The sequence below is a fragment of the Heptranchias perlo genome, chromosome 3 (genome assembly GCF_035084215.1).
Source record: "Heptranchias perlo isolate sHepPer1 chromosome 3, sHepPer1.hap1, whole genome shotgun sequence".
Lineage (NCBI taxonomy): Eukaryota > Metazoa > Chordata > Chondrichthyes > Hexanchiformes > Hexanchidae > Heptranchias > Heptranchias perlo.
In genome coordinates this window covers 36,106,563-36,250,741 of record NC_090327.1, presented here as the reverse complement: position 1 = coordinate 36,250,741, position 144,179 = coordinate 36,106,563, and the positions used below count along the sequence as shown (strand labels likewise).

General features: G+C 45.4%; 1 protein-coding gene across 1 annotated transcript; it reads left to right on the top strand.

Moving 5' to 3' along the window:
• Positions 1-40,589: 40,589 nt before the first annotated feature.
• On the top strand, positions 40,590-105,501 carry wnt9a (wingless-type MMTV integration site family, member 9A). The gene is made up of 4 exons (XM_067978812.1): positions 40,590-40,700; positions 70,551-70,810; positions 78,447-78,712; positions 104,588-105,501. The coding sequence occupies exons 1-4, from the start codon at positions 40,615-40,617 to the stop codon at positions 105,068-105,070; spliced, it is 1,095 nt and encodes a 364-aa protein (XP_067834913.1). The 5' UTR covers positions 40,590-40,614; the 3' UTR covers positions 105,071-105,501.
• Positions 105,502-144,179: the final 38,678 nt, after the last annotated feature.

Sequence of the window (144,179 nt, the reverse complement as noted above, 5' to 3'; positions counted from 1 at the left end):
TGGGGAAGGGCTGAGCCATGGTGTTGGGGTGGAGAATGTTATAGAAATGGGAGTGTGATCTGATTTATAGAGCTGGAGTTGGCTATGAGATAGGGAGGAAGAAATATTAAACTTGTATTAATTTTCTAATGAAAAATGGTGACTGGAAATGTTATCCCTACCTTTGATTGGTTTCCAATGGGTTTCGTAACTTCCTGAAGAATTTTAAGTCTGAATTTACAGTCAGTGATGTTGGCACAGAGACACTTAATGGAGTCGTATCAAGTTTGAAATTTGAATTTGAAATAAATTGGTTCATTTCTCCGTCAAAATAACAGTGTGGGAAGCCCGACACAGGCATGTTAGACGATCATTTACTTACACCATTATTTACAGCCTCACATCTAATTGTGAGGTGGAGTTGTAACATTTGAATTCTTTACTCTATCAACGTCACATTCAAAACATAAAAAGCAACTCTTTATTTAAATGGAAACGTCTCCTCTCCCTCCTCTCCGAATAAGCTTGGAATGAACTCTCCCTCCATCTTCTCTCTTCCTTCCCATCTGAACGTTCTCAGCCTCTCCTGAGCAGTCTGCACTGGGCTGAACTGATTCAGTGGAACTGCAGCACCCCCTCATGGATAAGGTGAGTAACTCTTGCAGAGGGCCCTTAAGTTTGTTTTCTTTTGGCCTTTTGTTTTGCTCTTTATGATTGTTAAAGGTTTCACAAGATCATAAGACAGTTACGGACGAGGAAAGCAATTTGACCCACCTTAATTCATCCATCTAGAGCGATTCCCTCATTTTAGCATCCAATTGTTTCTTAAATAATTCCAGGGTTTTTGTCTCCACTGCTCTATTTGGAATTTTATTCCATTCATTGATCATTCTGTGTATGAAGAAGAATTTCCTGACATTTGTGCTAAAATTTCATTTTACTAGTTTGAACCTGTGTCCCCTTGTTCTAGTCCCGCAGTTTAATTTAAAGTAATTTGGCGGGTTAACTTCTTCTATACACTTAACAATCTCATAAACCTCAAAGATCACCTCTCAGATTCCCATTTTCCAGGTTGAAAAGCCCAAGTCTCTCCAGTCTTTCCTCATAACTCAGACCCCTGACACTGGGGATCAGCCTCAGGCTCCTCCTCTGCACTCCCTCTGGTGCTCGAATGTCTCCCTTATTTCTTCGTGACCAGAATTGGACACAGCATTCAAGGTTCAGTCTGACCAGAGCACTGTACAGTTTGATCATTACCTCTTCTGACTTGCGCTCTACTATTGCACTATATAATTCAACATCCTGTTGGCGTTGTTGATTGCTGCTCTGCATTGGTTGGACCTGTTTAGGGTTGAGTTTACTAAGATTCCTAGGTCTCTTTCAACTTCACACTTAGATATTTCAACACCGTTCATGAGGAATGGGAAAAAAATCAGGTAGGATGCAAAACGGGCTGCTGATTCGCTATCGCCTATTTTGCGCTGCTGTCAAAGTTGAATTTCACCCCCATGTAACATGTGTGTTGTCTCTTTTTCCTTCCTTTACACCTGTCTGCTTTGAATTTCATCTCCCACTTTTGTGTTCATTTACCTATCTTGTCCAATCCATTCTGTAATTTCTGAGCTGTCTCTTCCAAATCCACTTCCCCTCCTCGTTTGGTGTCATCTGCAAATTTGACCACTTAGCAATGAGATTCATAATCCAGGAACGAAGATATCATCTGTTCTACACACCCGTCAACATCAATAGGACACAGGCTGAAGTGATTTCTGGCAGCCTCTTTGCGCCACTTATTGTTCCCTTGTGCAGAGTGTCACGGAGTAACAAGAAGCAGAAAGCACCTGTTAATTCCCAAAAAATGACGAGTTCACAATCTCGGCCTTGCTGCCAGTCGGAGAGACCTTCAGTTCTTCAATACAATATTAAAAAACCTGAGAATTATGCTGTATGCTATGTAATACTGTACGCTCGTATAGTACACAATGTGATATACTGAACCTCATGTACAGCAACAGCAACTTGCACTTATATAACGTCTTTAATGTAGAAAAACATCCACAATTGCACTTTTTAACATACTTTGCTTAATGTGCATAAATGATGGTTTGATGCCATCAAACTTTAATTTTCAAAATATTATTAAGATAAAGAGGGACTTAAAGCAGGAAGATGGTGTATGTTAAAGAAAGAAAGATTGTATTTATATAGCACCTTTCACAATCTCAGGACGTCCCAAAGCGCTTTATAGCCAATAGAGTACTTATGAAGGCTGTTGTAATGTAGAAAACATGGCAGCCAATTTGCGCACAGCAAGCTCCCATAACCAGCACTGTGATAATGACCAGATAATCTGTTTGTTGAGGGATAAATATTAGCCAGGAAGAACACTGCTGCTCTTCTTTAAATAGAGTCAGGGGATCTTTTATATCCACCTAAGACAGTAGACAGGGCCTCAGATTAACAACTCAACTGAATAACAGCACTTATGACACTACAGTATTCCCTCAGTACTGTACTGAAGCATCAGCCTAGATCATTTGCTTAAGCCTCTATAACAGGCCGTGAACCCCACAACTTTCCAACTCAGAGACAAGAGTACTACCAACTGAGCCACAGCTTTCCTTGTGCCCTGATTATTTACACTGATTTCCACTTGATCTATGACAGTTTTTACACTCCACTGACGCGATTCTCAGAAACTTTGAGTATAGGTTCCTGTCGGCAAGATCAGTGAAGAAACCGATGTAGGTTTTGGCATCATTTGAGTCAGATCCAGGAATTTATCTTCTGGGGGAGGGGGGTGGTGAGTGTAGAAAATTTGAAATTAAAACAACAATGGAGTGTAAAACTTAAAACCTCAGTGAATGCATGAAACACTGAAGATAAATGACCAACCATTGGTGCGATTTAACATCAATCTTGGAGTTCATGTGTCCCCTACTGGTGACCCTTAAATTGTAAATAGAAAGACGTTGTATTTAGTACCTTAGGAACATCTCAAAGTGCTTCACATATAATGAATTACTTTGAAGTTGTTATGATCTGGAATGCTCTGCCTGAAAGGGTGGTGGAAGCAGATTCAATAGTAACTGTCAAAAGGGAATTGGATATATACTGTGGGGAAAGAATGGGGGAGTGGGATTAATTGGATAGCTCTTTCAAAGAGCCAGCACAGGCATGATGGGAAGAATGGGCTCCTTCTGTGCTGTAAGATTCTATGATTCTAAGTGCAGAGATTGTTGGTACGTAGGCACCCATTTCAGACAGAACACGATCCCTTGGAATGTCCAGTTAACCTGATTTTTTTTGTGATGTTAATTGAGGAAAAAAAAATCACTGAGAGAACACCCTGCTCTTCTTTGAATTGTAACATCCAGCTGAGCATCAGATGAGGCCTCAGTTTAACATCTCACTATAAGCAGGAGGGGGACTTGAACCCACCACCTTCTGACTCAGAGGTGAAAGTACCATCAATTCAGGCACGCCAATGCTAAATTGCAGTTGGTTTAACAATTCTCTCAATCTCCAACTGTTTGCGGTCACCCAAATCTACACCGTTACTCCGGCATTTCCCCCAAATTTACAGTGGGAGATCGGCAAACTCCACGGAAATTCTACCCCATGCTCTGGTGGGGGAAATCCAGAACAAGGGGTCATAATCTTAAAATTAGAGCTCGGCCACTCCATTCAGGAGTGAAATCATGAAGCACTTTTTCACAAAAAGGCTGTGGATGCTGGGTCAATTTAGATTTTCAAGTCTGAGATTGATAGAATTTAATTAGGCAAGGGTACCAAGGGGTGATAAATGGAATTTAGGTACAGATCAGCCATGATCTGATTGAATGGTGTATCAGACTCGAAGGGCTGAATGGCCTACTCCTGTTCCTATCCTCCTATGCTATCAGGTGAAGTGTCAACTTGACTCAATATAGCACTCCGGCTTCCGAGTCAGAAAGTTATGTGTTCTTGCCCCACTCCAGGATCACCGTATCATATTTAGGTCTGACGCTCTAGTGCCAGCACCCAGGGGATGCTGCCTTTTGGATGACATTAAACCACCTGACCTCATGGTACGAGTGGAAGAAGAGCAAGGGAGTTCGTCGATGCCCTCAACCAACCCCACCCAAAACTGAATAACTGGCCATTTATTCCATTTGATGTTTGTGGGACCTCTATGTGAGAAAATTGGCTGCTGTGTTTGACGATATAATAACAGCACCTAGTCCAAGAAAAGTAACATTCTTTATGAAGTGTTTCGGGACGACCTGAGGATGTGAAAGCTGCTATATAAATGCTAATTCTTTCTTTCTTTATATCAATGATGGTTTTGCAACAACAGTAAAGTGACAATTGTTTTCATAGTACATTAAAAATCAACATTGTAAATTGTAGCGGAAATCACTTTGGAAGTGACAGGAAGTGAAAGAAAGAAATAACTTGCATTTATATAGTGCCTTTCACATGCTCAGGACATCCCAAAGTAAGGTCCCACAAACAGCAATGAGATAATGACCAGATAATCTGTTTGAGACATGTTGCTGGAGGGATAAATATTGGTCAGGGCATTGGAGAAAACTCCCCTGCTCTTCTTCGAATAGAGCCATTGGATCTTTTACATCCACCTGAGAGTGCAGACAGGGCCTTAGATTAACGTCTCATCCGAAAGACAGCTCCTCTGACAGCGCATCACTCCCTCAGTACTGCATTGAAGTGTTAGCCTAGATTATGTGCTCAAGTCTTTGGAGACTCTCGGTGTGATATAACTGTAAATAACTCGCTGTCTCTCAGTGTGGGGTATAACTGTAAATAACTCCGTGTCTCTCAGACTCTCAGTGTGGTATAATTGTAAATGACTCTCAGATTCTCAGTGTGGTATAACTGTAAATAACTCCCTGACTCTCAGACTCTCAGCATGATATAACTGTAAATAACTCGCTGTCTCTCAGTGTGGTATAACTGTAAATAACCCCCTGACTCTCAGACTCTCAGTGTGGTATAACTGTAAATAACCCCCTGACTCTCAGACTCTCAGTGTGGTATAACTGTAAATAACTCCCTGTCTCTCAGACTCTCAGTGTGGTATAACTGTAAATAACTCCCTGACTCTCAGACTCTCAGTGTGGTATAACTGTAAATAACCCCCTGACTCTCAGACTCTCAGTGTGGTATAACTGTAAATAACCCCCTGACTCTCAGACTCTCAGTGTGGTATAACTGTAAATAACTCCCTGACTCTCAGACTCTCAGTGTGATATAACTGTAAATAACCCCCTGACTCTCAGACTCTCAGTGTGGTATAACTGTAAATAACCCCCTGTCTCTCAGACTCTCAGTGTGGTATAATTGTAAATAACTCCCTGTCTCTCAGACTCTCAGTGTGGTATAACTGTAAATAACTCCCTGACTCTCAGACTCTCAGTGTGGTATAATTGTAAATAACTCCCTGTCTCTCAGACTCTCAGTGTGGTATAACTGTAAATAACCCCCTGACTCTCAGACTCTCAGTGTGGTATAATTGTAAATAACTCCCTGTCTCTCAGACTCTCAGTGTGGTATAACTGTAAATAACCCCCTGACTCTCAGACTCTCAGTGTGGTATAACTGTAAATAACTCCCTGACTCTCAGACTCTCAGTGTGATATTACTCAAAATAACTCGCTGTCTCTCAGTGTGGTATAACTGTAAATAACCCCCTGACTCTCAGACTCTCAGTGTGGTATAACTGTAAATAACCTCCTGACTCTCAGACTCTCAGTGTGGTATAACTGTAAATAACCCCCTGACTCTCAGACTCTCAGTGTGATATAACTGTAAATAACCCCCTGACTCTCAGACTCTCAGTGTGATATAACTGTAAATAACCCCCTGACTCTCAGACTCTCAGTGTGATATAACTGTAAATAACCCCCTGTCTCTCAGACACTCCTTTTACCTCCTTTTTAACTTCTGACATTTGGTGGGAGATCGATACCTGCTGGTAAATAGGCAGGCTTCTGTCAGGAAAGATGCCCGCCAGGCTTTCTGCTCCAGCTCATCTCGGTTACATCTGTAAATCCGGCTTAACTTCAGAGGAAAATCCTTCCTTTTTGAAGCTGAACCTAAACAGAAAAAATAACTTAGGTAGATTTCTGTTAGGTAAGGGTGTCAAGGGATATGGAGTAAAAGGAGTTGAGATGCAGATCAGCCTTGGTCTAATTGAATGGCGGAACAGGCCCGAGAGGCTGAATGGCCTACTCCTGTTCCTAATGTTCCTAACATCTGGAATCTTTGCATGAGCGAGAGAGGGCAGCAACAAGAAACAACTGGAGCAAAGGCACACTGTAAAATGGAAAAAACAATCTGGGAGGAAGGAGTCCAGCCACCTGCACTGTGACTGCACCGACCCATCCCCCATCCTCTGCTCCTCGGGTTTCCACAGTGTGCTCGTGACAATGTGACCTGCTGACGTGAAGCAACTCAAATGAGGTCAGCACAAAAATCCTCCACGCACCGCCAGAAGGCCGGCTATTGTTCCTCGCAGTGCACGCAGTCCTTCCAAGAACCAGCCCCCATCACCATGGCCCCGAGGAAGGGCGACCAAACTCCCAGGGGTGGCTCGAGTGTTATGTGGAAGCACCACGTGTAGCTGGGGCTTTGGCAGAACTTCTTACCATTGGGTTGTAGGTTGGCCTCCGGTGAGATCTGAACAAAGGAAGTGCATTTTTTGAGACTTCAAAAGTGCACTGTCAAACAGAACGAGTGGTCTGATACACTTCATCCTATTGCTTTTGGCTAGGAGTCGGGGGGAACTTGGCACTGAAGGCACAAAACCAAGCTTCAGACAATGACTCTTCTTACCTGGTAAAAAACTTTGTAAAAGAAAAATCTTAAACAACTTGATTCAAAACACTTGTAAACCAGCCAAATTATTGGATAAAACTAGGGGAGGGAAGGGCTCAGAAAGAAGGTGGCTGCATAGAGCAAGGCCTTTAACACTGAATGAGAAAACAAAGTTTTTGCGTTTACGTGTTGCTTAATCCCATCTCTCAAAAACATCTCCAAGTGGGTCACATACAATGTTACTGTCACTGGACTAACAATCCAGAGAACATGGGGGTAATGTTAACTCCCAAGACAGGACGGGAAGTAAAAATAATACCTTTTCCCAGCGCGACCACAACCCGCCTCCAACACGCCCACTTCCGGGTTTAACACGGGTGTGTTTGGATGTGTGCGTGAAGCCGAAACCCGGAAGTCCGTTCCCAATTAATGCCGGCGGAAGTATTGTTAACGGGGCAATTTACCTACTTGAAAAAGTTGATGTCCGATCTCCCGCCCCCAATGTCCAACCCCTTTGATGGGAGACCCCCCCCCCCGATGTCCGACCCCCCCCAATGTCTGACCCCCCCACCCCACCCCCAATGGGAGATGCCTCACTATCTCCGAGTCTTCTCCTGATGTCTGAACTCCGACTGCCACCTGATCACCTTCCGGATTGCGATCTTCTCCACCCCCCAGCCACGGATCTCCACCTCCGGCATCAGACCCCTCTCCCCCTGGTTGTCCTGCATAGCCCATGATCTCTCCTTCCCTCCCTCCTCTCCGAATCCCGGCTGCTTTCCCTCCCGAAAGGCAGCCAGTCTGTCAATCTGGCTCTCGCACGGGTAACCCAGAGGCAAAAATAATTATATAGTCGCAGATTTTGACGCACTCAACTCACTTCCGGGTTTCCCACGCAACTATCTACCCACCTGCTCTCTTCCCAGCTCCAGGTCAAAATCATGCCCCTGGTATCAGTAAAAGTGACCATGAAGTTATTGGATTGTCATAAAAACCCAAATGGTTCACTAATGTCCTTTAGGGAAGGAAACCTACTGTCCTTACCCAGTCTGGCTTATATGTGACTCCAGTCCCACACCAATGTTGTTGACTCTTAAGTGCCCTCTGAAGTGGCCAGTCAGTTGTACCAAAAACCACTACCCACAGTTCAAGAAGTCCCACTGCCACCTTCTCATGGCAACTAGGAATTGCCAATAAATTAATATAAATAGAAGTTACTGTGTGCTGTGCACCATCCTAAATCTACAAGGCAGGCAGCAAGGCTTTTGTGGAGGTGCACAGTAGCAGCATTAGGGTGACGGCCTAACTTTTCTCCTTCACTAAGATCCATCTCAGCACTCCGTAGGAACCGTATTTGATTTTGTTTGAGGCTTTCCAGGACACAGAGAGGTCCAATGCTTCCCGTTCTTGCTTCTCTCCAGAGCCCATCAAATATTCAGTAGTGCGTAGAGGGAGGAGTAATCGAATCATGCCATGAGAAGGGATTTCAATACAACCGTGGAGTAGTTGAGGCGAATAGCATAGATGCATTTAAGGGAAGCTAGATAAGTACATGACGGAGAAAGGAGTAGAAGTATATGCTGATAGGGTTCGATGAAGTAGGATGGGAGGAGGCTCGTGTGGAGCATAAACAGCGACACAGACCTGTTGGACCGAATGGCCTGCTTCTGTACTTTAAATTCTATGTAATCTATGTAACATGACAGCATTTTCCGAATGAGCTGCTGCTTTAGTTCCATCTCCATCAAAACACACAGCAGACTGACAGCTAACTTTTGGGATAAGTTTTAACCTCTCATTTAAGAGTCAATGGGATGACAAAGATGTGTTACTCGTTAACTGGAGGGTTATCCAGTAGAAACAACACTGTTCCTCCTCCATAATTATTTCAAGGATGGAGATTTCCTCTGGTTGCTCTGGGATGGTGGCATCGTAAACAAGACGGGAAATTTTCCTTTGGGAGTGCCTCTAGTAAAACCTTCCAGAGCACTGTTACCGTTTCACTACAAATAGCAAACATGGCGGAATCTTCCCGTTTTGTTCCTGATTTAACAGGATGGAAACCCCCTTTTACATCTGCCCCTGGGGTGTTTCGCCGATCTTCCGCCAAAGCTACGGTGGCCAATCAGGAGAACCCCACGAAGGAAATTCTTCACCATAGTGTTACATATTGTTTAGGGCTTTGTGTGAAGCTGCCCCTTTAACATTAATTGGAACTGCATTGCGGATTCACACGCACAAACTCCTCGATAAATACAGAATCCCTGGACTTTCAAGCAGTGAAGCGCCTCACCTTCCTCAGTCTGCAGACATATTATAGATTGATGCCTTTTAACCATCATCTCTTCCTTCCACATCTATTCCAGCTTTGTCGCTCTTGACTCTTCACCTAGGTTTGTCACTGAAGTATGTACACACACAGACACAGACACACACACAAACGCACATGCATACACTCATATGCCCCCACACACACACACGCACATACACACACACACTTACACGCACGCATATGCATGCTCACACGCGTGCACTCACACGCAAATGCACACACACACACATGCATACAAACACACACTCACACTCGCACACAAACGCACTCACACACATATGCATACAGCTGTTATTTATAAGCCCCTAATGTTGCCCTGCTTCGAATTATATCACGTCCCCTGGCTACATCTGAGGAAATGACATCATTCCTCTGAATTGCCCACAAGGTGCGGCTGCTAATTTTTCCCTGCTTTTAAATAAAATGCGAGACAGGTGGCAGCTTCCAAACCATGCCTCGGACCTGATATGATGCAAGGTCATTGCGGGCAACTCCCAGCCGGGACTCAGAGATAGGCAAGACGGTAGTATTACATAGAATTACATACTATTAAAATATATTACCCAGATTCTGCAGTCAACTCTCCACACCCACCCATAGCACATATTTTTATAAAGTACCAAAAGCAAGGCCTAGGATGGAATTAAACACAAGAATTTTAAATTTGAAGCTTTAGAGGACTCGGAGCTAATGTAAAAATAAAGACATTTATAGTACCTTTCATTGTCTCAGGACATCCCAAAGTGCATTGCAGCCAAATAAGTACTTTTGAAGTGCAGTCACTGTTGTAATGTAGGAAACGTAGCAGCCAATTTGCGCACAGCAAGATCCCACAATCAGTAATGAGATAAATGACCAAATAATCCATTTTTTAGTGATGTTGGTTGAGGGATAAATATTGGCCAGGTCACCGGAGACAACTCCCCTGCTCTTATTCGAATAGTACCATGGGATCTTCTATGTCCATCTGAGAGGGCAGACGGGACTTCAGTTTAATATCTCATCCAAAAGATGGCACCTTCGACAGTGCAGTACTTCCTCAATACTGCAATGAAGTATTGGCCTAGGTTATGTACTCAAGTCTCTGGAGTGGGGCTTAAACCCGTGACCTTCAGACTCAGAGGTGAAAGGACGACCACTGAGCCAAAGCTGGCAAAGCAAGGACAGGAGTGATGGGTGAGCAGGACATGGTGTAGGATAGGATAAGGGCAGCCGAGTTTTGGATGAGCTAAAGTTTAAGGAGGCTGGAGAATGGGAGGCCAGCCAGGAGAGTGTTTTTTTATTATTCGTTCATGGGATGTGGGCATCGCTGGCGAGGCCGGCATTTATTGCCCATCCCTAATTGCCCTTGAGAAGTGTTGGAGTAATGGAGTGAGGAGATAACAAAGGCATGTTTGAAGGTTTCAGCAGCAAATGGGCTGAGGAGTTGCGGAGGCGAGTGATGTTACAAAGGTGGAAGTAGGTGGTCTTTGTGATGGAGAGTATATGGGGTCAGAAGATCAGCTGGGGTTCAAACAGAGCGCTGAGTTCAGTCTGGTTCTGTCTGGGGAATGGAATGGAATCAGTGGCAAGAGTACGAAGTTGGTGGCAGGAGCCAAAGGTGATGTCTTCAGTCTTCCCAATGTTTAGCTGGAGGAATTTGCAGCTCAGCCAAGATTGGATGTGGGATAAGCATTCTGACAACATAGAGGCAGTGGAGGGGTCGAGCGAGGTAGAGCTGGGTGTCGTCCAGCATATATTTGGAAGCTAACCCCATGTTTGTGGATGTTGTTTGCCTAGGCATATTGCAGAGTGAAATTTTACCTTGTAGCCAACTCTGGATGCAGTTGAAGCCACAAAGGGTTGCTGGTGAGTAGGTTGCTGGGTGGGTGGTCTCAGGAGGGGGAGGTTGTCAACTGGTGCAGGCAAACTACAAATGTAATGAAATGATCCCTTGTTGTGTCTCAAGACTTGCGCTGGCAATTTCCTCGGGGGAGGGGTTCACACAATCAGCAACCGTAACTTCAGCGGCAACACCGTATCCAGGGTTTCCACCAAAGTTACGATGGCCGATCGGGGAATCTCCAGCAGCAAAGGTTAGTTGGCAAAGGTGAAATGCCGCAGGTCAGGCAGCATTTAGGCCTCAGAGCAGTCCTATGGGGTGCTATGAGTCTGAAGATTCGGCTCCGGGAGTTTGCGGGCCTGGTGACGGCAGAGCTGGGAACGGGACAGCGGTCTCGTGGTGCAGCCACTGCGGTGAAGAATAGGCAGGAGGTGTTGGGTCAAGTCTGGCTCACATCAGGAAGGAAGCAGGAGGAAATGCGAGGAGTGGCCAGGGCCCAAAAGGATGGCGGGAGAGAGCGGGACAATGAATACTGCAGGTCATCATGACCGACAAATAATAACAGGACTTACACTCGTTCAAGGCAGTTGTCTGGTGAGGCCTGACCTGGCAGAAGGGGGGAGGTTTCATAACTGTTTCCAAATGTACAAGGATACAAACGTTAAAATATAGTGAGGTGCTCAGGAGGAAAAACTTTGGCAGGAAATTTGGAACGGATGGGAAGTTGGTCAGTGGGATTTAAATGAGGCCTGGGAGTTAAAATGGCCCGGTCCTCATTTCTCGAGCAATGGGTGAGTTTGAAACTGGCCTGTAGTTAAAATCGAGGCCTATCTGTTTGACTGCGCCTCAATGAAATTTCCCACCTCCCTTTCTGTAAAATGTTCTTAAACACGGGACGGTGTATTGAAGTCAAAGAGAAAGGTTTCCAGAAGGCTTCGGAAAGCCAGAAAGAGGGTTACAAAACTGGGATCTAGGGATGAGGTTCCACAGGGCAGGGGTGTCAGTCGTAATATGTCAAGTGCAAGTCAAAGTCCAATACTCTTGGGTTCTTGATTCCACCTCGGCCTGGTCAGACGAGAGGAGAATATCAGCTTTTGGAAGATTAGCCTTTTGCTTTCCACCGTACAGTGCCCAGCAGTGAAGATGTTCTTGTTGATGTAACAGGTCTTTTGAAATGTCAACCTCTGTCACTAGGTGGCAGCAGCATCACATAGAAAAGCAGCTATTTGCTGCTTGGAGAGAACAGGTGCAGTGAACCGGGCATTCAGGCAGAATGGGCCCATTCCATTGCTGCTCACTCGCTTGGGGCAAAACTGTTAACAGAACCCATTAGTGAGCATCCCAGGTGGTTTGTGAGCCATAAAGCATGTGATTGTAATCGTCACTCTACCCTGGGCCGCCTGAAAGGGTCAAAGTTGGATTCCCAGAATTCACTGAGACAATCGGAACATTTACTGTATCCAGGCAGAGAGAAAGAAATTTGACAATAGAGCAATACATCTGAGCTTGTTGGCATTTGGGCAATGCAGTGAAGCTGGAAAACTCAGAAAAGCCTACTGTTACTATCCCACCTCCCACTCCCTCTAATTCTCTCCCCCTATCCTGAACACATTGCCTCATGTTGTTATGGAGTTCCATGATGAAGGGGCCCCTCATCTGAGTTGCCATCTTTCATTCGTGAGTTAAGGCAGTGAGTGTTAGCAGACAAGATTACGAGGGTCATTGAAGCAATCACCAGTCCTGTTCTCACCCAACATCATGGGCTTCCCATTTGGGGGTCGTTGGATAGTGACCATGAGTAGAAACACAGGTTTCCCAATTTCCAATTTGATTTCCCAATCCCTAAGCCACTGAGGCTAATTGTTGCATCTCTATCAGTGCCCTAGCTGAGGTGAGATAACTCAGCACAGACCAGGAGTCAAACCCAGGGCTTTCTTTGTCTGTTTTGCTCAGTTCTGCATCAGGATCTGTGGAAGAGAGGTCCTGATTTCTCTTTAGAAGGAATTGTGATGCTAAGACTATCTCAACAGATAAAGCCCCAATGGTGACAATGCTCTTTTTAAAAAGGAGTCTTGATGAGACCATCTTGATCAAAGAGACCTTCCTTATAATGGTGTCCTAAGTTGAGACTTATTCTTTTAATAGTGGTCTTCAAATAGACTCTCTTATTAACAGGGCATCTTGATTTAGTCTCTCTCCTGACAGGAACTCCAATGGGGAGACCTCCATTCTAGAGGATCCTGGGAACGAGGGCTCTTTCTTTAAATGGATGAAAGAAGAACTTGCATTTATATAGTGCCTTTTACGACCTCAGGATGTCCCAAAGCGCTTTACAACCAATGAAGCACTTTAGAAGTGTAGTCACTGTTGTAATGTAGGAAACGCAACAGACAATTTGCGCACAGCAAGCTCCCACAACCAGCAATGTGATAATGATCAGATAATCTGTTTTAGTGATGTTGGTTGTGGGATAAATATTGGCCAGGACACTGGGGAGAACTCCCCTGCTCTTCTTCGAAATAGTACCGTGAGAGGGCAGATGCAGCCTCAGTTTAACATCTCATCCGAAAGATAGCACCTCCGACAGTGCAGTGCTCCCTCAGTACTGCACTGAAGTGTCAGCCTAAATTTTGTGCTCAAGTGGGAATTGAACCCACAACATTCTAACTCAGAGGCAAGAGTGCTATCGACTGAGCCATGGGTGACGAAGGACAGGTTGGATGGAAGCAAGAGAGCTCGCTGCTTGACCCGTGACGTTAAACGGTTGAGAGGCAGGACACCTGCAAAGTGCTCAGAGAATGACTTCAAGTGTCCGTTTAACCCCACGTACAACCTGACCTCACCATAACATTCCCATCAAGCACATCACTTCCCATTCACACTCAATATGTCAACTGCAGCGTCCAGGAAAAACATCCCTGGATGTATAATCCTGCTCCAAGGATAACATTCTCCCCAATTAGTCCTGTTCTATGGTCCCGGCACATTCAACAGAGTCAGCCCGTGGCCTGATGTCAGTTAAAGTCAGCAGCAGCTGTGAGCTGACAAGCTTTTCAGCGCATTAACACCTTCCAGATAAGTGTCAGCTTGGCTCACTCGGAGCACTTTCACCCCTGAGTCAGAAGGTCTTATGTTAGATACAGGGAAGCCATTTCCTCTGGTGGGGGAAATCCAGAACAAGGGAGAATAATCTTAAAATTAGAGTCAGGTCATTCAGGAGGGAAATTGGGAAGCACTTTTTCACACAAACAACAGTAGAAGTCTGGAACTCTCCCTCAAAAGGCTGTGGTTGCTGGGTCAATTGGAGCTTTCAAGCCTGAGGTTGGTAGATTTTTGTTATGTAAGGGTATCAAGGGATATGAAACAAAGGCGGGTAACTGGAGTTGAGGTGAAGATCAGCCGTGATCTAATTGAATGGCAGGGCAGACCTGAGGGGCTGAATGGCCTATTCTGTACCTGTGTTCCAGTCACTGGCTGCTTTCATTCCAAGGATTAAACATTTCACTTGCACCTTTTGTGGCAATAACGTCACAGATGTCGTATACTATAGAGAATAGCAGACCCTGTATGTATTATTGGGAATAGCAGACCATGTGTGTATTATGGAGAATAGCAGACCCTGTATGTATTATTGGGAATAGCAGACCATGTGTGCATTATGGAGAATAGAAGACCCTGTATATATAATAGAGAATAGCAGACCCTGTATGTATTATTGGGAATAGCAGACCCTTTATATATTACAGAGAATGGCAGACCCTGTATATGTTATAGAGATTAGCAGATCCTGTATATATAATAGAGAATAGCTGACCCTGTATGTATTATAGAGATTAGCAGACCCTGTATATATAATAGAGAATAGCTGACCCTGTATGTATTATAGAGAATAGCAGATCCTGTATGTTACAGAGATTAGCAGAACCTGTATATGTTATTGAGAATTGCAAATCCTGTATATGTTATAGAGAATAGCAGAACTTATATATAGGGAATATTATAGGGAATAGCAGACCCTGTGTATATTATTGAGACTAAGCGACCCTGAATATATTATGGAGAATAAGAAACCCTGTATATATTATACAGAATAGCAGACTCCGTATATATTATAGACAATAGCAGACCCTGTGTATATTATAGAAAATATCAGACCCTGTATGTGTTATAGGGAATGGCAGACACTGTATATATTAATGAGAATAGCAGATGCTGTATTCGTTATAGGGACTAGCAAATCCTTTATATATTATGGAAAATAGCAGACCCTGTGTATGTTATAGAGAATAGCAGACTGTGTATATATTACAGGGAATAGCAGACCCTATGTATACTATACAGAATTGCAGACCCTATGTATAGTATAGAAAATAGCAGACCCTGTATATATGATAGAGAATAGCAGACCTTGGAAATCTCATGGCATCAGGTCAAACATGGGCAAGGAAACCTCCTGCTGATTACCACCTACCGTCCTCCCTCAGCTGATGAATCAGTCCTCCTCCATGTTGAATACCACGTGGAGGAAGCACTGAGGGTAGCAAGGGCACAGAATTTACTCTGGGTGGGGGACTTCAATGTCCATCACCAAGGGTGGCTCGGTAGCATCCCTACTGAACGAGCTGGCCGAGTCCTGAAGGACATAGCTGCCAGACTGGGCCTGCAGCAGGTGGTGAGCGAACCAACACGAGGGAAAAACTTACTTGACCTCGTCCTCACCAATCTACCTGTCGCAAATGCATCTGTCCATGTCAGTACCGGTAGGAGTGGCCACCGCATAGTCCTTATGGAGACGAAGTCCCGTCTTCGCACTGAGGGCACCACCCAACGTGTTGTGTGGCACTACCACCATGCTAAATGGGATAGATTCAGAACAAATCTAGCAGCTCAAAACTGGGCATCCATTAGGCGCTGCGGGCCATCAGCAGCAGCAGAATTGTATTCCAGCACAATCTGTAATCTCATGGCCTGGCATATTCCTCACTCTAACATTACCAACAAGCCAGGGGATCAACCCTGGTTCAATGAGGAGTGTAGAAGAGCATGCCAGGAGCAGCAGCAGGCGTACCTAAAAATGAGGTGCCAACCTGGTGAAGCTACAACTCAGGACTACATGCATGCTAAACAGCAGAAGCAACATGCTATAGACAGAGCTAAGCGATTCCACAACCAACGGATCAGATCAAAGCTCTGCAGTCCTGCCACATCCAGTCGTGAATGGTGGTGGACAATTAAACAACTAATGGGAAGGGGAGGCTCTGTAAACATCCCCATCCTCAATGATGGCGGAGTCCAGCACGTGAGTGCAAAAGACAAGGCTGAAGCGTTTGCAACCATCTTCAGCCAGAAGTGCCGAGTGGATGATCCATCTCGGCCTCCTCCCAATATCCCCACCATCACAGAAGCCAGTCTTCAGCCAATTCGATTCACTCCACGTGATATCAAGAAATGGCAGGGTGCACTGGATACAGCAAAGGCTATGGGCCCTGACAACATCCCGGCTGTAGTGCTGCAGACTTGTGCTCCAGAAATAGCTGCGCCTCTAGCCAAGCTGTTCCAGTACAGCTACAACACTGGCATCTACCCGACAATGTGGAAAATTGCCCAGGTATGTCCTGTCCACAAAAAGCAGGACAAATCCAATCTGGCCAATTACCGCCCCATCAGTCTACTCTCAATCATCAGCAAAGTGATGGAAGGTGTCGTTGACAGTGCTATCAAACAGCACTCACCAATAACCTGCTCACCGATGCTCAGTTTGGGTTCTGCCAGGACCACTCGGCTCCAGACCACATTACAGCCTTGGTCAAAACATGGACAAAAGAGCTGAATTCCAGAGGTGAGGTGAGAGTGACTGCTCTTGATATCAAGGCAGCATTTGACTGAGTGTGGCACCAAGGAGCCCTAGTAAAATTGAAGTCAATGGGAATCAGGGGGAAACTCTCCAGTGGCTGGAGTCATACCTAGCACAAAGGAAGATGGTAGTGGTTGTTGGTGGCCAATCATCTCAGCCCCAGGACATTGCAGCAGGAGTTCCTCAGGGCAGTGTTCTCGGCCCAACCATCTTCAGCTGCTTCATCAATGACCTTCCCTCCATCATAAGGTCAGAAACGGGGATATTCGCTGATGATTGCACAGTGTTCAGTTCCATTTGCAACCCCTCAAATAATGAAGCAGTCCGAGCCCGCATGCAGCAAGACCTGGACTACATCCTGGTTTGGGCTCATAAGTGGCAAGTAACATTCGTGCCAGACAAGTGCCAGGCAATGACCATCTCCAACAAGAGAGAATCTAACCACCCCCCCTTGACATTCAATGGCATTACCATCGTCGAATCCCCCACCATCAACATCCTGGGGGTCACCATTGACCAGAAACTTAACTGGACCAGCCATATAAATACTGTGGCTACAAGAGCAGGTCAGAGGCTGGGGATTCTGCAGCGAGTGACTCACCTCCTGACTCCCCAAAGCCTTTCCACCATCTACAAGGCACAAGTCAGGAGTGTGATGGAATACTCTCCACTTGCCTGGATGAGTGCAGCTCCAACAATACTCAAGAAGCTCTACACCATCCAGGACAAAGCAGCCCGCTTGATTGGCACCCCATCCACCACCCTAAACATTCACTCCCTTCACCACCGGAGCACAGTGGCTGCAGTGTGTACCATCCACAGGATGCACTGCAGCAACTCGCCAAGGCTTCTTCGACAGGACCTCCAAAACCCATGACCTTTACCACCTAGAAGGACAAGAGTAGCAGGCACATGTGATCAACACCACCTGCACGTTCCCCTCCAAGTCACACACCATCCTGACTTGGTAATATATCGCCATTCCTTCATCGTTGCTGGGTCAAAATCCTGGAACTCCCTACCTAACAGCACGGTGGGTGAACCTTCACCACACGGACTGCAACGGTTCACGAAGGCGGCTCACCACCACCTTCTCAAGGGCAATTAGGGATGGGCAATAAATGCTGGCCTTGCCAGCAATGCCCACATTCCATGAACGAATAAAAAAAAATATTACAGGGGATAGCAGACCCTGAGTACATTATAGAGAATCGCAGACCCTACGTATCTTATAGGGAATAACAGACTCTGTGCATATTACAGGGTGTATCTGATCCATAACTTCGATCATATCGTCAGTCACTTCTGCGAACACTCATTCTCCAATGGGTGTCACTGTTTACAAATTTGAAGTGGGAGTGCTCTGTGGATGTTTCCACTCGCTGGCTCAGGAAGGCTGAATCCGATTTTAGAACTCCTATTGCATCCGTGGTTCTGATCATCTAACTCAGCACAGAGCAATTATTGGTATTCAAATGTTTAACACATTCAGGGGCAATTGTCTGTTATTTTAATGGAAGATTTATAATAATGAGTTAATTAAAATAAACGTGGAATACATCTGCGCAACACGATGTCAATGCTAGCTGAAATATGGTAATTCAATCAGGGCTTTGAGTAGCTTGACTCAGATGGTACCACTCTCATCTCTAAATCAGGAGGTATCATGGTATCATAGTATGGTACAGCACAGGAGGAGGCCATTGTGTGGAGTCACTGTGAGGAGGACACAAAGATCTGCAAAGGGAAATAGACAGATTAAGTGAGTGGGCAAGAAGGTGGCAGATGGAGTATAATGTGGGGAAATGTGAGGTTATTCACTTTGGTAGGAAGAATAGTAAAACAGAATATTGTTTAAATGGTGAGAAACTATTAAATGTTGGTGTTCAGAGAGACTTAGGTGTCCTCGTACAAGAAACACAAAAAGTTAGCATACAGGTACAGCAGGCAATTAGGAAAGCAAATGGCATATTGGCCTTTATTGCAAGAGGGTTGGAGAACAAGAGTAAGGAAGTCTTACTACAGTTGTACAGGGCTTTAGTGAGACCTCACCTGGAGTACTGTGTACAGTTTTGGTCCCCTTATCTAAGGAAGGATAAACTTGCCTTAGAGGCAACGAAGGTTCACTAGATTAATTCCTGGGATGAGAGGGTTGTCATATGAAAAAAGGTTGAGTAGAATGGGCCTATACTCTCTGGAGTTTAGAAGAATGAGAGGTGATCTCATTGAAATATATAAGATTATGAGGGGGCTTGACAGGGTAGATGCTGAGAGATTGTTTCCCCTGGCAGGAGAGTCTAGAACTAGGGGGCATAGTCGCAGGATAAGGGGTCGGCCATTCAAGACTGAGATGAGGAGGAATTTCTTCATGCAGAGGGTTGTGAATCTTTGGAATTCTCTTCCCCAGAGGGCTGTGGATGCTGAGTCGTTGAGTATATTCAAGGCTGAGATGGATAAATTTTTGGACTCTAGGTGAATCAAAGGATATGGGGATCGTGTGGAAAAGTAGAGTTGAGGTCGAAGATCAGCCATGAGCTGATTGAATGGCGGAGCAGGCTCCAGGGGCCATATGGCCACTCCTATTTCTTATGTTCTTATGTTCTTATTTGTCCCAGCATGCCTGTGATGGGTCTTTGAAAGAGCTATCCCTTGCTCTTTCCCCATAGCCCTGTAAATGTTTTCCCTTCAAGTATTTATCCTATTCCCTTTTGAAAGTTACCATTGTATCTGCTTCCACAACCTTTTCAGACAGTGCATTCCAGATTATTACAACTCACTATGTAAAAAAATGTTTCCTCATGTAACCTCTGATTCCTTTGCCGATCATCTTAAATCTGTGTCCTCTGTTTACCAACCCTTCTACCACTGGAAACAGTTTCTCCTTATTTACTCTATCAAAACTGTGCATGATTTTGGACACTCCTATCAAATCTCCCCTTAACCTTCTCTGTTCTCAGGGGAACAATCCCAGCTTCTCCAGTCTCTCCACATAACTGAAGTCCCTCATCCCTGGGATCATTCTTGTAAATCTCTTCTGCACCCTCTCTAAGGCCTTGACATCCTTCCTAAACAGTGGTGCCCAGACTTGAAAACAATACTCTAGCTGCGGCCCAACCAGTATTTTATAAAGGTTTAGCATAACTTCCTTGATTTTGTACTCTATGCCTCTATTAATAAAGCCCAGGATCCCATGTGCTTTATAAACGGCCTTCTCAACTTGTCTTGCCACCTTCAAAGATTTGTTTACAAACACCCCCAGGTCTCCCGTTTCCTGCACTCCCTTTAAAATTGTACCATTTAGTTTATGTTGCCTCTCCTCATTCTTCCTACCAAAATGTATCACTTCGCATTTTTCTGCGTTAAATTTCATCTGCCATGTGTCTGCCCATTTCACCAGTCTGTCTATGTCGTCCTGAAGTCTGTTATTATCCTCCATATTGTTTACTACATTTCCGAGTTTCATGTCATCTGCAGACTTTGAAATTCTAACCTGTATACCCAAATCCAGGTTATTAACACATATCAAAAAGAACAGTGGTCCTAATACTGACCCCTGGGGAACACCACTGTATATTTCCCTCCAGTCTGAAAAACTGGGTTAAAGCCCCACTCCAAGGACTGAGCACCTGATCTCAGTCAACACCTCAGGGTAGTACTGAGGGAGTACTGCATTGCCAGATAGGCTCTTCTTCATTTAAATGTATTTATCGTCCATCTGTTCCACCGGTTCAGGTAGACGTTGAAAGTCATGGGATAGAACTACCGCGAAGGCTCCCCAATCTCCCATCATGACTTCGGTGGAACCCCCCACACACACACCACTACCACCCCCCCCCCCCCACCCCAGGGAAATAGCAAAAATCACCACTTCCAACACATTTTTCCAAGGTTTCCATCCCATCTACCGCTGGAGGTCCAGCGGGAGATCTGAAGAAACCTTGCATTAGTTTCAGGCGCACTTCCCTTATTTGAGGAGGAGCAGGGAGTTCTCCCGGTGTCCTGGCCAACATTCCTCCCTCAAGCGGCATCACCAAATTAAAACAGATGAATTGGTCATTCATCTCATGGCTGTTTCTACCTCTCTAACATCCTCTAGCCCTACAATTCTCCAACAACTCTGCCTTACGAGAACTTTGCATTCCACCATCTCTGGCCTCTTGTGCATCCCCTACTGCCTTCACCCCACCATTGGCGGCCATGCCATTATCCGTCTAGTCCCTAAGCTCTGGAATTCCCTCCCTAAACATCTCTGCCTCTCTCTCCTCCTTTGAGACACTCCTTAAAACCAAGTTTTTGGTCACCAGCCTTAATGTCTCCTTCTTTGACTTGTTGTCAATTTTTTGGAAGCGTTTTGGGACTTTTACTACATTAAAGGTGTTATGCAAATGCAAGTTGTTGTAATTGTTTGTGGGATCTTGCTGTGTGCAAAATGGTTGCTGCACTTGCCTATGTAACAATACTGATTTTAAGTTATTTGCATGTGAAGTGCTTGGGGATGTAATGAGACATTATATAAGTGCAAGTTTTTCTCCGACAAATCAGCTGAGCTTGTGGGTGAATTATAATATGGACTCCGGCTAACACATTGAAAACTGGTCTATTTTGTTTAATGTGTGGTTTGCAGGCCTGCAGAGTATAAATTAAAAAAAAAACTGGCAACCAACTTCTATGTTTATTATTGTTGTTCTTTTAAATTCACTCTCAGGATGGAGGCGTCGCTGGCAAGGCTGGCATTTATTGTCCACCCCTAGTTGCCGTTCAGAAGGTGGTGGTGGATCTTCTTCTTGAACTACTGGTCTGAAGTACATAAGCACTGGAAGTATTGAAAGTGCTGGGAACTGAATGATGAGGGAACTATGAACTTACTGACACTCCCACTGGTTAAAAGTATTCGGTGATGGTGTGATGATGTGCCATATAGGAAAAGAAGATCCCAGGTTCTGTCCCCAGTCTTATGCTGTTAGTCGTGGTTCAGTAGTAGCACTCTGACCTCTGAATCAGAAGGTTGTGGGTTCAAGTCCCAGTCCAGAGACTTGAGCACAAAATCTAGGCTGACACTCCATTACAGTGCTGTGGGAGTGCTGCACTGTTGGAGGTACTATCTTTCAGATAAGACTTCAAACTGAGGCCCGGTCTACCATCTCAGGTGCATGTAAAAGATCCCACGACACTATTCGAAGAAGAGCAGGAGCGATCTGCTGATGTCCTGGCCAATATTTATCCCTCAACCAACACCTAAAGCAGATTATTTGGTCATTTATCTCATTGCTGTATGTAGAACCTTGCTACACACAAATTAGCTGCTGCATTTCCTACATTACAACAGTGGCTACACTCCAAAAGTACTTCATTGGCTGTAAAGCACTTTGGGTCGTCCTGAGGTTGTGAAAGGCGCTATAGAAATGCAAGTCTTTCTTGTTTTCTGAGTTAGCTGCTCTCAGCCTTGGCAGTGGGAGGGATGCTGCAATTGGTTTCAGTGCCCAGGGCTAAGGAGGGGAACAAAATTAGCTAGAGTTTACACTCCTGATCATTATCCAGCGACTCCTGCTGGAAAGTCTGTTTGTACAGATGTCAGATCAGGGATAGGATCAGGGGTGACTGTCACGGCCTTCCCCGATGTATAAGAACTACTCCAAAACATAAACCAGTGTAAATTTCTGAATAGTCTATTTAAAAAAAAAAGCCAACAAGGTTTTCAGAAAGGTCCTGCTGTTCCACTGCAGCTTATGTGATTAAATGAGCTCATGAAGATGGAATGCTCCAGAGCTCTGATACTCTCATTTAATTAAACCAACTTGCCCAGCCTCTGCTGAGTTAGCTGTTCTCAGCTGGGAAAGCAAGTGGGATACTGCAATTGGCCTCTTCCCCCCGGGGGAGGGGAGAAAGAAACCAGCCAGGGTCCCCGCTCTTTATTGCCACCTGGTGACTCCGTCTGGAAACCCTGCATGTGTGTTTGTGTGTGTGTGTGTGCGTGCGCGTGCGCGTGCGCGGATGGGATTGGACATGACTGTTATGCCTCCTCAGTCAAATAGCCTGAGAGTCCCCATCGAGGCTCACCTGTGTACCTGACTGGTTTGTTAATGTCCTTCGAGGAAGGGAACTTGCCACTCCTACCTGGTCTGACCTACACGTGGCTCCAGTCCTATATCACGTGGTTGACTCTTAATGCATCCAGGGCATCTAGGGATGGGCATCAAATAGGGCCTTGCCAGTGTCGCCCACATCAAAAGAGCAAATGAAAAAACTGATCAGTTGGGTGAGATCCCTGAAGGCCTCTGATGTTTGTCGAGCTGTACACCAGATTAGATCAATGCCTTCAGAAGAGGAGGGGAGAAAGTTGAGGTAAGGTGAGAGGGATAAGGAAACTGCTATGCTGTTTATGTTTGAGTTTTTGCTTCCCGCCATTTTTAAAAAATTCATTCTCGGGATGCGAGCGTGGCATTTATTGCCCATCCATAGTTTGTCCTGAGAAGGTGGTGGTGGGCCTGAAGTTCTTGAATCACTTCAGTCCTTGTGGTGAAGATGGTCCTTGTTAGGCAAGGAGTTCCAGGATTTTAACCCGAAGACAATGAAGAAATGGTGATATATTTCCAAGTCAGGATGGTGTGTGAGTAGGGGGGAGCATGAAGGTGGTGGTGTTCTCATGAACCTGATACCCTTATCCATCTAGGTGGTGGAGGTCACAGGTTTGGAAGATGCTGCTGAAGAAGCCTTGGTGACTTGCTACGGTGCATCTCATACACCATGGCTCTCAAGAAAAATGCTGCCTTGAATTTTTATGCTACCGGATCCTTCCAAGCAACAGCAGGTGATACCCGCTAAACCTCTCAACATGGATGCATTGTTTGTCCACACCACTCAATTTCCCCATGGAACGCAACCAGCAACATGAGAGCTCCCCGCACTTTTACTGTCTGACTGTATTTCCTGATATGCATTTACTTTACACCAATCCATAGTTGCATTATTATTTGAAATGCCAGGAAGACCAGATAGACGGCTGCTTACCCCATTGAGAAACCTAAAGCCAAGATCAGAAGAATGAAATAACATGGAGCATTCAGTCACTAGAGTCTTGGTAGAGCTGACCATTGGCAACCTTAATCAAAGGTTCAAACACTGGACTGATTGGAGAATGTTACAGTAAAGCCCAGTTAAGATGCCCAAGATTATTGTTCATAGGCTTGCCCTGGCCGCCAGCACTGGGAATTTCCTCGGGGGTTCTCCTGATCGGCTATCGTAGTTTTGGCAGAAGATCAGCGCAACACCCCAAATAAAGATGTAGAATTACAGAATCTTATAGCACAGAAAGAGGCCATTCGGCCCATGGTGCCTGTGCCAGCTCTTTGAAAGAGTTATCCAATTCAGGTGGTGCATTCCAGATCATAACAAAAAATTACTCCTCATGTCCCCCCCTGGCTCTTTTGCCAATTATCATAAATTCATGACCTCTTCCAGTGGAAACAGTTTCTCCCTATCTACTCTATCAAAACCTCTTATCACTTTGAACACCTCTATTAAATCTCCCCTTTGACTTCTCTACTCTAAGGAGAAGAATCACAGCTTCTCCAGTCTTTCCATGTAATTGAAGTCCTTCATCCCTGATATAATTCTGGTAAATCTCCTCTGCACCCTCGCAAAAGCTTTGACCTCCTTCCTGAAGTGTGTTGCCTGCACTTTACACATGGGCATTTCATGCTATAAAGGACTCTGTCCATTTAATCTCCTGAGGAAATGTTTCAACAGTTTTTCCCTGCTCGTCTCCCCATAGGTAAATCAAACAAGGCATCAGATAGCCCATCCAACCCCACATCCCACTTTATATATATAACTTATTTTGACAAGGACACTGCTGTAATCCCCAGTAGCTCGAGACCACCAAGTTTCACACGGGATTTGATCACTGCCATCTTAACCTTCTTTCTATGTCCATCAAACCCACCTGTGTAATGTCTTCATTCTTCTTTGATGCCATCCTCCAACCTGGAGAATGAATTAAAAAGTGAACGGGTTGAAATTAAACTGCACAATTTTAGCAATGAACACATTAACGCATTAGTGTAAAATTCCCCTCTGCTGCCATTTCATAGAATCATAGAATCATAGAAGTTTACAACATGGAAACAGGCCCTTCGGCCCAACATGTCCATGTCGCCCAGTTTATACCACTAAGCTAGTCCCAATTTCAACTAGTTTATTTTAAATCCCTTGTTAAACTGGTGAAGGGAAGAGAATGTGATAACCACACTTTAACGCTCTCATTACTAATATTGCAACCCCATTTCAGCCCCAAGGTCACGAGAAGTGTATTGAGTAAATAAATCCCGCAATGGCGTGGAAGCTCAGGAAATATATTTGCTGTTTATTTCATAAGTGAAATTCAGCAAATGGGGAGCTAAATGAGTCACTCACACAGCAAATGAATTAATGAGCTTCTTTCTTTCGTTTAGCTCAAAACATTCATCAGATGACCTAATCATCATAGAAACCGTTCTGCAGGGGGTATAGTACATTATGTTTGTGTTTTGAGTAGTTGTTTCCAACACTTGCCCAGATACGATTCCACTTCTTTTCCTGAATATTTTGCTTCTAGATGTTTTAGGTTTTGCTTCAGTTTGAAGTTATTCTCCCTATGCAGTCATCCCCACACAATTCCATGGCATGTACTACTCCATGGAATTGAAAGCAGCATTGCTCCTCGGCCTTTTTCAATAGTATGCTGTACCTGGCTGTCAAGAAACCAGGTAAAGAAAGAAAGCAAGAAGAAAGAAGGAAAAAATAAAGAAAGAAAGACTTGCATTTCCATAGCACCTTTCACAGCCTCAGGATGTCCCAAAGTGCTTCACAGAGAAAGAGAGAGAGAGCAAGGCACGGTTTGGTCTATTAACAGACTGTCTTTTATTCCTTGGAAAAGCATGAGGTTGCTGCAGAGAGCTCACCCTCTCTGTGTAACTCACTGTATGGCTGTGAATTGTGATGGTTCCTAGGATATTTCGTCCGTAGAAGTGCCATGACAAGGAAGTCAACTGGTCAACATGTAGTATAGACTGTGGGACTGGATGGGTGTTCCAGAGTTTTCCTTGATATACGTTTGAAAGAAAGACTTGAATTAATAAAATATCTTTATTATATCTCTCAGAAATGGCTCAGTGCTTCATATACAAAGATAAATTGCTTTCCTAGTGAAATGATATGCTCAAAGTGAGTGTGGGTCATACATAGGCCTACAACACTGCAGCAGTGATTCATACTTCCTGAGAGTATAGCATTAGTGAATTTACCCAACAAAGTGTTGTTATATAGGCAAACATTTATGTAGATAGATAAAGAGATCGATAGAGAGAGGTAAGATGTGAGCCTTGGCTCAGTGGTAGCATCTCTGAATCAGAAGGTTGTGAGTTCAATTCCCATTCTGTAAACTTCAGCACATAATCTAGGCTGATACTCCAGTGTGGTACTGAGGGAGTGTCAGAGGTGCTGTCTTTTGGATGAGATGTTAAACCGAGTTCCCGTTTGCCCTCTCAGGTGGATGTAAAAGATGCCACGGCACTATTTGAAGAAGAGCAGGGAAGTTCTCCCCAGTGTCCTAGCCAATATTTATCCCTCAACCAACATCACTAAAAAACAGATTATCTGTTTTTGGAACCTTGCTGTGCACAAATTGGCTGCTGCATTCCCTACATTTCAAAAGTACTTCATTGATAGTAAAGCGCTTTGAGATGTCTTGAGGTTGTGAAAGGTGCTATATAAATGTAAGACTTTCTTTCATTAGACTTATCTTAGCTCACCCTTCTACCCAGAAGTCCCATCCATGTGTTGATCTCTCTTTATATGAAGACCCTCCTAATATCAGTCCTAAATTTATTAAGTTTAGTTTGTAATAGTGTTCCAGATTTATCTTTTCTATATATCAATTATGATCTTATATACCTCCTTTCAAGGCTAAAAAGCCCAAGCTCCTCCAGTCTTTCCTCAGGTCAGTGCTCTAACCTAGGGATCAGCCATGTGGCTATTCTTTGAACTGCCTCCAGAACTTGAAAGTCTCCCTTGTAACTCAATAACCCAAACTGAACACATTACTCAAGATGCGGTTTGACCATGACTTCCTCTGACCTGTACTCTACTGTTTTTCTTGTATAGTTCAACATTTGATTTGCCTTGTTGATTGCTCCTCTACAATGAGTGTCGAATCTACTAATACCCCTAGATCTCTTTCAACTTCAACCTTAGTTACTGTGTCACCATTTTTTTCTTGCCATGTGCAGTACTTTACACCTGTCCATGCTAATAGCATGCCACGGGATCTTTAAACGCACAGATGGGGCCTCAATTTAACACCGCATCTGCAGTGGAAACTTTAAGAACCTTTCCTCATGAGATTAAATGGCTAGGGTACAGTTCAAAACAGAAGGGATCATACATGGGCTGTGGAAGGGATGGTCTTGATAACCTTTAAGGCTCTTTAAATAAGCACATGCCCTACCACTCCAAGATGTAGTGTGTTAAGTTGGCAACTATGTCCTGGAGCTGTGGTCATGTGGAGAACTCAGGCCACCACTGGGGCACTGACAGCATTATAAGATATTAAGGGGAACGGATAGGGTGGATAGAGAGAAACTATTTCCGCTGGTTGGGGATTCTAGGAGTAGGGGGCACAGTCTAAAAATTAGAGCCAGACCTTTCAGGAGCAAGATTAGAAAACATTTCCACACACAAAGGGTGGTAGAAGTTTGGAACTCTCTTTCGCAAACGGCAATTGATACTAGCTCAATTGCTAAATTTAAATCTGAGATAGATAGCTTTTTGGCAATCAAAGGTATTAAGGGATATGGGCCAAAGGCGGGTATATGGAGTTAGATCACAGATCAGCCATGATCTTATCAAATGGCAGAGCAGGCACGAGAGGCTGAATGGCCTACTCCTGTTCCTATGTTCCTATCTACCAGCCATCACATCTTTGAACTTCAAGAGGCTGCACCACAAATGGACAGGGTTTTTCATGTCTTCTGGAACTATCTTTGAAGAAGCACTTTGGAGAACCAATCCATAGTATTAATAAAAAAAGAACAAGACAGGATGAGCATTGGGTTCGCTGGGGAATAAAAGTATAAATGAATCCTTATGTGAAGTGACCTTGAGGTTACTCACTACTTTATTTTTCATAATTTGATGATCTTCACTGTGAACCCTATAATATTCTTTTTGATCTTCCCAACATTTTTTAAAATTCATTAAGAGTCAACCATGTTGGTGTGGGATCAGAATTACATATAGGCCAGACCGGGAAAGGTTTTCTTCTGTAAAGGACATTAGTGAACCAGTTGTGCTTTTACGACAATCCGACAGCTTCATGGTCACTTTTATTGATACCAGCTTTTTATTTCCAGATTTTTCAAAACTGAATTCAAATTCTCAAACTGCCATGGTTCTCTGGATTATCAGTCCAGGCCCTTTGGGTTACCAGTTCAGTAACATAACAATACACTATTGTACTCTTAATAATTGCTGGTGTATATATTTGTACTCATCAAAGTGAGAGATGGTAAACTGAGGCCTGGAGCATTTCCTACTTTTGCCATCCAATATCAGTATTCCAGTACTTCCAGGTCATGTAGCGTTGGTTAGAGAAAGAATGAAAGAACTTGTATTTATATAGGGCCATTCTCGATCCCAGAACATCCCAAAGCACTTTAAAGCCAATGGAGTAATTTTTGAAGTGTAGTCACTGTTGTAATGTAGGAAATGCAGTAGCCAATTTGCACATAGCATGTTGACTGAGATACCTCCCCTGCTCTTCTTTGAAATAGTGCCGTGGGATCTTTTATGTCCACCTGAGAGGGCAGACAGGGCCTCAGTTTAACATCTTACTCAAAAGACGGCACAGTTGCTGCACTGAAGTGTCAGCCTGAATTTCATGCTCAAGTCTCTGCAGTGGGACTTGAACCCACAAGCTTATGTTTCAGAGGCTACCACTAAACCACAGGTGCCATCTGGGTAATGTAAATCTCCTCCTACTCTTTACAGGTCCAATATGACATTTCAGGTGCCCAGACCAGCCAACCTTATGAACTGGCAGCAATGAAATGGGAAGAATTTTGTGATTTAGACTCCAACCCATAAGAAATTGGGTTGAAGCATGGCAAAACTCATTCCACATTTTACAGCTGTTAAAGAGAGAGAAAGTGGGACTTTTATTCCATCCCACCCCAGCAGTGAACGAACAATGTTCTGTCTCATGACATCACCCAGGCCTGCTGCATGTTTTCCATTTTACGCTCAAGTTTGGTTGAGAATACCACAGGGTTCTTTTTTTAGATGAATGTTGTATTATTATATAAACTTATGAATAATGTTATATGTTGACAGGTGCACTCACCATCGAGCTAGGGGCTGGCACACAGTGCTGTGTACACAAAGCATGTTGTTCAGGGCATTTGTTGCATGGCAACCCCTCAAAACTATGGATGTGTAAAATGGATATATATATAAAAAAGAAAGACTTGCATTTATCATTGCCTCAAAACATCCCAAAGTGCTTTATAGCCAATTAATTACTTCTGAAGTATAGTCACTGTTGTAATGTAGGAAACAAGGCAGTCAATTTGCACACAGTGAGGTCCCACAAACAGCAGTGAGATAAATGACCACATAATCTGTTTTAGATGTTGGTTGAGGGATAAATGTTGGCCAGGACACCGAGAGAATTCCCCTGTTCTTCTTCAAATAGTGCCATGGGATCTTTTGCATCCACCTGAGGGGCCTTGTTTTAACATCTCATCCAAAAGAATGCACCTCCAACAGTGCAGCTGTTAATCCCCCTTAGTACTACACTGAAGTGTCAGCCTAGATTATGTACTTATGGGGCTATGAACCCACAACCTTCTAACTCAGAGGCAAGAGTGCTACCACTAAGCCACAGCCGACACATGCAAAGGTTAATTCACTGATCCCACACCCCTACCTGTGCTCAAAGGGGAGTGTAGGTTGAAAATAGGGCTGCAGCATTGTGGCACCGATCGTCTGACCCACTCAACTTTTGAGCGCAGCTTCCTGCTGGGAGCATAGAATTGGTGAATTTACCCTATTATGTAAATGTATAGGTATGCCTCTCTTTTGCATTTCAGCTTGGCTCAGTTGACAACTTTGGTGGCTCTGAGTCAGAACATTGTAAGTTCAAGCCCCAGTCTGGGACTTCAGAACACAGAAAGAAAATAAAGAACAGCCATTTTCTCACAGGATGTGGGCATCATTGGAAAGGCCAGCATTCGTTGCTCTTGAGACAGTGTGGTGGGCCTTCTTCTTGCAATTCTGCAGATACAACTGAATGGCTTGCTAGGCCACTTCAGAGGGCAGTTAAGAATCAACTATATTGGTGTGGGACTGGAGTCACATATAGGCCAGAGCAAGTAAGGATGGCAGATTTTCTTACCTTACAATTGGGTTTTTACAATCCAACAGTCATGGTCACTTTTACTGATACCAGCTTTTTATTTTTAGATATTTTAAACTGAATTCAAATTCTCAAACTACCATGGTGGGATTTGAACTGATGTTCATCTGGATTAGTCCAGGCCTCTGGAATACTCATCCAGTAACACAACCACTATACTATTGTACCCCATATAGTGTTGTTCACGTCCTCAGGATGTCTCAAAGCGCTTCATAGCCAATGGATTAACTTTTGAAGTGTAGTCACTGTCATTTTGTAGGTAAATGCAGCAGCCGGTTTGTGCACAGCAAGATCCTGAAAACAACAATTAAATAATTGACCAGTTAATACTGGTCAGGACACTGGTAGAACTCCCTGATCCTCTTCAAATACTGCCATGGGATCTTTTTACTAGGCTAAAATGACAGCATTTCTAAATCAGCACTAGGGTTGCCAATCCTCCCAAATTGTCCTGGAGTCTCCCGGAATTAAAGATAAATCTCCTGGACAGTGCCGCAAGCAACCTGGGAGAAAAATTATAGGGGCATAAAAAAGACTGACAGGAATCATCCAATTGAGTAACAAAGAGTCTGTTTGTATTTCAATTGATGTGGGAAGGCAGTGCACCACAAGGATAGACAAGTTGGGCGACCAATGGCAGGAACATGGAATCAGGAGGTCATGTGATGAAACCTCCCAGAATACATCCAATCAGAGTTGGCAACCCTACTCAGCACTGAAGTGTCAGCCTAAATTATATCTTCAAGTCTCTGGAGTGGGGTTTGAACCACTAACCTTCAGAACCAGAGACAATAGCATTACTACTGAGCAAAGCTGATACATAAAGGGGAGATTTTCTGCTCTGGGCATCCTGGTAGAGCGTAGCAAGGCTTGGAGAGAACAATTTCCTGCCATGTGCCAGGAGTTCTGAAGCAGATCTCCCCTACAATCTAGGCTGACATGCCAGTGCAGCATTGTTATGGGTACTTTCATCTGCATAGAGTGATGAATATCCAGAAAAATGTGTCGGACCGGGCAAAAACATTAGGAATGTTCAAGGTATATATCATAATAGGAGAGTTAGATTGACTTTTGGTAGGGCCCAACTGCTCCTCCTTTCTTATCTGCTTATATTCCCAATGCAGTTCTGTCCTTTTGAAGATAAGCTGTATGTAATATTCACCAAGGAAAGAGGAACTGATAAGACAACTGGAGAATAGAACATATGAGAATAGACTCACAGAAGTGGGACTGTTCGTTTTGAATTGGAGAAGACTCAGGGGGTACATGATGGAGGCAATCAGCTTGATAAAGCTTGGAGGTAAAAGATTAGCTGGGGTATCTGTTTTGGTATGGGGTTATGAGTACAAGCTGGTGGAGCATAAGAAAACATTACTTCTAGCTAGCTCCTTTTATCTCTCTCTTTTCGCTCAGCTTTCCTTGTAGATGCCTCTATTTTCAGTTTTTGCAATTTCTCATTTCCTTTCCAAGCTGTATTTCCCCCGGGATTTTGGTTCTGCAGTTCCTCTTTTAAGATTTCCTTCCTCTCACTGCAATCCCCTTCAGCCCTCGGATCATACCTTCCTTCTGGTTGGGTTTTTTGTTTGTTCTTCATCACTCATGACCTGCTAGCAAAACCATGGTTTTGAAACGTGTGATCCCGGAGAATTCAGCAGCCAATCGTAATTGTGACCAACATCTTGTCTCTCTTTTCGTTCATGTCAAGGAGACCGCAGGCTGGGATCCGAGTGAAAAAAAAGTGAACAAAAGGAGCAGACTTACGTTTATCAAACTATGCAAAGATGTCAAAATGTTAATGAATCCAGAAGTAAAGAAAACGATTCAACGAACTTCGAGGAGAACCTGTTTCACCATCTGGACATACTAACAAAGCTCCGTTATGTTGAGAGGGGCAGATTTTTGATCGTGAAGGTCAACTCCCAAGTATTAAGCAGGGATAGCGATCATGGCAGTATGTCACGGAAGGAATGTCAACGACACCGAAGACTTGAGAGGAGAAGACAACGAAGGCAAATGAACCATGAGTATTATTCTGCAGTCGCAGCATTGGACATGTCTAAACGAGGGAAAGTGTAATTGTGCCTGTAATGACAACAGTTCCCATAAGGATAAGTGTGCTTGTTTACTCGTAACGTGTCATCTGCTCTCTTTACAGAGCAAGAAAAACCCAGCAGTACTGTACCTGAATCTGAAGATCAGCACTCATCCAGAGCCCTAACCGTCACTGCCCTCACTTGATTCCTCACCTGTGATATTTGCCATCTCGGACACCCCAGCCCTTTAAGTCTGCCTTCTATCTTCACTCTTTTTTGAGTGCTACAAGTGCTGCCCAGATGCCAGCCTGCAAAGCAATCCTACAGTAAGCAAGGAAGTTATGCCAAACCTTTATAAATCATTAGCTAAGCCTCAGCTCAAATTTTGGGCACCACATTTTAGGAAGGATGTCAAGGCCTTGGAGAGGGTGTAGAAGATATTTACTGGAAAGATACCAGGGACAAGGGACTTCAGTTATGTGGAGAGACTGGAGAAGCTGTGATCTCCTTAGAGCAGAGAAGGTTAAAAGGAAATTTAATAGAGTGCTTCAAACTTATGAAGGGATTTGATGAAGTAAATAAAGGGGCAGATCAGGAGAAATTATTTTACGCAGCGAGTTGTTATGATCTGGAATACACTGCGTGAAAGGGTGGTGGAAGCAGATTCAATAGTGACTTTCAAAAGGGAAGAGGATATACACTTGAAAAGGAAAAATTTGCAGGTTTATAGGGAAAGACCGGCGCAGGCACGATGGGCCGAATGGCCTCCTCTGTGCTGTAAGATTCTATCATTCGAGTTGGTTAGTGCCTTCCTCCCCAGGCTGGGAATCGAGTCATTTGATGAGTCTCCCTTACATACAAACAGAGAAGGAGAGACTGTACATGCACAAATAGACACACAAGGGCCCAGTCTACAAACATCGAGGCACAATGGGACCCACACACTTGCTGTTTGGGGAGGTTTTTGCTCTATGGAACGTACTACTCTTCTGCACCTCATTGCAGGGGCCAACAAAGTCTCCAATTCCTCTACCCCTGTTTCAGCCGGGCAAGGACGAATGGTGGGAGAGGAACACCAAGATACGAGAACATCTGGAGAGAAGGGAACCAGAACAAATTTTTAAAAATTGAGAAGAACTCTCATTACGGTTGAGTTTGATGCAATACTGAGGCACAGACCAGACCAATCCCAGGTTTGATTCCCAAACTGCGTTGACCACAGGCAGGATGTTGCTGGGGCACTACAATTGACTAAAGGCTTTTGGGCAAGAGAGGGGGGATAAATCAGCCATATTCGATGCTCCTAACTGCCATCTAGTGAGCCATGCAGGAAAGTGCATGTGTATGGGTATCCAGTGATACAAACATGAAAATGTCGGACAGGAAGAGATCAGCTGGTCGATCAAGCCTGGCCCACACTCATGATGCCTGGAGCACCTTGGCTAAACACTTCTCCCTTTCCTCCCTCCCTCCTGTCCCACATGTCCCCATGGCCTCCCCAATCCATCAAACTGAAATAACAATGAAATAGTGATGACAGGATCAGACTTGGTTACGATAACCACCTCCTTGTGGCTAAGTATTCTGCCATCACTTAAGGGTACATTATTTATCCTGCACACCCAAGGGTGAAGTCATACTCGAAGGGCAGATGGATCAGGGATGGGGCTACAGTACCTCTGACCAAACAGTGAGGTTACCCCATACTGACTGGGCTCACACACATAACCACTTGAACGAGATACCAAAGTGTGGACGTTCACCCAAACATGAATCAACACCTTCAACAGAGGTCGAGGAAGAATTAGAAAACAAATGGGGTGGGGGGAAGTAACAATTAATGAGATGAAGTCCAATTGGAAGGGGTCGCTGTGAAAGGTTTGAGAGTAAATCAGTTCATGCTTTTACTCAGGAAATTTCCCTTCCCCACACGCCCCCCGCCCTCCAGCAATTTCATTTTCATTCCAAACACAAACTTCAAACGACCTGGCAAAAGTAAAAGCAGGTGTCGATCCGAGTAGAATCCCATGGCAATTCAGCTCATTACATATAAAATCAAACATATTCCTCACACTTGGAATTTTACTACTCTGACTTTAACCACATTGGGCTGAATTTTCAGGCCTACCGTCTGGCAGACACAGGGCGGTAGAGCCTCGAAACTGGTGGGCAATGACTTACTGCCCCGTTCCCACTGCCACTGTGGCCACGGCAATGTTCCAAACCGGGCCTACCGCTGGGCGGCCAGAGCATCACCCTGCTCTCTTGAGTCAGGCACTAGAGGGCTGAATGGCCTACTCGGTGTTCCTATGCTAGGCGGGAATTGCAGTCCGGTGATGTACATAGATCCCTGATTGCCATTTTTTGGACTGAACTAGGCGGAGCATGCACCATGCCCAATCCGACCAGTATCAGCCCATTTCCACAGAACCAGCCTGGGCCGCCATCGCACTGGATCACCCCTCCCACTTCCCTCTTCACATGTGGGGGACCACTCCCCCACAGATCTACTGTCTCGGAGGCCGACTGGGCAGCTCCAGGGCACTCGATCTCTGGCCGCAGTCCGCCATCCCAACACTAACAAGGCCCGGCCCTCAAAATGGACTGGGCCTCCCGCTGAGATAATCAGGTGGCCAAGCAGCGTGTTCCTCCGGCCAGCCAACTCAAACTGCACTCGGGGAAAACCCACCCCAGTGGATCCTAGAGGAGGCCTCTCAAGTATGAGAAACCTTAGCGACACACCAGCTGACCTCCCATCGAGCACAGTGGTGACGATTAGCTGCTAAGTTGGAGCAGTGTTGAACTCAGTCGTTCTCATTAAGGCTGCTGATCGGCTACTCCCTGTGGGGAAACGGTCTAAATAGACACCTCCCCAGATCAATTAGCAGTTAACTGTTGAGGGTTTCTGTGGATTGGCAGCTGCTTGTAAATCCCTGGCTCCTGCACCTGGGGAGAGGCCGGGTTCAGAAGATCAGAAAACCAGCAGGAAATGATTGGCCCTCTGTCTCTATTTTCTGTTTTGACTTCTGGCGTCTGCCTGACGTGTGACGTCTGAAACGTAAAGGATACAAACTAAATGCAAGTAATAAATATATACTGGCTGATATCCAGAGGCATTGCCCATGGTGAGTCAATGGGAAGTCTGCAGTCATTTGGCAGAGGAAGCTCACAGGCATAGCAGCAGGGCAGAGTAATTAGCCTGGGGGAATGGGGCTCACATTTTAAATGGAGGGGTCTAGAGCAAAGCCTGGATCCGTGGGGAGCAGTAATGCAGGCATTGGGCCAACATGACTTTGAAGTAGGGCCAGGGGATCAAAGCTGGGAGCCTGGGAGAACGGGATCAGCATTTTAAATAGAGCCAGCAGGGCACCAAGCAGGTGAGAATTGTTGTTGAATACCAGTGATACCATGCTGGGTCCATGGCTGACTGAGCCACATGGCAGCAGTTCCTGGCCGAGGGCAGCTTCACTGTGGGCTGGAATTGGGTGCAGCCAACAGAATGGGGCATAGAGGTCTGAGGCCAGGGCCAGCGGAGGCAGCGAGGTGCTAATTTTTATTCAAAAACATTTTTAAAAATTACATTAAAGTTTTAAAAAATTTATATCACAATAATACTCACAACTGAAGTATGTGGTGGTCTTACAGAGATAAGTAAATCAGAAGATAGATAGATAGATAGAAAGAAAGAAATGATGTAAAAGATCCCACGGCACTATTTGAAGAGAAGGGGAGTTCTCCACGATTTGTCCCTCAACCAACATCACTAAAAAGCAGATTATCTGGTCATTTATTTCTCTGCTTTTTGAGGGACCTGTGCACAAATCGGCTGCCATGTTTCCTACATTAGAACAGTGACTACACTCTAAAAGTACTTAATTGGCTGTAAAATGCTTTGGGACATTCTGAGGTCATGAAAGGGGTTATATAAAATGCAAGTCCTTTCTTTCTATTATGCACTCTAACAATAGCTTTCCCTTTCATTCTGTCCAGCGCCCTTTTATTCATTCTATCTTAGTCACTCTATTCCATGCTTTCTCGTTCACTTTTTCACATGGCCTCGCATTCACTCTACCCTGTGCTCTCACTCACTCCCATTCACTCTGCTCTATGCTCTCTTATTCACTCCATGTACTCAATCCCATGTTCTTTTGTCCACAATATATTCTGTTTGCTCTCATTCACTCTATCTTCATGTTCTCTCAATTATTCTTTCTCCTGTTCTCGTTCACCCTATCCCATACTCTTGTTCATGTTATCCCTTTCTCTCTATTGTTGAATGAATCTCCTGCTCTCTCATTCACTATTCCATCCTCTCTCTCACTCTACGACACACTGTCATTCACTCTATCCCTTTCTCATTCACTCGATTTACTCTATCCTAAACTGTCATTCATTCTATCCTATGCTTTGATTTGTCGACAATATTCTCTCATTCGCTCTATTCTTTGCTCTATCATTCATTCTATCCCATGTTCTTTCATTCACTCTACCCTATGCTGTCATTCATTATATCCAATAATCTCTCATTCACTCTATTCCATTCTTTTATTCACAGTATTCCATACTCCCTCATTCACTGTCCATGAGATTGTGTGAATGAGATATACTGTTCATTCAGCATATCTCATTCACACAATCCCATGATCTTTCATCACTCTATCCCACGTTTATTCATTCATTCTATTCCATGTTCTCTCGTTCACCCTATCCCATGCTTCTCATTCACTTTATCTTACATTGCCTTGTTCTTTCTATCCCTTGTTGTTTTGTTCACTGTATCCCATGCATGGTGTGAGCATGGTTCAATTGACAACACCCTGAGTCAGAAGGCTTGAGTTGGAGCTGCACACCAGGATGTGAGCTCATGTTACTGACTGATAATCTAGTGCAGTACTCAGAGGATGCAGAGTTGTTGGATATGCTGGGTTGTTGGATGTGTTGTTCTTTGGATGAGATATTAAAATCCCATGGTACTATTCAAAGACAAGCAGGGAGTTCACCTGGTGCCCAGTCTAACATTCTTCCCTCAACCAACACGACCTGGTCATTTGTTTCATTCATGTCTGTGGGGTCTTGATTATTCAGAATTGTCTCTCTCATCCATATTTGTCTGTATAATGGTAACTGTTTTCTCTCTCTTCCTCTTTCTTTAAATTTCAGTCATTACTCTACCCCTACTTCCTTACTGGCTCCATGTCTGTCTGATTCTGGCTCTCTCCCTCAGTCTGATTCTGTCTCTCTCCCTCAGTCTGATTCTGTCTCTCTCCCTCAGTCTGATTCTAGCTCTCTCCCTCAGTCTGATTCTGGCTCTCTCTCTCAGTCTGATTCTGTCTCTCTCCCTCAGTCTGATTCTGGCTCTCTCCCTCAGTCTGATTCTATCTCTCTCCCTCTCTCTGATTCTAGCTCTCCCTCAGTCTGATTCTATCTCTCTCCCTCAGTCTGATTCTGGCTCTCTCCCTCAGTCTGATTCTGGCTCCATGTCTGTCTGATTCTATCTCTCTCCCTCTCTCTGATTCTAGCTCTCCCTCAGTCTGATTCTATCTCTCTCCCTCAGTCTGATTCTGGCTTTCTCCCTCAGTCTGATTCTGGCTCTCTCCCTCAGTCTGATTCTAGCTCTCTCCCTCAGTCTGATTCTGGCTCTCTCCCTCTCTCTGATTCTGGCTCTCTCCCTCTCTCTGATTCAAGCTCTCTCCCTCAGTCTGATTCTGGCTCTCTCCCTCTCTCTGATTCTGGCTCTCTCCCTCTCTGATTCTGGCTCTCTCCCTCAGTCTGATTCAGGCTCTCTCCCTCTCTCTGATTCTAGCTCTCCCTCAGTCTGATTCTGTCTCTCTCCCTCAGTCTGATTCTGTCTCTCTCCCTCAGTCTGATTCTGACTCTCTCCCTCAGTCTGATTCTGACTCTCTCCCTCAGTCTGATTCTGTCTCTCTCCCTCAGTCTGATTCTGGCTCTCTCCCTCAGTCTGATTCTGTCTCTCTCCCTCAGTCTGATTCTAGCTCTGTCCCTCAGTCTGATTCTGGCTCTTTCCCTCAGTCTGATTCTAGCTCTCTCCCTCAGTCTGATTCTGGCTCTCTCCCTCAGTCTGATTCTATCTCTCTCCCTCAGTCTGATTCTAGCTCTCCCTCAGTCTGATTCTAGCTCTCTCCCTCAGTCTGATTCTGTCTCTCTCCCTCAGTCTGATTCTGACTCTCTCCCTCAGTCTGATTCTGTCTCTCTCCCTCAGTCTGATTCTAGCTCTCTCCCTCAGTCTGATTCTGACTCTCTCCCTCAGTCTGATTCTGTCTCTCTCCCTCAGTCTGATTCTGTCTCTCTCCCTCAGTCTGATTCTGACTCTCTCCCTCAGTCTGATTCTGACTCTCTCCCTCAGTCTGATTCTGTCTCTCTCCCTCAGTCTGATTCTAGCTCTCTCCCTCAGTCTGATTCTAGCTCTCTCCCTCAGTCTGATTCTGGCTCTCTCCCTCAGTCTGATTCTGTCTCTCTCCCTCAGTCAGATTCTGGCTCTTTCCCTCAGTCTGATTCTGTCTCTCTCCCTCAGTCTGATTCTGTCTCTCTCCCTCAGTCTGATTCTAGCTCTCTCCCTCAGTCTGATTCTGGCTCTCTCCCTCAGTCTGATTCTAGCTCTCTCCCTCAGTCTGATTCTGGCTCTCTCCCTCAGTCTGATTCTATCTCTCTCCCTCAGTCTGATTCTAGCTCTCCCTCAGTCTGATTCTAGCTCTCTCCCTCAGTCTGATTCTGTCTCTCTCCCTCAGTCTGATTCTGGCTCTCTCCCTCTCTCTGATTCTGTCTCTCTCCCTCAGTCTGATTCTGGCTCTCTCCCTCAGTCTGATTCTAGCTCTCTCCCTCTGTTTGTTTCTGACTCTCTCCCTCAGTCTGATTCTGGCTCTCTCCCTCAGTCTGATTCTAGCTCTCCCTCAGTCTGATTCTGTCTCTCTCCCTCAGTCTGATTCTGTCTCTCTCCCTCAGTCTGATTCTAGCTCTCTCCCTCAGTCTGATTCTGGCTCTCTCCCTCAGTCTGATTCTAGCTCTCTCCCTCAGTCTGATTCTAGCTCTCTCCCTCAGTCTGATTCTAGCTCTCTCCCTCAGTCTGATTCTAGCTCTCCCTCAGTCTGATTCTAGCTCTCTCCCTCAGTCTGATTCTGACTCTCTCCCTCAGTCTGATTCTGGCTCTCTCCCTCAGTCTGATTCTGTCTCTCTCCCTCAGTCTGATTCTGACTCTCTCCCTCAGTCTGATTCTGTCTCTCTCCCTCAGTCTGATTCTGACTCTCTCCCTCAGTCTGATTCTGTCTCTCTCCCTCAGTCTGATTCTAGCTCTCCCTGAGTTTGATTCTGTCTCTCCCTCAGTCTGATTCTAGCTCTCCTTCAGTCTGATTCTGGCTCTCTCCCTCTCTCTGATTGTGTCTCTCTCCCTCAGTCTGATTTAGGCTCTCTCCCTCTCTCTGATTCTGGCTCTCTCCCTCTCTCTGATTCTGTCTCTCTCCCTCTCTCTGATTCTGGCTCTCTCCCTCAGTCTGATTCTGGCTCTCTCCCTCTCTCTGATTCTGTCTCTCTCCCTCTCTCTGATTCTGTCTCTCTCCCTCAGTCTGATTCTGTCTCTCTCCCTCAGTCTGATTCTGGCTCTCTCCCTCAGTCTGATTCTGGCTCTCTCCCTCTCTGATTCTGGCTCTCTCCCTCTCTCTGATTCTGTCTCTCTCCCTCAGTCTGATTCTGGCTCTCTCCTTCAGTCTGATTCTGGCTCTCTCCCTCTCTGATTCTGGCTCTCTCCCTCAGTCTGATTCAGGCTCTCTCCCTCTCTCTGATTCTGGCTCTCTCCCTCAGTCTGATTCTGGCTCTCTCCCTCTCTCTGATTCTGTCTCTCTCCCTCAGTCTGATTTCAGCTCTCTCCCTTCTAATTCCAGCTCTCCCTCTCCCTAATTCCAGCTCTCCCTCTCTATGTCCAATTTCAGTTCTCTCTCGCACTGTCTGACCCCAGCCTCCTCTCTCTGTCCCAATCTGATTCTAGCTCATCTCCCTCTTTCTGTCCAATTTCATTTATCTCTGTCAGGTCCCAGCCTGATTGCAGCTCTCTCTCTCTCTCTCTCGCTGTCAGACGCTAGACCACCACCCCCGCCCCCCCCCCCTCCTCCCTCTGATTCCAGCAACTCCACCCTGCCCCTCTCCCTTGTTGTGGTGCTTGCTCGCTAAGCGGGGAGGCGGACCGGCTAGCGCGCCTGCGCCTGGCTCTGGGGCTCAATTCGGCTGCTCTATAAGAAGACGCTGCGATCGCGAAACTCACCAGAAACTAACCTCAATACGAAACGAGATGGTCAGCTTTCGAGCCGGTACAGCAAAATGCTGGATGGACACTGCTCTCTGGGATGGCAACTCTTCGCTGTTATAGTCCTTCTGACCATCGGCAACACCACTGCCTATTTCGGGTACGTCCTGAAAGCTTTCAAAACCTTTTTTCAAACTTTCAAAACTTTTTTCAAAACCTTTTTTCAAACTTTCAAAACTTTTTTCAAAACTTTTTTTCAAACTTTCAAAACTTTTTTTTTCAAACTTTCCCAGAGTATTTAAAAAAACTTTCTCAAAAAAAGTTTTTTTTCAAACTTTCGCAGAATTTTTAATTTCAATTTTTCGGGTGTGTTTTTTTTGTAACACAAAAGAAAATGTATATAGCGAGTTTTTAAATTAGCTGGGTGCGCCTCTCTGTTCTCAGTCTCTGGGAAGGTTGGAGGATTCAGAAGCTGTACGGAGCTCCTAGCTGCAGGTTGTTGTGTGTAATTCAGATTTTAATATTTCTTTTATCCCGAGTGCGGTCTGATCTCTCTTGGACGGATCACGTTTTGACTTGAAGTGTTTTTTTAAAAAAAGATTGTCTCATGATCCTATCTGAACGTGTCTCCCTTTTTAAAGCTGTTTGTCTCTCCCAGGATTTACTGTGTTATGTCGCGTGTCATCGCTTAATGCAATGATCTATATTCTATCCGATTGTAAAGTGCATTGCTGTACTAGAAATGCAATATGTAGGGGGAGGAGAGGAGTTGCACTTTCCTTTGAATTATTCCCCCTACCTCTTATATATGCGTGTGTGTGTGTATGTGTATAATATATGGAGTGAGCTACTACTTAACACTTGTTGACTTTTATATATATTTTTTAAATCCCCCCCACCTCCCACACCAAGATTGAAACGCCTGCTAAACATGAGAATAGTAAACCAACAGGGGGGGCTCAGATTTGTATGTGTGCAATTGAAATACTAGATCGCGGTTTCTATCAAATTTTGGATTACACTATGAGTCTGGAACTCATCTTTTTGCAGTTTCAAGTTATGCAGACAGTCTTTTTTTCTGAGACCTTTCTCCCCTTTTAGTGGGACCAGCAGATCCATTTGTATTTTGGAAGCAGCTTTACAGTTACCAGCTATAATAACACAAGCCAGCACATGCTGTTTTACAAAAAAAAACTGTGGAATCATATTTTTCAAAAAAGAAAAGATCGGGGATTTAATCCCAGGGAATCCTCCAACCTCCAAATTCCACTGGCCTCATGTTTATCAGGGTGTGAAGTGAGACTGGGATCAGTTTATAGGATGAGGGGAAAACTTTTTAAAAAATGAAATGTAAAACGTGCAGTCCATACTATTCCCAATATTTGAGACAGATGAGAAATAATTAACATAATCAAATTCAAATAATTAGCGATTTTTAAAAATAACTTTCCACTTAAAAAAACTTTTTTTTTTAAAAAAAGGGAGAAATGGGAATGGGTGAATTCAGTTCGTTTAAATTAGAAACTGACCTTGTTATGACCCAAAGAGTCCTGTCATGTTTTTATTCAGGTTTTTATTTGTTTAGGTAAAATTATTTATGCAGTAAATAAAATTGGACAGATCTGATTGTTTTTTTCCCCAGACTCCTCATCCCTTAATCCAGGCGCTCTGCCTGTCTGAATTGAGTGCAAAATGAAATGATTTTATAATTAGGAAACGTCTCCAAACTACCGTGAAATATAAGCCCCCTCTCCCCTCCCCAGTCTCATGTTGAACAATTTAAAAAGATATATCAACGGTGCTTACTTATAAAATTGTGTTTCGGAAATAGTTCACTCAGATATTTACTTAAGGTGCACCTGTCTTAAAGGGGCACTGTCTTGCTGATCTTACTTTCTCACTGCGATTTTAAAAAAGGAGCGGCTCCTTTGCAGAAAGGTCATTGTATCGCCTGCCTTGTGATTTTGAGATCAACTTTGCCCGCGAGAGGAGATTTTCTCTATGGGCCGGAATTTACTGTTGGTGAAATTAGCGGACGGACGCTTATTTTTTTAATGTTAGTTTAGGGACATTCCCTAATTGTAATGTCTTTTGATTTTCGCACCCAGTTCAGACATACATAGATTCCCCCAGTCCCTCCCTGACTAAAGGGTCTGGGCCTCAAAGGAAGTTTGTGTTGACATTCTGCTCTCTGCTATTTTAGCGCAGGTGGGAATCTTATTTGCTAAAATAGAGAATATCCTGGGATCATCAACCTTTGTCCACTAATATTATCAACTAAATTAAATTGGAGACGAAATATAGGCTGTCATCAAATCTTCATCAATCTTCATTTTTATCAATATCACCAAATGTCAGTTCTAGGTATGTGTTGGTGACATTGTAAACCTAGTGGAAGATTCTCACTGACTATTACTCTTAGCAAAACCACAAAGGCTTTTACATAAGAACATAAGAAATAGGAGCGGGAGTAGGTCATACGGCCTCTCGAGCCTGCTCCAATAAGGCCATGGCTGATCTACTACTTCAACTCCACTTTCTTACAATTTCTCTAGAAATAGGAAACTCAGATCTTTCTGCTGTGGCTACAAACCGACCAGACCAAATCTTCATTCCGTTGTTCTTCACTGATACTTCTGTTCAATTAAAAAAGGATGGTTTCCCATTAAATCTCCCTTAATTATTAATCAAAGGAATCGGCAGTGTTGCGAATCCTCACCACAGACCAGGGGTGACTGTTCCCCCTTCCTCTCAGGATGGCTCATGCTACATGGGTCTTCATTTTGATGTGGGATGAATCCTTCACTCCATCCGTAGCTGTGTATTTGTTTGGCGCACTAACAAGCCAAGTCCTGAAGCTCAGTTCTAAGGATTGAAGTCTTTGCCATGTTCTGCAGACTCCACCCCTGAGCCTGCCTCCCCCCTCCCTTCAGCAGGACCCCTGAGATCTAATGCCATGCTCTGCCAGGAGCTCTCTGTGAATCTGCTCTACACGTGGCAAAATATGTCCCTTCTCTCCCTCTTCTGTGGTTTCTGCAGAATCCTCTTTCTCTCTTTCTCTCTCTCTCTCGCTGCAGGTTACAGATCTGTTCAGTTCCTAAGGAAGTCGTTGGGCTTTCTCCCCATCCCATAATCCACGTTATCACTCTTTCCCCCTCTGGTTTCCATAGTGCCTGTTACCAATATGTTGGTCACCCAAGCCCTCAATTCTCAGGGTGTAGAGGCCACTGCTTCTCAGCCTCTGCTGGCTAATCTAGGTTCCGTAGAATTAAATGAATATTAGTTTTTGTAGAATGCGAGTCCCAAGCCTGAGAACTGAATGCAGTCTTACTCAGTGTTGGAGATGAATGCCTCATGTAAAAGAAAGACTTGCATTTATATAGAGTCTTTCATGATCTTTACAGCCAGTCAAGTACTTTTGAAGTCACTGTTGAAATGTAAGAAACACAGCAGCCAATTTGTGCACAGCAAAGTCCCACAAATAGCAATGAGATAAATGACTAGCTAATTTTTTTTTAGTGATGTTAGTTGAGGGACAAATATTGGCCAGAACACCAGGGAGAACTTCCCTGCTCTTCTTCAAAATAGTGCCATGGGATCTTTTAAGTCCACCTGAAAAGGCAGGCGGGGCCTTGATTTATCATCTCAGCTGAAAGGCGGCGCCTCCAACAGTGCAGCACTCCCTCAGTACTGCATTGGAGTGTCAGCCTAGATTATATGCTCAAGTCTCCAGAACAGGACTTGAACCCACAGCCATCTGACTCAGAGCGAGAGTGCTACCACTGAGACACAGCTGACATATAAGTTGATAAGTCTGTATTTTTGTTTTTCTTTCCCTTCCAATTTTCTCGCTGCTCTCCTAAAGGTGCCAACTCGTGCCACGGTCCCAGTCCCCAGTCCATGATTTCCAGTTGCCCTCTTGTAACTATCGCCAGACCTCAGGTGTGAGCCTGATGGATGTTGAGAAGTCATTAAAACAAGTTTAGAGGGCTTTTACCATAGTCGATTCTGTCCTAACCTCACCCCATGTCCAATACACATGACACTGCGTGTTCAAGCAAGACCGAATTAAGTTTCCTCTCCCCGGCCCAACAACATTGTATATTTAGGCTGACACTTCAGTGCAATACTGAGAGATTGCTGCACTGTCGGAGTTGCTGTCCTTCAGATGAGACTTTAAACAAAAGCCTCCTCTGCCCTCTCAGGTGGATGTAAAAGATCCCACGACACTATTTCGAAGAAGAGCAGGGGCATTCTTCCCGGTGTCCAGGCCAATATTCGTCCCTCAATCAACATCTAAAACAGACTAGCTGGTCAATATCTCATTGCTTGTGGAACCTTGCTGTGCGCAAATTGGCAGCCGTGTTTCCTACATTACCACAATGACTACGCTTTAAAAGTACTTCATTTGCTATGAAGCGCTTTGGGACATCCTGAAGTCGTGAAAGGGGCTATATAAATGCAAGTTCTTTCTTTTCTTTCACTGAGGCCAATTGCACCTCCACCCCAGGTAAGTTCAGCTAACTCTGCGCAGACCAGGGGAGCTTTCTTGTCTGTACGCTCATTGCCGCACCAGACAGTGGGCTTACTAGCTGCATGGCTGAGCTCATTTCTTCCTCTCGTAGTCGGGTCTCAGTAAACTCAGTGTGTAACGATATTTAGCCCGACTCCGGTGAGTGCCACGCTGCCGATTTCTTGCTGTTCATTTGCTTTTCATGTTTTTCTTTCCATCTGTGAGATTGCAACTTGGGCTGGGGCATCACTCCAAAAACATTTTATCTAACTGGCTATTCTTCACATGGGACTCTTGACAATGGGTCTATTCAACCATGGGGATCATCACATTGCGTGCTGCTCCTGTCCTCACCCTACGTCTCAATACACTCACATTCCAGCAGGTCTCACTGGATGGTAGTCAGGAGCGGCTGATTTTTTTTTGACTCTGAGCGCGTTCCCTTAGGGTCTCAGACTCAAGTTCGAATCTCCCACTATCTTCATGTTAACAAAAAAAAAAAAATTATTGTTCGAAGGATTGGGCCGTTGTTTTCGTCGCGCTAATGCGTTTATTCGCCAACATGAGTCCCGGGCCATTTTAACTCCCGGGCCTCTATTTTTAAATAAGCCGGGCATGACTGCTGCCCAAATCTGGTGTCAGGAGTCGGGCGAGGGCAGTAGGAGGCCGCAGCTGGGGATCCATGGTAGGTGATGTTGGGGAGAGGGTGTGTGGGGAATGCCAGGCGATCATGGGCAGTCCGGAGCAGGGGAGGCCCAAGGTTTCCACGTGGGGCCTGGAGGAGCACTCCTGCTCCCTCCCCAAGGAAACCTTTTTCAACAAAAATAAATAAATAATTTGAACTATTCGGCCTCTTCTGGGCCTGTCGAACCTCATAGCCGGGTTTCCATGGCGACGCTGGCAGTAGGTGCTGACCTCGTTGCTGCCGGCTAAAATGATGTCATTCGACCCCGACCTTTGAATCCCTCGCCTACCTGTGGATGCCCGTAATGTGCCTGTTAAAATGGCTGTGTTTGCAGCCCGACTCCGGTGAGCGCCGATATTTTAACCCACCGCCCTGCTCTGCACGCCCCATTCTCGTCAGGGGGGAGAGGGTTAAAATCAGGGCTCTTGTGTTTGTAATAAATGCTTGCGCTGTGAAGATGTTTCCCCTTGAAATTAAACATAGAGAACACCCGCACAGAGAAAGAGGCACCCGTGCATAGATAGACAGACGCACAGACACACGAAGACCGAGAGAGACAGCCACCCACACAGGGTGACACGTACAGAGAGACACACAGACACATTCACACACGCACAGGGCGACGCGTAGGGAGATGCGCAGGCACACACGCAGACACACACTCAGCATGACTCACACAGGCTCACATACACACGCGCACACATACACACACACACACGCACAGAGAGAGACATTATTTGGGCTGGTGGCTTTGGTCGCCAGCTGCAACAGCGTTGATGCTATGTGAAGGTTCGGGTCAACACTCCCCGCCTATAATGGAATACAAAAATAATTTCCTGCAGGATATTTGAAGTATGGCTTTGAATCCCTCCGTGACTGATTACAGATCTTCGAGGAGCTGGCATATATTCGGTGCTGCCTCTCACCACTCTCTTTCCTCCCCCCCACTCCCAGTACATCTGTTTGGGAAGTGGCTCTGGAATCGTGTTGTATCCTAGGATTCCACAGGAGGATACACCACAGGAAATTGTGAGAAGGGGAGGCTGTAACTGTAGTAGTGCAGCAGGGGAGCCGGCAGTAATTTGAAGTTTGTACACACGCCAGGCCCCGTCTTACCTGCCCCTCCTCAGCCTAACAGTCCCCGGGACTAGACTGTAAATGCCAACTTTATGGACGCAGTCATGCGTTGCCCAGTTCTACGTTTGTTTTTTTTTTAAAAAAGCTGTTGGCAGGATGAGGGAGAAGGACAGCCCTAATCCTTCCAAGTGAATACTGCCAAGATGGCGCTGGAATAAACTACGTTCACCGTGAATGGTCATGAGTAACAGCCACTTGGAGGAAGCGTATACCAAAGTTGAAGGTGGGGCCAGTGCTAAATTAGGGAGGAAACTGGTTTATAAATGATGTGTTTTAGCGTGATGTGCTGGGACACTGACGTTGTGCCGCAGAGTGTTGGGTTGACGAATCATTTTTTTGTTTTTTCTCTTGTCCGCCCCCATCCTCCCTTGCCGACTCGTGTTGGGGTACAGGCCCACCAGTTCTGCTCTCCCTCTGGTACCTCATCTGAGTGGTCGTTCTTTGCGTGCGAGCTATGGTGGTGAGTAGCGACAGACTAACTACATCGCCAGCCACGCCCGATCCCATGTGAGCACGTGCACTTTCCAGGAGGGCAGTGATCAGGAGCAGGAAATCCCCCCTGTCTGCTTTATCTCCCTAACTCAGCGACACTGAGGCCAATTGTTGGCCTGCTATCAAGCACATTAACTCAGGGACAATAACAACAACTTGCATTTATATAGCACCGTTAACGTAGTAAAACGTCCCAAGGCGCTTCACAGGAGTGTAATCAGACAAAGATTGACACCGAACCACATAAGGCGGTATTAGGACAGGTGACCAAAAGCTTGGTCCACAATGCAGGTTTTAAGGAGCGTCATATAGGAGAAGAGAGGCGGAGAGGTATAGGGAAGGAATTCCAGAGCTTAGGGCCTAGATAACTGAAAGAACGGCCGCCAATGGTGGGCCAAGGAAGTGGGGGAGTACAAGAGGCCAGAGTTGGAGGAACGCTGGAGTTGGGGTTGTAGGACTGGAGGAGGTTACAGAGATAGGGAGGGATAAGGCCAAGGAGGGATTTCAACATGACACAACTGGAATTGAAACTGCACCTTCCTAAGATGGAGAATTTAACTATGAGGTATCAAACGGTTTGAAAATGTTCCTTTTTTTTTGCTTCCTGCTTCTTGACTTATTGATCCCGAGAATATAGGGAGGTGATCTCCTCCCCTACTCCTCCTGAGGAATGGCACATTCGGCCCAGTTCGCAGAAATGTGCAAGGCCGACCCATCAACAAAGGAGGGGTGGGGTCTTTGCAAGCCTCCTGTTCGCCTCTCTCACCTGGCACTCACTTGGCGGGCTGCTTCGCTCCTCACTTGTCTCCTTGCGAAGAGCGAGCCCACTAAAGTACATGTCTCCCACACTCCTTTCTCTGTTGCCCCATGTAATCAAACTGTGACTTGCCATTGTTTTTTTGTGACCGCGTACTTTTGATAAACGGAACGTTGTATTGAATCTAACGAGTGGGTCGTATTAGAAATGGTCGTGGGTGAGAGAATTTTGAACATTTTTCACTATCAAAAAGAAAATGACCTTTTCCACAAACCGAATAAGTGCGTTATTTCTGGGAGATGGACTCTTTTTTTGGTCCTCCTTTTATCCTTGATCACTAGATAATTATGGATGAGCAAGAAAGCTTGGTCAGTTTAGCTCATTGTAGAGTTCCCCTCCCTCATTCTGGCAATGTCATGCACATGTTCCCAGGTCTCGTCCATTATCTATCTGAAGTGGTTGACTGTCCAACAGGCACACTGAAGAATTGGCCTAGATTATGTGCTCAACTCCTGAGTTGGGCTTTGAATGCAAGTTTTCTGACTCCAGCAGAGAGAGTAGTACCAACTAAGCTAAGATGAGAAAAGCCCTATCCTGTCCCCATCCAGTTCCACACGCATTTATTTTCCAGTAGGGGCTGCCGGATAGTGATCAGGAGCAGGAATCCAGGGTGATTTTCCCATACCTAGCCGAGGTGCACTGATGCCAGTCTTGAAGCTTAGTTGGTACTACCCTCTCTCCTAGGGTCAGAAAACGTGAGTTCAAGGCCCAATCCAGGAGTTGAGCTCATAATCTAGGCCAACTCTTCAGCGCCATACTGAGGGAGTGCTGCACTGTCGGAGGTTCCATCCTTCGGATGAGACATTAAACAGAGGTCCCATCTGCCAGTTCAGTTGGATGTTAAAGGGAAGAGCAGGGAGTTTTCCTGATGTCCCGGGCCAACATCTCTACCTCAACCAACACTACCAAAAACAGATTAACTAGCCACCTTCAACTCATCGCTGTCTGTGGGATCTTGCTGCGGATAACTTGATTGCACCAAAAATAAAACAATGGTATGTGAAGTGTTTCTGAGAGCGGAACCTGCCATCGAGCAGCCTGCCATCATGCAATGTCTTCCTCACAAATTGCGAGTGGCCACCTGGGCAAAGTGCCGAAGGGCCCTTATGGGATTGTAATCCCAGCAGGAATCAGTGCTTTCAGGGCGGAGGAAGTGGAGGGGTGGGGAGGTGTTGGAAATGACACATTAACACCTGAATTCAATGACCGTGAAGTGTCTGCTCTAGTGTGGTCTGGCAGGGAGGAGGAGAGGAGAGGAAAGGGTTTTAGTACGGTATTTTTCAGAACTATACTTGGATAGAAAGCTGCACTATGTGCAGTGCTGGGGCTCGGCAATCACCTGTTAGCGTGCTGTTGGCTCGACCCTGTGCTCTACTGGGAACCTGAGCCAATGAGTTTCTGGCTGCGAGCCTGGCCTGCCTGGGACTGATGTTAGTTCTATCAGCACAGTGCAGATCATTCCAATGTGTTTCTGACTTGACTCTCAAACCCAGGCCTTGCTGCTTTTGGCTAGTAGCTTCAGTTACTGCAAATTGGATGCATGTGGAAGAAGATTGGGGTGGGGGAGAGAGAATAATGTCCTTGACTATTTTTACTCTGATTTAAAGAGACCGTTTTTCTTGGCACTAACTCTTGGTGGATCAATGGGTAAATGCACTGTCTGTGCAGTTTTTTTTTAAAAAGACAGAATTGCATTTATATAGCCCCACTCAAATGTCTTAAACCACATCAATGAATTACTTTGAGATGCAGCCAATTGTTGTAACGTAGTCAAATATGGCAACCATTTTGCACACTGCACAACCCCTCAAAACAGCAATGAGATGAATGAACAGTTCATATTTTTTTGTGTGGTGTTGACTGAGGCAGGAATATTGACCAAGATATTGGGAGACCTTCTTTTGCTTTCCTGGGATTTTTAACAACCATCTGAAAGGGCAAATGTGGCCTATGCTCCAAAGAATGGCACCTCCAACAATGCAGCACGCCTCTGGACTGCCAGCTCAAACCCTGGAGTGAGTCTGGAACTCCCAACCTTCCGATTAGAAAGAAAGACTTCCATTTAGATAGCATCTTACACAAACTTAGAACATCATAAAGCACTTTTCAGCTAATGAGGTACTTTTGAAGTGCACTCACTGTTGTAATGTAGGAAACAGGGCAGCCAATTTATGTACAACAAGGTCCCACAAACAGCAATGAGATAAATGACTAGATAATCTGCTTTTTTTTAGTGATGTTGGTTGAGGGATAAATATCGGCCAAGAAACCAGGAGAACTCCCCTGTTCTTCTTTGAATAGTGGCGTGGGATCTTTTACGTCCACCTGAGAAGTCAGATGGGGCCTCGGTTTAACATTTTATCTGAAAAACGAAACCTCCAACATTGCAGCACTCCCTCAGTACTGCACTGGAGTGTCAGCCTAGATTTTGTGTTCAAGTCTCTGGGGTGGGACTTAAACCCATAACCTTCATAATCCAGAAGCGAGAGTGCTACCCCCTGAGCCACCGCTGGCAACTGACACTTGATGCATGTGGACCTTGGAGGACCCACGTTCAATCCCTGTTCTGTGCTGAGTTAGCTGATTTCAGCTGGGTTGATGTTTAGGCTGCTGCGATTGGCCACTGCAATCTCGGAGTAGGAAAGGGGGAAAGAAATCAGTCAAGCTTGTCGCTCCTGGTCACTGTGATTCCTGCTGGAAAGCCCTTGTATAGGAAGGGGGGTGGAGTTGTTGAGTGAGGCAGTTTTGATCTGTTGTCCTATCTTCCCCACCATCAAATAGCCTGCCAACATGTTACAGGCTAGGTTCACATATAAAGAACAACCATTTGGTCTGAGGTACCAGAGTCTGACCGGTGCCGTGGGAATGTCAAGGTGGGACATAACAGTGCTGAATAACAGAATGTAAACGTGATTCCCCAATCCAGTGCTCTCAGCAGGGAGCTGCACTCGTAGGGAGCACAGGCTGAAGAACTGGGGCTACAATGTTAGTCACATCACCAATCCACATTCCTTGGAAGCATGGCTTCCTGATTGGGAGTGTGGAATCACCCTTTTATTTTCCCACTTTACCCACCCAGTGTCGGCATCAAATATGTCCAGGCCAGCATTACATGCAGAATTAACATGTCCCTTCAGTGTATCCCATTCCTAGAAGCGTCTCCTATACTACACTAGCACGACTTTCACATTTCCTGTACCAGCCATTCTCATGGCCCATCAGCAAGATTCGCAATTAATACTGAATTAAAAGCAGTATCTTTATTGAGAAATTGAGGTGAAGGGCCAAAGTCTAGAGTGCAAGACTCAGGCACCAAGATTGAAAAGAGCAGGAGTGAAGATGAGATAACACGAGCAGTGGTGACTAGGTGACACCAAGCTTCAGTTTCAAAAGCCTGTGGATTCTAGGAGGAAGCGATGACTGACTGAGGGTGAAGTTGGTCTTCGGCGGTAGTGCAAAACAGTCGATGGTGAATCGGCAACCTATTTTATGCCCCACCCGATTTTCTTTTCATTGACACCCATTTTGCGCTACCCTCAAAGACACCCACTAGAGGCTTGAACTGGGAGGATGGAGATTACGCAGGGTGGAGTATTTAAAAGTCTAGGAGCAGCAAGGGGGAAAAATCTCAACCAGTACTGAGCTTGCACATTAGATATACATCTGTTTTGTTACATGCAGACTCTGATTGTACTGGGAGTCTTCATTTGCTAATGGTTTTTAAAAAAAATATTTGCTTTCAGCATGTGGGCAATGTGGCAAGGTCGCATTTATTGCCCATTTCTAGTTTCCCTGAGGGCATTCAGAGTCAATCATGGGACTGGAGTCACACATACACCAGGTTCCCTTCCCTGAAGGATATTAGTGAACCAGTTGAATTTATATGGCAATCCAGCATGGTTTATTTTATCTGGTGCCAGCCTCAATTTATTGAATTCAATTTACCATAGTGGGGTTTGACCTCACAATCTTGATTGCTAGTCCAGTACCAGAACCACTAGGCTCCCATACCATAGTTACCATGTAGGACTAATTTTGAATAAGCAGTGGCAATGGGTCTCCACCAGCATGTGTTCTGAAAACTGCCCCGCTTATCTCTTTAATCTATGCAATGCAACTGGACAATCCTAGCCTCCCGTGTGGTGAAACTCCACAGGGGTTGAGCTGGAGCCTGACAGACAGTGATTAACCCAGAATGCACTGCAGTCTGGCCACATACGGGGATCTGCCAAATTTACTGACCTCAGTCAACAAGATTGGCACCTGTGTCTATTCAGCCCACTTGCCTGTACTGGAAGCTTAGCCAGTGGTGCCAAACCTCAATGTTGAAACACAAATTCACCAAGACTACAAGCCTGGTGAGCAGCCCCCCTTGAGTGGAAGTGTAGATTGAAGAATCCATCACAGAGGTCAGTGCCCCCTTCCCCCGATTCATGGGGGGGAAGGGTCTCAATATTCCAGTGAGGTAAATCGGGAGTGGCACAAATTAAGCAAGCTGACTGCCTTTCCAGATTCTCCATTTTTCGCTCCACTCCACACCAGTAAATTTACCCTACAATTTGGAAGTTTTCCTGACTTTATGTGGCACCTGAGCACTGAAGTCCACACTTGAGGGGTAATTTTTACTGACTTCGCCCTCCCAGTGAGTAGCCTCACTCACTGGGAGCTCACATCAGAAATTCAAGTACACATTGCGTATAATTTTCTGGCCACAAATATCCGGCATGTGACACGGCACATGCACGGATTTCCAATATCCATTCCCGATGACTGAGGCTCCTTCCTGGGAACACCAAATCAGAGAATTTCCCCCTCTGGAATACTGTGCTGTCTTCTGCTACAAAAAAAATGTATAGGTATTGGAACAGGTCTAGAGAAGAGCACCAAGACTGATCTCAATGTGCAGAGGATGGGCTATGAGGGAAGGTTGGAGAAACTCACAGCTCTACAGATTACAGTGAAGGATGTTACAAAGGAAGACCGCACTGAGGTGTATAGAGTAGATAAAGCCAGAATATTACTTCAGAGTGAGTCAGGATAGCAGGAATGAGAAAAGTAAAGCAGATTTTTATTTATTCTCAGGATGTGTGGCAAGGCCACATTTATTGCCTATCTCTAGTTGGCCTCCAAAGGTGGTGATGAGCCTTTTTGACCTGCTAGCAATGGTTTTTACAACTGAGGGGCCTACTGGGCCACTTCACAGGGCATTAAGAATCATAAGATGTGACTGGATTCGCATTTAGTCCGTACCAGATAGGGGTGGCAGGTTCCCTTCCCTGAAGGAAATTAATGAACCAGTTGTATATTTTACAACAATGTGGAAGCTTTCATAGTCAGTTTTTTTTTCTCTCTGGTGGCAGCCCATAATTGACCAGATTTATTGAATTCAGTTCCACAGCCGACTTTGGTGGGATTTGAACTCACAGTTGTCAGTCCAGGACCATATTCATTACACCACCATACTTAAAAGCTGCTTCGCTCAAACAGTAATAGATGTTTGAAATAATCTGGCAGGCAGGATCATGGAGACAATAACATTAGGGGGCTGGATACAATAATGGGAGAGTTGGGGTACCAGAGGCACTGTTAGGCTCTTGTGGACTTTTCTTACAGCTGATTTCTCCTCTTATTTGATGTGAAAGGACCAGGGCTCATCAGATACAGGAGCCAGGTGCGGGGAGCTGTGTGATAGAGTAAGAAGACTTTGGGTTTACTCTCAGCCATGCTGAGTTAGTGGATAGTTAGTTCCTTGTGCCTAGCGGCACATGAGGCAATCCATTTCTTCCACTCCTATTTGTCCAAAGCAAGATATTTGACTCCCTTGGAGTATCATCTTGCCTTACATTCAGCAGATTGCGGTTCTGCACAGTCGACGTTTATATTTGCCAGTCTGCAGCATACTCGACCTGTCTCTGGGTTGTTTCCATAACGAAAGGTATTTTTACGTAGACTGGCCGTTAGCCTGACTCACAGCCTGCTACCAGGAGGGCCGGTGGACTGCCTTTAGTCCGGCTTCTACCTTTGGACCTGTCAGGCTTAGGTGATCCTACCAGGAGTTATACCCCCGCCAGCATGGCTCCCAGGGTCATGGGAGCACACAAGCCTTCCCACCACGTCTAGTGGTAGTCCCTCGGGAAGGTGAATTAGTGGGGGTAGGGATGGATGGGTTGCAAATACTCTTAACATTCCTTGCTGAGCGAGAGGAATATAACATATAATTGATGTCATTGACCTCAGCTAGAAGAAGACATCTCAAAGGACCTGTTTTCCTAACTGCTCAGTATGGAAGCTGGAGTTTGTTCCTGCCTGTTTAGTGTAGCCACAGTTTGCACTTGGATCATCTCAACACACAATTCTCAGAACTTTCTCTTTAGATTTATTTTTGGTTTCACATAGTAAATTACAGCCATTTAAGTGTCTTAGTGTCAGAGCAATTGCAACATATTTATCTCAAGGTGAGGCCATCATATAAATAGCAGTAGTAATGCAAATGATTGGGGATTGCAAGGGAACTTTATACTTGTAGGCGTAAGAGTTACAGCTGGGGACAGGAACAATTATCACTATTCAAACTGCCTGCAAAGCGTACTTAGTGGGACAGTGTAGAGGGAGCTTTACTTGGTATCTAACCCATGCTGTACCTGACCTGGGAGTGTTTGATAAGACAGTATAGACTGAGCTTTATTCTGTATCTAATCTATGCTGTGCCTGACCTGGGACTGTCATAGGACAATGTAGAGAGCTTTATTCGGTATTAGAACTGTATAAAATGCTAGTTAGGCCACAGCTAGAGTACTGCGTACAGTTTTGGTCACCACATCACAAGAAGGATGTGATTGCACTAGAGAGGTTTTAGAGGAGATTTACGAAGATGTTGCCAAGGCTGGAGAATTTTAGCTATGACAAAAGATTGGATAGAATGGGATTGTTTTCTTTGGAACAAAGGAGGCTGAGGGGAGATTTAATTGAGGTATATAAAATTATGAGGGGCCTAGATAGGGAGGGCCTATTTCCCTTAGCAGAGGGGTCAGTGATCAGGGGGCATAGATTTAATGTAATTGGTAGAAGGATTAGAGAGGAGCCGAGGAGAAATTTTCTCACCCAGAGGGTGGTCGGGGTCTGGAGCTCACTGTCTGAAAGGGTGGTAGAGGCAGAAACCCTCAACTCATTTAAAAAGTACTTGGATGTACACTTAAGTGCCGTACCCTACAGGGCTACGGACCCAGTGCTGGAAAGTGGGATTAAGCTGAATTGCTCTTTTTCAGCGATGATGGGCCGAATGGCCTCCTTCTGTGCCATAACTTTCTAACCCGTGCTGTACCTGACCTGGGACTTTGATAGGGCACTGTAGAGGGAGCTTAATCCTGTATCTAATCCATGCTGTACCTGCTCGGGGAGTGTTTAATGGGACAGTATAGACGGAGCTTTATTCTGTTACTTAGCCATACTGGGGTTGGTAAAAATAGAATCGGGTTTCTCTTCACTTTTTTTCCAGTGTAGTGAAGGTATTGACTGTTGCTGGGGTGTGGTTTGCACGGGCACTGTCAGCTCCATGGCACCTCGCCCAAGAAGTCACTGGATTAGTAGCGGGTAGCCAGGCTAATTATGCCCTTCCGCAGCTCAGTGACACTGAAGCGAATTGTAGCGTCCCAACTGGTGTGCCTGTCTGAGATCAGGTAGCGCAGCATAGATGGGGAGGGGGGGAATCTAACCTCCCTGGTCTGTATGGCTCAGTACTACAAAATGTGGATCATTCTCCAAATGAGCCACTGGGTGCTCTGTATTTTTTTTAACTGTTCGTTAGGAATTTTGTAACAGTAAATATTGAGCAAAGGACGAGATAAAAATGCACAGGAAAACCATAAGAAAAATAGCCTTGGACAGACTAGTACATACAATGAAAAAAAAATAGTAAACTTATAGTATTTAGTGACACGACCATTGTCACTTTTTGACCTATTGACCCAGGAACCAGTAGGGGGAGCAAGGGAATTTATAGAATGTCAACTGTCACCTACACTAGCAAAAACTTTCTCCTTTCTTCCCCTGAAGGTGCTGACTCAGTCCCATGGGTGTTGGGTATCCCAAACCGTGGGGGGCAGGGACATCACAGTTGACTTCGATCCTGCCCTCACCAGATGCCCACGCATTTACGTTTCCCAAGAGAGGTCACTGGATAGCGATCAGGAGTGGGAACGACTCGAGCCTCACTGCAAGGCCCCACATCTGCCTTGGCTGAGACCAGCTCAGTCAACAGCTGCTAGGGGCTTCCTTTGATCCGTTTGAATAAGGGAATTTTAAAGATGTCCCTTACTGTGCTGTCATCTCCTTACACATTTGGCAGCAAGTGTGGTCAGAAAACCTGCTGGTAAGTCTTGGCCAATAACACGAGGCACTGAGCTGCCAGAAGATACGAGAGTAGTATTTGGGTGACTGGCTGTGTTTTCTGTTTACCAGTAGATCTCCCGTGGCATTGCTCACAGTAAATCAGGGCAGAGAGAATCTTCCCCCGGAGTGCATTAGTGATGCTGTAGGTATAGGTATGGGGATATGACACTGGTAGAGGTGTGCAGTTGCAGGTGTGACTGTGTGTCACAGAATGGTGATCTTGAAATAAAGACTGTTTAACATAAATAGTTATCCTAATTTCATATTTTGGCCAGTTTGATCCACTTTTCCTCCCCCGCCCCCGCTCTTGCGATGGCTGTAGCTGGCGAACAATTCACATGCCCAGCCGAGTGGCCAAGCTTCAACCCTTTTCCTAGTTAGTATTGGCAGGCTGTTTGAGTGTGGGGCAGGGGTGGGGGGGGGGGTGTGGAGATTACAGCTGAGCCCAATCCTGTCCACAAACGCACTCCTCTCCAGCAGGGCTCACTGGTTAGTGATTAGAAGTGAAAACCCTGACTTATTTTTCTTCTTGTAGTCCAAGGGGAGCTGGCACTAACTGCAGCCAATTGTCAACCCAGGCAAGACGTGGCTCAACATCACCCCAGGCAGTGCGTTTACCCATTAGGCTATCAGGAGCACTCTGTTGCCTCCATTTAGATCTCCTTCTGGAGAGAGAAGGGACTGAGGGCTCAGTTGAGAAGGCAGGTAGGTGGTCTTGAGATTAAGGAGACAGGCTTGCTGGGTCTAATGGCCTTTCCCTGTTCTTATCTGTAGTGGGAGCACTTGCCACCTGTCCATTGTTTCCTCACGATAGCATAGTTTGAGAATAAGCGGGTGGAACAATTAGCATAAAGCCTTATCCAACCTCTCAGTGGTCACCTTGCTGTTCTCAGAGAGTAGTGAGGACATTTTGGGCACTTTAGATAAACTAGCAACATGATGATCCCTAAATGTCAGCACTTGGCTCAGTTGGTAACACTCTCACCTCTGAGTCAGAAGGATGTGGGTTCAATCACCACTCCAGTGATTTGAGCACATAATCTAGGCTGACACTTCAGTGCAGTACTGAGAGAGTGCCATCTTTCAGATGAAATGTTAAACCTGCCTTCTCAGGTAGACATAAAAGATCCCATCATACTATTTGAAGGAGAGCAGGGAAGTTTTCCCAGGTGTGTTGGACAATATTTATCCCTCAACCAACATCACTAAAACAAATTATCTGGTCATTACCTCATTGCTGTTTGTGGGAGCTTGCTGTGCGCAAATTGGCTACTGTGTTTCTTACATTACAACAGTGACTACACTTCAAAAAGTACTTCATTGGTTATAAAGCGCTTTGGGATGTCCTGAGGCCGTGAATAGGCGCTAAGTAAATACAAGTTCTTTATTTTTCTTTCTGTTTGAGGCGCACCCCTGCAGCGATGCTTCACCCTGCCCCTTGCCCCAACACTGCTGCATATTCAAGCTGTGTTAGTACTTGTGTATGCGAACTGTCCGTTTGATGAGATCTGTACAAGCCCTTTTCAGGGTGTTTGCTTGCAGCTGTGGAGAGTTCTTCCCTCCAGGGTCAGCCTTAAGCCGCAGCAATGTTTCTTGTTTTAAGTCTGGGGACAGCTCGGGTGCGGTAATGTAGTGGCTATGTTACTGGACTGGTAATCCAGAGGATTGGACTAATAATCCAGAGAACGTGAGTACAAATCCCACCAAATGGAGAATTTGAATTCTGTTCAAAAAAACCTGGAAATAAAAAGCTGGTGTCAGTAAAAGTGACCATGAAGCTGTCGGATTGTCGTAAAAACCCAACTGATTCACTAATGTCCTTTAGGGAAGGAAACCTGCCGTCATTACTCGGTCTGGTGCATATGTGACTCCAGTCCCACACTGATGTGGTTGACAAAAGAATCCACATGACTGCACCATCTCAGGGCAAGTAGGGAGATGGGCAATAAATGCCGGCCTTTAGAATGAGTAAAAAAGAAAAGTCCAGGATTGGTTCAGGATCCAGAATAATGATAGCAAACTCAGTGCAATCAAGCAAAATCCTGAGGAAGTTTGGGACGCTGCGTTTATCTGGAAATAAATGCGTTTTAGAATGTGTTTTTTTTTCTTCACTAGTGTTTAAACCCTCACCTGGTCTATTTTTTTGCACTGTTCATACTCTCCACAGCCCGTGAGGCAAAAGAGAACGATTCACTCCCATCTGCTACGTACGGCCTGTGTGTGTCTCAGTGTCAGCTCCTGCACATGTGCAGTACACACCGGGTAAAAGGGAACGATTCACTCCTGTCTGGTACTGTACGGCTTATGTGTCCCTCACTGTTCGCTCCTGTACATGTACAAAGCACCTATGATATTATTTATTGAGAAGTGTATGTTGGTCAGATGGATGAGCCCATTTTTAAAAATTTGTGTGTATAGTTTACAAACGTTGCTTTTTAAACTGTGTGAAGCAGTACTCGAGCTGATCACAAGAGGGTGCTGCTCTGCTCGTGCCTTTCAAATTAAAATTTACCCCCGACCAGGATGGTACAGGTTACTCATGACGTTCCCTGACCGTGTCTACAAACTGCTCCAGGTTTCTCAATAATTGTTTAAAGTGTATTTTTTGTAAGGCACAATTATTGTAATTGGGAATCCAGTCCAGCTGACTGCAGGATGTTTTATTCCTCCCAGACAGGAGGGAGTGGAGCTCTATCTGTCACTCTGTCTCAGTGTTGGTCCATCTCTCTCCCTCAGTGTGTCTTTTTCTCTCTGCCTCAGTATGTCACTCTCAGTATGTTTGTCTCACTCTCTCTCTCTATGTTTGCTATTCTCTCTGTGTCAATGTCTTTCTCTGTCTCAACATATTTTTCTCTGTCACAATATGTCTCTCTGTTTGCTTCTCTGTCATTCCTTTTATGTCTCAGTGGTTGGGAATCTCCTCGGACCTGCTCCCATTCCACTATCATAACTCTACTAGAAGTTCAGCGGAAACCCCGGCTTAACCTCTCACCACTGGCAAAGTTACAGCAACAACAAAGGGGCAGCCTGGAGGGAACTCCCTCCCTGCCTGTCCCTCCCTGCCTGCCTGCCTGTCCCTCCCTGCCTGTCCCTCCCTGCCTGTCTCTCCCTGTTTTTTAAATTCATTCTCGGGATATAGGCATCATTGGCAAGGCCGGCATTTATTGCGCATCCCTAGTTGCCCTTGAGAAGGTGGTGCAGGGCCGCCTTCTTGAAGCGATCAGTCCGTGTGGTAAAGGTGCTCCCACAGTGCAGTTAGGTAGGGAGTTTCAGGATTTTGACCCAACAACAATGAAGGCACAGTGATATATGTCCAAGTCAGGATGGTGTGTGACTTGGAAAGGAGCTTGGAGGTGGTGTTGTTCCCATGTGCCTGCTGCCCTTGTCCTTCTAAGTGGTGGAGGTTGCGGGTTTGGGAGGCGTTGGCTGTGTGTCTCTCTCTGCCTGTGTCTCTGTCTCTTGTCTCAGTGGGGCATAACTTTTAACCTAACTTGCCCGCTGAGATACTGACGCGGTCAGATCGGCTGGCCGTTTTGCATCCCGACTTCAATGGAAAGTAAAATCAGGTGGCTGATCTGCCCGTGTCAGTTTCCTGCTGGGTGAGTTAGGTTAAAGTTACCCCCAGTAAGTCTCTGCCTTTCAGTCTGTGTCTGTGGGGTCGATGATGCAGTGCCGCTCGCCCTGTTCCCCTCCACCCTCCATCCCCCCGCCCCCCCCCACCCGGTGTATAAACAAGCTGACCCCGCCCCATAATGTGAGGTCTGCTCATTTGAATATTTTTCTGGCTTACTGGGATTGTCTCCTGTGACACGCCATTGACTGCTGGGGTTATGGGGGCCGCTATTTTGGGCACTAGCACCCAGTAAAGGGCTGCTGTTTGTCAGTTGAGCATCTGCATTGTTTTCCAGTGGCAGCACGGGAGAGACTGGGGGAAGGATCCAGCAGGGAGAAGTGTAATTATTTATAACAGGATCTCCCCTTCAGTGTGACTGGAGAATTACTCAGGCACATCACTTGTAATGTAACAGTCCGGCTTCCTCCATTTTAAACACTTTTTATGCTCTTATTGAGCCTGGAGCAGGATTTGTACACAGGCTCTCAGAGCCTTATGTGTATCAGGCACCCACCATCACATGATCAACCCCTCGGTTTGTCTCTCCTTGTGTCTCAGTGTGTTTCTCTTTTCTCCCTTTCTCTGCCTGTCCCCCTCTGTCGCTATATCTCAGTGTGTGTCAGTCTTTGTCTATCTCTGCTGTCTCTGTGTGTGCCTCTTTCCCTGACTCCATCCCAAGTTCCCCACTCTGACTCACCCCCATCTCCTCACCTCTCGCCATATCCCCCCACCCCACCTACCCACCACTCACCATATCCCTCCACTCCACCTACTCACCTCTCTCCATATCCCTCCACCCTACCTACCCACTTTCTCACCATATCCCTCAACCCCACCTACCCTCCTTCTCCCCATATCCCTCAACCCCACCTACCCACCTTCCCACCATATCTCTCAACCCCACCTACCCACCTACCCACCTTCTCACCATATCCCTCAATCCCACCAACCCACCTTCTCACCATATCCCTGAACCCCATCTACCCTCCTTCTCACCATATCCCTCAACCCCACCTACCCTCCTTCTCACCATATCCCTCAACCCCACCTACCATCCTTCTCACCATATCCCTCAACCCCACCTACCCACCTTCTCACCATATCCCTCAACCCCACCTACCCACCTTCTCACCATATCCTACCTCTAATTGTCTCTTGAACCCATTTGTACTATCTCTGCTTCAGTGGCCTTCCATGTAACATATTCCACAACTTAATTTACCTTTTGCTCGCCCTGACATTATTTCTTACTCCTCACGTTCTCATTTTTAACTCTTGCCCCATGGGATTTGAAAACTTCACTTCAGTGAACAATTTACTTGGGTCATTTTTGTCAGTTTCCTTCATAATTAATCAAAACATCAATTAGGACACCTCAAAGTCTCTTTTCTGCAAAAAGAAACTAAGGAAATTTCCTCAACATTTCCTCACAACTGATACCTGGAATCATCTGGGTTGCTCCCTTCAAGGACAATAGAATTCCTGCCCGCAATCAGGTGATCAGGACTGCACATGATTTCTCCAAATGAGGTCCACCTAACATCTTGTGCAGCAAGAGTGTAGCTTCTTTTCATTTCTTGGCCCTGGTTGGATGGGTTCTGAGGCCTTGACCGGGTCAAGTGCCTGAATGTGCCTTTATTGGGTGTATGATGCCATGGAGCACTCTAGCTCATGCCATACGTGGGATAATTTCTCCATCGAGAGAGTACCAATAGTTAAGTGAAACCAGGGACTGGAAAAATGCTTCAGCAAAGCAGCTGTAGCTATAATGCTTCCTTATAAAAATAAAATGAGATGGGCCGGTGCCAACCTGCAATGAGGAGAGCTGTCAAAAATGGTCTATTGCCTTCGACTAAGCCAATAATGTCATAAGGTAATGATGTCACCAAGGCTCATTCTGAAGGGAAATGGGCTAGGTTAGAGTATCTCTGGGACTCCTCTCTGATGGAGACTGGAAGGCAGTAGGTTAGAATGCTGCCCTTTCACCTCCTTGATCTGTGTCCAAATCCAGCCCAGACTGATGGGATGGAAAATCGGCGTGGGTTAAAACAGTGTTCAATCCTTTCCTTGACCTGGGTTCAAAATTATGATACAGATGGGATGAAGGAATTCTTTCTCTTTGCCTCTGTGTCTCTTTCTCTGCTTTCTCTCTCTCTCTCTCCCTCACATGCTCCGTGTTTATCTCTGAATGTCTCTCCATCTCGCTGTTTCTCTTGAACTTTCTCTATCTTCCTTGCTCTGTGTGTTTCTTGCTCTGTGTTTCTCTCTTTTCTTTCTCTCTTTTTTCACACTATCTTTCATTCAGTAAGAATGGCTGGTGAAGGAAGTGGAGATACATGCTCATATATAGCTTTGGGACACAGGGCTCCCGAGGTTGGTCGTGTTAAGATGCATTGTTGGGGCAGAGTAGACAAAACAAAACCGATTTGATGTGTTCGTGATTTTTAATTTTCCCCAGAGCTCATCATTTAATGTTTTAAGGAGTATTCTTGAAACAAAAAATAAAATTCAGAGGTCACACGGCGTCAAATTAAATACATTTTTTAAAAATGAGAGAATACCACAATTTGGAAATGCAGGTTTTACCAGAGATATTCAGACATTCATTTTTATTGGAGGCTCAAGTGTCCCAAAAGCTGGGATGGTTCTCTCAACTTGGTACGTTGATTGTACTAGAGATTTATACCATATCTATGAGAGATTTGGGGTGCAGTTGTGCTGCTGCTTTTGATGCAAAGTAGTTTTGGGTGTAAATTGGCAGCATTAATAAGGGGGTCGATCCCCTTTTGACTCCAAGATGCACTGACACGTGATTGGTCGAGCCTCCGGCCGAGAGGCCGTCTCGCGGCTTTTCAAGTTTGCACCCACTGCGGTATAACTTCGTGCCCAGTACAAAGCTGCACGTGGTCTGTCCCGGCTCCTGTCAGTGAGTTTCTAATGTTAGCCGCCCACGTGTGTAGTTCTGCGTATAACCTTGAAAAGAAAAGAAGTGGGTAGAATTTCCACGGTGGGTGGGGAATTCTCCTGATCATCTGTGGTAACTATAGTGGAAACCAGGGAGGTAACAGGTAAACGGTTGTTCCCACTTTTCTTTTTTCTCCCCTCTGGGGTTTCTGCCAATCTTCCGCTGAAGTTACGAGGGACAATCCGGAGAATTCCCACAGAAATTCCTGGTGGATATGTTTATATTGCACCTTGTCACATCTCAGAGAATCATCTCAAAGGCAGGGAATTGCCTTTGGAGGGCACTGACTGTTGTTACATCGACAAATCTGGCAGCCATTTTGTGCACAGCAAGATTCCTCAAACAATAATGAGATGATCAGTTAGTTAATCCTGTTTTTGGTGGTGTTGGTTGAGGGAAAAATGTTGGCCAGGACACCGGGGAGAGCTCCCTTGCTCTTCTTCGAATAGTGCCATGGGATCTTTTTACATCCACCTGAATTGGCAATTTAATGTCTAACCCTCTGACAGTGCAGCAATGAAGTGTCAGCCTGGATTATGTGGTCAAGTCTCTGGAGAAGGACAACCTTCTGACTCAGATCAGAGTGCTACCAATGGTGATTCGCAGTCAGCAATATGACTTTGGTCTGACAACTGCCATCACACTCCACACCTGTCTGAGATCAAAAGCTGTAGTGTGACTGCAGTGGGTGAATGAGGGGACAAAAAGAAATCACGTGGTAATCACGCAAAGAGAAAGGAGGGGAAAAGAAAATCTGCAAAAATGGGCGATAGCGCCTTGGCAGCCCGTTTTGTACCCTGCCCGATTTTCTTTTCCATGACATCGATGGGCTGCCGATGCATTATTGCCAGTTTTGCACGAAATGTGAGATGGATAGCTTTTTGGCAACCAAAGGTATTAAGGGATATAGGCCAACGGCAGGTATATGGAGCTAGATCACAGATCAGCCATGATCTTATCAAATGGCGGAGCAGGCACGAGGGGCTGAATGGCCTACTCCTGTTCCTATGTTCCTAATTTCACCCCAGTATGAGGAGGAAGGGCTACCTCAGCTTTCGTGCAGCAAGTGGAAAAGCTCTATTAAAATCAAATGGCTTCACTGAAGATTTTTTTCTGTTCATGTGCCTGATCTTCCCGTTGGGGGCCATTCTTGTAGCCATTAAGCGTCTGCACTCTCGAACTCCCTCCTAAATCCTTCTGTCTTGCAGCTCCCTCCCTCATTTGGAAAAGCTACGTAAGAAACCTTTCTCTTGGACTGTGAGTTGCGTTTGGCTCTTTCCTCTTAACTCCGTTCTTGATCTTCCTTTATCCCCCTACTCAGCGTCCACTTTTTTTTTATTCGTTCACGGGATGTGGGCGTCGCTGGCAAGGCCGGCATTTATTGCCCATCCCTAATTGCCCTCGAGAAGGTGGTGGTGAGCCGCCTTCTTGAACCGCTGCAGTCCGTGTGGTGACGGTTCTCCCACAATGCTGTTAGGAAGGGAGTTCCAGGATTTTGACCCAGCGACAATGAAGGAACGGCGATATATTTCCAAGTCGGGATGGTGTGTGACTTGGAGGGGAACGTGCAGGTGGTGTTGTTTCCTTGTGTCTGCTGCTCTTGTCCTTCTAGGTGGTAGAGGTCGCGGGTTTGGGAGGTGCTGTCGAAGAAGCCTTGGCGAGTTGCTGCAGTGCATCCTGTGGATGGTACACACTGCAGCCACAGTGCGCCGGTGGTGAAGGGAGTGAATGTTTAGGGTGGTGGATGGGGTGCCAATCAAGCTGGCTGCTTTATCTTGGATGGTGTCGAGCTTCTTGAGTGTTGTTGGAGCTGCACTCATCCAGGCAAGTGGAGAGTATTCCATCACACTCCTGACTTGTGCCTTGTAGATGGTGGAAAGGCTTTGGGGAGTCAGGAGGTGAGTCACTTGCCGCAGAATACCCAGCCTCTGACCTGCTCTCGTAGCCACAGTATTTATATGGCTGGTCCAGTTAAGTTTCTTGTCAATGGTGACCCCCAGGATGTTGATGGTGGGGGATTCGGCGATGGTAATGCCGTTGAATGTCAAGGGGAGGTGGTTAGACTCTCTTTTGTTGGAGATGGTCATTGCCTGGCACTTATCTGGCGCGAATGTTACTTGCCACTTATGAGCCCAAGCCTGGATGTTGTCCAGGTCTTGCTGCATGCGGGCTCGGACTGCTTCATTATCTGAGGGGTTGCGAATGGAACTGAACACTGTGCAGTCATCAGCGAACATCCCCATTTCTGACCTTATGATGGAGAGAAGGTCATTGATGAAGCAGCTGAAGATGGTTGGGCCTAGGACACTGCCCTGAGGAACTCCTGCAGCAATGCCCTGGGGCTGAGATGATTGGCCTCCAACAACCACTACCATCTTCCTTTGTGCTAGGTATGACTCCAGCCACTGGAGAGTTTCCCCCCTGATTCCCATTGACTTCAATTTTACTAGGGCTCCTTGGTGCCACACTCGGTCAAATGCTGCCTTGATGTCAAGGGCAGTCACTCTCACCTCACCTCTGGAATTCAGCTCTTTTGTCCATGTTTGGACCAAGGCTGTAATGAGGTCTGGAGCCGAGTGGTCCTGGCGGAACCCAAACTGAGCATCGGTGAGCAGGTTATTGGTGAGTAAGTGCTGCTTGATAGCACTGTCGACGACACCTTCCATCTGATGATTGAGAGTGGACTGATGGGGCGGTAATTGGCCGGATTGGATTTGTCCTGCTTTTTGTGGACAGGACATACCTGGGCAATTTTCCACATTGTCGGGTAGATGCCAGTGCTGTAGCTGTACTGGAACAGCTTGGCTAGAGGCGCAGCCAGTTCTGGAGCTCAAGTCTTCAGCACTACAGCTGGGATGTTGTCGGGGCCCATAGCCTTTGCTGTATCCAGTGCAGTCAGCCGTTTCTTGATATCACGTGGAGTGAATCGAATTGGCCGAAGACTGGCTTCCGTGATGGTGGGGATATCGGGAGGAGGCTGAGATGGATCATCCACTCGGCACTTCTGGCTGAAGATGGTTGCAAACGCTTCAGCCTTGTCTTTTGCACTCACGTGCTGGACTCCGTCATCATTGAGAATGGGGATGTTTGCAGAGCCTCCTCCTCCCGTTAGTTGTTTAATTGCCAACCACCATTCACGACTGGATGTGGCAGGACTGCAGAGCTTTGATCTGATCCGTTGGTTGTGGAATCGCTTAGCTCTGTCCATAGCATGTTGCTTCCGCTGTTTAGCATGCATGTAGTCCTGAGTTGTAGCTTCACCAGGTTGGCACCTCATTTTTAGGTACGCCTGCTGCTGCTCCTGGCATGCTCTTCTACACTCCTCATTGAACCAGGGTTGATCCCCTGGCTTGTTGGTAATGGTAGAGTGAGGAATATGCCGGGCCATGAGGTTACAGATTGTGCTGGAATACAATTCTGCTGCTGCTGATGGCCCACAGCGCCTCATGGATGCCCAGTTTTGAGCTGCTAGGTCTGTTCTGAATCTATCCCATTTAGCACGGTGGTAGTGCCACACAACACGTTGGATGGTGTTCTCAGTGCGAAGACGGGACTTCATCTCCACGAGGACTGTGCGGTGGTCACTCCTACCAATACTGGCATGAACAGATGCATTTGCGACAGGTAGATTGGTGAGGATGAGGTCAAGTAAGTTTTTCCCTCGTGTTGGTTCGCTCACCACCTGCCGCAGGCCCAGTCTAGCAGCTATGTCCTTCAGGACTCGGCCAGCTCGGTCAGTAGTGGTGCTACCGAGCCACTCTTGGTGATGGACATTGAAGTCCCCCACCCAGAGTACATTTTGAGTCCTCCGCCCTGTGAAGCGCGTTTTTAGACATTTTCGGCAAGTGAGGCCATGCCGTAGGAACCTAAGCTGTCGTTGTGGACTCCACTTGCCAACTGCCCACTGCGACATATTTCAAATCAGAGGCTCACCATGTTGGGAATCACAGGCACAGACTCATGTCCCATCACACTGTGATGCAGCAATCCTCAGAGTGACCCTCGAGCAAGATATTTGTTCGGATAATGGCACTTCACTAAAGGGTTTGTAATTTAAACCTTTGTTTTAAGCACAGTCATTTCCAAAAGCAACAAGGGAGGCAACGGGAAGTGCGACATTAAGTCTGTCTAGGACTAGAGGAACTGGGTGGTCAGATTGGTTAGATAATTATCTTCTCCTTTTGGAACTTGGGTTCCAATTCAGCACACACTAATTGGCCAAAAGTCTCCTCCTCCCATTAGGGTGCTAGTTCAACAGAATATAGGCCCATTGCACTATACTACCTATAACTGGCAATCTCACTCAGGGAAGTCGCTGAATGACTGGGAAATGGGAGGAGGGGGGAATCGGGAGAATGTCACATTGGTGTATTGGAGGTGCTTTTCTGAAGTTGAGTATGGGGCACTCTGTTGGGGTAGAATTGACAAGGGCTTTCTTTGCAGCTAACCATGCAATGCCTGACCTGAGAGAGCTTGGTGCCATCACTTGATATCCAAAATGAAAAGTGATCCATTCCTTAGCACTAACCTCCCTCACCTTAACAAGCAGATCCTTCACATGGCCGACCTCACTGGTCGCCTTGTTGATATTTACATACAAGCAAAGAGCGCAGGCAATGAATGAGGTTTCCAGTTTCGCCCTGATTGTTTCACTCAAGGATTCTCCATGGCCTTTGGGTTGCATTATTGAGGAAATAAATGAGGAAGGTCTGTTGGAAATAGAAGACGTCCCAATGCACTTTACAGCCAATCAAGTACTTTTGAAATGTATTCATTGTTGTAATGTAGGAAGTGCAGCAGCCAATTTGTGCACAGCAAGGTCCCACAAATAGCAATCAGATAATGACCAGATAATCTGTTTTTTAGTGATGTTGGTTGAGGGATAAATATTAGCCAGGACACCAGGGGGAAATCCCCTGCTCTTCTTTGAAAAGTGCCATGGGATTTTTTTATGCTCACCTGAGAGGGCAGATGGAGCCTCAGTTTAATGTCTCATCCGAAAGACGACACTTCTAACGGTGCAGCCCTCCCTCAGTACTGGACTGATGTGTCAGCCTGGATTATGTGCTCAAGCGTCTGGAGTGGGACTCTCACTTGGGAATTTTGACACTGTTGCTTGTTGAAGGGCTTAATATGGTGCGGATTTTGTTTGTATTCTACACAGTAACTCTGCAAAGCATTTCTCATCCAGATACTGTACTGGCTAGACCAGCTGTCCCTCCATTACTCTTGTCAGCCTGTTTCCATTGCTTTCAGTGGGGGCGTCAGTCCAATTTTCCTAATCTCATGAAGGCATTGATTCCATTACTGGGGTATAGTTTGCATGCTGGTACCTCACCAAGGGGCCATTATTCATGAGTGTGCTTGATAGTCAATGTCAGCTGGCTATTCAACTATGCAGGAAGTTACAACTAAGTCTGATCAAGCCCTCACCTGACGTCCACACAAGCATGTTTCCAGCAGTGGTCATTGAATAGTGATCAGCAGCAGAAACTCTGGGCAATTTTCCTTCCCGCCCCATAGACACTGAGGACAATTGTAGCATATACTCCAGCTCAGACCAGCAAACGAAACACGGACTGGGGGTACAGTCTGTGTCTTTCCTGGTCTACTTGCTTCAGATGGAGACATGGCTCTGAACCCTTTGGGCAAATAATGATTTGAAGTTTACCCACCTTCTGTTTTCTTTATCCTGCTCTTCAAATCATCCAACCCAAGACTTGATTGCTGCTGTAATAGCTGATCCATGTGCCATTAATTTCCATGGGAGTTCTCCCAATCAACCGCCATAAATTAATTGTAAGTTCCATGGAAACCTCAGAGAAATGGTGTTTACGCCACTTCTCTGGGATTTCTGCAGATCATCCGCTGAAATCGCCTACGGAAATTCAACCCCTCGGTGTCAACAGAAGGGTCGGCAACACCAATCGTTTTGAGTTTAGGGCCTGTAACAACTTTAGTCCAGTCCCATCCTTGGCAACTCCCATTCTGCAGCCCACGAGGTGACATTGAATAAATGTTTTAATCGATGTGATGACCTCTCTCCCGTGTAAAATTGATAGCCTTCCGACCCCCCTCCGTTTCCAACCAGACACAACATTAGCACTCAACTGGATTACAGTGATCTGTTTTCCATGTGATGAGCTATGGCCCATAATAATCAAAAAAGGAGGACATGCATTTATATAGTGTCTTATCACACCTCTTAGAAACATCTCCAAAGCATAACAGACAATTATTACTTTTTTAAATGCAGTCACTGTTAACATAAAGGCAAAATTGGCATCCATTTTGGACACAGCAAGGTTCCATTACAATCATCAGGGGAGTTGGCTTTCAGGATAACTAACTGCAAATTATTTCTCGTTGTGCTGGCCACAGAACTGTGTCTTAACCTTATAATTCTTTTCAGATTGGGTTCATTTTTCATTCGTAGAAAGTTGATGTCACTGCCAGCTTCTTGGTACCAAGCTCACAAGAGTTGGCTGGAGCCAACTGGTTTTGCAGCTGAATCTTTTGGCTAAGGTTAGGGACTGTAAAAAGTTGATAGATAACAAAGCAGTAAAAAAAAGTATGCAATTTCTATGGTACCTTATTGGCTATTCCAAAGCACTTCATAACCAATGAAATGCACTTGAGGTGGTGTCACTGTTATGTAGGCAAAAGCAGCAGCCATTTTATACATGGCAAGATCCCAAAAACAGCAATGAGATGAATGGCCATTTCTGTCTGGTGTCATCGGCTACGATGTTGGTCAGGAACACTCCCTGTTCTTTTTCAGATAGTGTTGTGGTATCTGTAATGTCAACCTAACCTAGCAGGCACCCACCTGAACAGATCGATAGGGACTTGCTTTAATGTTTTATCCAAAGGGCGGCACTTCCAACAATGCAGCACTCCCCCAGTACTGCACCAGAGCATCAGCATAGGTTGCGGCTGTAAGTTTTAGAGTGCAGCATGAACCTCCAACCTACTGATTGAGGCAAGAGCACTACCTACTGAGCCAAACTATCACTACCAAAGATGGGTAAATGGTGTTGAGGTACAGATCAGCCCTGATCTAATTGAATGTTGGAGCAGGCACGAAGGGCAGAATGGCCTACTTCTGTTCTTTGTTCTTACCTGCCCTTTGAGTGTTTGGGACAATATAGAGGGAATTTTACTCTCTATCTAACCTGAGCAGTACCTGACCTGGAAGTGTTTGATGGGACAGTATAGAGGGAGATTTACTCTGTATCAAACCCGTGCTGTACCTGACCTGCAGTACTCTAAGTTGTGTGGGGTGCTGGGGGAGAGGGTGGGATGGAATATACACAGATTCTTTTCTCAAAAGAAAACCTTTCCTTCCTCCGAAGCTTCAACGCTCATATTTTTCTTTTCTTCTCTCATCTCCTTTACAGTTTAACTGGTAATGAACCACTCACCATCTTGCCTCTGACTCAAGAAACAGAACAGACTCACGGGAAGGCCCACTTCAAGGTCTGCGATCGTCTGAAGCTGGAGAGGAAACAGCGGCGGATGTGCCGGCGGGATCCCGGAGTGGCGGAGACCCTAATGGAAGCGATCAGTATGAGCGCCCTCGAGTGTCAGTATCAGTTCAGATTTGAGAGGTGGAATTGCACCTTGGAGGGACGGTACAGGACGAGCCTTCTGAGGAGAGGTCAGTTGTGGCTCTTTCGGCACTGAAATTCTCCATATCAAGTGTCTCTGCTGTGTAATTACTGTACATTGGGTGTATGTTTGAGGGGGAGGCTGGGAGAAGGGGTAGTGTGAAGTCACCTCAATATTAGCTCAAGTCATGTCCTACTCTCCAATGGACAGTTGGCTTCCTGGTTGTACACCACAGAATAAAAATGGCAAAATGTTGGGAAATACACAGTGAGTTAGTCTGAAAGAGAAAGGCAGGTTCACGTATTGGGTAAGGCCCTTCAAATGGCATGGCAGATGCAATTTAATGAGGATAAGTGTAAGATAATATATTTCCAACATTTTCTGCTTTTATTTGACATTTCTATTCGTCTTCTCTCTGATCTCTTTTCCCCTTTTTCGCTCTCCTTTGTTTCCTCCCTTTCTCTTTTCACAAGCCGGCTGGCTGGCTGGGACTTCAGAATTTTTCCTCCTAGCTTCTCTTGCTAAAGATGAAAAATAAACAAGAATACACTGCGGGGGTCAGGATGGCCTACTTGAAAGCCAGTTTAGGTATCAGCTTTGGCTCAGTGGTAGCACTCTCACCTCTGAGTCAGCATCTAAAAAAGTTTTGGATGGAGAGCCTTTTGCAGAAAGTCAGGGTTCTGGCGAACATAGGAACATAGAAATTGTTCGATGAGAAAAGACCAAAGTCCATCTCGTTCGCCTTCTACCATCCTGATAGTCACATGATACAATGATAATGGAGTTGCTGACTAATCAATCTCTACCAATTAATGTACAACAGACCCAGACATGAGGCGAGGGAAACCGTCTACCTAGGGAGCCTGGCCCATGGATTGACCATTTGCTCACTGACATTGTTTCCGCAGATTAGAAGGGTCTCTACACAAAAAGTTAACCATTCGTTGCCATTTGGCTGCCTGTTCAGCCCACGTGACTGACGCAACCCATCACTCACTTAAACAAAGTTTTCGTCAGGGGCAACACCTGAACTACACGGCTCGTGACTGGAAACAAAATCTCCCTCTCAGGATTGATGGCCCTGCTCAGAGTTGTGGGCAGCTGGAGAGCTGATCTCAGTTCATGGTTCTAACTGTAGTGACCTCAATCCAGCGTATGGTAGACATGAGTGCGTGGCACCAAACTGCATTCTAATTCAGCTCAAAATTGGTCTGTCTTACTCAGAAAAACTCCAGAGTAGATGATGTAGGAAATTAAATATCATACTGGTGGAGTAATAGGGTTGTTGCTGAGTCACATTTCTGGAACCAGGGAAAGTTTCAGTGGCATTTAAAGTAAGTCGTGCTGCATACGAGCTGGTAGGAGTCGGGGTAGGGAGCTGCCTGTTTAATGCTCTGTATTCTCAGCTGACAGAAAGAGAAACGGTTGTCATTAGCCAGAGACGCATGCTTCAAAATTTTGAAGAGCAAAAGAACAGAGTGGGAAAGGTGTGTACAGGGAAAGAGGGAAAGAAGGGGATATGCAAAGAGGAAAGATCATCTAGAGGGAGAGAAAAGGACAGACAGATAAAGGGAGACACGAATAGACAGAGAAAGAGGGAAAAGGACAGAGAGAAGAGCGTACAGATAGAGGAAAGGGGCATGATGACAGTTAAAACAGACCGCTAGAAAAACAATAGACTCGAGAGAGATAAAAAGACCTGTAATTCTCACTGGGAGTTTGGAAGTGCGTCTATATATAGAGAGAGAAGAGGACAAACTGAGAGAGGGGAGAAAAAGACAGAGCGAGAAGGAAAAGGACTTGGCGACAGACAAAAGTAGCACAGGCAAAGAGTAGAGAGGACGTTGGGGTGATAATGCAGACCCATTGCAATGCTAGTGGGATTTCCGCTCCTCAGGCATTGTATGTGCAGTGCTTCATCGAGCCGACAATGTGAGGTCAGCTCATTCAAATAATTTTGTGGCACTGCCACAGGGATCTGGGGCTAGAGCATCAGCCAATGATGACCTGACGGCAGTCCGTAAAGTGCCACATTTACTTTTGTTTATATTTCACTGCCATGGGGCACAAAGACCCCATGCAAAAATTGACCATAGAAGGGCACAGGGCAACAGGGCAACAGGGCCAGTAATGAAGGGTGACCCTGTTAACAAGGAAAGGGTCACAGAAGAATAAAATAACACGGGCCTCCACTGAAATGGGGCTCATTGTCTGCAGCACTGCTCAGGGTGTCCAGTTGCATTACCGAAGGCCCCTCATTTGCATAAAATGTGGGGCCTTGATGAGCACAGATGGTATGCAGGGTCCTAGCGTACTTCTGCCTGCATTTCCCTGCACTCATCACACAGAAAGTTGAGCAGGCCTCAGGTCTCCACGTCTGATTATACAGGGACCCTGTGCCCAAAGCACTGAGGCATTTTCGGCACATCTGGCTGCATTATCGGCTCTGAGGAGATAGAAACAAAGACAAACTGGGCGAGTGAGAAAGGAAGTACTGACAGACTAAAATGAGAATGAAAAAGGACATGCCCGAAGGAAAGGGAGAAAAGGACCGAGAGCAGAGGATAAAAAGACTTGGAAGGATAAAATGGATACTTAGCATGGACTGACAGAGAGTGTGAAAAGTCAGCCAGAAAGATGTGAAAGAGAACAAGAGGAGAAACTGAACACAGGTTGCGTGATGTTATGGTTATGGTACTGGACTTGTAATCCAGAGAACGTGAATTATGTTTTAAAAATCTGGAATAAAGTGCTGGTATCAGTAAAAGTGACCATGAAGCTGTCAAATTGTAGTAAAAACGCATCTGGTTCACTAATGTCCTTTAGGGAAGGAAACTTGTCGTCCTTACCCGCTCTGGCCTATATGCGACTCCAGTCCCACACCAATGTGTTTGATCCTTAAATGCCCTCTGAAGTGGCCTAGCAAGCTACTCCGTTGTAACAAACCGCTACACTGCAGCGGTTCAAAAAGGCCTGCCAACACCCCCTTAGGGCAATAAATGCCGGCCTTGTCAGCGACATCCACATCAAGAGAATGAATAAAAGAAAAAATACAGAATAGGGCAGACAGAGCGGGTGAAATTCTCCTTGTTGACAATTATAGTGCAAAGCTCAGTGTGAGCAAAAGTTCCTATTTAGTACTCAAGCTGACTTTGAGCAAGATGACTTCCACTCAGAGAAAGAGAGAAACAGACAGAGGGTGATACAGACACAGAAGGAGAAGGAGAGATATAGATACAGAGAAAAGCGGACAGAGAAAAAAGTCAAACAAAGATTTTCAGATGTGAATTGACTGGCAGATTAGTGCATCAGGCAGCCTTGGTACTTGAACCCATAATCAGGAGGCTAAGGAGCAGACCTTAAATGTTCCTTCTCCTGAGACGACGATTAAACTTGACTTTTCATTTTTTTAAATATGAGAAATTAAAATAGCAATTTTAGTCCAAGAGGACAAGTACATTTGACTGTAATTATTTTTTCCATTTTCAATTGCCTTGCCAGTGAAAAGGTTATGAGTTTATTACAGCACATCTGGCGTGCAGTGTGTTGATTTATGAGCCCTGGTATGACATCTGCAAGCTGTACACTTCAGATAAACCCCACATATGCAATATCACCTAATTAAAAATTAAATTGCACACTGTTTGCTTTCTCTTTTATAAAACATAGAGAAAAAAAAATCTCTCGCCAGATCTTTTGCCTTGTCCAATATATAATGATAAAAAGGACCAATAGTCATGATGTCCATTTATTTAACGGGCTCGTGTCAAGTATCTGGCTCCAACATTTTAACAGATGCGTTAACCTATGTATTTTAAATGGGTCAGTGCCTCCAGTAAAACAGTGGGTAGCATGTTAATTGTTCAGGCGATAAGATGGCCGACCATAATTTTTATCCTATCTTTTTTGTTTGGGGGAAGGGGAGGGGGTATTCCCACCTATGAATGTGAGAAATTTCAGCGCTGAGGGAATGGGGACAGTGTCCAACTCCGATATCATTCAGTATGAGAATTAAGGATTCAGGCAGGTACAGCACAGGTTCGAAAGAGAGTAAAGCTACCTCTACACTGCCCCATCAAACACTCCCAGATCAGGAACAGAATGGTTTAGAAAGAGAGTAAAGCTACCTCTACACTGCTCCATCAAACACTCCCAGGGCAGATACAGCATGGGTTAGGTACAGAGTAAAGCTCCCTCTACACTGCCCCATCAAACTCTCCCAGGGCAGATACAGCATGGGTTAGGTACAGAGTAAAGCTCCCTCTACACTGCCCCATCAAACTCTCCCAGGGCAGATACAGCATGGGTTAGGTACAGAGTAAAGCTCCCTCTACACTGCCCCATCAAACTCTCCCAGGGCAGATACAGCATGGGTTAGGTACAGAGTAAAGCTCCCTCTACACTGCCCCATCAAACTCTCCCAGGGCAGATACAGCATGGGTTAGGTACAGAGTAAAACTCCCTCTACACTGTCCCACCAAACACTCACTCCTTGGTTTAAGGCTCTCGTATAACGATACGGCGCTGTTAACAAGACACTCAGTTTGTCATATAAAGCAAGGGAGCTCTGGAGACTCTGCACTGTTGGGCTCCCCATTTTCCGTTGGTTCTATGTTCCTTCAGTCAGTTACCCCTTAAGGTTATGGTATTTTTGGGAAGCTGCAGCAACTGACGTATAGAGGAGAGACAACAGACGGGGGTCATGGGTCTCCCTTTGAACACCACTGTTCTGGGTTATAGAAAGACAAAAGCGCTTTTAGATGCAGAGCCAAACTGCATCTACAGTGCCCCCAACAATGTGCCTCTTCCTAAACCCTGGGAGCACTGCTTGCTGCACTATTGTGACATTTCAATTTCCTGCACCAGCCATCTCTTGGGGCCTCACTCAACGAGGCTGCCAACTTAGTGGCATTTTTGTAATGATTGATGAATATTTTTTTGCTGTGGACTCGTGCCCACTAGCAACTGGGATGGAGACTGCCCAAGATCACTTACAAACCAGCAAAAAGAGAGAGAGAGAGAGAGAGGAGACTTTCAACCCATCAATTCGGACTGGATTCAAACCCAGAACCCAGAGGTGAAAGGAAAGTGTTGTAACCAATTACGCCATACCACCTGTATCAATATCTCCCTCCATCTAATGAGTTACCATGGTTGCAAGACAGCTGTTTGCTTTGCCCCTACAGACATACACAAAACTGTACAGTACCAGATGAATTTGAATTGTTCCCTTTTACCTGGTGTGTAATGTAGGGACATAGGAATTGCTAGGTGAAAAAAGACCATGGTCCATCTAGTTTACCTTCTACCATCCTGGTAATCGCATGATACAATGATAATGTAGTTGTTGACTAATCATAACAATTGAGATCTATCAATTAGTCCACAACAGACCCAGTCATGAGTTGAGGAAAACCCCCAGTGGTGGAGAGCTTTGGGAACCATAGGGCCAAAGTCACCTGTTCCTCCTAAGCTCGCTACACTTACCACATATACTGTATCCCATGCAAGGATTCACAGTTCCCAGTCATTCCCACCAGAATGAATTACTTCCTTCAAACTTTCACATAGCCCCCTCATCTTGGGGACCTACTTATGAAAGACAGGTCTCGAGAGTCAGGACATGTGTAATTTAGAAAAGTTGAACTTTATCACTCTCTCAAACTCAAAGAACAATCAATGGTACTAACTGATTCCTGAAGGTGTGCCTTATGTCTGATCTTTGACCTCTTCTCTTTCCTGTGTCTCCGGCTATCACTTGTGTCCTTGATCAGACTGTATTAGTCTTCAACTTGTCCGAAAGCCTGTCACTCGTATCCCATCTCGCACCAAATCCTGGACTCCAATCACCCCCATTATTATTGGTTCCCTGCCCTACAGAGTTTAAAATCCTTAGTCTCACTTCCAGTTCTTCCAGGTCCTACAGTCTGGATTTCCCGCTCGAACTGAATCCCACTGTATAGTCGATGGGGTAGGCTTTGTTCCCACCCTCCTGTTGGGCTCCTGATCTTGGCCAATTTTTTTATTTCCAGAGTCAGGCTAACTTAAATATTGTCGGAGACCTTATTTCGGGAGAGGGGGCAGTGGGAGGAGGAAAATTGCTACAGCAGATCTTGGTGTAGCATGGTCGGTGGCCCCCAGTGATGCCCCCAAAATGTTCTTTTTAATTCCTTTTTACTCAGTATGAACTCTATCTGTACTGGAGCAGCAACAGACATACACAAAACTGTACAGTACCAGATGGATTTGAATTGTTCCCTTTTACCTGGTGTGTACTGTAGGGACATTGGTCTTTTTTCATCTAGCAATTCCTTAGTCCATCTAGTTCACCTTCTACCATCCTGGTAATCGCATGATACAATGATAATGGAGTTGTTGACTAATCATAACAATTGAGATCTATCAATTAGTCCACAACAGACCCAGACATGAGGTGAGGAAAACCCCCAGTGGTGGAGAGCTTTGGGAACCATAGGTCCAAAGTTACCTGTTCCTCCTAAGCTCGCTACACTTACCACATATACTGAATCCCAAAATGTTGTTTTCTGAAAGAAATCTATCTAATTTGAATGAATCAATACTATCTGCTGCCACCTTCTCCCTAGGGAGCCTGTTCCATACATTGACCACTTGCTGACTGGAATAATATTCATGCCCAAGAGCTGATACTGAGATACCCACGGGCTGTACAGTACAAGACGGGAGTGAATCGCTCCCTTTTAAGCAGTGTCTACATGAACAGGAGTGATGTGTTGCCTGTCCCACTGTGCAACAGGCTGTCAGGTGGTGGTCAGAGGCTGTGTCTGGGTTCTGCTCGACACCTTCTGTGGGAGCACAGCTGAGACCTATAACCTTGCATTTGAGGGAATTTGCATCAGTTGGCAACTCCACTGTCACGTAGCGGCCCGCATAGTCATCAATGCACCCATCTACGATGAACTTGTGTTCCCTTCTTTTTCCAGAGAGCCAACACTACACTGAGATACAATACTTAACCTGTGCCTCAGCATTCCATACTTCTTCCACTGAATTTTCCTTTTATAAAAGAAAGAATAAAAGCGCCTTTCATGACCTCAGGACATCCAAAAGTGCTTTATAGCCAATGAAGTGTAGTTACTGTTGCAGTGTAGGAAACGTGGCAGCCAAATTTCACACAGCAAGGTCCCACAAACAGCAATCAGATAATCTGTTTTAGTGATATTGGTTGAGGGATAAATATTGGCCAGGACGCCCAGAGAACTTCCCTGCTTTTCTTCGAAATAGTGTCATGAGATCTTTTACGTCCACCTGAGAGGGCAAACCGGGCCTTGGTTTAACATCTCATCCAAAAAACGACACCTCAGACGCTGCAGCACTGCCTCAGTACTGTACTGGGTGTCAGCATAATGCCTCCTATGCTCCAGATACACCCTACTACAGAGTCTTCCTCCTCACTGTCTTGAAATCAAGACTCATGGCATCATTTCCTACTCAAACTCATTCTTTCCCAGAACCTTTCACCTCCCTCAGTCTTCCTTTCCATCTATGACCTTTAGGCTTTTAAACCAATTGGTGGTAACTAACCAATAATTCTTGATTTTCTTTGTCTTCTGTTCTAATGTATTCAACCTTCAGACCTGCTGTTTAGGCCACTTTGCTTTCTCAGGGGAAAAAAAACCCTCTTTTTATTTGTTTTTCCCCCTCAGGTTTTAAAGAGACTGCCTTCCTATATGCCATCTCTTCCGCTGGACTGACTCACGCCCTGGCCAAGGCTTGTAGCGCTGGCCGGATGGAACGATGTACCTGCGATGAAGCTCCTGACCTGGAGAACCGGGAGGCTTGGCAGTGGGGAGGCTGCGGGGACAACCTCAAGTACAGCAACAAGTTTGTCAAAGAGTTTATGGGACAGAAGAAATCCAACAAGGATTTACGAGCACGTGTTGATCTGCACAATAGCAACGTTGGTGTCAAGGTGAGTGGTCACCAGCGATGGCAATGTCAAGTTGTTTTTTGAAGGGGCATTGGGTTTGCACAGTCTTGAAAGCAACTTCACTATCGTTCAACTTGGGTCAGTTGGTAGCACTCTCACCTCCGAGTCGCACCCGACTCCAGGACTTGAGCACGTCATCTAGGCTGATACTTCAGGCTCAAAGGGCTGAATAGCCTACTCCTGTTCCTATGTTCCTTGCCACACATCTTCCCAAGAATACTTTTCTGCTTGTACAATGAAATAGCACGTATTTCCAAGCACAGTTTTGAGCTGGAGAAGGATCTCCCCGGTGAAGTGAAGGCACGTCTTTGCTGAAGTATCTCTGGCGAGGTTTATGGAACCACATGCTTGTGGATTGGTGGGCCTATACAGACGGCCTGCAGATCATTCCTCTGCAACTTCCTCATCATTCACGGAACCAAGACAAATTCCCAGAGGAAAATCCATCCTAACTTTGCAGGGTGTTTAAAATGAATGATAAGCTCCCAGCAATGTCATGAAAATACAAACAAACCTGAAAAAGGCCCACCACCAGCTTCTCTGGGCAACTAGGGATGGGCAGTAAATGCTGGCCTTGCCAGCAATGCCCACATCCCAAGGATGAATAATTTAAAAATTCTCACAATAAGTTACTTTTGAAAGGCAGTGACTTGCTATGTAGATAAACAGATGAGCTATATTGTATCAGCAACATCCCATAAACAGCAATCAGATAAATGATGAGGGAATCTGTTTGTGCTTTGGTTGAGGGAGGAACATTAGCTGGGACAATGGGAGAACACCCTGTTCTTATTCAAATGGTGTTACAGGATTTTTAAGACCTATTTAAATGCCTCGCCCAACGCCTCTGAAAATGTTGCACTCCCTCACTACTGCACTGAAGTGCTAACCTAGATTGTGTGCCCTGGAATGGGGCTTGAACCCACAACCTTCTGACTCAGAGGTAAGAGTGCTGCCAACTTGCTCCCTTCCTGCTTGTACCTGATTTGATGATCATGACCCAGTATTCAGATCAGCTAAAGGACACCATCACCAGAGCAGGAATTTATTTTTTAGGCGACATTTCGGTATCATGCTTTTTTTTGCCAGAAGAGTTAAAGGATCTTGTTAACCATCACCCGGAAGGGTGGTGAGCCACACTCCAGCTATGTTTGCAGTGACGCCATGTGCAAGCAGTGGGCCTCCATGTCCACGAGCTGTGAGTTGCGCCATCACATCAAACGGAAAACAAACTGCCAAGCGCTTTCTAGGAAGATTTGTCAGCCTGCACAACTCCATCTTTAAACATGGTGATGCGTGGCCACTCCTGAATTTTCACAAGGCCGCGGGACTCTGCAAAGTGCAGCTGACTTCAATAAAACCCAAGAGTTGCCAAGCCATTTGCCTTTGTAGTAGAGAGAACCTAATACGGCTTTTAAGATTTTTTGATGCTAATGTGGGACTTGTAAAGAGACCATTCTAAAGTAGAAATGCATTAAGCTAGGCAGGGGAAAAAAAGCAAAGGGAATGGTTCCAGCTCCCACTTTGGTCTAAATTCCTAAGAGCAGTTTGTTCCCAATGTTGTAGGTTCTTCCATTACAGCCACAGCCCTCAGACATATACTTTCCACTCAGTTCCTGTGCAGTATGTAGGTCACCTGTCTAATTTTCTGTCGGTCCTTATGCGAGAATTCTTCCAGCTCAATATTACCTCCACCCTCCCCTTTTTATTCAACTCCAGGCCACACGCAGAGAGTCAGCAACACCGAGATCAGATTCACTGATATAGGATACATAGGGGGTGAATTTCTGCAGGGGCGGGGGGTTCTCCTGCTAAAGTTACGGTGGACGAGCTGAAGAGCCACGGATACCCCAGGAAAAACAGTGTAAATTCGGGTGGCGCCAATTTATCGGGGTTTCCGTGGCAACATTACGGCAGGCAAACGGAAGACCCCGCCCACCCCGCCCCCCCCCACCGCGTGACAATCGTAGGAAGATAGCAATAGGAGTAGGCAATTTAGTCTCTCGAGCCTGTTCTGCCATTCAATTAGATCATGGCTGATCTGTACCTCAACTCCATTTACCCAGCTTTGCTCCATATCCTTTGAAACCCATACCCAACAAAAGATACATCAATCCCAGTCTTGAAAATTTCAATTGACCCAGCATCCACAGCGTTATGGGGGAGAAAATTCCAGATTTCCACTATCCTTTGTATGAAAAAGTGCATTCTGATTTCACTCCTGAATGGCCTAGCTCTAAACACAGACACAGTCACTGTCTCAGAAAGAAAGAGATGCTGCTGCCTGACCCTAGAAATTGGATCACACTGCGCCTGTTTTACATGTGTAAAATGGGCACAAAAGCCTAATTTAGGGGCCAACCTCCGCCCGAATAGCGCGGAAACACGTCCGATGCCATATTGGTTCGGGTGCTGCAGAGGTGTCCCTGGCGGCTGCCTAAAACAGGCCTTAGGCCCCATGAATATGCTAATAAGGGGTCTAATGCCCATTTTAGGACCCAATCTGGAAATTGGTTTACACTGAACATTCAGCATTACCAGGTCTACATGCAATCTAATTAGCAAGGTAAGTTTTTAAAAAAAAAAATAATTGCCATCCTGACTTGGACATATCACCATTGCTTCATCGTCGCTGGGTCAAAATCCCGGGACACCCTCCACAGCTGCATGGTGGGAGACCTTCACCACATGGACTGCAGCGGTTCAAGAAGGCAGCTCACCTTCTCAAAGGCAACTAAGGATGGACAATAAATGACGGCCTTTGCTGGCGACGCCCATATCCTGAGAATGAATTTTTAAAAAAAGAATGTGGAGCTGAGAGGAACAGGAGTGCTCCTGCCTACCTCCACAGCACCCCCCCCCCAACAACCCCCGCCCCCGGACTCGCCTTAGATCCTCTGCTGTATCCGAGCCAGTCAATCTTGCAACCCATCCCTCTCTGTGATCAGCGAGCTGCCTCTGAAGCCGCGACTGGTGCCCGCAGCTCGTCAGTAAAGAACAAATGAGTCCGACAGACCGATTTGCTGTGGTCTTGCGACCGGCCTCATTAGGCATGTTTAAAGCACGCTGCACCCGGATCCCGCCCTGATTTGAGCTGGCAGCACCCTTGCTTCTGCGTGGCGCGATCCAGTTTGTCGGCCCCTGATCCTCTGCTCCTCGCAAGACTGAGTTTTTTTTTATTCGTTCATGGGATGAGGGCGTCGCTGGCGAGGCCAGCATTTACTGCCCATCCCTAATTGCCCTTGAGAAGGTGGTGGTGAGCCACCTTCTTGAACCACTGCAGTCCGTGTGGTGAAGGTTCTCCCACAGTGCTGTTAGGAAGGGAGTTCCAGGATTTTGAACGGTGATATATTTCCAAGTCGGGACGGTGTGTGACTTGGAGGGGAACGTGCAGATGGTGTTGTTCCCATGCGCCTGCAGCTCTTGTTCTTCTAGGTGGTAGAGGTCGTGGGTTTGGGAGGTGCTGTCGAAGGAGCCTTGGTGAGTTGCTGCAGTGCATCCTGTGGATGGCACACACTGCAGCCACAGTGCGCCAGTGATGAAGGGAGTGAATGTTTAGGGTGGTGGATGGGGTGCCAATCAAGTGGGCTGCTTTGTCCTGGATGGTGTCGAGCTTCTTGAGTGTTGTTGGAGCTGCATTCATGCAGGCAAGTGGAGAGTATTCCATCACACTCCTGACTTGTGCCTTGTAGATGGTGGAAAGGCTTTGGGGAGTCAGGAGGTGAGTCACTCGCTGCAGAATACCCAGCCTCTGACCTGCTCTTTTAGCCACAGTATTTATGTGGCTGGTCCAGTTAAGTTTCTGGTCAATGGTGACCCCCAGGATGTTGATGGTGGGGGACTCGGCGATGGTAATGCTGTTGAATGTCAAGGGGAGGTGGTTAGACTTTCTCTTGTTGGAGATGGTCATTGCCTAGCACTTGTCTGGCCCGAATGTTACTGGCCACTCATCAGCCCAAGCCTGGATGAACCTAGTTGAAGGACAAGACTCATAGTACAGAATATCACCTAGGTTCTAGACCGTCAATAGCTTCTGGATCTGTTATAGACTAATTGATAGAGATTGATTTCTATGATTAGTCAATAACTCCATTATCACTGTATCATGCGACTAACAGGATGGTAGAAGGCGAACTAGATGGACCTTGGTCTTTTGTCGTCCAGTAATTCCTATGTTCCGATCTATACATATGTCACACCAGTGATAGCACACTTCAATGTGTTATTGGTACATAGAGAAAAATGAGTAAGAAAGTCAGCCATTTCATTCTTGTTTCTCCTAACCAGGAATTTACAAACACACGTAAAAGTTTTCAAATTTCCCTCAGCAACAGCAATTAACTGACCTCAGGATGCGCCTATTAAAATTAATTAGACTGTGGTCTTAAAAGGGGCAGGCCTGGTTAAACACAGTTCCGCCTTTGCAGCAGAATAATACAAGGCATGTTACATGGCATGACACTCCTGTCCTTGTAAAGCAGCGCATTATCCGGATTACCCTGAGCAATGCCATGGGAGATCCAATCGTGGGAAGGGTCACAGGACAGAGCAGGTGGCTTTTGTGGGGAAAAGCAGCATGCAGGCTCAGTGGGCTGAATGGCCCTTTTTCTGTGCTGGAATGTTCTTTGATCTCTGTGATTATATGTTTTTTTAACTGGCAAAAGTTCTGAAGCTTCTTTTTGGCCATTTTTCAGGAAGACTGGTTCTGATCTGTGGCCTTCAGATATTCCAGAAATTTGTCTAGTGATATTTACATTTTTAAAAATTTTTTTAAAAAATTCCTTTACATTTTAAAGAGCACATCTGATTCCAATAAAACTTGAGACGTATAATTGTTTTTTTTTATTATGTATTGATAAATGGTAATATATTCCAGAAATCTTGTGGACCACAAGAAGGGAGATGGAGAGGGCGAGACGGATAGTGGCAGCTTTATCTTTCTGATCCTAATGATTCCCAAATATCTCAGTTGGTAGCTTTCTGGGTTCTGAGTTAGAAGGTCAGGGGTTCAAGTCCCACTCCAGGACTTCAGCATGTGATCTAAGCCTCCACTTCAGTGCAGGAGTGCAGCCATTGTCAGAGGTGGTGTCTTTAGGAGATGATGTAAACCTGAGTCCTTGGGGGGAGGTTGGATTTTAGAGCCTCTCCGCATGGAACCTGACCCTTTCCTGCCGTCTCCGATTTTAATCTGCAGGGTTCTGCAGGCAGATGAGGAGGCTGCCTAAAGCAGGCCTCGTGAATTTACGTAAATTGGGATCCTACCGCATTACTAGGAGTCTGATGACATGTTAACCGAGCCCTGAGTGGGGAAGCTGTTGCCGATTGCCTGCCAGGCTGAAGCAGGTCGACAGCTGGTATGAGGGCTGAAGTGGCCCTTTTCGATAAAGTAAAAAGTACGGCCAAAAAAATTTCCTCCAGAGCCCACAAGGAAAGTCAAAGCCTCCCCTACCCCGGACCTGCACTCCCCTGCCGTGAGTCCGTCCTGAACCCTCTCCCCACCACTTTACCTGAAAGCCAGCAGGTGGCCAGGTGGCCAGGAGACCTCCCCCTCCCCCCCCCCTCCCCCCCCCCCCCCCACCAACCCCACCCACCCACTATTCTTCCCCTGACGGTAGCTGCTCTGCACCCTCTTCCCACCCATTCCGGATAGGAAATGGACGGATGGCATTTGAATGAGGCTGAGCGATTTAAAAAAAATAATAATTCATGGGATGTGGGCGTCGCTGGCAAGGCCAGCATTTCTTGCCCATCCCTAATTGCCCTTGAGAAGGTAGCAGTGAGCTGCCGTCTTGAACCGTTGCAGTCCATGTGGTGAAGGTACTCCCACAGTGCTTTAGGTGGGGAGTTCCAGGATTTTGACCCAGCAACAATGAAGGAACGGCGATATATTTCCAAGTCGGGATGGTGTGTGACTTGGAGGGGAACGTGGTGACATGGTGTTCCACCTGCTGCCCTTGTCCTTCTAGGAGGTAGAGGTCGCGGGTTTGGGAAGTACTGTTGAAGAAGCCTTGGTTTGTTGCTGCAGTGCATCTTATAGATGATACACACTGCAGCCACGGTGTGCCGGTGGTGGATAGAGTGAATGTTTACGGTGGTGGATGGGATGCCAATCAAGCGGACTGCTTTGTCCTGGATGGTGTCGAGCTTCTTGAGTGTTGTTGGAGCTGCACTCATCCAGGCAAGTGGAGAGTATTCCACCACACTCCTGACTTGTGCCTTGTAGATGGTGGAAAGGCTTTGGGGAGTCAGGAGGTGAGTCACTCGCCGCAGAATACCCAGCCTCTGACCTGCTCTTGTAGCCACTGTATTTGTGTGGCTGGTCCAGTTAAGTTTCTGGTCAATGGTGACCCCCAGGATGTTGATGGTGGGGGATTCGGCGATGGTAATGCTGTTGAATGTCAAGCGGAGGTGGTTAGACTCTCTTGTTGGACATGGTCATTGCCTGACACTGGTCTGGCATGAATGTTACTTGCCACTTATCAGCCCAAGCCTGGATGTTGTCCAGATCTTTCTGCACGTGGACACGGACTGCTTTATTATCTGAGGGGTTGCGAATAGAACTGAACACTGTGCAATCATCAGCGAACATCACCACTTCTGACCTTATGATGGAGGGAAGGTCATAGATGAAGCAGCTGAAGATAGTTGGACCTAGGACATGGATTAAAATTGCTCGGGCATCCTGTTGCTTTTGCAAGCGGGAAATTAACTCGCCGGAGCGGTTTCCCATCAGAAACTCATTCCATGTTAAAATCCACCCCCTTGTCTGCCCTGCCTGCTTAGGAGGATATAAAAGATCCCATGGTAGACTGGAAGCCAAGCAGGAAGTTTGCTTCGTGCACTGGCCAAAAACTAACTAACGAGTTATTCCCTTGTCGTCTATCTACAGGACCTTGCTGTGTGTAAATTGTCTGCTGCCTTTACTTACATGGGCTGGGCATTTCCTTGGAGCTGCTCCCATTCTGCCACTGTAACTGTGCTGGAAGTGCGGTAGAATCATAAATGGCGCAGTGCGATCAGCTCAGAGGAAATTCCTGGCCTAGTAACTGCATGTTGTTGGTTGTGAAGCATTTTGAGGTACGATGATGCAATATATAAATCCAAATTATTTCATTATGTATCGATTTTTCCTAGAGTCATTTTTAACCAGCTTAGTTTTAACACTCAGATTATGAATTGGCAAATTCAAGACTGAACTGGATTGATATTTAGCTGGGATAACGTGGGAAATGGGGGGTAGACTTTCAACTTGTCTTCTGTGTATAAAGCTGGCGTTATAGATCATCCTGCCATTATAAAATTGCCACAATGGAAATGAAAATTTGGCAGTTTCTAGAAGGCGTGTTTGATCCACAACAGCAGTTTGTTGCCCGGGCACCAAGTTGAAAATCTACCCCATAAAGTCGTGATTGAGCAAAGGCCGTTCACCTCATTGAGCCTGAATCCATGTATGACTATTCCATCATAGACTTCCCTCCCATACCATCTGTCGTTCCCCTACGTTAAGGAATACTAAATTATTTTTTCCCCACCTCCCCTAAAAAAATCCTAAGCAGGCAGGGCAGACAAGGGGGTGGATTTTTGGTACAGGGTGGGAGATTTACATCTGCCCTCTGTCTAAACAACCAGGGAGTGTACGATGCTAATACTGGATCCACAACTGGTTTCATTTCCCTCAGATTAGCAACCCCCACCTTAATGAACCCATATTCTCCTCTCCCTCTTTTAAAGTTTTCCATGCCATGCTACATAGAAAGAAAGAACTTGCATTTTATAAAGTGCCTTTCATGTCCTCAGGACATCCCAAAGCACTTCACTGGCAATGAAATACTTTTGAAGTGTAGTCACTGTTGTAATATAGGGAAAGGCAGCAGCCAATTTGCACACAGCAAGGTCTCACAAACAGCAATGAGACAAATGACCAGATCATCTCTCTTTGTGGTGTTGGTTGAGGGATAGATGTTGGACAGGACACTAGATGCCGATTCCATGACTCAGAGCTCCCAGCAGGCCCAGGCTGGAGAATCAATGCTACAGTGGGAGTGCAGGATCACAGAGTTAGCTCTAGTGCTTCAACTGAGAGGCTGTCAGGCAAACAAATCCCAGGCCTCTGCTAAACATATATAAGAGCTCCTGGGAGGTCTTCATAACCTGGCTAGTGTTGGAGGCCAGAGGTTTGGATGCAGGGTTTGTATCAAAGGAGTTGCATCGACTAAGTCTGTGATGCAGATGCACGTTAAGGGGACGTCTATTCCCTCCTGTTTGGAAAACAGTTAGGGAGTGAAATTCATCTTTCAATGAAAGAATACTCATTTTTCTTCATCATTAAGGATCTGCTAACTAACTGGTAGAATTGCAATGCTTTTAAACATGATTGCTAACAATCCGATATTTTCCTGTTTTTCATTAAAAGAAGTATTCCACACCCCTCCCCTTCCCAACAGTGACGTGCTTGCATTCAGCAACTCAGTGTGGGGCATTTCATGGACCCGTGTTCTGGAGATTTTGGACATAGGCCCATGTCCCACCTTTCTGTACGTCAGCCAGCCAGTTTTCTTCCTTCCTCTCCTAAGGCACTGGCTCACGCTGACACCATTAGCTCATTCAGTAGCCTTTCTTCACGTGGGAACCCAGACAGTGAGGGTCAACAGGCTATTTGCTAATGGAAGGCATCACAGCCAATCCAACCCTGCCCTCATCAGATGTCCACACCTACTAGCAGGGGATGCTGAATAGTAATCAGAAACAGGAAGCCAGGCTGAATTTTATTTTTTTCTCTTCTCTAGCCTGGGAGAATGTGGCCATTTATAGAAGTCTGCCTGCTGCTCCACAGCCAATTCAGCACAGGCTGGGAAATGGATCTGTCATCTTCCTGGCTTAAACCCTCATCCATGCTTTTGTTACCTCCAGACTCGACTATTCTAATGCTCTCCTGGCTGGCCACCCATCTTCCACCCTCCATCAGTGAGAGCTCATCCAAAACTCTGCTGTTCGTTTCCTAACTTGCACTAAGTCCCGTTCACCCATCATCCCTGTGCTCGCCAACCTACATTGGCTCTTGGTCCACCAAAGCCTCAGTTTTAAAATTCTTATGCTCATGTTCAAATCCCTCTATAGCCTCTCCCCTCCCTATCTCTATAACCTCCTCTAGCCCTATAACCCTCCGAGAATTCGGTGCTTCTCTAATTCTGGCCTCTTGTGCATACCCCACTTCCTTCAGCCATTGCTAAGCTCTGGAATTCCCTCCCCAAACCTTCTCCCTTCTTCACCTCTCTTTCCTCCTTTAAGACGCTCCTTAAAACCTACTTCTTTGTCCAAGCGTTTGGTCACCTGTACTAATGTCTCCTTCTTTGGCTTGGTGTCAACTTTTGTCTGATTACGCTCTTATGAAGTTCCTTGGGACATTTTACCGTGTTAAAGGTGCTATATAAATGCAAGTTATTGTTGTTATTGTATAGCTCAGTACCACATTTGGAGTCCTCAGATGGCCCTCCATTCTTTTACTTCATGTAAGTCTTACTTGGCATTTGGGGACAGTGTCCTCACCTGCTTGGTCAGTGCGTTGGTGGATGCTGGTCTTAAATGCAGCAAGGCATCCTTTGCCTTGAAATCGTGACCGGTGATATTATTAATAAACGCTTTCAATGCCTCTCCATGAAATCCCTTTGTCCACTATTCAAATAAAGGTGTCAGTCTCTCTATTTTGACTGACCTCTCCTTTAAAATTATGGACGGGTAAATTTCATTGGCATGTTTGTTACTAATACTGCACGATGCTTTTGAACCTATTCGTGTCGTCTAATCCCATTGGCAGAGTAGGACCACTGCATTGGGCTATTTGACCCATTGCTTGGCTTTAGTGAGCACCTGTGTTCTGAGTGGCAGTTTGGCTCACTGGAAGCACTCTCATTGCTGAGTACAAGCCCCACTCCAGTAACTTGGGAATACAATCACGTCAGTGGCGTACCGAGGGAGCGCTGTTAAATCGAAGAGTCCTTGCCTGCCTGTAGGTGGGTGTAAAAGATCCAGTTGCATTATTTGAAGAGCAGGGGAGTTCTCCTGGTGTCTTAGCCAATTTTTATCCCTCAAGGTCCATGTTGTAAAGCGCTTTGGGACGTCCTGAGATTGTGAAAGGCACTATATAAATGCAAGTTCTTTCTTTCAGAAAGAGGCAAAGAGGAGACCTTAAACTGTTGTATTGATGCTAGTCCTGACCCACTGCACCAAGCAGTTCATCAGTAGTTTCATTTCACTATAGAATACAGGGACGGCAAGCCGGCACTGAACAGTTTGAAGCAGAATTCCACATGCTGCATTCGGGCTTGACACCATTAATTATTCAGACATTCAACATCTGTTAGGAGGAAAACATTCCAGACCTGTGTTACTCGTAGTAAAGTCACGATCTAAACATGCCAACATGCAAACCGCCCATTGTATACACCCATCATCCAGACCTATGCAATCTTGCTCAAGACATTACTCTTGGTTAACAGTCTAATAAATCGTGGTGTTATCCGTTACTTGCCTGCACAGTGCAGCCTAGGCTCCACCCAGTTCAAATAACCCTTTGCGTGCTCATTTTATTCCCTTCAAATTACATTTTTTTTAAAAAGAAAGGACTTGTATTTGTAGAGCACCTTTCACAACCTCAGGATGTCCCAAAGTGCTTCACAGCCAACTAAGTACTTTTTTGAAATGTAGTCACTGTTGAAATGTGGGAAACGTGGCAGCCAATTTGCGCACAGCAAGGTTCCACAAACAGCAATGAAATAAATGTCTAGATCATCTGTTTTAGGGATGTTATTTGAGGGATAAATGTTGGCCAGGACACAGGAGAGCTCCCCTGCCCTTCTTTGAAATAGTGCCGTGGAATCTTTTACATCCACCTGAGAGGACCGAAAACTAAGTGCGAGTACGGGTCAAACACCCAGAATCGCTGCTTCAGAAAGACCAAACCTAAGTGATGACTCTTTCATGGTTGAATAGTCCATCAGCACTCACTGTCTAGGCTCACAATGGCCACTTGGGCAAAGTTACTGGAGGAATGCCATTGGCTGTGGAACTGCAGTTGGCATGAAACCAAATCTTCCAATGCCCTGGCACCAATAGTCAGTCAAATGGTCTACCAGGGTTTGTTGACATCACACGCCTTTGCTTTGCCCCTTATTCAAGAGAACTGAAGGACTGTAACATCCAAAACAAGGGGTTGTATATGTATTGGACGTAGAACGGGGAGCTGTAGAATACTATTCCCTCACCAAGTAACCAAGCTCTGATATTTGAGGGCAATAAAGGGGTCCATTGCACTTTGATATGTTGGGGGTGAAATTGGACAGGGACGGGGATGTAAAACAGGTGGCATTGCCCTGTTTGCCCACTATATGCCTTTCCTCCTGCTATATGACCCGTCCGCCCACTATATGCCTTTCCTCCTGCTATATGTCCCGTCTGCCTGCTACATGCCCATCTGATATTCAGCCTCATTGACATCAATAGCAGGTATGTCAAATAATGGTCGGCAAATGCGATTCCGCCTGTTTTGCGTCCCTGCCCATCTCCAGTTTCACCCCTGTTGTCTCCTAGTTCCCCTGATGGCTCAGTTTGAACTGAGCTACGTAGACCAGGAAGATCCAGGTTCGATTTTTAGCCTGTGCTGTGTTAGCTGATCTCAGTAGATGAAGAACTATAGTTGGCCTCAGAGCCTTTGGGCTTGGGCAGGTGAACAATTTTCCAGCTTTACGATTCTCTTTCTCTATCCAGCAACTCCTCCTGGAAAGCGTACGCAGGTGAAGTCTGAATCAGGCTCAGCTGTAATGTTTCCTACAGTCGAATAGCCTGCAGGCTCTCGCTATCCAAGCTCACACACACAGAGTGGTGAGAAAGCATTCTAACATGAGCCAGCATCTTTAGGAGCAATGGGGAGAATTTTGGAAGAGAAACAAACGACACCAGCATGAGAAATATTTGCTTTTGTATTAAATAATCAGTTCAACTTTGCACTGAGTTCAATGAGACTTGTTACAAGCTCAGGGAATGCCTTAATATTTCCCATTCAGACACAGGAGGTGCGTCTAACCTCTCTTGAACCCTGTCTTGAACATTCCCTAGGCTGTGATTAAGTGTTATATTCATATAGCTGGCTAGTTCTTAAGTTTTACTTATTCCACCATTGAATCAGTGTGCTACATCTGAATATTTGGTTTCACAGAACGTCAGCACTTTTAAAAAAAAAGTCTTGTTAAATTCAGACTGGGCGGTGTAGCTGGTTGGAACACTGACCTATCGCCTCTGGGAGCTGTGTTGAAATCCAGCCCAGAAAGGAGGGGATGAAAGTCATTCTGTCTCGCCCTGACAGACAGCTGTAAGGGTCCTACGTGTAAATGGGGTTTGGGCAGCTTGAACTCAGTTCGTAAATAGACCTGGGTCCACAATACAAAACAGCCCAGAGCCGACGCTATTTGACATCAAATGGTAAACTTTACAAACTCACACACCCGTTACGGAGTTTTGCTATTAGAAGGAATAGAAGGGAAAATTCTGCAGGACCCACAGACTTCCGGAAAAAATTCCCAATATATACTCCCAGTGGGCAATGCTCTATGCCAGGTGTGCGATTTTTTTTTTTTAACATTTGACTATTAAATTGCTGAAGTAAAAGGGAGCAGGTTAAACACACAGCTCTATTTTAGAAGCTAAACATCACACCCAGACCGCTCATGAGCAGTTTTGACACCTTCTGTTGTTAACGGCACTTACAGTACATATGAAAGTAAACACACTGCTCTTCTGTTAGCGGCACTTGGAAATATAAATGAGCTGATCTACTTTGTTCTGGGGACAGGAGTTCTCATTTTGCTGGAGCAATTAGGGGTTACGGTCATTTAGTGGGTATGTTACTAGACTAATAAACCAGAAGAAGTGAGTTCAAATCCACCCATGACAGTTTGAGAATTTAAATTGAGTTTTTAAAAAAAAACTGATATCTGTAAAAGTGACTATGAAGCTGTCAGATTGTTGTAAAAACCCAACTGATTCACTAATGCCCTTTTGGGAAGGGAACCTGCTGTCCTTATCCAGTCTGGCCTATATGTGACTCCAGTCCCACTCCAACGTGGTTGACACTTAACTTCTCTGATGTGACCTAGCAAGCCACTCATTTGTGTCAAATAGCTGCAAAAAATAACAAGACCTTCACCACAGAGACTGCAGCAGTTCAAGAAGAAGGCCCACCACCACCTTCTCAGGGTAACTAGGAACGGGCAATAAATGCCGGCCTTACCAGTGACGTCCACATTCTGAGAAAGCATTAAAAAAAAAGACAAGCTCAGCTTACCTGCATCGTAATGCGAAACACTGTCATGACACGGGCATGAATCCAGTTCGGTGTCAGATTTCCTGGCCCATTTTAGGAACATAGGAACATAGGAACAGGAGTAGGCCATTCAGCCCCTCGTGCCTGCTCTGCCATTTGATAAGATCATGGCTGATCTGTGATCTAACTCCATATACCTGCCTTTGGCCCATATCCCTTAATACCTTTGGTTGTACTTGGAACCGGACTGAATCTGCCCAAATCCGTCTTTAACTCAGTGCTAATCTTTCTGAGAGAGAGACAGATGGTAGAAATGGGAAGTGTCACACTGGTGCAGTAGAGGGTGCTCTTCTGAGGTTGGGGCTGACAACAGTGACTACACTTCAAAAGTACTTCATTGACTGTAAAGCGCTTTGGGATATAAATGCAAATTCTTTCTTTTCTTTCAGATACAAACCAAGATCCTGGAGAAATAAAGTCTTAAAGTTTCATATTTATATAGTGTCTTTCACAACCTCAGGGTATCCCAAAGCACTTTACAGCCAACAAAGTACTTTTGAAGTGTAGTCACTGTTGTAATCTAGGAAATGCAGCAGCCAAATTGCGCACAGCAAGGTCCCACAGAAGGCAATCAGACAAATGTCCAGATAACTGGACTTCAATTTCCCCAATATAGTCAGTAACAGTGTAAAGGGCAAAGAGGGGGGGAATTCCTGAAATGTGTACAAGAGAACTTTCTGGGACAGTTTGTTTCCAGCCAAACGAGGAAGGAAACAGTGCTGGATTTAGTTCTGGGGAATGTAATGGGGTAGGTGGAGCATGTTTCAGTGGGGCAGCATTTGGGGAAGAGTGATCATAATATCATTAATTTTTGAATAGTTATGGAAAAGAACAAGGAACAATCAAATGTAAAAATACTAAACTAGAGGAAGGCTAATTTCAGTGAGTTAAAAAAGGATCTTGGCCAGGTGGATTGGAATCAAAAATTGGTCGGCAAAACAGTAATTGAACAATGGGAGGCCTTCAAGGAGGAGTTGGTTCGGCTACAGAGTAGACACATTCCTACGAGGGGGAAGGGAAGGGCATCCAAAGCTAGAGCTCCCTGGGTGACTAAAGATATAGAGATTAAAATGAAACTGAGAAAGGAGGCTTATGACGAATGTAGGTTCATAATACATAGAATCGTAGAAGGATACGGCCCAGAGGGAGGCTATTCGGCTCATTGTGTCCATGCCGGCCGAAAAAGAGCTATCCAGCTTAATCCCACTTTTCAGCACTTGGTCCGTAGCCCTCTAGGTTATGGCACTTCAAGCGCACATCCAAGTACTTTTTAAATGAGTTAAGGGTTTCTGCCTCTACCACCCTTTCAGGCAGTGAGTTCCAGACCCCTACCACCCTCTGGATGAAAAAATTTCTCCTCAGCTCCCCTCTAATCCTTCTGCCAATTACTTTAAATCTATGCCCCCAGTCATTGACCCCTCTGCTAAGGGAAATAGGTTCTCCCTATCCACTCGATTTAGTACCGTCATAATTTTATATACATAATTAAATCTCCCCTCAGCCTCTTTTGTTCCAAAGAAAACAACTCCAGCCTATCCAATCTTTTCTCATAGCTAAAATTCTCCAGTCCTGGCATCCCCATAAATCTCCTCTGTACCCTCTCTAATGCAATCACATCTTTCCTGTAATATGGTGACCAGAACTGTATGCAGTACTCAAGCTGTGGCCTAACCAGTGTTTTATACAGTTCTAGCATAACCTCCCTGCTCTTATAATCTATGCCTCAGCTAATAAATGAAAATATCCCATATGCCTTTTTAACTACCTTATCTACCTGTCCTGCTACCTTCAGGGATCTGTGGACATGCACTCCAAGGTCCCTTTGTTCCTCTACATCTCTTAGTATCCTCGCGTTTATTGTGTATTCCCATGCCTTGTTTGCCATCCCCAAATGCATTACCTTACACTTCTCTGGATTGAATTCCATTTGCCACTTTTCTGCCCACCTGACCAGTCCATTGATATCTTCCTGCAGTCTACAGCTTTCTTCCTCACTATCAACCACACGGCCAATTTTTGTATCATCTGCAAATTTCTTGATCAAGCTACAGTAGAGAACCAGGCTGAATACAGAAAGTACAGTGGAGATATAAAAAAGGGAATAAGATGGGCAAAGAGACTGTATGAGAATAGATTAGTGGCTAACATAAAAGGGAACCCAAAAGTCTTTTATAAACATATAAATAGTAATAGGATTGTCAAAGGAAGGGTGGAACCGATTAGGGACAAAAAAGGAGATCTTCTTGTGGAGACAGAGGACACGGCTGAGGTATTACATGAATACTTCGCATCCATCTTCACTAGAGAAGAGCATGCTAGTGAAGGAGGAGGTAGTAGCGATATTGGATAAGGTGAAAATAGATAAAGAGGAGGTACTTAAAAGATTGGCAGTACTCAAGTACAAAAGTCACTCAGTCCAGAGGGCTCCATTCTAGGTAACTAAGGGAAGTAAGGGTGGAAATTGCAGAGGCTCCAGTCACAATCGTCCAATCCTCCTTAGATATGGGGACGGTGCCAGAGGACTGGAGGATTGTAAATGTCATATCCCTGTTCAAAATAGGGGAGGGGGATAAACCCGGCAATCACAGGCCAATCAGCCTAACGTCGGTGGTGGGAGAACTTTTAGAGACAATAATCAGGGACAAAATTAATTAGCACTTGGAAAAATATGGGCTCAATGAAAGTCAGCATGGATTTGTTAAAGGAAAATCATGTTTGACTAACTTGATTGAGTTCTTTGATGAAGTAATGGAGATGGTTGATGAGGGTAGTGCGGTTGATTTTGTATATATGGACTTTCAAAAGGCATTTGATAGAGTACCACAGAATAGACTTGTTAGCTAAATTAAAGCCCATGGGATTAAAGGGACAGTGGCAGCATGAATACAAAATTGGCTAGGGGACAGAAAACAGAGTAGTGGTGAACGGTTGTTTTTCAGACTGGAGGGAAGTGTACAGTGGTGTTCCCCAGGGGTCAGCTCTTTTTGATATATATTAATGACCTGGACTTGGGTATAGAGGGTATAACTTCAAAGTTTGCAGGTGACACAAAACTCGGAAATGTAACAAACATTGTGCAGGATAGTAACAGACTTCAGGATGGACATAGATTGGTGAAATGGGCAGACACATGGCAGATGAAATTTAACACAGAAGTGTGAAGTAATACATTTGGTAGGAAGAATGAGGAGAGGCAATATAAACTAAATGGTACAATTTTAAAGGGGGTGCAGGAACAGAGAGACCTGGGGGTGCACATACACCAATCTTTGAAGGTGGCAGGATAAGTTGAGAAGGCTGTTAAAAAAGCATTTGGGATCCTGGGCTTTATTAATAGAGGCATAGAGTACAAAAGCAAGGAATTTATGCTAAACCTTTATAAAACACTGGTTGTGCCTCAGCTGGAGTATTGTGTTCAATTCTGGGCACCACACTTTACAGAAGTGCAGAAGAGATTTACTAGAAGGGTGCCAGGGATGAGGAACTTCAGTTGTTTAGAGAGATTGGAGAAGCTGGGGTTGTTCTCCTTAGAGCAGAGGAGGTTAAGAGGAGATTTGATGGAGGTGATCAAAACATGAACGGTTTTGATAGAGTAAATAAGGAGAAATTGTTTCCAGTGGCAGAAGGGTCGGTAACCAGAGGACACAGGTTTAAGGTGATCGGCAAAACAGCCGAGGCGACAAGAGGAAACATTTTTTTATGCAGCGAGTTGTAATGATCTGGAATACACTGCCTGAAAGGGTGGTGGAAGCAGATTCAATAATAACTTTCAAAAGGAAATTGGGTAAATACTTGAAGGGAAAAAAATTACAGGGCTACGAGGAAAGAGCAGGGGAACGGGACTAATTGGATATCTCTTTCAAAGACCCGGCACAGGCATGATTGGCCGATTAGCCTCTTCCTGTGCTGTACCTACTATGATACTATGAAATGATAATCTGTTTTTTAGTGATGTTGGTTGAGGGGTAAATATTGTCCAGGACACCCGGGAGAACTCTCTGCTCTTCTTTGAAATAGTGCCCCGGGGTCTTTTATGTCCACGTGAGGGGGCAGATGGGACCTCTGTTTAACGTCTCATCTGAAAGATGCCACCTCTGACAGTGCAGCACTCCCTCAGTATTGCAATGAAATGTCAGCCTAGGCTATGTGCTCAAGCCTCTGGACTTGAACCCACGACCGTCTGATTCAGATGCGACGGCCTGACCCAGTCTAAGGTGGTGAAAGCTTGGAGCATTCACATTTTTTCGAATACCACCTCAGTTATCTCAATTTTGCATCACCTCAGAAAATGATGAGCCAGCTCACAGGACCCACCTATCCTCGCAACCTGGCTGAGCTGGGTTCTGCCAGTCTCCTCTACTCGCTGCTTTAAGAGAAAATGATCATTTTTCAAACAAACTGGGCAGGTGTATATAATCAGGAAGTGAAATTCAATATTAGACCGGCCAGCTGGAATTCTCAGCTTCCTTCTCTCTGCTGCCTCTCTTCCAATTTCTTACTTCATTTTTACTTGTTTTTTTCTCTCTCTCTCTTTCTCCTTCATTTTTCAGTTTGTCCATTCCCTTGCTTTTCTTGTTCTGTGTCTCTCTCTTCCACTTTCTAACTGCATGTCTCTTTCTGTTTCTCTCTTTTTCTTTGAATGTGTTTCTCTATATCTCTTTCTAGCTCTCATTTCTCTCCTTTCTGTTTCCTCTGTCTATATCTCTCTATATGTACTCTCTCTTCAGCTTTCTCTGTTTCTCTTCATCGCTGTATCTCTCCACCTGTATGTTTCTCAATCTGCTTCTCTCTACCTTTCTCTTTCCCCCCATCTCTCTATCCCTCTCTTTCCATCTGTCTGCAGCTCTCTTTCTGTATCTATTTTTCCATTGCTCTCCATCTCTAGCTCTCTTTCTCCATCTCTGTATTTCGCTCTGTCTCTCTCAGCAATCTATGAGCGATTTCTTTTGTCCTCTCCCTCTTTTTTTTTCCTCCTCACACTTATTTACTCTTAAGTGCACAAGGAAGGGCATTACCAATAGCATGCAGCACAGATGCGCTGGTTTGAATGCCCATAAGTATTTTCAATGAGTTCCAACTCATTGTGAAAGAAGGGCTTGTCTGGAGTGAGGATGAGGTAATTAAGGGGAAGCTCTTCAGTTTTTTTTGTGTTGAGGTCGAGCTCCAGTTCTCAATGAGTCGTTTATGAAAAAACTAATTTATTTTCTCCTCCCAAGTACACTCTCTCACTCTGCTCTTTCCCTGAGAAAAAGGCAGCTACAAAGAAGCACTAATCCCAATGCAACTGAAAGTCATTTCTAATTCAGGGCTTAAGTTAATGGGAGTCTGAGGTGTAAATGCTCTCAAAGTACAGGCTATGACTTCTCCAGCCCCAGACATCCTGTGATAGCTTAACTCATTGGTCATTTATTCTCCTTTCCCATTGATTCCTCTTTGGTACCACCAATGTTATCCCTTCCTCTCCACAGTGTGTTGGTTTGCTGTGGTTTAGTTCCATAACCATCGTGCATCCTGCATTTCCTCACCCAAGTAGCTACATTTCAAATGTGATCCTAGAGAGAAAGCGTTCACAGTCTATTCGATCGTGGGAGTTTCACTGTTCAGCATGATCTTGTCCTCAACCAATATCCACACACACACATGCTAACTTTCCTGCAAAGAGCTCTGGGCATTGATTAGGATAATATATCCTGACTAATCCAGGGCCGCTGAGTTCAATTGTAGCATTACTATGAGCATCCAGCTGAGATTAGCTAACTCGGAGCAGACCAGGGCTCCAATGTGAGACCTTCTTGGTCTGTAAGGCTCCAAACAGTGTTCTCACAATCGGATCTATGGTGACCTTCTAAGTTATGTTTCTCTCCGTCTTTGTTTATTTATTGTACCCATCAAGGTGAAAAATAATAGGGCTAGAGCTGAAACTCTTCCCATTTCAGGCACTTGATGTCTGCATTATGCACTCCAGGTCAGGTATAGTACAGCTAGACGCAGAATTAAGTTCTGTCTACTCTGTTCCAACAACGTGCTTCAGCTTCAACCTCAGAAGAGCGCCCCCCTACTGCACCAGTGTGACATTTTGTTCCCCCCATCTCCTACCCAAGCCATCCTGTGGCCTTTCTGATAGACTGCTAATCACTACCAAATTAGCAATGATTTTGTGCAGTGGGCTCACACCTGTTAGGAACTGGATTGAGACTGCTCAGCTCACTTCACATGGTACCCTTACAGCCAGAAGACAGAGCAGACTTTTCTCCACTCAGACTAACCTGGGTTTGAACCCATATCCTAGAGGTGAAAGGCACATGCACCACCCCTCTTAACTTACCTTCTGTGACTTTTGAATGCTGCGGAATATAAATATGGTACAGAAACACGGTGGGTGTCTTAGAAAAGGATTCTGCATTGGTTTCTCAGTGCATAACTTAAAAGTAATGAATTTTCATAAGACTTTATTTGAAGCTGATAAACATGTGTGACAATAAGTGGTCTGCAATTCACTTTGGTCTGATTATCAGCTCAATGTCTCCTCAAAATGGCATTGATCGTCCATTAAAAGGAAATTGTACTTTTAAAAAAAAAAGGATCTGATAGTGCAGTGGTTACATTACTGGTCTAGTAATCCAGAGAACGTAAGTTCACAATCCCACCATGGCTGTTTGCGAATTTGAATTCAGTTTTAAAAAATATCTGGAAATAAAAAGCTGGTATCAGTAAAAGTGACTGTAAAGCTGTCGGATTGTCATAAAACCCAACTGGTTCACTAATGTCCATTAGGGAAAAAACCTGCCGTCCTTACCCGGTCTGGCCTAAATGTGACTCCAGTCCCACGCCAACATTGCTGACTCTTAACTGAAGAGGCCCAACAAGCCACTCAATCAAGGCGACTGAGGATGGGCAATAAATGCCAGCCTTGCCAGTGATGCCTACATCCCCAGAATGATTTAAAAAAAACAAATGGGTTCCCGAGTGTTATTTCCCTTTGATGCTCTTGTCAAAGTCAGTCCCTAATTGATGGCCGATCAATCACTCATTAAAACCCTAGTATTTCAGCAGCATTGGTGCTGTTCATTAGAGCAGCAGGGGACAGTACACTGGCAGCGGTCAGTTCCCCACACAATCAGATTCCCTCCTGACCTGCTGGTGAGGCGATGCCAAATATAGTTCCAGAGCTGCCAGAAAGAGAGGAGGAGTGACAACTGAAAGGAGTTCCATTCATCTCAGTCAACTCCTATTGACTAGTTTACAGTGGTATTGGTGAAGACCTGGCAGCAGGTTTGGCACAGCTGGTACATACGTGTCATCTTGGCTCAGTTAGAAGCAGTCTCACCTCAGGTCCAGAAGGTCGCAGATTCAATCCCCCTACTGAGGGTTTGAGTTCACAATCTAAGATGACACTGCAGTACAGTACTGAGGGAGCGCAGCAATATTGGAGGCGTGATCATTTAGATGAGATGTTATACCAAGGCCCAGCTGGTTTGTTCCAGTGGATCAGGTGGATGTTAAAGATCCCATAGCACTATTCAAAGAAGAGCAGGGGATACTCCCAATACCTTGACCATCATTCCTCCATCAACCACCAAAACCAGATTAACTGGCCTTTTATCTCACTGTTGTTTATAGGATCTTGCTGCATGCAAAATAGCTGCCATTTTTGCTCATATAACTGTAGTCACTTTACTGCTACTGGTTTGTTGTACATGATGTGCATGGAGATGTGAGAAAGAACTAGAGGACACTGTTAGGAGCCACAGTAAGTTGTATAGATGGGAGCAGGAAGTTACATCTGGTGTACCAGATCATAGAATGCCTGATGGGGTAGTGTAGAGAAAACTTCATACAACATCTACCTGTGCTGTACTTGATCTGGAAATGCTTGATGAGACATTGTAAAGGACCTTAGTGGTTATGGTATTGGACTAGCAGCCCAGACGTTGTGACTTCAAATCCAATCATAAGGCACAGTAAGTTATGGGAGCAGGGAGGAACAATGGGACTTAGACAGACTAAGTGAGTGGGCAAAACTCTGGCAGATGGCGTTCAATGTGGGGAAGTGTGAGATCATGTACTTTGGATCTGAGCAAGACAAATAGTAATATTTTCTTAATGGTGAGGGACTAGGAGCTGTGGAGGAGCAAAGGGATTTAGGTGTCCATGCACAAAAATCACTGAAAGCTAGTGCACAGGTACAAAAAGTAATCAAAAAGACTAATGGAACGTTGGCTTTTATCTCAGGGAGGTTTGAATTGACGAGTGAGGAAGTGATGCTTCAGTTGTACAGTCTTTGTCAGACCCCATTTGGAGTACTGCGTTCAGTTCTGGGTACCAAACCTCAGGAAAGAGGTTGCGGGGATACAGAGCAGATTCACCAGAATGATACCAGGGCTTAAATTAAATTATAATTAAATTATAAGGACAGGTTGCATAAACTTGGCTTGTATTCCCTTGAGTTTAGATGGTTGAAGAATCATATAATAAGGGGTTTAAAATGATAAAGGGATTCAATAGGGTAGATACCGAGAAACGATTTCCTCTGGTGAGGGAGTCCAGAATCTTAGGGCACAATCTTAGGGCTGAATGGCCTTCTCCTGTTCCTATGTTTCTATATATAAATTCAAGTTTTTCTGATGGCCCAGGGGGAAAACGATGGACAAAATTAGAGGGATTATACCCTTTCATTAATGACGTCTTCTAAATCTCAGATCAACACCTTAAATCATAATGCCAAATGCTATTCCCCTGTTTTTCAGACAGACTTTTCCACTGGATGATGTCATGGGGTTAACAGATAATGCACAGAGCATGGCAGAGAGTCAACTCATGACATCATCAGTGGAGCAGTCCATTGGGAGCATGGGGGTAGGGGGAAAGTAATGTAAATTTGACAGCAAATAAAACTGTGAATGTTCAAACACCATGTTAACCCTTTCAGCATCACAAACCTACGCAGACTGTAAAGGAGTTACAGGTGGAATTGATGCTGACTTGTATTAGCAATACGAGCTTTCATTTTCTGTTCACATAGTTAGCTTTCATAGGAGTGTCTTATATTTCCCCTTTGCTCCCAAAAACAAATTTGATCACATTTAATAAAAAGTATCTCTGCATTGAAATTGCACAATTTTGCACGCAAAAGCCTCATGCATTAGTAACAGGTGTCTGTAGTTCTGACAGATGCATTGATCCCACTTACTTCGAACAGTTTAATTTTTTTATCTGTCTCAGGACGTGGGCGACGCTGGCAATGCCACATTTATTGCCCCTTCCCTATCATCATGACACTGGGTGACTGGAGACGTGTACGCTTAAACGTCCATTCTCTCCACCACCGGTGCTCCGTGGTTGCAGTGTATACTATTTACAGGATGCTCTGCAGCAACTCGCCAAGGCTAAACAATCCTTTATCCATGCTAATATGTTACCCCCTACACTATGAGCTCTTATTTTGATGAGGCACCTTGTTAAAAGCCTTCCTGAAATCCAAGTACATCACGTCTACATTGTTTGTTACGAACTCTAATAAATTAGTCAAACACAATTTCCCTTTCACAAAGCCGTGTTGACTCTGCCTGATTGCATTGAGATTTTCGATGTGCCCTGCTATAACCTCCTTGATAATAGATTCGAGCATTTTCCCTATGACAGATGTTAAGCTAACTGGCCTGTAGTTTCCTGCTTCCTTTCTCCCTCCTTTTTTGAATAGAGGAGTTACATTTGCTATTTTCCAATCTGATGTGACCCTTCCAGAATCTAGGGAATTTTGGAAAATTAATACCAATTCATCCACTATCCCTGCAGCCACTTCCTTTAAGACCTTAGGATGAAGTCCGTCAGGACCTGGGGACTTGTCAGCTTTTAGTTCTAATTTTTTTTTCAGAACCCTTTCCCTGGTGATTGTAAATGTTTTAAGTTGCTCCCTCCCTTTCACCTCTTGATTCACAATTATTTCTGGCATGTTATTTGTATCCTCCACAGTGAAGTCGGACGCAAAATATCTGTTCAGTTCATCCGCCATTTCCTTATTCTCCATTATTAATTCCCCAGACTCTCTCTCTGGAGGAACAACGTTCACTTTACTTACTCGTCTCCTTTTTAAATACCTGTAGAAACTCTTACTATCTTTCTATATTTCTAGCTAGCTTTCTCTCGTACTCTAATTTCTCCCTCCTTATTATTCTTTAAGTTATTCTTTGCTGTTTATTATATTCTGTCCAATCTTCTGACCTGCCACTAATCTTCGTGGAATTGTATGCTTTTTCTTTCGATTTGATACTATCTTTAACTTCTTTAGTTAGCCACGGATGGTACGTCCTTCCCCTAGAGTCTTTCTTTCTCACTGGAATGTATCTTTGCTGAGTGTAATGAAATATCTCATTAAATGTCTGCCACTGCATCTCTGCTGACCTATCCTTTAACCTAAGTTCCCAGTTCACTTTAGCCATCTCTATCTTCACACCCTCATAATTACCCTGATTTAAGTTTAAAACACTAGTCTTAGACTTACTCTTCTCACCTTCAAACTGAATGCGAAATTCAATCATATTATGATCACTGCTACCTAGAGGCCATGATGATTTCATACATCAATATTGCACAATGTCATTTCAAGCTTATCTGCTGTTGACTGAAGAATAAAAGTTGAGTTTCTATACTCCCAGCATGGAACCGTTCACATCGGGAGGTCATATTGGAAAATCACAGGAGAAATTTATTCTTACAATGCCTGGAATGTATGGTGCTACCGGTTTGATTTAATTTGTTTTTACTTAAATATTAATTTGCTTGTCCACTAGAAATTAAGGTTCAAATCCCAGAGCGTCCAAATTAAAAATGAAGACATTAGGAGTAATATCGAAAGTCAGACACAGCTTTCCCCAAAGCATGGAAATGACGTCAGGAAAAGCCACTGAAGCAATAGAAATGGGTTGAAATGACAATTAGATGGGCTACTAGAGAGAGAAAGGATTGATGGGTGTGGTGAGATGGTGGGTTGACGGGGCCGAGATCAGTGCATGAGGGCTGGTCTTGTTGGGCCAAATGGTATTATCATGTTTCCAAAAGTTCTTTTGTAGCCTGAAGCAGGAAGATCCTAGAATCTGTGTCTTGCTATTGGTCAAAATGAGTGGGTGATGTAGTGGGTTTGACATTGGTCCTCCATCACTGTGACTTGGATTCCAGTCTGAACTGACAGGGAAAAAAAAGGAACAAAAGTAATTTTGCATTGGCTCTTATAGGCATGAGGCAAACAAAACTCTCATGTGGACATTAGAGATCACATAGCACTACTCATGAAAGAGCAGCAAGGTCTGCTGGTGTCCTGATCAACATTAATCTCTCAACCAGCACCAAATAGATGTCATTTATCTCACTGCTGTTTGTGGGACCTTGCTGTACGCAAATTGGCTCCCACATTTCCCTACATTACAACAGTGATTACACGTCAAAAAATACTTAATTGGCTGTGAGGCGCTTTGGGACGTCCTGAAGTCATGAAAGGTGCTACATAAATGCAAGTCTTTCTTTCTTTTTTGGGGCTGAAACACATTGTTGGGGCAGAGCAGAGGGAGTTTTACTCTTCATCTAACCCTCCTATACAGTACTTGAGGCTGAAAAAGTTTCATTCCCCAATGCTAATCTCTCACCTCTGAGCACAAAATGAGGTAGAATCTCCACAGAAATTGATGGAAACCCCAGAGAAAATGGTGTGACTGGCCATTTACACTGTTTCTCCGTGGGTTTCCACCAATGGTCAGCTGAAGTAACCATAGGCGATAGGAAGAATCCCCACAGACATTACTGGTGTAGGTGTTTTAAAATGAAATAGTCCTTTTAGTTGAGCCTCTTCAAGTTATGCTAAACCTTTATAAATCACTAGTTAGGCCTCAGCTGGAGTATGGTGTCCAATACTGGACATCACACTTTAGGAAGGATGTCAAGGCCTTAGAGAGGGTGCAGAGGAGATTTACTAGAATGATACCAGGGATGAGGGACTTCAGTTATGTGGAGAGACTAGAGAAGTTGGGATTGTTCTCATTGAAACAGAGAAGATTAAGGGGCGATTCAATAGAGGTGTTCAAAATTGTGAAGGGCTTTGATATAGAGTAGATAGGGAGAAACTGTTTCAGGAAGTTCGATAACCAGAGAACATAGATTTAACATAATTAGCAAAAGAACCAGGGGGGAAATGAGGAGAAATTTCTTTATGTGGCAAGTTGTTATGATCTGGAATGCACTGCCTGAAAGGGTGGTGGAAGCAGATTCAATAGTAACTTTCAAAAGGGAATTGAATATATACTTGAATAGGAAAAATTTTCAGGGCTATGGAGAAAGAGCGGGGAGAATGGAACTAATATCTCTTTCAAAGAGTCAGCACAGGTATGATGGGCCGAGTAGTGTTAGTCTACTTCTCATGTGATCCTTACTGTTGAGTCGCCTCAAGTAGTTTTCTATGTTGACTGATGCCTGTGTGCCTGTCTTGTCTACAGGTTATCAAATCTGGTGTGGAGACCACCTGCAAATGCCATGGTGTTTCCGGCTCCTGCACCGTTCGGACTTGCTGGAGGCAGCTCTCCCCTTTCCACGAGATCGGCAAGTTACTCAAACTGAAATACGAAACCTCGCTCAAGGTGGGTAGCACGACCAACGAAGCGACTGGCGAAGGGGAGATTACACCGCCGAAAAAGGCCATCGCTGCTGCTCACCACCAGCAAAACCAGATCCCAAGGACTACTGACTTGGTCTATATCGACGACTCGCCGAGCTTCTGCCGGCCGAGCAAATACTCGCCGGGCACCGCAACACGGAAGTGCTATAAGGACAAGAACTGCGAGAGCATCTGCTGCGGTCGAGGGCACAATACTCAGAGCCGGGTGGTGACGCGACCCTGTCAGTGCCAAGTGCGCTGGTGCTGTTATGTGGAGTGTAAGCAATGTACTCAAAGAGAAGAGATTTATACCTGCAAAGACTAAAGATTCCACTTTCAAATGGAAAAGGCTCTGGAGAACCATGGTCAGGAGCAGGAAGGATCTGCCTGAGGAAACACTGCAACAAATCCCAACAGTCCCAAAAAAATACATAGAGGGAATTCCAACAGAACAGAAAATGGTTAACTTATGGGTCCACTTTGAAGGTATTATGGTTCAATGTACATCAAGCGTAGAAACTGTATCACAAATCTATTAGATTCAAACAGCTAAAGTCTGAAGTCAAATGACAGAGAAGGTGGATAGATATTGAATGGTGCAATGCCTGCTTCCAAACGAACCACTTTACTGCAACATCCTGGATATGATGGATCTTCTTAAGGATATTGCAGGTCAACAGCAACTGAACAAGCCAACAAAGGCTTTAATAGGTCCCTCACTGACGAGCTGGTTAAGAATTTGAGAAATTCAATTTTAATGGATTACGACCGGGCCTGTTCAGGCCTACAAATTCAGGCTTCTTTGCGTAATTAGTTAATTACTGATGTTTCATAGGAGCTGAACCATGCTTTCTAAGTATTGGACAGAACAGGTAGTGGCGGAAGAGCTAGAAAGTTCCATTTGGGCTGAGCAGTATAAGAGTGAAGAAGCAGTTTGAAAGGCCATTGTGCAACAAATAGCCAAAGCTGATTGGATGAAGGTTTACCAAAAAGGTAGCCACGACTCAAATATTTAACATATTCGGTGGGAATTCAGGCCATGCTCATGGCAACATTGAGTAACAATGGTACAATGTTAGAGAGTAAATGTACTCTTTGGTATGGTGGTGAGCCATAGAGACCAAAGAAGTCTCAGGTTTGCTTCTCTGCCTGTACTGAACTAGCTGATCTCAAGTGGGATGGTGATAGGGGTTCTGCAATTGGCCTCAGTGCTCTGGGGCTGGGAGAGGGAAATATACTCTTGCTCCTCTTTCTGATTGCTATCCAGTAACTGCAGCTGGAAGTGCATGTGAGGGTAGGTCTGGGCTTAGCTGGGACAACTCCCACAAACTTATAGCCTGCTGGAGTTCATTATCTGGGCTCAGATGTGAAGAATGGTCACTGGTATGAGATATCGGAGAGGACCTGCTACCTGTGATTGAAGCCCCAGCAAGAGCCAGTGCCCCAAAAATATGAGGAGAGAAGCATGGTGAGCACAGAGACAAAAAGGAGTGACCGAATAGACTTATGCTTTGAGTAGCTGAGGCATACTGACCAGGAAGGCCGCAGGCTCGATTCCCGGTGCTCAGCTAACTGATCTGAGCTGGTCAAGTGACAGGGGTGCTCCAGGGTTAGAGAGAGGGCAATTGGCCAGTGCCCACCATTCCTAATCACTACACTGTGACACCTGCTGGAAGTGCATGAGTTTGGAAGTCAGGTGAGGGCAAGTTTGGATTTAAACTGCGATGCCGCTCACCCCTTGGTCGAATAGACTCGCAATCTGTTGCTTTAGTAGCTCGCATGTGAATAATAGTAAGGGGATGATGGGTCACCGGTTCCCACGGGACTTCAATCCAGAGAAGAATCAATGCCTTCCAGGGAGGGGAGGAGGGGTGTGGTGGGGAGGAAACTGATGAGAAACAAAACGCATGAGACGTTCCATGGTTGAATTTAGAATCTCGGCAATTTCTCGGCAAAGCTTTCCTTAACCTTAACGTGTCTTTTCCGAAGGGTCACTTGATTTTCCTATTTGTTCTGCAGGGTTCAGGATAGGTTGTTTTAAAAAAAAAGGTCTCGATAGTGCAATTGGAACGAGGAGCCAGACAAAACAGCTTTTATACACACAAAGGGTTTAGAGAAGAGTGGTAATACGTTCTGGTCCTTTCATTTCTGGGACCTGCGTTTGAATCCAGCTGAGGCATTAGGTAGATGAAAGTCTCCTCACTCCAGTGGCTGTTAAGTGTCAGATTCCCAGGAGATGCAGGCCCACAGTGTAGTAGTATCCATGCCAATAGTCCTTAATGATCTGTTTATACTGGGTCTGGGACCACCCCAGATTAACCCTAATTGGTATGAAACAGCTCATAAAAATGGCCATAAATTGTGAACCCTGGACAGTTATGTGCCCCCAGAGCATGGCTGTGAGTTCCCACGCTTCAATGACGTAATGATCTCATTACGTTGTGGTATTCATAATAAACAAGGCCTGTAAGCTAAATGTTCGCCGGCAAACTGTGGTCTTCTACTGCACAGGCAGTTTGAGGTGCTAGGAAAGCAGGAATTACACATGGAAAAGGTCTGGGATGTAAACCAGACTAGAGACATGGCCCATAGTTTCGCCTCAACTACTTACTTTAAATAAAGTCTACCAGAACACAGACCAATACACCACTGGGCATCCCAGTGTGCCCTTCAGCGGAAACCAAATTGGAAATGGAAATTGCAGTTCAGAATGCAAGAAGGTTCAGAATGCTCCAGTTACCAGCTGTCGGTATAGTCAGACCGTTATCTGTTGTTCTCATTCTACGACTTGTAGGTCAATTATACATGACGGAGAAAGCACTAGCCAATAAAGTTAGAGAGCTCTTGTGAGGTTATGTGCAGACCTGACCGTGAAGGGCTGGATGCTTTTGCTGGATGCAGAGAGGACAAGATTTTATTTCCAGGACTGTGGTTCTTCAGACTGAAGACTGGCAGACTTTTAAGTGGACATGGTGGAACATGTCGATGGAAAGGCTGGTCACTGATATTAATCTACTGCGCTTAAGTGGATTTAACTGCCTGGAGATCTAAAGAACTGGCAGTAATTGCATATTCCTCACTCTATTATAACAATTTGACGTATCACCATGCATGTTCACAAACTGCTATTTAACCCTTCCACCCTTAATTTCCACAAGATGAATTCAGATACTAATAGCTCCCTGATAGGAAAGCATTCACAGCTGAAAGACACAGATTGGAAAAACAGGAACACACCAAGGATCAGCAGGAAGATCAGTCACCATCAGGCCTCAGCTTCTGAAACTAAGGCTCCTATGCTGCAAAATAGGTGCAGTAATGGTTTCCTACCCCTAGATGTCGTTAGCATGCCTTGTAAATAGTATTCATTAAATATGCTGGCGACACCTAGTGGTAGAATATCAGCATTGTATCAATTTTTAGAACAATTAGATGGACCAGTTTGGGCAACTTGGGTTCATTGAATCTAATTGGAATGCCAATCTCATGTTGAATGGTCAGATGTGGTTATATCTAATTCTAATCAAAAATGACTACTTTTACTCGGAAATCAGTAATTAATGGACTGATGAGATATTGAAGCTCACTTGGCTACTAAACTGATTCATTCAGCCTAAAGCCCCATTACACAATAACAATAAAGAACATGAGAAAAGTTCACGATAAGAAAAGACCATTCAATCCATGGAAGCTCATTCCTCTAGTACATTAACTCTCCCGTCATAGCATCTAATTGTATTTTCAATGACCCAATGTTTTTTGCCTCTGCTGCTTTTCTTGGGCGATTATCTCAAATATGGACTAAGCATTGGAAGGTCTTCCCATTGCCCCTGGAGACTTGTTTTTAAGTCCAACTTGAAGCTTGATGAGAAGACCATCCAGTCCTCAAAGGGTCCCATGGGTGACCACTCCAAAAAAGAGTCAACAACTGATCTTGAGCCTTAGTACAGAAGAGAAGCTGATTGCAAATGAAGGCTGGTTTTCATGTGTTAAGATTGTGAAATGTGGAATTACATGTATACCGTGCATCAGATTGGTGTCATTAATTCAGATACAATATCCCAAAAAATGTCAAGGAACATCAGATCATTTTGACCACAACATGGATCCATACCTTCCATTTCCTGGACTGCAATGAGATTTCTAGTACCTTGGGTTTCAGGACATACTCCAGATGGTTTCTTGTGTCCAACAAATACTTTGGACGACGTCATGGAAACCACTTGGGCCAAATTCATTCAGCAAGGTAATGATGGACGACACTGGGACTAGATTGAACTCCCAGTGTGATGTACGAACCAACCAAAGGAGCTATGGTCATCTAGGGTGGAAATTGGGGTGGAGGGTTCAGTGCATGCAGATGTGGTGAATAGCCTCATATTAGTTGTATAGAATTATCAAAAATGTTGATAGTTTTTTTGTTAAGTGAATGTTATTAATGTGCTATATGCTCTACTTATAACACACCCTAGTACTATTCCCAGTAGATCAGAGTGTCGAGGGAACTGAAAATTCCTTCAATGGCTTAGTGGGTACATGCATTTCCAAGTGTGGAACTGAGGCATTCGAGCCAGGGGTCCTAGGTTTCAGACACTGAGTAAGTTGATCTCAGCCAGGAAACTATTTAGAGGTGCTCTAATTGGGCTCAGCACCTCTGGACTAGAGTAGGATAAGCAAGTGTTCCTGCTCCTGATTGCTATCCAATGACTCCAACTGTGTGTGGATGTTGGTTAAGTTCAGGTTTGTGCTCAGCCGCGATGTCTCCTGAGGTTGAATACCAACACTCCGTCTGGCGTGAGGTACCTAAGGGTAGATGATGCCTATGGAACCATACCCCCTTCAAGAGAGAGGAGGGCAGTAATTTGGAGCTGGAGAAAGAACATCCAAGGAAAGGTCAAATTTTGTCACTGTGTTTTGTAATGTGTGTTGGCAGCAAGATGTGGATTATAAAACACAGAAAAAAAATTAAAATGAGGCAAAAATATAGGTGAATGCAACCCCACACTATTGAAGGGTGTGTTATAAATGATTAGCGTAGTGCAGAGTATATTGACCCTGGTAGCAGTATTGGAAGGGCTTTAGTTTAACTTTCTACCACAGTGCACCACTGGCTGATAAAAGTGTGCCCATTGCTATAAAAGTCACAGAACCGGTCAGTTCTAATCATAAATATATATATATATTATAAAATATGTAAATGTTAGTGGGAGGGAAGGGGTGCAATGGCTGTTTGTACGTGTGCATGTGCGTATGTATGGAAAATTGGGTCAAATGACCCCACAAGACACATAAGGCAAGGGTTGTCTCTGGTCACCGTTTGTTGGTGACATCGTAAACCTAATAGGAAGATTTCGAGACGTCCGCCATTTCTGCCGAAGGTACAAACTTGGGGATCACGGAGAATCTCCCCGATAGGTTTACATCATCTCTAACTCACAGCGAACGAAGAAATCTTCCTCCAACTAGGTTAAATGGATAACTATTAACAAAACGAAAGGAAAAAGAGCACGAGAACAAGGATTAAAAAAAAGATGCGGTTTTGATTAAACTCCATAAAATAACATTTGCGACGCTTTAATAAAAATTCCCTTTACTGAAGTGAATGAATTCAGGCACAGATGCTGTCACTGCTGAAGGTTATTACATGATTGTATACACCGAAAAGTAACTTCTGTTCAATGTGAGTTATAGCTGATTGGGTGAGGTGTCAGCTGGTATGTGGTTGGGGTGGTGATGGTGGGGTAGTCATGTATGTTTAAAAACCATGGAGCAAATTGCCTCTTTTGTGCTTGTACATCAAATAACTGCCTGGGTGGAGAGCGTAGGAGTAAATCTGGGGGGCAGGGGGTCTAGAGAGTTGCATGTTCATGAATGAATGGATGGAAAATCAGGCATTGTCCATGCAGCTGTGGAGCCTGCAGTTCTCTTTTAATCTGTATCAGTTCATTTAGCAGTAATATCTACTGTAGATCCACTGCTCAGTGCACAGAGATGGGGCAGCAGCAGGGTCTGTAGTTTAGCTTTGCTCCTTCTGCAGATACTCAGCCCATGATACAGTGTTGCATATAATATATAATACCCTGTGGGGATTGGGGTTATGCGCAGTTCACTTCATAGCATTGCCAATGATAATGACAACCCCCATCTCGTGGGAATGCTCAGTTTGCTGGAATGGTATCACCCGTGAGGTTGAAACCATTTAGCCAGTTAGGGGAGCAACAATGTCCACAAGTTGTGGAAGAGTCTGAAGTTGTGTCTAGCTCCCCATGGAGCCCATCCATAGATTAACATTACTCATCGGAGTGTGAGGAAGTCCGCAGTTCTAACAAGCTCTGTTCCATCTAGCCGCTCAATGGACTAGAGTTACCTGCGGAAATGTGTCTGCAGTCCTGCCCAGCTCTATACCCATTGTGGGATGTTGTAGAAGGAATCATCCCCTCCTCAGAAGAACTCGCTGTAGCTTTACCAATTGAGGCAGGTAAACACTTTGAGGTTGAAGGTCCATGTTTGTATAATTGGAGTCAGCAAACAAACCCTGGAGCATGAGAGAAGTTGGGACAAGAGTAGGGAAAGAATTCCACTGAGAGTCCATACAAGTGCTCCTTGTATTCTTGTGGCAATCAAAAAATGAGGATCCAGAATTCTTAAAGCACTTGTTGGAGAGAGTTGAGTTTAGTCTTCCCACTGTCACATGGCTGTTCACTGAGGAGATTTGAGTGAGTTGAGGAATTGTATGCTCTTATAGACACAGAGCCAAAAATTCCAACCTAACTCTGTCAGGAGACTAGCGTAACTCCCAGAACAATAGCTAAAAATGGCGGGAGGCCAATAGAACCTCCACCCCTGCCCCCAACCCCCGCAGAATTTTGTGTCTCCCTCTGCTCTCCGCACAGATCTTGGGGTTCACATTTCAGCAATTCGGACCAATGCTGGGAGAGCACATCGGAAATTTGATCTCACCAAGTGAATTGGCAGAAAATTGACGGGCACATACCCTCATGCCCAATATACACTCCTGGTTCATCTTCATGAAGTAGTGTTTGGTAAACCCATGGTCTACATGCGTACACTTACTAGCAGCGGTCACTGAGCTGCAATAAAGAGTAGGATCTTGGGCTGGTATCGTTCCTTCTGTCACCTAGGGCACTGAGGCCAATTGTAGCACTCCAACCTCTGCCCTAGTTGAGATCAGCTAACTCAATGTAGACATAAACCTGAGACTTTCCTGTTCTGCATGGCTCAGTACCACACAACAACTTGCATATATAGTGCCTTTAATGCAGGAAAACGTCCCAATGCGCTTCACAGGAGCATAACCAGACAAAATTGAAACCGAGCCAAAGAAAGAGATATTAGGACTGGTGACTATAAGTTTGGTCAAAAAGATAGGTTTTAAGGAGGGACTTAAAGGAGGAGAGAGAGGTGGAGAGGCAGAGAGGTTTAAGGAGAGAACTCCAGAGCTTAGGGCCAAGACGGCTGAAGAGTTGCCACCAATGGGGGATGCACGAGAGACCAGAATTTGAGGAATGCAGAGTTCTCGGAGGGTTGTAGAGCTGGAGGAGGTTACAGAGATAGCGAGGGCGAGGCCATCAAGGGATTTGAACACAATGATGAGAATTTTAAATTCGAGGCGTTGATGGACCGGGAGCCAATGTAGGTCATTGAGCATAGGGGTGAATGGGTTTTGGTGCGAGTTTGGATACGGGCAGCAGAGTTTTGGATGAACTTAAGTTTAGGGAGGGTAGAAGATGGGAGGTCGGCCAGGAGGGCACTGGAATAGTTGAATTTGGAGGTAACAAAAGCATTGATGCAGGACAATGCATTTACTTACTGAGCCAATGGGGTGTATGATTTTATTTGTATATTAGGCTAATTTGTGATGAATGACAGGCAAAAATGTTTTTAGAAGACGAAACGAGAAAAGGATAAAATTATTAAATGTAAATGCTATACAACTTTTACACAAGATTGTTTTAACCAAATTTACATCAAAGTTGGGCAGAGTATTCATGTAAATATTAAAACTCAGAATTGCATTAGAGTTTAGATGCCTTGCTTTGACTTAACTGAGGTGAAACTTCACTGTGCAAGGGTTAACGTGTTTGTATCAAATGCCTTTGTCCTGCATTTCCATCACTCACGTCCTCTCCAAGCTTCAATGGCTCCTCAAGCTTAAGTAAGCTGGCTTCAAAATTCTTGGCCTCACTTTCAAACACCCCCAGGGCCTCACTTCCCCTACCTTAGTGATTTCCCCCTGCCACACGTTCAAACACTCAGCTGGTGTTCATTTCCTTGTCCCCCCACTGACTCCGCTCCACCATTCTCCTGCCCGGTTCCCTTGGGCTTGCCAACTAAGTCCCTGATTTTAAAAAGCTCCTCACAACCCTTCTCTGATCATTCCCCCTCCCCCCATCCCCCACCCCGGGCCCTCTCCACTTCCCCTCTTGCTCGGCGACCGCTGTTCTTTGACCTCCTAACGTTAAGTGCGTTGAGACGTCTTCCTGTACGTAGGGTGCACTGTAGAAATGCAAGTTGTGGGCTGATACTTTAATAATTGTGTCACCTGCTTGCAGAGGAAAAAATGGATTAACCCCATCATTTAAAGAGCGGCGAGAGGAATTTAATGGTAATGCATTCATATGCTAACATGATATAGTGAGGTTTCACCCCAAAAGAGAGATAGGAAGAAACAGATGGAGGTCTAATGTGTATGTCTATGTGTGTATGTGTGGGTGGGGATGTATATGTGTGGGTGTATATGTCTGGGTGGGGGTGTATATGAGTGGGTGGGGATGTAAATGAGGGAGAATGAGGGTTGCTGTGTGACTTTTAAGCAGATTCTCGCACTGAACCTGGATGCTTTCTGTAATTATTTAAATACTTATATACTATTTAATGTGGATATATTTTGCTCTTGTAAATTGTAAATACTGAGTTTTCTCCTGTTCTCCTGTGGTATTAATACGTCTCAGTTAGTGCGGCACATATACTTTATATTGACATTAATTAGGAGTGCAATGGTTGCAGACTTTCTCTTTCCAAGTCAGTTACACACCCATTTCCCAACATGTCACTAATTCCTTGACCAGAGTCCTACCCAACTCTCCACCACCTCAAGCACCTTAACTTGCAGTGACCGGTAGACCAGAGCTCCCCAAGGTTGTGGTCAAGCAGTGGAGACAAAATGAAAAAAACAAATGACGAACATCTGTAATAACCAAAACTGCTGGAAATACACAGCAGGGATTGGCCAGCATCTGAGAAAAAGAAAGATTAGTACATAGGGAAAGATTCTAGGCCAGTACTGCCCCAATTCTGATGAGGGGTTCTGATACATCTAAAGCAGTCCCCATCATTTTTAAATGTTGGCTCTGCTGTTTTGGTTTTTATTTGGCAGTCGTCAGCATATTTCTGGTTCATATGGTCCTAAAAGTTCGGAACACTTTAGATTTCTGGTGATGGAGGAAAGGCCCGGGACTGGGCACCATTTTAATTCCATTCCAGCTAGTATACCTGTGTTAATAATCCCTGACCTGCAGTGAAGTTGAAATTTCCCATTCACTGGATTGGGGGGGGGGCGGTCGCATGTCTCAAAATCCCTTGCAAGTTCTCGACCTGCTCTTAGAACACCCACTGTTACCTACTCCTGAGCAAAGAGCCACTCCCGCCCTGCAGTGAACCTCCTCCCATTGCAGCTTTAACACACATGCAAGTGTTACTTTGCGGAAAGCCAGCTTGCGGTCAGTGATGTCATCACGCAATGGATGGGGCCCGCGTGCTTTTATAATTAGAGAAAATCTGGGCCCTTTGGAACAGAGAGGCCATCTAGCCTCGCTGAAGATTTTATTTCGATATATGACAGATTGAAATAAAGAGGTTTGAATTATTCATCAAAGCATTGAATGTGTAATTTAGCCCATTGCCACATACTGGGAAGAAATATTAATATTGAATAGGGGTCAATGGGAACTGTCTTTCCATTATGTTCCGAAGCCGTTATTCTGATGAAACCCCTGGTACTATGTAGTGCCACTGTGGTGTGATGCAGTGCTGAAAGGGGCCATCTTTTAAATTGGTTGCTGAACTTGCTTCACTCAAGGGATTGCCTGATGGGATTCGTTCTAGGAAGTTGCGCAGGGAACTTTTTGCTCAAACAGGTTGTGTCAGAAAGCCAGTCTGTGCCTATCACTGCCCTAACATGGAGTTTGCCCAATCTCAGTGCCCTGGCATCAAAGAAGAAGACATTAGAGAATAGCTATATCTTTTGAGAAACATTTCAAAGCATTTCACATTTTAAAAAATTTCATTCTTGGGATATGGGCATTGCTGGCAAGGCCGGCAATTATTGCCCATCCCTAGTTGCTCTTGAAAAGGTGGTGGTGAGCCTTCTTCTTGGACTGCTGCAGTGAAGGTACTCCTACAGTGCTTAGGTAGGGAGTTCCAGGATTTTGATCCAGTGACGATGAAGGAATGGCAATATATGTCCAAGTCAGGATGGTGTGTGACTTGGAGGGTAACTTGGAGGTGATGGTATTCTCATGAACCTGCTGCCCTTGTCCTTCTAGGTGGTGGAGGTCATGGGTTTGGGAGGTGCTGTCGCAGATGCCTTGGCGAGTTACTTTTAGTTGAAATGAATTACTTTGAACTGTTGTTACGTAGTCAAGCATGGCAGCCATTTTGCACACGGCAAGATTGCACAAGCGGTAATGAATTGAATAACCAATTAATCTGTTTTTGGTAGTGCTTGTAGTATTCCCTTAGTACTGCACTGCAGTGTCAATCAAGATATGTAACGCAGTCAGACAAGTTTCAGAGACCTACAACATTGGGGTGGGAGAGCGGGAGTCCTTTGTAACACATAGAGAATAAATTTAACTGAATGAAAAGTGGAAAAAGAAAAACAAACTTGTGGTCATTGCACTCCTGATACTAACATACCCAGGTTATGTGTGTTTTTTCTCACAGAGTCTAATGGAGCCTAAATTATTTGTTTCTACCTCATGTGCATAGCTTGTAGGTAATGTACTGATTCTTCAGAGTGACTGTGGAGGATGTATTTAAGTTATTTAACACCTTGGTATAACAAAAGCAAGAGAATTTTTGAAATAAATGAATTGTGAATTATTTTTCAAATGTGTTATGTCTTCATCCTTCGCACTTCTCAAATTTGGAAGTTATGGGGTAGGGGAAGGGGGCTGTGGATTGTGTGGGGGAGAGGGACTTCTTCAATTTGGAAATTATAGGATGTTGGAAGGGAGCCGTGGACTGTATGGGGGAGGGGGACTTCTGAAATTTGGAAATTATAGGATGGGGGAAGAGGGCTGTGGACTGTGTGGGGGAGGGGGACTTCTGAAATTTGGAAATTATAGGATGGGGGAAGGGAGCCGTGGACTGTATGGTGCCGACTGGTAGAACGCCGTCTTTTTCACTTTTTCATGCATGGGCTCAAGTCTGGTGAATGACCCATGGGATGAGTATCCCCCTTCTGGCTATTTAATGTCATAAACAAAATGGGTCTGAGCTAGGGTCATTCCAGCTCCTAGCTCCACAGCACAGAGCTTTACAAGATAAGTAAACTCCCACTCTCAGCCAGAAAGGTTACAAGTTTGGCTAGTTTGAGATATTGAAATGTCACACTGGTGCAGTAGAGTGGACTACTCTGCTGCAGTTTGGGATAAGGCATTTTGTTGGAGCACAATAGAGGGAGGTTTACTCTGCATCTAATGATGCTGCAGATGACCTGGACGTTACATGGTAGTGGGAGTGACTGTGGGGGGAATGTTTGATGCAGTTGGTCTTTACCAATGTGGGATGTGGGTCTAAGTGCAGCTCCAACTAATGGGTTAGAAGCTGCCTCTGTCTGCTGGCTATTGCGTTTGGGGCTCACTACAATGTTGAGAATCTTACAACACCAGGTTATAGTCCAATGTTGAGGGTCATTATCTCTGCCTGTATTCTGCTATACCATCTTATATTTAAATCTCATATTTTTATAGAAAAAAGAGAACCATCCACACGTCACACTCCACACGTCACACTCCACACGTCACACTCCACACGTCACACTCCACACGTCACACTCCACACGTCACACTCCACACGTCACACTCCACACGTCACACTCTATATGTCACACTCCACACGTCACACTCCACACGTCACACTCTATATGTCACACTCCACATACCACACTCCACACGTCACACTCCACACGTCACACTCTATATGTCACACTCCACACGTCACACTCCACACGTCACACTCTATATGTCACACTCCACACGTCACACTCCACACGTCACACTCCACACGTCACACTCCACACGTCACACTCCACACGTCACACTCCACACGTCACACTCCACACATCACACTCCACACGTCACACTCCACACGTCACACTCTATATGTCACACTCCACATATCACACTCCACACATCACACTCCACACGTCACACTCTATATGTCACACTCCACACGTCACACTCCACACGTCACACTCCACACGTCACACTCTATATGTCACACTCCACACGTCACACTCCACACGTCACACTCTATATGTCACACTCCACACATCACACTCCACACGTCACACTCCACACGTCACACTCTATATGTCACACTCCACACGTCACACTCCACACGTCACACTCCACACGTCACACTCTATATGTCACACTCCACACGTCACACTCCACACATCACACTCCACACGTCACACTCTATATGTCACACTCCACACGTCACACTCCACACGTCACACTCTATATGTCACACTCCACATATCACACTCCACACATCACACTCCACACGTCACACTCTATATGTCACACTCCACACATCACACTCCACACGTCACACTCCACACGTCACACTCTATATGTCACACTCCACACGTCACACTCCACACGTCACACTCCACACGTCACACTCTATATGTCACACTCCACACGTCACACTCCACACATCACACTCCACACGTCACACTCTATATGTCACACTCCACACATCACACTCCACACGCCACACTCCACACGTCACACTCTATATGTCACACTCCACACGTCACACTCTATATGTCACACTCCACACATCACACTCCACATGTCACACTCCACACATCACACTCCACACGTCACACTCCACACATCACACTCTATATGTCACACTCCACACGTCACACTCCACACGTCACACTCTATATGTCACACTCCACACATCACACTCTATATGTCACACTCCACACATCACACTCCACATGTCACACTCCACACATCACACTCCACACGTCACACTCCACACGTCACACTCTATATGTCACACTCCACACGTCACACTCTATATGTCACACTCCACACATCACACTCCACACGTCACACTCCACACGTCACACTCTATATGTCACACTCCACACATCACACTCCACACGTCACACTCTATATGTCACACTCCACACGTCACACTCCACACGTCACACTCTATATGTCACACTCAACATATCACACTCCACACATCACACTCCACACGTCACACTCCACACATCACATTCTATATGTCACACTCCACACGTCACACTCCACACGTCACACTCTATATGTCACACTCCACACGTCACACTCCACACGTCACACTCCACACGTCACACTCCACACGTCACACTCTATATGTCACACTCCACATATCACACTCCACACATCACACTCCACACGTCACACTCCACACATCACATTCTATATGTCACACTCCACACGTCACACTCCACACGTCACACTCCACACGTCACACTCCACACGTCACACTCTATATGTCACACTCCACACATCACACTCCACACGTCACACTCTATATGTCACACTCCACACGTCACACTCCACACGTCACACTCTATATGTCACACTCCACACATCACACTCCACACATCACACTCCACACGTCACACTCTATATGTCACACTCCACACGTCATACTCCACACGTCACACTCCACACGTCACACTCTATATGTCACACTCCACACGTCACACTCCACACGTCACACTCTATATGTCACACTCCACACGTCACACTCCACACGTCACACTCTATATGTCACACTCCACACGTCACACTCTATATGTCACACTCTATATGTCACACTCCACACATCACACTCCACACATCACACTCCACATGTCACACTCCACACATCACACTCTATATGTCACACTCTATATGTCACACTCCACACATCACACTCCACATGTCACACTCCACACATCACACTCCACACGTCACACTCCACACGTCACACTCTATATGTCACACTCCACACGTCACACTCCACACGTCACACTCTATATGTCACACTCCACACGTCACACTCTATATGTCACACTCTATATGTCACACTCCACACATCACACTCCACACATCACACTCCACATGTCACACTCCACACATCACACTCCACACATCACACTCCACATGTCACACTCCACACGTCACACTCTATATGTCACACTCTATATGTCACACTCCACACATCACACTCCACATGTCACACTCCACACATCACACTCCACATGTCACACTCCACACGTCACACTCTATATGTCACACTCCACACATCACACTCTATATGTCACACTCCACACGTCACACTCCACACATCACACTCCACACGTCACACTCCACACATCACACTCTATATGTCACACTCTATATGTCACACTCCACATATCACACTCCACACGGCACACTCCACACATCACACTCCACACGTCACACTCTATATGTCACACTCCACACATCACACTCCACACGTCACACTCCACACGTCACACTCCACACATCATACTCTATATGTCACACTCTATATGTCACACTCTATATGTCACACTCCACACATCACACTCCACACATCACACTCCACATGTCACACTCCACACATCACACTCTATATGTCACACTCCACACATCACACTCCACACATCACACTCTATATGTCACACTCCACACATCGCACTCCACATGTCACACTCCACATGTCACACTCCACACGTCACACTCCACACGTCACACTCCACACGTCACACTCCACACGTCACACTCTATATGTCACACTCCACACATCACACTTCCAACGTCACACCTTAGACGCCAAATGTCACACTTCACATATCAGACGCCACACATCAGGTGTCAGACGCCACACATCAGACGCCAAATGTCACACATCAGACACCAAATGTCACATATCAGACGTCACACATCAGACGCCACACATCAGACGCCAAATGTCACACATCAGACGCCACACATCAGACTCCAAATGTCACACATCAGACGCTACACATCAGACGGCAAATGACACATATCAGATGCCAAATGTCACACATCAGACGCCAAATGTCACACATCAGACGCCACACATCAGACGCCAAATGTCACACATCAGACGCCAAATGTCACACATCAGACGCCACACATCAGACGCCAAATGTCACACATCAGACGCCAAATGTCACACATCAGATGCCACACCTCAGACGCCAAATGTCACACTTCAGACGCCACACATCAGACGCCAAATGTCACACATCAGACGCCAAATGTCACACATCAGATGCCATACCTCAGACGCCAAATGTCACACATCAGATGCCAAATGTCACACATCACACATCAAACGCCAAATATCACACTTCACACTCACATGTCACATGCCACACATTACACTCCACACATGCTACATATCACACTTCACACTCCGCATGTCACACTTTGTATAAAGCACCAACAAAGTACAACTAAATAATCTTCAAAATAAAGTATGCACAAAGAGAAAGAAAGGCAATTATTTCTTGATAGATTTTCTAACTTTGTGATAACTTAGCTTCTCCTGGAGGAGTGGAGTCAAGTAGCTGCCAATCTAACAAACATCCAACAGCAACTAGCCTCTAATTCATCTTGTGACTATTTAGACCACCACAGGGATTGCCTCAGTTACAGTTCAAAGGGACAGGATCGGTTAACAGCTAAACATGATAATCACACTCCAGATCCCAGACTACCTGTAAACATGTGACTTGCATGAGACGTCAGCTGGTATATAAGAAAATACGATTCCACCATTATCTCATGTTTGGTACTGATTCATTCTAACCTTTTCAACTATGCAGGGAGATCAACTTGGAGGGGCTTAGAGATGCTGACATCACACTGCTAGCTACAAACAGTTGCCAACTGTTTGCACCAGTTGATGATGTAATGTTGCTGCCACTGCCCTTTTCCAGAGCAATAGCCATTGGTAAATGAGACAACTGCCTCCATGACCTTTTTCTGTCACATGCCAAGGCTGTGTTAAGAAGACCGTTATTTCCCAGACGTAGATGTGATCAGAGAAAAAACCATGGCACTGAAGTTCGATAAGTGCTCCAGGTGCGAGTCTCATTCAATGGGAGCACCAATCAAAGAATCAGGTCTAAAGGTCAGCATGCTCAATTCACTGTGTACCTGATTTTGCAATCAAGTAACCATGAGGTAGCAGCTTGCTAAAATATTCAGATGACGTTGCAATGTAATGGCAGCAGTGTCATAAATATTTGAGTCCTGCCATTTGTGGATTTTTTTAACACTCAATTTAAGCTGGTAATTTAAATGTAGCTGCCTACATGTTTCAAATTTTCACTTGAACTTCAATTTTTAAACAAATTTCCACAATTCATGGAATTTGCAAGTGAAATGCGACAAACTTTCAACTTTAGGCAGCCATGTTTTTTGTGGGCATTGTGGCTGTGCTTTTGTGAGTAGAGTGGCCATATTTTTTGTAGTAAGGGGGGCCATGTTTTTTGTAGGGAGGGTAACCATGTTTTTGTAGGAAGAGTGGCCATGTTTTTTGTAGGGAGGATGGCCATGTTTTTTTGTAGGAAGAGTGGCCATGTTTTTTGTAGGGAGGTGGCCATCTTTTTTGTAGGGAGGTGCCATGTTTTTTATAGGAAGAGTGGCCATGTTTTTTGTAGGGAGAGTGGCTATGTTTTTTGTAGGGAGAGTGGCCATGTTTTTTGTAGGGAGAGTGGCTATGTTTTTTGTAGGGAGAGTGGCCATGTTTTTTGTAGGAAGAGTGGCCATGTTTTTTGTAGGGAGGTGGCTATGTTTTTTGTAGGGAGAGTGGCTATATTTTTTGTAGGAAGAGTGGCTATGTTTTTTGTAGGGAGAGTGGTTATGTTTTTTGTGGGGAGAGTGGCTATGTTTTTTGTAGGGAGAGTGGCTATGTTTTTTGTAGGGAGAGGGGCTATGTTTTTTGTAGGGAGGGTGGGCATTATTTTGGTAGGTAGGGTGGCCATATTTGTCTCAGTAACAATTTGACCCTAGCTCAAGAAGTAGAAAGAAATCCTGCATTTATATTATTATGACTTAGCAGGTCATTGAAGCATCTTAAAGCCCTACACACAATGAATTACTTTGAAGTGTAGTGGCTTTTGTTATGTAGGCAAACATGGTAGCTATTCTGTACCAGCAACATCTGACAAACTGCAAGCAGATGAATGACTAATTAAATCATCTCTGTTGGTCTTTGTACAGCTCCTGGCCTTTTGTCACCAGCTGATGAAGTCACGCTGCTGACATCAAAGATGATGACATCATAATGCTGGCAACAGAGATAGGAGCCTTTTTAGAGATTAGAAAACAAGGCCCCTATCACCTGCAGGATAGTGGGCAGGTGGAGCAGACTCCCAGAGGACCTCACGGTCAATATAACAGGGAATTGGATTAATATTTGTTGTTGGGGGATACTGGGTTAGAGAGATATTAAAAGCATTGGGTGATAATTTTTGCGGGGGCGGTAGGGGAGGGAACTTAAGGGTTGATAACTCGTTGCCACACTCCCAGGGGGAACAGCAATAGCAGGAAGTGCATTGTGGGAAATCCTGGGTGGGCAGTTCCATCGGACAGGAAATGATGGGCTGTGTGCCTGCGGTTTCCCATGATACTTTCCCTGTGAATGCCAACATCTGCTGGCAGTACAGAATCAGCTGTTCAGTTGTCCTTAAAGTAAAATGGATGAGCAGGTTGGAGGAGTAGAGAAAGTCTACCACAGAATAATCCTTCGGAGTCTGGCTAGAGCAGGATTGAAGGACTGAAAGGCATTTCCTTGCTCTAGACTTTCTTATTTACTTCCGCCACCTTGCGATGGTGTCATGGTGCTATCTGAAATGCACCAGGAAACGTTACTATAAACTTCTATTTGATATGTTGATAAGATGAAGTAAGGTGGGAGGATGCTCGTGTGGAGTATAAACACCAGCATAGACCTGTTGGGCCGAATGGCCTGTTTCTGTGCTGTAAAATTCTATGTAATTCTATGTAACTTCGAAAGTACTTCATTGGCTGTAAAGTGCCTTAGGACTTCCTGAGGTTGTGAAAGGTGCTATATAATTGCAAGTTCTTTATTTTTAGCACTTCAAGAAATTATCACTGTGCCGGTGATGGGACGAGCCTCGAAATTACTACAGTGAGGAAGCAGGGAACAGGAACATTCTCAGAGTCTGTACCATTTGTTCTTGTTAGCTAAAAAAGAAAGGCCATGACAGAGGGAAGGAGTGAAATCAAAAGAGAAAACGCTGGAAATAGGCTCCGGGTCAGTCAGCATCTGTAAAGAGAAAAGATTAGTTAACGTTTGTGGTGTGCCCCCTTCATCAGACTGAAGGTTAAAAGATTGAGGAGTAAAATTTCCTCATCGGGTTCTTTCGATCTCCTGCTATAACTCTGATGGAAACCATTCACCCTGTTTCTCCAGGGTTTCTACCGATCTTCTGCCAAAGTTATGGTAGGAGATCGGGAGGTGAACCTTGGGAATTTTACCCCTTAAGTTAGAAAAAAGGAGAAAATATAAGGGGGAGGTAAAGGGCTGGTTTTCTTGTTACACCTGGTTTTGAGAAAATGTAAGTATTTTATTTTAACAGAGTTCCAAGAAAAGGCAGAATAATTTGGAAAAGGTTTGAGTTGAGAGCTCCAGGAAGGTGGAGTTTATTGGTTAATTAGGTGACAAAAGAGTCAACATGTCATTCATTCCAAGGCTTATGTGTCATCATGGTTAGTCATACAGCTGCATTACGATAAGGTAACACTTGAGGGGGAATTTTCTGGCTTTGTGCTTCAAGCAACCTCATCCATCAAGAGCCCATATTGGAAATTTGGGTGCCTTTCGCACACGACGTTTTATCAATGCCTTTGGGTTGCTGGCTTCCATGATCTGCCTCAGCAATACTCCTTCCCCAGGAGGACTCCCCAGCAGATGAGCCTACAATGTGGAAATGACCTTGAGGCAGGAAGATCAGCTGGAGTGAGGGATGCGTCATTGCAATGGGTAGAGGTCCCGCCCAACAACAGATGTGCCCAATGTTTAGGATGACCCTCATCCTTTACGTCAATACAGGCTTGTGGACTCAAGAGATAGAGAGACTTCTGATTAATAATCTTTATTTATCAATACACTAATACAAACCCAGCACGAGCAGTATTTATGAGGTTGATGTCAATTATACTCACAAGCAACGAACTCATCGGGCCTCGTGAACCGAGTCCTCTGATCGCTTATGTAGTCTCATCAAAAAGCTTAAAGTTCCATCCCAGGTAGTCTTGTACCTTTATACGGTTAATTACATAAGATAAGCATGGTGTTAGTACACAAGTGCATCCATAGTATGTATAGTTAGTATGTGGGTATGTAAGATTAATACCTAAGCGCATTAATGGTTATACAGACTTTTCCCCCCTTTCACACATGCTCATTAGCAATTCTCCCTGTTTATTGTTCTCCGGATATTTCACATGTATGATTTGCCAAGGCTGGCCTTCATAATCCTCACTTTCTTATCTTTTTAGATTTTTATTACACTGAAACCTTTCTCCATTCACACTTCCGCCAGACATCTGGACGCATGTCCAATAATTATCATTCCATTCTCAGGCCACCCTACACTTAACTTCTCGGAGTAATATTTCTGCATGTCCAGAGCCTGATTTAATCCAATTTAATTACATAGAATTGCATAGAAATTACAGCATAGAAACAGGCCATTCGGCCCAACTGGTCTATGCTGGTGTTTCTGCTCTACACGAAGCTCCTCCCACCCTCTTCAACTAACTCTATCAGCATATCCTTCTATTCCTTTCCCCTCATCAACTTATCTAGCTTTGCGTTAAATGCATCTAACCCTTACCACAATCGCAGCCTACCCTACCTATGTGCTTCTGACTGTTCTACCTAGCTATTCTGATATTAGTTACCCTACCACTTGCTCAAGATGCAAGTAATTATTTTCTTCTCTTCACAACGCCTCTTATTCCCAATTATTTACATTGGGCCAGAAATTGCTCCAAGCGGTGAACTAGCAGTGGTTGCCACTCATTAGATTTAAATTCACCCACTAAGTTACCGCGTTCTTTTTGATGACAACTTCCTTGAACTGCAAGTTCAAAAATGATCAGCGTTCTTTCCCGGGCTGTGTGAGCGGCGAAAGGATCGCCAACACCCCTAAGCCAATCAGCTTGAAGCAAGCCACGCTATGAGAACCAGAAGTGCAGTTCATTCACAAACTGCGCAAACTAAAAACCTGGACATGCTCAATAAGGTGTTATAAAATGATATAGAGAAAGCAAAATAAAGAGAGGATAAGATTAAAAGACCGAGATAAAAGAGACAGAAGGAAAAAGTCAAAAATAATAAAATTTTTAATTAAAAATAACTTTTTTTAAATGTCCAAAAACTATTAAAATCAGGAGTAATGAGACTCCATAGTTTTAAAAGTTAATTTTTAGTGCCAGAGATGTTGTTTGGCAGTCGTTAAGACTTACCATGCTGTTAAAACTTAGTTTAGACTTAAAAAATTGAGTGTATCTGTTTTGTGGTGATATTAGTTCGCTTCCAGCTGGGCAGGAGAACAAGTTGGCGTTGGTCCATTGATTCCATTGATTGCAGCCGGCGATATCCCTTTAAGGCGAAGCTGTCACATTACCAGCAAACCAGGAAGAGTAAGTGCACATATGTGGTTGCCAGAACTTGCTCTTCAATTTCGCCACTAATAACGGTGAACGCTGTTGGGCTCACCATTATTTTAAAAGCAATTTCTGGGCCATTATGATTTTTTATTTGTTCATTCATCCCTCCTCTCTCCTTTTTCTCAGTTATTTACATGATTATAAAAGTCATTTGTTTTATCCCCTTTATGGTGAATCTGTAATTCTTGCTGAAGCTGTCATTGACGTATCACCGCACCTAAGAGGATTTTCTCAACATCATTTCTCCAATGGCTGGTTGTATTCCCGTGAGTATAGAAGATTGAGGGGTGATCTGATCAAGGTGTTTAAAATGTTCAAAGTGTAGATACGGAGAAACTATTTCCTCTAATGGGGGGGGGGGGGAATCAAGAACAAGGGGACATAATCTTAACATTAGAGCCAGGCCATTTAGTAGGGAAATCAGAAAGCATTTCTTCACACAAGGCAAATAGAAATCTGGGAGTGAATTTTAACGAGGGGCTGGGAAGAGGGCGGGGTGGTGGGGGTTGGATTCCTGACAGGAAACCCGGAAGTATGAGTTTCCCGGACGTCCTTACGATTTTGACGTAAGGATGTCTTTCATTTTTTTTCCTGCCCGACAGTCTGTGGGGGGAGGGGGGTCAGAGATCGTGGGGGGGGTTTCGGTGATCATGGGAGGGTCAGTGATTGTGGGGGGAGTCGGACATGGGGAGGGGGTCGGCCGATCGTGTGTGTGGGGTTGTGGCAAGTAAGCTTGTTGGGCCTGGAGGAAACACTCCTGCTCCTCCTGGCCCAAAAGCAATGCAATAAAGGCCCTTACCTGCTGAGCTGGGCCTTATCGCCTCCTCTTACGTGGTGTGAAGCAGAAGGCCAGCGAATCCCGGCCCCCAAGAGTTAAAAACAATTAAAATGAAGGCCCGCACCTCCTTAAAGATTTCACTGACCGACCCCACCTCCTGGGAGCGGGTTGGTCGCCCACCCCTCAACCCTCGTCGGAGGCAGATTGGGGTCGGGATTTACTTTTTTACGATTTTCACCTTCCCACCTACCCCCAACCCACCCGCTCGTGGGGTTAAAATTTACCCCCTGGAGTCTCTTCGCCCAAAAGGTTGTGGATGCTGGGACAATTGGAGCTTTCAAGACTGAGATCGATAGATTTTTATTAGGTAAGGGTATCAAGGGATATGGAGCTAAGGTGATTAAATGGAGCTGAGGTGCAGATCAGCCATGATCTAATGGTGGAGCAGGCTCGATGGGCTGAATGGCCTACTCCTGTTCCTATGACTGATTGACTGGCCATAATATCCATCAAAGTACCCCATAAACATTCCTCATCAGCTCTGAAGGATAAATCAAACCTGCTCAGTAACACACAAAAAAAAACACGTGCAAAATAACAATATTGCCTCAACATTTTTATTTAATGGCTAAATTGAATTAACATGCTGGCAAAAATCTGCCAGATGTCATTTGTGAATTTTCTGCTTGGCTGTCACAGAACGTTTCTGGGGTTTTAGTTGACAAGAAAAAAGGATGAAAACTACAACTCACATGATACTTCTCTCTTGCGCACACACAGAATTTGCCAGCAGAAGCTGGAAAGCACCAGCACGCAGGTCTTGTGTGAAATTTCCACCTCTTGAGACTGAAGAAAAACTCAAGCCCCAGGCTCCAGACAGACAGGCACGCCTTGCTCAGGGTACATTTTTTGCAATGCTTCCCATAATTTTTCAATTTGCACTGGAGGCACACAAAGTTTGTTGCCATTGTGCATACTCAGAAAACTACCCCTTAAATGACTGATTTTATTGGTAAGCGAGTGATTTGTTTTTGTATGATTATGCTTTTCTTTCGTGTGTATTATTTTCGCACTGGCCCAAGTAAAATGGCAGCCATGAAGAGATTATCCGAGTGATTTAATTGACTTATTTTGTGGCAGTTGCTAATTGCTTCTAAGTTGCTAATTGGCTTCAGGGAAGATCTGATTGGACGTTTTTGTGGCGCTTGCTCATTGCTGATTGGTCGTGAATGGAAATGGCTTTTGATTGCTTCACATTCAACCAATCGATTACCACTGACATGATGTGTCATTGTTCGTTTTCTAATTTTACTCACAGTACAAGTTCAGTCACATGACCCCCGCATGTATACACATTTGATGTATTTGAATGAGCCACTTTTTCTAAAGCAAAGCAATTTGGAACCAGCAACTGCTTCGTAAATGAACCAATGAAATAATCATTTGTTCACACTGCTTTTGACCACCATTTTCCCTCTCGGGTCAGTACTCATGCTCTACTCCACCCCTTCATGCCGCATGCACCATCTGTTCCTCTAACACCAGATTTTGCTCACCTATTGCCTCCTCCACTTGTTCAGATATATGCTCCTGCCCTCTGGAATTCTTTACCCACTTCCCTCCATTTTGCCACCATCCACTCTGTAACTTTCTCAAAGTCCTCCTCTTTGACCATGCCTCCAATTGCCCATCATAGCCTCTCCATGGCTTTTGATCAAAGGAAAGAGTTGAGGTGTACAGATCAGCCATAATCAAATTGAATCGCTGAGCAGGCTCAAGGGGCTGAATGGCCTACTGCTATTCCTACGTTCCGTTTCCCCATCTTCTGTATCCCTTTCCTGCTTATTGTAAAGTGCTCTGAGGCGTCTTCCTTGCTTGTGAGGACCACTATATAAACATGAGTTTTTGGTGGTGTAAATGTGCAGAGTTAAAAATAAAATTTAATGGTGAGAAAGAAACCAACAAGAGGATAGGGAAACTAAATAAGGAGGGAGTGGGAGATAAATTGAAGAGAGAATTGAACAAGTTAGCTATGACAGGTCACTGTGATATTTTCTGTGATGAGAGGCAAAGTCTATGAAAAGGAGAATGCAAGACTGAACAACATTCTTTAGAACATGTGTTTTTAGTGAAGGTTGGGTTGTACCAGTTCTTTTTAGTGAGATTAAGAAGATTAGTGATTTTTTTTTCTAATCATTCTTTATTTAACCCAATCCCCGACTTTAATTTTCTTTTTCCATTTGCTTTTTCAGAAGGAGAGATTTTGAAGGGTAATAGGATGCAGCAGACAAACTGCAATCCAGGGTTTAGATTCAGAACCACATTTGAATATTTTTGGATGCCATATGGTTAGTTTACTGCAGACACCAAATAGGCCGAAAGCCTAGTCCAGGGAGCACTGAGGGACATAGAGGAACAGAAACTGTTGGAAACATGGGATTGGTCCTCACAGGCCTTATCCCTTAATGGTTGACTACCTTTCCAAATTAATCTTAGAAAGAAATAGTTTGAAGAGGGAGTATAGGATTAACTGGGGGTGACATTGAAATATTTGTCAATTTCAGCGTACTTTCGCCTAATGGTTATGGTACTGGACTGGCGGAAAGTTTCGGAAACCATACGTTCCTCTCAAGCATGCTACACTTACCATATGTTAAAATAGGGTCCTGTAGCCTGGTTAAATAGAATTAAATAGAAATTACAACATTGAAACAGGCCATTCGGCCCGACCAATCCATGTTGGTGTTTATCCTCCATGCAAGCAGAAGTTCAAATCCCATGTTCCCACTTTATTGCTATATTCTTTTATTCCCCTTTCCTTCAACCACCTTTCCGATCCATTCTTAAACGAGTGCTGGACTTGCAGCTCAGAGGTCATGAGTTTAAATCCTACCATGGCAAATTGTGAAATAGCATTCGACAAATTTGGTAATCTCTGGATTGGCACCAGAAAAATAACCATGAAAGCTGCCATTTTGTTGTTAAAAATCCAACTGGTTTACTAATGTCCTTCATGGAAGGGAACCTACCATCTTTACCTGTTCTGGCCTACACAAGACTCAAGTTCCACACTATGGGCCCGATATTAGGAGGGAGGCGGGTTGGCAGCAGGGGAGGGGGGTCGACTGGGCACGTGGGTAACGCGCCCAGTGAAATCAGTGGGTTTGGCACGCGATCGTATGTAAATGGAACCACTTGGCTTCCGGGTTTCGTGCTGGAAAGCTGCGCAGCAGGTGGACTGCACACCCGCAGCATAGACTGTCAGCTGGAGGAGCCCTATTTAAAGGGGCAGTCCTCCACTGACTGATGCTGCAGAAAATAGGCAAAATCACAGCATGGAGCAGCCCAGGGGGAAAGCTGCTCCAAGGTTTAATGATGCCCCACTCCAGGTCTTACTAGATGGGGTGAGGAGGAGGAGCAGGAGGAGGGAGATCTTCCACCCGGCGTACGGGAGGAAGCGGCCTGCCTCTGCCACCACGAAGGCCTGGCTCAAGGTGGCAGAGGAGGTCACCAGCACCACCAACATATCACGCACCTGCATACAGTGCAGGAGGCGCTTCAATGACCTAACCAGGTCAGCCGAAGTGAGTACTCTTACTCATTCCCCTACACTCCGTCTGCCACATCACCGCCCCCACCCCACACCTCCTTCTGCACTGCCAACACTACTCTATCACATCACTCCTCACACCCACTGAACCCTCATCCTCATCTTACCTCCACTTCCTCACCTCCCCAGTACTCATCCCGCCACTACCACTCAACCCAATCCTCATACAATCTCATGGCTCTGTCTCATACTCACCCTCTGATGCATCTCTTTCACAGTCAGCCTCACCCAACCTGCCACTACCTGTGCTGCAGCCACAGGGCATGCATCACATATGTGTAGTAGGAAGCGTAAGGCAAACATGTCATGAGCATGAAGGAGATGCACAAGGGTGTTTGAGGGTTTGTCATAGTTTTTACTTATATTTGATTTCTGATCAACTCACATTACATATTATATTGTCCCCACTACTGCCACGTCTTGGCCATTCTTGACTGGCTTGTGGAATAAGGCCCTTTCATGAGGTTCTCCACGAACACCCTTGATGCCACCCATTGGGTCACCCTACAGTGGGTGTATGTGTAGTTGCACGACTACTTTGTGCAGGTGCCTGTTGCACAGCACTGTGTAATGGAGCTCCACGTGGCGGAGGTGGATGGCGTGCCTGGTGAGGCTGGTGATGTTGCTCGTCCTCCAATGGAGTGATGAATGCAGCTATGGAACCTCCCCCCCCCCCACCCCCCCCATCCTGATGGTGTGAGTGTGAGGAGGTCCACAAAGTAGGTAAATGTGTTTGGACAGCAGAGTTTAGGGTATGATGTAATAATTTTGAGTGTGGAGACAACGGTGTGGCAGGCAAAACTTTGTCTGAGGTGACAGAGTGCCCTGCTGCAATGAATGAGGTATTCCCCCCAACTGTCAAGGAATCCTCTACATCTCCCAATGGCTGCTGACTGAAACACGTCTGCAACAACACGGAGTGTTTCCCACAGCATGGGAAACACGCTGAGGAGAGCCCAAAATTACATCCCTGCTAAAATCTCTTCCCAATGAGGTTTGTCAACGACCTCAAGTACCTCCCTAACTATCTAAACTGTCATCCCACCGGCATTAGTTGCCGGTGGGAGTCCCGCATTCGGGGGCTGCGCGTGCACCGATTCGCATCATTGGGGAACCCGGAAGTGGGCGGGTTGGAGCCGGGCTCCGGACCCGCTCCAGGATTCCCCAATTTTAGGAACCCCCCCGCCACGAACACACCCGCCCGGCCATCCTAAAATTGACCCCTATGTGGTTGACTTTTAATGCCCTCAGGCAACCAGCTTTGGGCAATAAATGCAGCCTTACCAGTCTCACCCTCATCCCAAGAACAAACATTTTTAAAATCAAGGTTGAAAACAAATAATGATGGTAAAAGCATCACTGGTCTGGTACTGAGCCATTTGGCCCAGGAAGGACCAAGGATCAGTCCCTAATCTGGCCTTATGTCCACTGATCTCAGGCAGGGCAATAGTTATGATGCAGTATTTGGGCTCAGCACTCTTGGGATGGGGGTAATGAGGAAACAGCCAGGGCTTCCTACTTTTGATTGCTATCAAATGACTCCCTGCTGCAGCGTATGCGTATGTGGTTGTTGGTTGAGGGTAGGATGGAGGTTGGGGGAGGGGGGGGTGGTGATGCCCTCTGTGGTGGAATAGCCTGACGACATTCCCGTGGAGAGTTGCCACTTTGGGCCAGACAGCCATTAGCACCTGTGAAACCGTACTTCAGCAAGACTCGGCATCTTTGTGAGAAGAGAGGAGAAGAAATATAAATTAGGAAAAGAAATTGGCATAAAGAAAATATTAAGGATGGTCAAGGATGGTTAAATTTATTTACTGCTGTCAAGCAGGTTAATCCCAAATCTGAAACAGACCAATAACAGTCCAAAGAACACATCAATAATCAAGTGCAGCCCCTCCAGCTGTGGTTGAAAACATCACATTAACATTACATATGAATTAGCTGGCATGAAGGAAGGAAATAAGAGAAAGCCTTTGACTGCTTAGAGGAAAGGTTTGGGGCAGACAGAGATTAGTTGGCGAGCGTTGTAATAAACTGTCTGAAAATTTACTGGGGCCTTTCAGATTTGATTCAGGAATCCCATAAAACATGAACAAAGTAGTCTGAACACGCGGTTTTGTGAATAGAACACTCTCCCGGTGGCTGGGCGGGATACCGCACCAAGTGACGTGACAGGAAAGTCCCAGGTTTGGTCTCTGATCTGTGGCCTCCAAGGCATCAGTAAAGACCGGAGCAATGCATCTTCCAAGAGACCGTATGGGAAAGGAAAAGTGATAGAGGAGATAGGAAGAGAGTTTACTACACATTATATAGGGCTCGAATTTAGCAGGCCTGCGGGTTCCCAGCGGGTGGTCCTCCGGGAGCGTCGAAAACGCTAACGGCGAAATTAGTGGGTTGCCCACGCGATCGTAGCAGGCAATCCACTAATAGGATCCAATTACCTGCTCCTCCGGGGTCCACGGCGCTGGCCTGCGCGTCGGTCGGGCTGCGCATGCGCAGTACGATCTGTCAGCTGGAGGCTCTCTAGTTAAAGGGGCAGTCCTCCACTGACAGATGCTGCAACCAATGGGACAAATTGCAGCATGGAGCAGCCCAGGGGGAAGGCTGCTCCCAGTTTAATGATGCCTCACCCCAGGTATCATCAGATGGGGTGAGGAGGAGGGGGAGGACACAGATCTTCCCCCCGGCGGGCGGGAGGAAGCGGCCTGCCTCTGCCACCAAGAAGGCCTGGCTCGAGGTGGCAGAGGGGGTCACCTGCGCCACCAACATATCGCCCACCTGCATACAGTGCAGGAGGCGCTGCAATGACCGCAGTAGGTCAGCCACAGTGAGAACACAAAGTCTTTCCCCTACACTCCGTCTGCCACAACACTGCCCCCACCCCAAATCTCCTTCGGCACCGCCAACACTATTCTGTCACATCACCCTTCATGCCCACTCACACCCCATCCTCATCTTACCTCCACCTACTCACCTCGCCAGTACTCATCCTGCCACTAACACGCGACCCAATCCTCATACAATCTCATGGCTCCATCCCATACTCACCCTCTCGTGCATCTCCCTCACGGCCAGCCTCACTCAACCTGCCACCACCTGTGCTGCAGCCACAGGGCATGCATCACATATGTGCAGTAGGCAGGGTAAGGCAAACGTCTCGTCAGCATGAAGGGGGTGCACAAGGGTATCTGAGGGTTTGTCATGGGTGTTACCCATATTGAATTTCAGAGCACACATTATATTGACACCACCACTGCCATGTCTCCGCGAATCCTGTCCATTGTGTCCAATAATGCCCGCTCCTGGGTATCACTATGAGGACCCACCACTGATGCCACCCATTGTGTTACTGCAGAGTAGGTGCAGGTGTATTTGCAGGGCTCGTCCGCGCAGACGACTGAGAGACATCGGCGGTGTAGCCGGCTGCACCCTGGAAGGATGCGGAGGAGAAGGTGTGGAGGACAGTGGTGACTTTGCCAGCGACAGGTAAGCAGTTGGTGCTGGGGCCAGCCAGGAGCAGCTCGGCATGAAAGACGCTGCAGATCTCCACGACTACATGTCGAGCGAATCTGCGCCTCCCTGTGCACTGCTGCTCGGAGAGGTCCGGGGAGCTGCGCCTCGGTCTGTGGACCCTGTGGCGAGGGTAGTGCCCTCTGCGACGCGTCTCTCTCTGCGGTAGCCCTCCCTCCTGCTGTGCAGGTGGGCGTGCAACCACACCGTGTTGGGGGGATCCACGTCTCTGCGGCGGATGGCGTGGACTGCGAGGCTGCTGGTGCTGGTCATGCTCTTCGTCCTCCGAGGGTGTCCACACACCACCCAACTGGCAGGTGTTGGTCTGAGGGGTTGTGCAGGGTAGGTGGGTGGTTCCTCGGACTGGGGCTGCGGTTTCGTGTCGGTCTGTCCTCTGGCTTGGCCGGGGGGTGGTGGGGGGCAGGGGTTGCCCTATGTGACGCGGTGGCCTCCTGCGTGGGTGAGGGCTCTCCCCCGTGGAGCGCACCTTGGCACCTGCCACAGGCTGCTGGCTGCAACACGCCTGGTTTGAAGGATCCTGTTTCCCCCAGTGTGGGAAACTGACTGCCTTGAACCTAAAATCCCACACTTCCTCTTTTGACAGCTGCTTCAGCTCATTAACTGACCACAACGAGCAAGTTAAGTGCTCTCAAGTGGAACCCCGCTGGCTTTAATTGCCTGCGGGATTCCCACCAGCGGGGCTTTCGCGCGCAGCCCCGCACGTCAGCGCGGTACCCGGAAGTGGCCGGGATTTCGTCCGAATCCGGTCACGTGATCGGAGATCGGGATTTTCGGGGCCCCCCTGCTGGAAACCCGCAGGTAACCCGACCCTAAAATCGAGCCCATAATGTCAAGCCCACTCTTTAACAGACCAGGTACAATCTGCCCTGTCGTGGATTCTATCCAATTTACATAATCTCCTGAGAGAAACTGTTGCCTAATATTCTGTGATCCTGAAGATAGAGAAACAAGCTCAATGATACAGCTATTTCAAGAAGAACAGGAAGTTGTGCCATTATCATGGCCAATATTGCTGCCTGAACCAACACTACCCTAAAATAAAACAGATTAACTGGTTGTTGCTGATTATGCTCTTTTCCATAAAGCTGGTTGTTTGGCCATGGTAAGTTTAGCATTCTAAAGGGACTAAATAATGCCTACGCTCGAAGTGGGTAAATTCAAAATTAATTTGCGGCAACAATATTTCAGTGAGCGAGTGGCCAATCTATAGAACAGACTCCCTAGGGAAAGAATGGAAGCAGTTAGTGTTGACTCATTCAAATGCAAATTAAATAGATTTCTTTCAGAAAATAACATTTTAGAATACAGTATATGAGTAATTTTATCCAAGACATGTGGTAAGTGTAGCAAACTTGGAAGGAATAGGTGACTTTGGCCCTATGGTTCCCAAAGCTCTCCTCGCCTCATAACTGGGTCTGTTATAGACTAATTGATAGAGATTGATTGCTATGGTCAGTCAACAACTCTATTATCGTATCATGCGACTACCAGAATGGTAGAAAGTCAAGTCGATGGAAATTCAAAATAATACATTGTATGTGAAGTGTTTTAGGATATTTCTGAAAGACATTATAAGATGCTGTAAAAATCAAGGGGGTGATTTTAGGAGGCAATTGCGGCTGCATTGGGGGCAGGGGGTCTCCGAAAATCGCGGAAATCCCGTTCGGGTTCGGAAGCCGGCTCCAACCCACTGACTTCCCACGGACCCGCCTGTGTGAGCGCGGGCGACCCAAAAACGGAAGTCCTGCCGGCAATTAAAGCCGGCGGGATGACAGTTAATAAGCCAAATGTACCTCATTGAGGTACTTAAGGCCCTTTACCTGTGACAGAGTAAGTACTTAGAAAGATTTTTAACTTACCTGGGCAGCTTGCCCACCGCTTCTGATTCGCGCCTGGTAAAACCAGGTGTGAAGGGCCGGATCAGGGAACAAGAAACTAAATAAATTATATAAAAAACCGTAGATGGAAGTGAAAACACTAAATGAACTATCTTTGCACCCTGCTCCGATGTCCGATGTCTCCCACTTCACCCCCCCCCGATGTCCCACCGATGTCCCCCTCTTCACCCCTCCCGATATTCCCCCCGATGTCTCCCTCTTCACCCCCCCGATATTCCCCCCGATGTCTCCCTCTTCACCCCCCAATGTTCCCCTCTCCCCCCGATCTCCCCCTCTCCCCCCGATCTCCCCCTCTCCCCCCGCGATCTTCTCCCTCCCCCCGATCTTCCAGTCCAATGCCAGATCTTCCACTCTCCAACCCCCCACCCCGATCTTCCATTCCAGCGCTGGATGACATCTCGCTCTCTCTCTTTCTCAACCCCCCCCCCCCACCGCGTTGTAGCTCCTGATGGCAGCCAGCCTAACAATCAGGCTGGCTGCCGGACGCGAAACCCGGAGAGGATGTTAATCATCATCAATCAACGTGCGAACGCGACAGAAACGGTAAGTTTTGTTCATGAGGGTTTGCCACGCGGACCTTCATCCCCCCCCACTCCACTGCCAACCCTCCACCATTGTAAAACCGAGCCCCAAGTCTTGCTTCTTGAAAATGCAGTTCGTAGAATCATACAGCACAGAAGGATGCCATTCAGCCCATCATGCCTGTACCAGCTCTTTGAACAAGATATCCAATTAGTCCCACTCTCCTGCTCTTTCCCCATATCCTTACAAATTTTTCCTTTTCAAGTATATATCCAATTCCCTTATGAAGATCACCATTGAATCTGCTTCCACCACCCTTTCAGGTAGTACATTCCAGATCACAACACCTCTATGAAATCTCCCCTTAACGGTCTCTTCTCTAAGGAGAATAATCCCTTATCTTCCCTTCTCTCCTGTAGAAATAAACTCCTTACTGGGGTACAATTCCACAGGTAGTAGCCATCTGATACCTCAGCAAGTGTCCATTCTCATGCATAAGTCTTGACGTGGATGGAAAATCAGATGGGGATCCAATTTCTGATGACTATCCAGTGATTCCTGCTGGATGTGCACATGTGTGGACAGGATCAGGCTCAGCTGTGTTGCCCACTGCATGTTTCTCACTGATGTCCATACATCCCATTTCCAGCAGGATACATTAGATAGCAATTGGAAGTCCAACTCTGTATGATTCTTTCCCCAGTCCGCTGAGGCTAAATGTAGTCCTCTGACCGTCTCCTTGGCTGAGATTGGTTAAGGCAGCAGAGATGGAGAATGGAACTTGGGAGTTTCCTGGCTTGTATGGCTCAGCCACGCACTGATCTGTCAGGGAAAGCCCATCTTTACCCCAATTCATCCCTATCTATCTATTATATATTGAATTCTCTATCTGGGGCATGCATTTCATGGAAAACGCATTATGAATACCTGCATTACCTATTGCTCCTATAGGTGGTGCTGTGCTTTGTGTTTTCAATATTAAAGGTGTCACACTTCCCTATAACAATGTGTGATACACAGACCAGCTTCTATTTTATAGTAATAGCATATCACCCTGTAATTGTGCAATCTGGCCACTGGGTTCCCACAAATCATTCAAAATGCTTTCTGAATGTTTTTTCATTCACCATTTTTTCTTCAGTAACTGAAATTTCTAATGCCCAAAATAAAGATTTGTCCTTTGTGTTTTTTAATTACTTCATTAAAGTTTTTACTTGAGGGTAAAACCTCTCCCAAAAGCTTAAGATTGGACCTGAATTATTTTTGCCCAGAGCTGTGACACTATGACCTAAGTTTGGATTGTGCAATTTGAGTGGATACAGTATGCCTTATTTCCCAGGATGCATCAGGATCTCAGTCTGCTGGAATATTTTTCTTTAGCTTCTAACACTTTTTACTCAATAGTTTTTCATCAAATAATTTTGAAATCACGGAAGACCAATTTCAAAAGATTGGAGCTAAAATTTATATTGAGTGTTTCTTTTAAATAGAGAAGCTGAAATTGTGTATACATGTGTGAGAGAGAAAAACAGAGTTTTGATAGCATGCTTGTAGCTTTTTGTGTTCTATAAACTTTAGAAAGTGTATAAAGCTGAGGGAAGAGAGAAAGAGGAGAGAGGGCAGGGAAGAAAGAGTCTTCATGTTAATGTTAGCTCAATTTTGAAGCTAACTAATTATCTCACCTCTGTTGTGTTGACAGTTAGAAAAGGTCAATGCGAATTATTGCTTACACTTATGTGTGAAAGAGAGAGAGTGATTGGGGTAAGATTGGGGCCAAGATAAAGCAGCCCGCTTGATTGGCACCCCATCCACCACCCTAAACATTCACTCCCTTCACCACCGGCGCACTGTGGCTGCAGTGTGCACCATTCACAGGATGCACTGCAGCAACTCGCCAAGGCTTCTTCGACAGCACCTCCCAAACCCGCGACCTCTACCACCTAGAAGGACAAGAGCAGCAGGCGCATGGGAACAACACCACCTGCACTTTCCCCTCCAAGTCGCACACCATCCCGACTTGGAAATATATCGCCGTTCCTTCATTGTCGCTGGGTCAAAATCCTGGAACTCCCTTCCTAACAGCACTGTGGGAGAACCGTCACCAAACGGACTGCAGCGGTTCAAGAAGGCGGCTCACCACCACCTTCTCAAGGGCAATTAGGGATGGGCAATAAATGGTGGCCTCGCCAGCGACGCCCACATCCCGTGAACGAATAAAAAAAAAGATGAGAGTGAGAGACAAAATGGGGTAAGAGTGAAGCGTTGGAAAGAAAGAGACTGGGGTGAGAAAGAGGGAGACAAGGAGTTAAGTGAAAGAGAAAGGGAGCACGTCATTCTTCTTTTAATGTTGATTCAATCTTCAAAGAAAAGTTCAATTTTGAAGCCCACTGATGATCAAAAGTGGTTAGAAAACCACTAACCAGTTGGAAAAAGTCAATTCTGATTGTTTATACATGTGAGACATATTCTCATTTCTAATATCAATGAGTCAACAACAACTTGCATTTTTAATGTAGAAAAACATTTCAAGGCATCTCATGGAGGTGCAATCAAAAAAATGGACACCGAGAGGTGATCAAAAGGTTGGTCAAAGGGATGGATTTTAAGGAGGGTCATGAAGGGGGAGAGGATTTGGAGAACAGGAAAGGTTTAGGAAGAGAATTCCAGAAGATGGGGCTTAGATGGATGAAGGCATGGTGCTGATGCTGGGGCTAAGGTAGGCAGGGTGATTAAGAGGGCAGAGTCAAAGAAATGGAGAATTTGTGGCTGGAGGAGGTTACAAAGATAAGGAGGGGCAAGGCCATGAAAGGATTTAAACATAAGGAAAGAATTTTAAATTTGAGATATTGCGGAACTGGGAGCCAATGTAGATCAGCGGGGATAGGGTTGATGGACGAGTGAGAGTTGGTGTGGAATAGGATGTGGGCAGCAGAGTTTTGGATGAGCTGAAAATGATGAAGGGTGGAGGATGAGAAGCTGACCAGGAGATCATTGGAATAGTCAAGTCTGGAAGTGACAAAAGCATGGATAAGGGTTTCAGTGACAGATGGGCTGAGTTAGAGGCAGAGATGTTATGGAGATGGAAGTAGGCGAAGAGTAAATGGGGTCAGAAGCTCAGCTTGGGGTTGAATAAGATACCGATGTTGCAACTGTCCGATTCAGCCTGAGGCAGAGGCCAGGGAGGGGAATGGAATTGGTGGCGAGGGTACAGAGTTTGTGGTGGGATTCGAAGATGCTGTCTTCGGTCTTCCCAATGTTTAACAGGAGAACCATAGGGGAAGTTTGTCCCACCCACACTTGGTGGAAACTGAGCAAGCGGGCCGTTAAAATGCACTGCGTGACTTGCCCCCTCTGTTCCCGTTGCCTTCCCGTGGGCCCCAATATTAACTAGCACTTAGGTAGCGGAGGTCCTTCTTTAAATATGCAGATTGGATTCTGATGACGTCATCGGGGCCTGACTGCAATCTTAACCTGAGGCATGCGTGATGAAGCTATTGTGGCTTCCCCGCCAGCCAGATCTGTTGGGAAGAGGAGACGGGGCTAGAAGAGGCCCAGAAAGGTAACTTTATTTGAAGTTTGTTTTTAGTTTCCTTGTGGGCCAGAGGGAGCAGGGGTGATCCTCCAGGCCCCACAAGGAAACCTTGGACCTCCTCTGCCCCAGGCTTCTCTCCCCATCTTCCAATCGCGATGCCCATCCGACCCCCACATCCTCCCAACCTTAGACCCAGGGTCGGCCTCTTGCTGCCCAAAATCCCACTCCCGCCTATCGGCCAGGTAGAGATTCCCGCCGGGCTCGGGTGGGAGATTGACGGCAAGCATGCAGATGAGATGAAATCTCCCGGGCTCCTGCTGCTGACTAAACCTATCCTGCTCTCCATTAAAATCACCCCCAGCCATGCCTGTGGATGACGTTGCCAAGGGGTAGCAGGTAGATGAGGAAGGGGGAGGGGGGGTTGGGGCGGGGGGTTGTTGTTGAATGCTCTGCAAAGATCCCGGGTTTCATCCCTGTTCGGCTCTGAGTTAGCTGATCTCAGCTGGAGGGCTACTGAAATAGGTGCCAGTGTCCATGGGCGGGGGGACTAAGGGGTCCGGGTAGGTATCCAGGGCTCCACCCCCTCCTGATCACTACCCACTGAGCCTCACTGTTAAGTGCAAATGCACGACTGATGGATGAGGGCCGGATCAGGGCAGGATGTGATGGCCTCCATGGTTGCTCAGCCCGGCAACATTCACTGCCTAGACTCACGCGGGAAAGAATGGCAAGTCGAGCGAGGTACTGGAGGGCAGCCGGGCGGCGGGACGGCTCCATCTGCTCGTCTCATCCCTGCCATCAATCAGAACCTTCAGGGTAGGAGGGAGAAAGTTGATAGAAACGGCAGTGGAGGGTGATGAGGAGTGATGTATGGATTTTCCTGCTGAGATGAGGACACTTTTTAACCCACTTACTCCGGGTGTTTGTTTTTTGCTGGAGGCGAGGGGAGTGGTGAATGGTGAGTATTGCTGAGGCAACTGGACCAGATTTACAAATGAGGTGGAGTGGGGGTGGGGGATGGGTGGTGGATGTGTTCAGCTGGAGTTTAGTAATCCATACCACAGTTTGTAAGGGAATTGTACCTTTGCTTTTTATGAGAAAAAGAAAAACAGCCAATTCTACAGAAAAGGCCACATTTTATTTTACAATATGCGGTGAGACTCTTTTCCCTCACTTCCTCCTTGAGGAACAGCTGTGTAAATGTTGCAAGAATGAGCTCAGTCCTACTCTCTACTCCAGTTACTCCCCCTTCCTCTGACTGTAATCACTAACAGTCGTCGTCATTTAACCCCCGCCGTGCTCATCTTTGTTTTTCACCTGCTGACTGCTGCAAGAAAGAACGAAGGAATTTGCATTTATATAGCGCCTTTCATGACCTCAGGACATCTCAAAGTGCTTTACAACCAATGAAGTCCGTTTAAAGTGTAGTCACGGTTGTAATGTGGGAAGGACAGCAGCCAATTTGCGCACAGCAAGCTCCCACAAACAGCAATTAAATAAATGGCCAGATCATCTGTTTTAGGTGTTGGTTGAGGGATAAATATTGACCAGGACACCGGGGAAAACTCCCCTGCTCTTCTTTGAAATAGTGCCTTGGGATCTTTCATGTCCACCTGTTTAATGTCTCATCCGAAAGACAATGCAGCACTCCCTCCGTCCTGCGCTGGAGTGTCAACCTAGGCTATGTGCTCAAGTCTCTGGAGTTGGGCGTGAACCCACAATCTTCACATGAGAATGTGACCGCTTAGCAAAGAGGCTCTTTACCACTGGGCTCGGTTTTAACTCCTGGGGAGGGATTGCAGTAAAGCAAGCAGCCGGCCCATCTGGGGTAGCGGCAGCGGGGAGGCTCAGCTGATTTTAACAGCCAGGATCTCATTAACATGCCGCTGGGCGACTCCCCGACCAAATCGGCTGGGAAGTAAGGCAGGAAGCGGCTGCCCGGCCATCAAAATCGGGCAGCAGGAGGTCGCCACCGGGGACCCAGGGAAACAGTCCTCAGCAAGTAAGTCCTTCAGCAGGGGAATTACTGTCAGGGGAAGGGCAGGGAAGCTAACCTTGCTGGGCCTCTTCTGGCCTTGGCTGCTGGCTCCCAGCAGGTTCGGCCTAGCGGGGAAGCCACCGCTGCACCCCTGCTCAGGCCTCAGGTTAGAATCACAGATCAGGACCCCGATTACGTCATCGGAACCCAATCTGAATATTTAAAGAGGACCCCGCCGGCTTAATTGGGGTGGGAACCCCAGATTCTCAGGAACAGATTGAGTAAGTTCCCCCACCTCGTTCCATTTTAACTATCCCCCCCGGCTTGGTTTTCGCCAGGCATGGAGGGGGCAGTTAAAATCGACCCCGTCTGATTTAAAGACCTGAATGTTGCTCGGGCTTTCAGCACTAGACAAACCCGAGTTGTGGAATTCAGTCATGAACATCATTCCTCTCACAAGAAAATATATAAACATGGCTAAAGGTCGCAAGGCTAGGTCATACAGGCCGGAAGAGATGACCAAGCGGATTTAATATAATTTTTTATTCTCTCTCTTCAATGTCTTGCTCTTTCCTCCTCACTCCTAGCTGTGGGATTTGCAACTGCTTTCTATGGAGAGAAGGTGAGGGAGGAGTCCTTCAGAGCCCTTCCAATATTCATTGCAGCAGTGAACACCCTCTATTGAATCCATAGGGCCTACAGATTTAATAGAAGGCTTGCATAATTGCTTTCAATGCTGGGATACCCTCATCTCCATGGTGATTTTTTTGTTTTTCTCTCACTCTCCAGCGATATTGTAGATTACCAGCACAGTCAATTCATGTGGAGATTGCAATCTCCTGCATGCGATTCCTGCCAAATGTAGAAGAGCTGGTATGCCCAAATATTACTCCCACATCTCGTATGTCCATACAAGTAAAAACTTCTAGTCTGATAGGTGATCCCTCGCTCACCTCTAGCCTCCAACTGATCTGTCACAACCTTCTCTTTCTATCAACATGGCCATTGCTTCTCTAAGCATTATTCTCCCATTCTCCCAAGCTCCTGATACACCGTCCTACACTCCCATCCTCATCCCTGCATCCTCACAGTGTCTCCAATTCCAATATATAAAAACAGATTGTAAGAACTTCTACAAGTATGTAAAAAGGAAGAGAGTAGCGAACGTAAACGTGAGTCCCTTAGAGGCTGAGACATGAGAAATTATAATGGGGAATAAGAAAATGGCAGAGACGTTAAACAAATATCTTGTATCTGGCTTCAGAGTAGAAGACACAAAAAACATATCAGAAATAGTGGGGAACCAAGGGCCTAGTGAGAGTGAGGAACTTAAAGTAATTAGTATTAGTAAAGAAAAAGAACTGGAGAAATTAATGGGACTAAAAGCCGACAAATCTCCTGGTCCTGATGGCCTACATCCTAGGGTTCTAAAAGAGGTGGCTGCAGAGATAGTGGGTGCATTGGTTGTGATCTTCCAAAATTCTCTAGATTCTACAACAGTCCCAGTGGATTGGAAGGTAGCAAATGTAACACCGCTATTCAAGAAAAGAGGGAAAGAGAAAAAACAGGGAACTACAGGCCAGTCAGTCTGACATCAATCGTCGGGAAAATGCTGCAATCCATAATTATGAATGTGATAACAGGGCACTTAGAAAATCATAATATGATTAGGCAGATTCAACATGGTTTTATGAAAGGGAAACTTTTTTTGACAAATTTATGAGAGTATTTTGAGGATGTAACCAGCAGGGTAGATAAAGGGGAACCAGTGGATGTAGTATATTTTGATTTTCAAAAGGCATTCGATAAGGTGTCACATAAAAGGTTGTTGCATAAGATAAGGGCTCATGGGGTTGGGGGTAAAATATTTAGCATGGATAGAGGATTGGTTAATGGACAGAAAACAGAGGGTAGGAGTAAACGGGTCACTTTCAGATTGGCAGGTTGTCACTAATGGGGTGCTGCAGGGATCAGTGCTTGGGCCTCAGCTATTTACAATCTATATTAATGACTTAGATGAAGGGACCGAGTGTAATGTATCCAAGTTTACTGACAATACAAAGCTAGATGGGAAAGTAAGCTGTGAGGAGGAGACAAAGAGTCTGCAAAGGGATTTAGGGAGGTTAAGTGAAAGGGGAAGAAGGTGGCAGATGGAGTATAAAGCGGGGAAATGTGAGGTTATTCACTTTGGTAGGAAGAATAGCAAAACAGAATATTTTTTAAATAGTGAGAAACTATTAAATGTTGGTGTTCAGAGGGATTTGGGTGTCCTTGTGCAGGAAACACAGAAAGTTAACTTGCAGGTACAGCAAGCAATAAGAAAGGCAATTGGTATGTTGGCCTTTATTGCAAGGGGGTTGGAGTACAAGAGTAAGGAAATCTTGCTGCAATTGTACAGGGCTTTGGTGAGACCACACCTGGAGTACTGTGTACAGTTTTGGTCTCCTTACCTAAGGAAGGAGATACTTACCTCAGAGGCGGTGCAACAAAGGTTCACTAGATTGATTCCTGGGATGAAAGGGTTTTCCTGTGAGGAATGAT

Bases quoted from the DNA above. Each gene is read 5' to 3' on its own strand.
- wnt9a (XM_067978812.1), top strand. From the start codon at position 40,615: ATGCTGGATGGACACTGCTCTCTGGGATGGCAACTCTTCGCTGTTATA. The intron at 70,811-78,446 runs GTCAGTTGTGGC...TTTCCCCCTCAG, and splicing joins GACGAGCCTTCTGAGGAGAG to GTTTTAAAGAGACTGCCTTC. The intron at 78,713-104,587 runs GTGAGTGGTCAC...TCTTGTCTACAG, and splicing joins ATAGCAACGTTGGTGTCAAG to GTTATCAAATCTGGTGTGGA.